The sequence below is a fragment of the Onychomys torridus genome, chromosome 23, assembly GCF_903995425.1.
Source record: "Onychomys torridus chromosome 23, mOncTor1.1, whole genome shotgun sequence".
Classification (NCBI taxonomy): domain Eukaryota; kingdom Metazoa; phylum Chordata; class Mammalia; order Rodentia; family Cricetidae; genus Onychomys; species Onychomys torridus.
Window position 1 is genome coordinate 19,106,777 of NC_050465.1, and position 144,179 is coordinate 19,250,955.

Sequence of the window (144,179 nt, forward strand, 5' to 3'; positions counted from 1 at the left end):
GCACATTGTTGCCTGGAGGAAGAAAAAGGTGCATGATCTCCCATGCACTCCTAATGGAGGAGCCATAGACAGTTTGAGGCTAGAGGAGGAAGAATCAGTTTTCCTCAGGGGTGTGGCAGCTGGTGGCTTGACCGTGCTTTGGTGGACGGCTTCATATCCAGGAGTACATGAGTGACACAGATTAGATGTCACAAGTTATAAAACAAATAAAAATTTTAAAAAAGAAGTTTTAAAGTTAGTAGGGGGATAGATCTTAGGAATTAGTGGGAAGTGGTGTGGGGGTGAATATGATCAAAATATATTATATAAAATCTCAATTTATATATTAAAAAGTTCCCTGACAAGAGCAGCTTAAAGGAGAAAGATTGAGGGGTTTGGGAGTGTTCATATTCAAAAGCACAGTTGTTGGGGAAATTACTGCGGCAGGAGCCTGAAGCAACTGGTCAACTTGTATCCACAACCAGGAAGCAGAGAAGCAACTGGTCAACCTATATTCACAACCAGGAAGCAGAGAAGCAACTGGTCAACCTGTACCCACAACCAGGAATCGGAGAAGCAATTGAACACATGCTCTTGCTCAGGCCCCTTGCTCCATTTATACAGCCCAGGATTCCAGCCGGTACCACCCACAGTGGGTGGGGCTTCTTCCCTCAATTAAACCGCACTCAAGATGCCCAAAGCTCCTCTCCCAGGTGATTCTGTCAACTTGACAACAGCAACCATCACACCTTTGTAAGATGTATTGCTAAACTGCTAAATGGTCTTGTTAATTAAAAACACTGGAGCCAGATATTGGGGTGAAAACTGAGAGATCAGAGAGCAAGACAACCACATCTTACCTCTAGGTAATACTCAGCCAAAGAGAGAACTACTTCCTGTATACTCAGACATGTATACTTTTCTTGCCCTGCCATCTTACTTCCTCTCTCCACCTAGTTACTTCACTTTCCTCTTTCTGCCAAGCTCTATCACTTCCTATCTGTCTGTACAGACCTCCAGACCTCTATGGTTAACTAGTGCTGGGATTAAAGGCACGTGCCACCACACCTGGCTCTGCTCCCAGTTTAGCCTTGAACTCACAGAGATCTGGATGAATCTCTGCCTCCTGAATGCTAGAATTAAAGGTATGTGCTACCACCACCTAGCCTCTATGTTTAATATAGTGCCTGGCATTTTCCTCTGATCTCCATGCAAGCTTTATTTATTAGAGCACAAATAAAATATCATCACACACCTTCTTCCCTTACATTCTCTCTATGGTTTTAGTTGTTATATGCCAAATGAACAAAATCACAATTATGGCCTATACTCAGCTGGCTTATGTCACTTAGTATAATGCCCCCAAGGTTCACTCATGTTATACAACATACTAGAGCTTTGTTTATTTTTAAGGTAGAACAACAGTACATTGTGTGCATTTAACATGTTTTGTCCACCATTCTTCTTACAAGCAACTTGGGAATTTCTTCCACTTATAGGCTATTGTGAATAGCGATGCAATGAACCAGGGGGTGCAGATGTCTCTCTGTGACCAGTTAATCAATTCTTTTCAATACATACCCAAAAATGAAATTGCTATATTGTATGGTAGCTAATTTTCTCTTTAACCTTTATTTTTATTTTACATGTGTGGGCATTTTGAGCCTGTGCACCATGTGTATGCAATGCTCAAAGAGGCCAGAAGAGAGCATTGGATCCCCTGGGACTTGAGTTACAGAAAGCTGTGAATCAACATGTGGATATTAGGAACTGAACCCGGGTCCTCTGGAAGAGCAGTCCCTGATCGTAACCTCTGTTATCCCTCCAGCCCTGCTAACTTTCTTTTGAATAAACTGTCATGCTGCCTTGCATAGTCACTGTCTCTGTTAGATTCTTTCTTCCTCTCTATGTAAAGAGCCTTCATTATAATTTAAGGAGTCACAAGTCTTTTCCATGACAAGAGCCATTTCCCTTCTATCTTTCCCTGCTAGGAGTTAACCTTGACCAGTGGGTTGTTTTCCCTGAGAGAGGGGAAAGCTACCTACAATGGGATGACCTCAACAAGAAGCTAATCAAATGATATCACACAAAGGACACATAGGGTGTCTCAAGAACATTACAGTCTGAGTACACACAGGCCTCATACTGTGAGACAAGGTGGGTTCTCAAGATCTGAAGCTACAGCTCCTACAAGGCCTTGGCTTCAGGCCATTACCAACTCTATCAAGCATATTCCTGACTTTGAGAAGGATTATGTTCCTTCCCCAAATATCAGGGCCTCAGGGAAAGCCTTGGTTCAGCCCAGTCCTCAACAAGGAGTGTATGTGCTTTGCTGGGAATGAACTGAAGACCTTTGCATGTTAGGCAAGGGTTCTATCTGAGCTCTAATCCCCAACCTTTTTATCTCCCTATCTTTGTTTCTCCCACACCAGTAGAAGTACCACTGAATCACTCACCAAGGAGGGTACAGTTCCCGTTCTAATCCAAAGTGGGGTCATTGTTAGCTAAGAAAACACAATGAGCCAGGCAGAGCTCCTGCTTGAGTAGTGATCTTAGATCTTCAGCACACCCCATTTAAAATTCCTTGGCTCCTTCTTTTCACAACTCCAATCCCATAGAATGCAAGATGGGTTTCCATGATGTCATGGAGAATATGATTATGCACAGCTATACAGCCGGCCAAGACTCTCTGTAAATAGATAGTGTACCACCAATATAGCCAATACAGCCAGCAAGGCTGAGCTTGGGTAGGATGCAGCGACTGAGAGGTTATAGTAACATGGGAGTTGTGCATTATCAGGAAGCCATGAGCCTCATCTCACCTTATTACTGGAAGATAGCACAAAAGTATGGGTGAGAAATTCGACTTCCTGAGTCACAGACATACCTACATCCAATTACCCTTCTGGAATTCCACTATGCTAGGTCTCAAACCTGGGTCAAATGGCTGAGATGCCTATTAACATATCACATCAGACTCTGCCGCCATGTTCCCCCAGCACCCCTCAGTCCCTACCAAGTCCTCCTGGCTGGCATACTTCACCCCTACCCCAGACCTTTCCAGGCCAGGGGCTGGGCTGCCCTCCCTCTGGCAGCCCTTACCTATAAAATCCAGCCATTTTGTCCACCTTGGCCTTTTTTTTTTTTTTTTTTTTTAAACTCTTTTGGCCTCTTGCCCTTTTCGCCAGTCTCTTGGCCCAGGCCACTTCTTTTGGTTGGTGGCTCCTCTCTTGTTCTCCCTCCCCCTCTCTCCTCACATTGCCCGGCTTAGTCTGGCCATGTTCACTCTGGACTCTCCCAGATGCCTCTGCCTCTGTTCTGCCTCAAGTCTACAATTGCGGGGCGTTTACCCACCAACCCCACAGTTCCCCAGAGTTTTCCTGAATGAGAGCAGCAGGAAATATTAGATAAAAGGATTTAGATTGTGGAGATAAACAGATAGAAAATACAGGATAGCCTTGAAAGGGCCTGGAACCTATTCTAATGGGCCCTGACTGTCTCTGCCTCAGGGTATTTACAGAGATGCCAAGGGGTGGAGCAAAACACATCCCCCCCCAGCACAGCCAAGTGCAGACCATCTCAGACACCTGCACTTAGGCCCGTGGGCCAATCATCCTCTCTATGAAGACCTGCTGGGTAAAGCCACAAGGAACCTGAAAATGGGCTCCCACACACAATAAACCTCCTCCACCATACCTAGGAGCCGTCATGTCTCTCTCTCTCTTCCTCTCTCTTTCTCTCTCTCTCTCTTCCTCTCTCTTTCTCTCTCTCTCTCTCTCTCTCTCTCTCTTCCTCTCTTCCTCTCTCTCTCTCTCTTCCTCTCTCTTCCTCTCTCTCTCTCTTTCTCTCTCTCTCTCTTTTCATTCACACTATGTTCTTCCAAATGGCAGTCTTTCTGAGAAAACTGTTGCTGTTTACATGTGTTATTTTCTCATCTTGGCATTTATTCTGTTGGAAATTACTGCCATAAAATTTTAAACTTCTCCCTTACCTCAGGTCTAGGTCGGAGGTAGGGCAGAACTGAGGGATATATCCACTCATGGCAATCACTGGAGCAATCTGACAATCCTTGGGACTCTCTGCTTCACTCAGACGACTTTCTTTCTCACTTATTTTCTGTCTGTGACATGAACAACTTGGAGGAAACAGTTCAAAATCAGTTCAGAGAAACCCAAAGTGGCAAATCTGCATGTCTGCCCACATTTGTCCTAGTTAGCACTTGTCAATGGTACCAAAGCTAGGGTCAGCTAGGAGAGAACCTCATTTGAAAACAAAACAAAACAAAACAAAACAAAACAAAACAAAACAAAAAAATGGCTTCTACCAGACTGGCCTCCCGGGGAGTCTGTGAGGGCATTTTCTGCTCTAATGAGCCTCTGTCTGACCCTTCACTCCTGCCATCCCCACTCAAACCTCCATCTTTCATTAAAGCATGTTTACTGGGGTATAATTTGCTTATAGGAAAATTAAATCTTTTAAGGTTCAGATGAGTAAATTCTGAAAAATTCATAGAGCCAAGTAAATGCCACACACAAGATCAAGGTGCAAAACAAACCACTCTGTGGAACTCATTCCTTCAGAGTCACCCCAGTTCCTACTTCCTTCCCCCGGCAGACACCGATCTGTTTGCTGTTTCTAGAATTTTCTTCCCACTTCACCCCATTCCTGGCAATCTTTAGAAAATATTATTTAAAATCTACCACTTCAACCAACAGTTAGCTCACTGGCAGCTTGAGAATTTTGTAATGCTTTGTCTTACCTACTTTAATGGAAAACTCCTTAAGAGATAAACAGAATTCCATATTACAATCCCCAGAGTAAGTACTCAATAATTGCTTGTGGTTTTGTTTTTCAATAAACTACACCATTTATTTTGATGGTTATGTTTAGCTGATGAATACAAACTCAAAAATTTTTAGAAATGAATGTTTGAACACACATACATTTTGTGTAACCAAACTAAACAGATATATCGTCTCAAACACTGATCGTCTCTTTATGGTGAAAACATTCAAAGTGTAGCTGAGACACAGAGCTCCTGTGGTGTGCTGGCTGGTTTTATGTCAACTTGCCACAAGCTAAAGTCATCTGAGAGGAGGGAGCCTCCATTGAGAACATGCCCCCAGAAGACCTGGATGCAGGCAAGCCTGTAGGGCATTTTCTTGTTTAGGGATTGATGGGGAGGGCCCAGCTCAGAGTGGGTAGTGCCATCCCTAGGCTGGTGGTCCTGGGTTCTATAAGGAAGCAGGCTGAGCAAGCCAGTAAGCAGCACTCCTCCATGGCCTCTGCATCAGCTCCTGCCTCCAGTTTGCATCCCTGTTTGAGTTCCTACCTTGACTTGCTTCAGCGATGAACAGTGATGCAGAATTTTAAGCCAAATAAGCCCTCTCCTCCCAAGCTGCTTTTGGTCCTGGTGTTTCACTCATAGCAAGGATAACCCTGACTAAGACATCTGTAGTCAGTACATTGGGGCGTCTAACTCTGGCAGAAACCCATTGCCCATTGATCTTTGATTTAAATCTTCTCCCAATTTGTGTTGGTACCAGCCAACACCCCCATGTGTCTGTGGTGGGGGGAGGAAGAGGAATAGGAAGAGGAAGGACTCACCCACCTCATGCTCTTAGCTGAGGCAGTCTGCTCAGGGTCCTTTCTCTTCACCCAGACACAGTTCCCATTCATCTTCCTACCCACAATGCATAGCTGCACTGTCCATCATCTCTGTACGCCAAAGTCAGCCAACTGCCAATTCCTGCCACTGCCTGCCTGAGCACTTTGCTTCCTGCTGCAGGCCCTGTATCCCAGGCAAGAGGGAAGTGTAACAGAATCCATGCTTGTGGAAACAGACCTCAACCATGATGGGTGGGTAATACAGGCTCAGTAGCCCAGCTTCCTTGCCAGACCTCAAGCATGATGGGTGGGTGATACAGGCTCAGTAGCCCAGCTTCCTTGCCAGGGCCCTCCCTAGGGCGCTAGTCCTGAAGTGTTTCTACAGTTTTCCACAAAGGCAACAAACTCATGATTGCCCTTGGCCATGCTCATCTCCTCCTCTCACCTTCCTTTGCTGAGCAGGCGCTGGGAATGAGAACCTGACTCAGGCTCACCTTCTGGAGGAACCTAAACCTTGTCTGTCTTTCTGTAAATGTCTGAAACACAAGCCTGGAGACCTTTCTGTGACCGTGCGAACAGTGCCAAAAGGCAGGCTCTTGCCTGAGAGGATGTTCTCTTAGACTGCGTCAGAGGTCTGCCTTTGGTCCAATGTGCTTAGGGAGATTCTGAGTCTGGACAGGTCACTGGCTCTGGCACTATGGCTCACACAAAGCCAGCCACTTCCATTTCTCTATAGATAGATTGTATTTGGACAAAGTCATCATGGACCTTCCCCAGAAAGCAACCAAAGTAATGTTCATGTGGTGATAAACTGTGTACCCTAATAAACTTGCCTGAGGATCAGAGGACAGAGCCAGCCACTAGATCAGACATAGAGGTCAGGCAGTGGTGGCACACACCTTTAATCCCAGCACTTGAGATCTCATACCTTTGCTTGGGAAGCACATGCATCTTTAATCCCAGGAAGTGATATGGCAGGGCAGAGAAAGGAATATAAGGCGTGAAGAAACAGGAACTCTCGCTCTCTCTTTAGGCTGAGGATTTTGTAGAGGTAAGAACTAGTGGCTGGCTCTTCTGTTTCTCAGATCTCTCAAGATTCGAAGACTCAAGATTCAACAGCATGTTTGCATGTGACAGAAGTGAGATATGCTCTGGCCAGGGACACGGGGAGGCTAGCTGCAGATCTCCACCTCTCCCTCTGCTCCTCCATATCCAATCCCCAGGTCTCACTCCTAGCCTTGTGGCAGATCCCTTGCTGCAGCCTCCTTCCTCCTCCCTCCCCCTCCCTCCCCCTCCTCCCATCATCAGTGGATCACACAGACGGTCTCCTCAAGTGAAGCTCTGCACTTCCCCTCTATCCCAGCCCCCAACTCCAGCAGCCGAGCCTGCCAGGGAAGTAAGTAGGCCAGCAGAGCGGGTAGGCAAGCCTCAGATCTTCACTCTTTACCCTCTCCTCCCTATCTAACCCGAGTCCCATCCCCAGCTCTGCAGCAGACCCACACTACCTGTTGTGGCCCCTCCTCACCTTCTGCCCCCATTCCCAGGGAACTAAGAAGATCCCGGTGGAACACCCTGCTTTCCTCCCTCCTGTGGATCCCCTCAGCAACCCCCAAGCCCATCTCTGTTCCTAAGTGTCATCTCCCAATATCTAGAAACATATTTTATCCAGAACCCCCAAAGGCCACTCCTATCACGATCCTAGAAGAGTTTCCTACCAGGCAACACACAGACATCACACTCTCCTAAGAACCAGAGAGGGCAACAGAAACCAAGGAACAAAAAAACCACCCAACAAAGACAAGACGAGATATCAGCACCTAGAATTACAATCTTCCCAAACCCAGATGCCTAGACGCCATCATAAAAATACGATCAATCACAGCCAGGGGAGTATGTCCCAGCAACCCTACCACAATAGGCCCTGAGTATTGCAACATAATTAAAGAAGAAGCACAAGAAAAAGACATTAAAACAGCCTCTGTGGATATGATAGAGGTCCTTCCTTAAAGATGAAATTAAGAAATCCTTTTTTTTTTTTTTGAGCTGAGGATCAAACCCAGGGCCTTGCGCTTGCTAGGCAAGTGCTCTACCACTGAGCTAAATCCCCAACCCTTAAGAAATCCTTTAAAGAAATCTATGAAAACACAAACTGTGGAAGAATATGAATAAAACAGTTCAAGACCTGAAAGTGGAAACTGAGGAGGGAAATCTGGAAAAACTCAGGAACTCAAATAGGAGTCTCAGAGGCAAGCCTCACCAGCAGGACAGAAGAGATGGAAGAAAACATCTCAGGCATTGAAGACATGACAGAAAAAAATGGATTCATTGGTCAAAGAAAACGTTACATCTGAAGAACTCCTGGCACAAACCATCCAGGAAACCTGGAACCTGAAAAGACCAAATCCATGAATAATAGGAATATAGGAAGGAGAAGAAATCCAAGCCAAAGGCACAGGAAATACTTTCCACATAATCATAAAAGAAAAATTTTCCTAACCAAAGAAGGAGAGGACTACCAAGGTACAAGAAGCTTACATAACACCAAATGGACTGGACCAGAAAAGAAAGTCCCTCAGCACATCATAATGAAAGCACTAAACTTAACAGAACAAAGAAATAATATTAAAAACTGAAGGGAAACCGGGCGGTGGTGGCGCACGCCTTTAATCCCAGCACTCGTGAGGCAGAGGCAGGCGTATCTCTGTGAGTTCGAGGCCAGCCTGGTCTACAGAGCGAGATGATCCAGGAAAGGCGCAAAGCTACACAGAGAAACCCTGTCTCGAAAAACTAAAAAAAAAAAAAAAAAAAAAGGGAAAAAGACTAAGTAATATATAAAGGCAGACTGATTGGAGTAACACTTGACTTCTCAATGGAGACTCTAAGAGCCTGAGGGTTTAGACGGATGTATGGCAGACTCTAAAAGACTAAAGATGCCAGCCCAGATTATGATACCCAGCAAAACTTTCAATCACATTAGATGGTGTCTTAGTTTGGGTTACTGTTGCTTTGATGAGACACCATGACCCAAAGCAAGTCGGGGAGAAAGGGGTTTGTTTGGCTTGTGCTTCCATACCCATAGCCCATCACTGAAGGATGTCAGGGCAGGAACTCAAACAGGGTAGGCTCTTAGAGGCAGGAGCTGATGAGGCCATGGAGGGGTGCTGCTTACTGGCTTGCTCAGCCTGCTTTCTCATAGAACCCAGGACCATCAGCCCAGGGATGGGATCACCCACATCAGGCTGCACCCTCCTCTATCAATCACTAAGAAAATGCTCTACAGGCTTGGGTACAGCTCAGTCTTATGGAGGCATGTTCTCAACTGGGGTTCCCTCCTCTCAGATGATACCAGCCTGTGTCACATTGACATAAAACTTGTCAGCACAATTGACCCTTGTCAATTTGACACAGGACACATTTTAAGACATAACCTTCCCCATTTGGGGGGGGGGGAGGTTCATCTTCAAATTCTCAGAAAAATAAATGTCATAAATATAAAACGTATTGCAAATTTTAAAGTCCCACAGTCTTTACCAATTCAAACACTTTAAAAGTTCATTCTCCATAAAAATCCAAAGTCTCTCTTAAAATCCCAAATCTGTTTTAAAAATTCAAAGTCCTGCCGGGCGGTGGTGGCGCACGCCTTTAATCCCAGCACTCGGGAGGCAGAGGCAGGCAGATCTCTGTGAGTTCGAGGCCAGCCTGGGCTACAGAGTGAGTTCCAGGAAAGAAAGAAAGAAAAGTTCAAAGTCTCTCAACTGTGGGGTCCTATAAAATACAAAGTAAGTACTTTCTTACTTCAAGAGGGGAGAACCAGGGCACAGTCACAATCTGAACAAAGGAAAACCACATTCTAGCAATGTAAACAATTCAATGTTCTATAGCTGAGACTCACTCATGTTCTTCTGGACTCCTCCAAGGGGCTCTGGTCGCTTCTCTTGAACCGCCCTCTGCAGCACTCACAGCTTGTCTTCTAGGCTCCGGCTGGCTCCACTCCACCACAGCTGCTGTTCCTGGTGGTCATCCCATGGAACTGGCATCTCCAACACGCTGAGGTCTTCTGCAGCGACTGGGCTGCACTTTCACCAATAGCCTCTCATAGGTTCTCTTCATGGTGCCAAGCCTCAACTTCTCTGCATGACCCCTTCAGTCCTGGGTCTTCAACTGCTACTCCAGCTGTACCTTCACCAGTGGCCTCTCCTGGCCTCTCACAGTGCCAAGCCTCAGCTGCTCTCCATGATCCCCTTCATGCCATCAAAACCATGACTACCTGGGAGACCCCCACACATGGCCAGGTTTGGCTGCCAGCATGAGGTACAACTTTGGCCACCCCTGAACACAGCTTGCATGTGTGGACACTTCCCAGAAGCTATCATTTCACATTTCTTAGTTGCAGCTGATCCTTCAGCCCCAGCTGACCAGCATCCATTGTCCCAGCAAAACAAAGGTTGCATTTAGTGGTTCTGGTCTCTTGTTAATCACAGCCAATTCTCCTGCTCCAGCTGACCAGACACCACAGACTTTTCACATAAATGGCTTGGTAGAGTCTTTGCTTCCCTCTGAAACTTCACAAAGCAGGCCTCCATCTTCTGCACTGATCTCAACATTCTTATCTTCCAAGCTCCTACAGAGCAGCTCACTGAGCTCTCAACACTCAATGACTTTTCTAGACCAAAGTTCCAAAGTCCTTCCACAGTCCTCCCTAAAGCAACATGGTCAGGTCTGTCGCAGCAGTACCCCACTCTCCCGGTACCAATTAGTCTTAGTTACAGTTACTATTGCTGTAATGAAACTCTATGACCAAAAGCAAGTCGGGGAGGAAAGGGTTTATTTGGCTTCTGCTTCCACATCCATACCCCATCACTGCAGAAAGTCAGGGCAAGAACCTGGAGCAGGAGCTCACATAGAGCCATGAAAGGGTGCTGCTTACTGGCTTGCTCCTCATGCCTTGATCAGCCTGCTTTCTTATAGAACCTAGGACCACCAGCCCAGGGATGGCACCACTCACTATGGGCTGGGCCGTCCCACATCAATCACTAATTAAGAAAACTCTCTACAGGCTTGCCTACAGACCAGTCTTATAAAGGCATTTTCTCAATTGTGGTTACTTCCACTTAGATGATTCTAGTCTATATCAAGTTGACATAAAATTAGCCAGCACTGATAAAGAAAATAAGACATTCCAGGATAAAACAAGATTTAAGCAATATCTATCACAGCCTAGGGCTAGAAGGCAAACTCCAACTAAGGAGGTTAACCACACCCAGGAAAACAAGGGATAAATAAACCCAGACCAGCCAATCAAAAGAGGACACACACACACACACACACACACACACACACACACACACACACTCACACTCACACACAGGACCACCACCACAACCACCACAAAAGCAAAATAATAGCAAATAGCAAACACTGCTAATTGATATGTCTCAACATCTGTGGTCTCAATTCCCCAATAAAAAGACACACACTAATAAAATGGATGTGAAAACAGGATCCATCCTTCTGCTCCATCAAAGAAAAACATCAAGGATAGACATTGTTTTAGGATAAAAAGATGGAAAATGATATTTCAAGAAAATAGACTTAAGAAGCAAGCTGGTGTAGCCATTTTAAATATCTGACAAAATAGACTTCAACCCAAAACTACTCAGAAGAGATAGGGAAGGACACTAAATACTCATCAAAGGAAGAATCCACCAAGAGGATATTGTAATTCTAAACATTTATGCACTAAACACAGGAGCACCCAAGTTCATAAAAGGACACTAGTACAGCATAAATCACATATTGACCCTTATGCATTGATAGTGGGAGACATCAATATCCATTCTTGACAATAGACAGGTCATCGAGACAAAAACTAAACAGAGAAATGCTGGAGCTGACTGATGTTATAAACCAAATAGACCTAACAGACCTTTATAGAACATTTCATCCAAACACAGATGAATATACCTTCTTCTCAACACCTCATGGGACTTCCTCCAAGATTGACCACATACTGGACATAAGGAAGTATCAACAGATAATTGAAACAACACCATGCATTTTATCTGACCACCATGTGTTAAAGCTGGATATTAACAACAAAAGAAAGCTTACAAACTCATGGGAACTGAACAGCTCTCTATTGAATGAAAAATGGGTCAAGACAGAAATTAAGAAGGAAGTCATAAACTTTCTAGAATTGAATAAAAATGAATACACAGCATATCCAAACTTATAGGGCTCAATGAAGGAGGTTCTAAGAGGCAAGTTATAGCTCTAAGTGCCTGCATTTAAAAAATGAAGAGATCTCATACTCGCAACTTAACAGCACACCTGAAAGCTCTAGAACAAAAAGAAAGACTCACACTCAACACAAATAGATGGCAAAGAATAATCAAATTCAGAGATGGAATCTATAAAATAGGAACAAACAAGCAAAACAATAGAAAGAGTCAATGAAACAAAGAGTTGTTTTTTTTTGAAAAATCAGTCAGATTGACAAATCCTTATCCAACTTAACTAAAATGCAAATAGGATGGAGAATATCAAAATTAGAGAAGGAAAGAGGGGCACATCAACAGATACCAAGGAAATGGATACTTTTCTCAATACTTACTACTTACCCAAGTTAATCCAAGCTCAAGGATTGAAGTCCAACCAATCCCCATCCTGAAAATCTTCACTCTGGAAACTGACCATCCCATAGAAGCCTTATATAAACCCTGTATCTGTTCAGTTGGGAGCTGCCTTTTTCTACCCTGGCAGAGGCAGCCACTCTCCTGGGTTCCTCCCTCCCAATAAATCCCTTGAATGAGGTTTGGGTGAAGACCTTCTGCCTGAGTGGAGCTGAGCAGAGAAGTAACAACTTTCACTGGAGCAGAGCAGAATTGCCACATTCCTGGGGGGGGGGGCGACCATCCCCCACCAGAACAGAGCTGTAGGTGTCACCTGGCTTCCAATGGCCAGGATACCTTTCCCTCCACAGCTGTAACACTTACAGTTATAATCCATAGAACCCCAGAGATTAGATATAGGAAAAGGGACTGGGGAATGGAGTCAGATAGAATAGAGTGGAGAGAGGGAGGGAAGAGGCAAAAGAGTGAATATGAGGAAAGACAGCTAAAGTTAATGGTTATTTAAGGGGCAATATGAAAACCTAATACAGTAGAAGCTTCCTAAAATATGTACATGTATGAAAGTGATCTAAATGAAATTGCCAAATAATGGGAGAGACAGAGCCCCAAATGGCTATCTCTTTTCACCAAATGAAGCTTCCAGTACCAGGACTGGGTTAAATCTAATTGAAATGTTGACCAAACTGGTCCCATGGGAACCCCTAAACAACCCAGGCTGATGCCAATATTATAGGCTGCTCTCTACAAACTGATGGTAGGACCAAGTGCTGAAGACAACACCCATACAACTCATTGGACATGGAGAAGTTGAGCTGACTTCCCTTCCCTATTTGCTAGTTTGTGTCTTTAGTACAAGAAAGTGCATACTACCAAAGGAGAAACAAAAACTCCCAACCCAGCCACAAACCCTTTGACCTACAATGGCATCCTGCCTTCAAGATTTGCTAGGGCAATAATGGCACAAAGCTTGTGGGAGTTACCAACCAATACCTGATTTGACTGAAGGCCCGCTCCATGAGATGGAACCCATACCTGATAATGCATGGCTGACCAAAAACCCGAGACTAGATAGCCAGAGACCTAGGGTAAAACCAACCCCCTCTCCAAAAAATAAACTTAAAAAAAAAAAAAAAAAACCATACAAAAATATAGCAATAAAATGACTCCTAACTGTATCCTCATAGATCTGTCCCTCAGCTCAGCCATCATCACAGAAGCTTCCTTTTGCAGCAGATGAGAACAAATACAAAGATCCACAGCCAGACATTATGTGATAGTGAGACGTGGCTGAAGGAACTCAGTGGAAGAGGAGACAGAGTGTAAGAGCAAGAGGCAAGAGAGGACACCAAGCAAACAAGACCCTCTAAATCAACGTTGACGCACATGTGAACTCTGAGGCTGAGGCAGATGCACAGGGCCTGCACAGGGCCTTCACGGTCTGCACCACTTGAGGTCCTAGAGATGAAGGAAGTGAACACAGCCCCCATCCCTAACCCAGAAGGTATCTCCAGTTGATAACCACTTGCAAATGAAAATTTAGTCTCCTGCAGAGTCTCACTGAGAAAGCAAACTACTCTTAAGTATAACTGCATGCCCAGTGGTAGATGGGCAACAGAAAATGAACTCAACAGCATCCTTGGAGATTCCTGTCTTAAAATGTCATGTTTCCTTTCTGTTTGTTTATTTATTTATTTATTTGTTTGTTTGTTTGTTTAATGTATTTTCTTCTCTCTTTTTACACTGCATGTCTTTTGTATTTTTATGGGATTCCTGAGTGTGTAAACAAGTGGGTCTCTTGTTCTTGTTCATTTTGTCGTATTCCAATGTGCTAGTTTTTGCTTTATCATATTATGTTTTATTTTGTTGTATTGTAGTATTATTCCTTAGAAGCCTGTTTGTTTTGTAATGTGAGACAGAAAGGGAGTGGATCAGATGGGAGGGGAGGTGGGGGAGGAACTGGGAGAAGTAGAGGGAGGGGAAACTGTAATCAGGATATACTATGTGAGGGGGGAAAAGTCTACTTCCAAAGAAAGGTCTGGAGAATAAAGTAAAACAGGTCTCTCCCATCTGACTGACAGGCAGATGCCTGATAGAAAACAGAAGATGCACGCACTAAATGTCACTATGCTCGAGTGTCATTGTGTACCGAGGGACCGGATGTGCATTCATGACTTTCCTGTTACTGTGATGAAACATCATGATCTGGGAAACTTACAGAAGAGTTTATTTCGACTTACGGTGCCAGAGGGATGAGAGTCCCTCCCCATCATGGTGAGCAGGCATGGCAGTGGGAGCAGGAAGATGAAAGCTCGGAACTTGAATCCTCAGCAGGAAACAGAAGAACTGGAAGTGTAAGAGGCTTTCCATCTCACAGCCTGCCCCCACCGACATACTTCCTCCAGCAAGGCTGTGCCATCTAAACAGCTCCAGATAGCACTGCCACTGGGGGACCAATTGTTCACATACCCAAGGATAAGGTGACATTTCTCATCCAACCCACCACAGTATTTGAGAGGGTTAGTATGCACTGAAATCAGTACCTTTTCCAATGACACAAATTCTGAATTATCTGCGTTATGAATTCCAGCCTCATAGCCTCATAGGCGGGTTTGAATGCGTACACACACACACACACACACACACACACACCTGGATTAAACCATGACCTTCCATGTGCTAACCGGCACTCTACTCCTGAGACCCATCCCTAGAACTCCAATATACTTTTAACACAGGAAAAATGTCTTCTTTACTGTTGTATGTCATGTCGAGTCCATAAAACAACAGGACCCAACTCTGAAAATCTGCAGATATAAAAGAACATAGTGCTCTGGAAAGAACTGTAAACGCATTACTGTGTTCCAGTAGACAGTTTTCTCTTGAAGATAGTGATGTCTAACACAACACACAGCAACCCCAGACATGAAACAGAAACATTGAGTCTGTTCACCCTAACACTGTTGGGATGGCTATACAGCTGACACCCTTACTAGAAATGGAAAGAGAACTCCATACAGTACACAGCATTAAAGACTTTCCTCGTCTCTCAGCAGGATCTGATATGAATGTCTAACACATTATCACCATGGGAACATTTGGTTCCCCCAGGACTAGGGACTTGTTCTCAGGGTCTAAAAGTTTTCCTTGTTGCCGCCAAGGTCTACTGGGGGTCCTGTGTGCTCTCTATCTTCTCTGTGAGACCCATTTGTGGAAAATTCCCAGCTTCTGCTCAACCACTTGGCCAGTGTTCACTTTGTGACAGAATCATTGCTCAGTGCTGGGAATACTTGGCGTTCCATCATCCTGACATGCAGCGTATGCTTTTGGCTCTGGTCTCTGTTGATTCTCTTAAAAGCACAGAGTCCTGGGTATGGGTCAGACTAATTTATGCCTCTGGAAATGTCTTGCTTGGAGAAGCTGCTTGTTTTTAAAACAATTAAAGGTGGAGCAAACGTAATCGATCTTTAGAGGAAAGAAGTCCCTGGGCTAATGAAAATCAATCGGATAATGTTAATGTGGAAATGACTTCCAGAAACGCTCAGAGTACTCTATCATATTAGTCACAGACCTCAGAGGACATTAAGAAAATGTTACACACGTATTTGAGCACAGAGAGTCTCCACCATGTTACTTTAGTTGCAGACGAACCATCATTTCGCTTTGATTTATTTAATGGCCCCAGTGCTCAGTATCCTACATTCAGAGACCATAAGGTTTCTGAATGTGACAGGACAACCAGAAAGAGTCCTCCAGACGAGATCCCTAGATCTCAGCAATAGGCCAAAAGGGCTAAAGTCATTTATCATCTTGCAGAAAACCTATGGCTGGGATTGGAACCTCACACTACTCAGTTGCCTCTTCTCTGTCCCGTGTTGCCAACCCATGTCTTGCAAATGATTCCTTTCCACATGCCCAGGACTCTTCTGACTTCAAAGTCTCCTATCTTCTTCTCACAGCTGGATTTCTCACCCTTGAAGCCTTCAGGTCCTCACCCTCTCAGTCCCCAGCCCCACAGCTGCCTGTGAGGCTCCACAGCTGCTTCCGTCCCCCTTCCTGGACTCGAACGCCTGTTTCTGGGCCCCTGTCTCCCTGGAGGTCTTGGCAACTGTCTGCCGTCTCTCCTCTCCTACTTCAGGATTCTACCAGGATGGTGCAGAAGCCGGCAGAGGTGAGAGGGTAAAGGTGAGAGACGCCACGGAAGTGGGAACCAGGACAGAGGAGGGATTCAGAGGCTCAGGACTCATCACCACACTCCTCACAATTCTCCCCAGCCCGATGCCGGAGCTGCTTGCTGCAGGAGGGGACCGAGTCTAGCTCTGATGCTCCTCTCCAACCCCATTCCCCTCCTCAAATGCCTCAGTCAGAAAGGACAGCTTCCAGGCAACAGGTGCAAAGAATGACATCGTGCGTCCCTCTAAACGTCTGGGAAAAATTCTCCAGTATAATATGCTAAATCAGAAGCACGCTGTGTGAGGGCCGGGGTCCACCTCAGGTCCTCTCCCTCCACTAGCATTTTCCACCTTGTCTTTTGGAACAAGTTCTCGTCACGTGACCTGGAGCCTGCAGCTCATGGATGCTCAACCAGCCAGTAAATTCCGGTGATACTTCCGTCTCTGCATCCAGTGCTGGGGCTGCAGCCATGTGCCACCAAGCCAGGCTTTTTATGTGGACACAAGGGAGCCAGCCAAATTCAGATTGTCATTTCTGTGGAGCGAGCACTTCACTGGGTGGGCGCCAAGCTGTCTCCCTAATCCTGTTGGTGATCTTTTTAAATCAGTGGGAGGAAGCTGGCCAGCCAGCATGCGTGTTCCTTTCCCTCCATCCTGGATGAAGATCTAGGCTCTTTCTTTCTCGCCACCACACTGCCAGGATTGTATGTAAATGGTCATAACCTCTGATTTAAAGGGTCTGTCTTTGCCTTGCCGGGAAATTTTTCTCTACTGGGTCATGGGAGTCATGGCGTCTATCCAGCTAGCTTCTATGGTGCCTGCCAGGTCGCTGCCAGGGATTTGCTTGCTTGACAGTTTTCTGTTCTTATTCTCCAGACAGAGCCTCTGGTGTCTGGAGAGAGGAGGATGAAGCCACAGACTTTGCTCCTTGGTCTCCAACCTACTTTCTCCTAGGCCCTGTAGGAAGCCGTTCTGCGACTGACCTTTTGTGCTAGTGCCCAGAAGGCTATTCTTGAACAGATCTGTCCAATAACAGAGCGTTCCTTACATGCGGTCATGCTCAATCACTGTTTCGGTTGAACCTCCAACCCATGCTCATTCCAGTAAGTTTCATTTTTCTTTCCTTGGTCTGCCTTCTAGGGGTTACACAATGCACCTGTCCATACATTCCCGAAGAGTGGGGAGCATTCTACATGGCCCATCTTCAATGCTCATGATAGATTTCACACTCCATCCATGGCAACCATCTCAAAACATGCCCTTTCTCTTACAGTAATAAAAACTATTTTTCCTCTTATTAAGAAAATCCTCAGGTCTTATGTACAGTGGCTCGGGTGATGCCCTTCCCACAGTCACTGCGCACACTCTGACTACCCTCCTCTTTCCTCATGGCTCCTCAGCCACACACACAGCCTTCCCACTCCCCTCACGGTTCACAAGCCTTCACCTTCAGTAATCTTAGCTCTGCCTCCCCAGTTCCCAATGGGATCACTCAACTCTGCTCAAATGTTACCTGAGCCCCAACAGCCTTCACATCCTGTCCCTGAATTCCCAGTGCCCCCAACCCTTGCTCTGTCCTCTAGCTCACCGCACATGACTCCATGTTTAATCTACTGACCCCACTCTTCATTGGCTGTCGCCTCTCCACAGGGGCAGGGATCTGGGTATCCTGGTGTACCCCAAGAGCCAAGAGAGCGCTAGGTATATAGAAGGAATTCAATCTATTCATTCTTCCATGAATACATGAATAAAAGAACATAAGAACAAATGTGTTCCTTGTTAAGTAAACTGCTCGTGTTTCATTTCCTGATGAAGTTTTTCTAGTTCTGTTTACCTTCCTCGTGATTTTCAAAGATCAGAGGAAAAGCTAGCCCTTGTGAGAAGGCGGCACACAGGCTCAACTGTGAGAAATGTAACAGGGCCAAGATCATGGGGTGAGGTAGTAGTGGAGAGGAGGCCTTCACAGTAGTCCCAGGACAGAACAGTCAGTTGGTGGGGAGCCAGGAGGTTGTGGTTAAGGGAAGCAGCGTGGTTTTATATGGTTCTACTGAGGAACTCAGAGGGAATAAGCTCGAGTGCTTAAGGACTCTAAGCAGGCAACATGGCTGCTGCCCTTAGCTTAGCTGTGTGGATTTTTATCTCGTCAAGAGTGCCCGAGCAAAAGGTGCCTCATAAATGGCCTTGATTCAAGAAAGAGCTAGTACAAATGCTGTGGCCCAGTCAAGAAGGTGCAGCTGGAGACACAGGGGCAGCTCTTGGAAGTGCTCCATGTTATGGTGGGTTGCCCTCAGCACGGTCCGGTCTGGAATTCCTCCTGATCAGCTCTATAAAGCTGGGATCAGGAGCAGTGGATTGAGCCCAGCATTCTGGAGCAGCTTCTCTGTGCAGGTCTGGGTTATGGAGTATGAGATGCCAGAACAGGGGCATGATGAATGCCCTTGAGCAGCAGCTAGGCTAGTGAGGAAATAGGTATGTATAGAGAGAGCCAATTGACTGTCCCTAAAGATGGCAATAAGACCTATACAATGTTATAGCAAAATTATTTGGTATATCAGAAAAACTCCAGCAGAGATAAAAACCAAAATAGGTAAAAAAGAATCTTAGTAGGATGTGCAAGATTTGTTTCCCAAGAGGAGATTTCCTCATGGGCAACATGATGGTTTGAATATGAAGCACCCGCCGTAGACTCATGCATTCAGGACTTGGTAGCCAGCTGAGCGGCTTTTGGGAAGTGGCTGGATTCAGTCTGCTCTAATCTGACTGGTAGGTTAATATCTTGATGGATTCATGACACAATTGTGTTCCTGGGCACTGAGATGGACTGGACTGGGAGGAAGTCAGTTGCCAGGGCAGACCCATTTTCCTGGTTCTTTTCCTTGTTCCCTCTCTGTTTCTTGACCACCAGGGGGGGCAGCAGCCCCTGATCCTCCTGCCACCATCTCCCTCCACCCAAGTGGTGTTGGTATTTTGTCACAGGATTGCGAGGTCTGGGACAAGCAAGACAAGATCTTGGGATGAGAAAAAAAATAGATTTTCCATTTGGTTAAAGACCTGGAAACACACTTCAAAGATCTGTAGGAGATAACAACAGAGAAAAATGTAGGGTCAAACTAAGGAGGACTCCAATGATAACTCAGGCATGAGGTTTGTTTTTTCCCCCTAGAAGCAGCAACAAATTATCAGATATTTATGAGCAAGCATATAAGTAGTTGTCTCCTAGCTACAGTGAAGTGAGGGATTAAGGGAGGCCTTCTATAGTGAGGAAATAGTTCGGAATGCTTCTCAAGTCCCAACTACCGTGATGGACATTAACATCTGAAGGTGAAATTGACTATCACAGAAGCCCTGGCAGCCTCCCCCTGTGCTTCAGCCCTGCGTCATGTTTAGACCCCTCCGGACTCCACAAAGGCAGGTGGTGACAGGCTGTAGGGATGAAGAAAGTACTCTAGCCCAGGAGAAAAAGTCCAGTGTGTCAGTTTATATTCCTTGACGAGGTTTCCCACCTTAAATCATTCCTGAGCTTTCCAGTTTATTTTGTGTTTGTTTTACATGAAGTCAAATGGCCAAAACAAACAAACAAACAAAAAACACCACACAATAAAACATCATTAAACCTTTAAAAAGAATAGGCCAATGAGTGTAAAAAAAAAAAAAAAAAAAAAAAGCTGAAGGGAGCCTTCAATCATATTGACTATGACCTAAAGTATTACATATTAAGATGGAATGATCACATCTCTTGGGAACATGGTCATAATGGTATTATCTAATGTCTGACTAGATGGTACTCTTGAAAAAATAAATACACATGTGACAACATTGCTGCTGCTGTATATGTCAGCATAAGTCTGGTTCCTTGGGGGGGCTACAAGGACACAAGAAGAAAAAACACTTTATAACTAATCCTCTATCATGTTTCAATTTTCCAAATAAAAACTGGCTTTTGCCTCAGAAAGTACCATCTGAGAGATAAATCGTTTTTAAGAAACATGGAACAGCTATTAATTTTTTTCTTTATGTGGCAGACAATCTCCCTTTAAAAGTTTATATATAGTTTATAATTAAATTGTAGCGAGAACATTTGCTCTGCCCAAGCTGACAAGAAAACATGTTTCAGCAAACATGACATCTGTTTCCCTGGCCTCGATTCACACGGTTCCTTCTTCCTTCACACGTATCTACATACCTTGATGTATGTCATGTATTAATAATAGTGTAGCACAGGCCATCTTCTCTGCTGCCTGTGGGACCATGTGACAGATTGTATTTAGCTGTTCTGTGATTTAACTGTCTCATATTAAACAACCGCTCTACACTCTCTCTGCTTTGTAAGGAGCCAAAGACCTGGCCCACATCGCTTGGTGTTACCTGGGACACAGGCTGCAGAGCTGTGTTTGAACATGAAGGTGACGAGCCTTTCAACTGCCTTGCTCTTTTTCCCACAACAGGCGACTCTGGTTTTAACAGGTATTTTAAAATTTTTCTATATATTTTAATGTGATGCACACATGCCTACCCATCTACACACCGAGATGCTGATATTACAATATTTCTTTGAAGATGTTTAGATAGCACCTAGAACACAGCACTTGAACCAGAACGCAATCCGTCCCCAGGTCTCCATCCGTTTCAGAAGCACCACTCAATTCCACACACGCACTTCCTTCCATAGTGTGGCTTTGGGATGCTTATATAAAGGCAGAAACGATGCCGATTGGCTCCAGCTCAGTTTGCAGATACAAGCACAGTATGTGTCCATTGCTGAGAATTTATGGACTTGTTTTGACAGCTCTGTTCCCCTAGAATGTACAGAACATCCTTTATATCCTATCACCGATTCAGCTCTCCGACACACTGCTAACGCATTAATTAGTTTACTTTGAAGGTTCTGTTTACCCGTCACTGTGGTTCAGACCTTCTATATGAATACTTTGGTGAATATAATGCATCCTGTATCTGAGTGACATTTCTCGTGCTTCCCTTTCAGCTTTTCAGACAGAACTTTCACATGCTTTCTTGTTACTTCTCTGCACTAAGACTTGAACAACCACCCCTGGTCATTAACGTAATAAGTGATGTATCCAAGAAGTGGAAATGTTGATGTCATCATCTCAGGATGCTGGAGAGAAGGGATTCAGGATGATAGCACTGCTGGGGTGTGATTATTGCTAGGAATGTATGCCGATCACTTCTAAGTCTCACCACAAGCTTGGCTCTAGGAAACCATATTGTAGATATACATTAGCATCCTGGCAGCACCTTAGAGCTCTGCCATCCAGAGAAAAGAAGAGTCTTTCCTTGCGTCTGCCTACAAAAGGAAATGACTAAGAAAAAGGGGTGAAGTGGGTCCTGTGTGGACCATAGGACCAGAATGACAATCAAAGTGGAGGAGTGTGGGAAAACTCACACCCCACCACCACCACCATCACCACTACCAACACCACCACCACCACCATCACCACCACCGCCACCACCACCGCCGCCACCACCACCACACCACACCACACCACCACCACCACCACCACACCACACCACACCACCACCGCCGCCGCCACCACCACCGCCACTGCCACTGCCACCACACCACACTACCACCCCATCACCACACCACCACACCACCCCACCACCACAGCACCCCACCACCGCAGCACCCCACCACCCCACCACTGCACCACCACACCACCCCACCACCCCACCACCCCACCACCGCAGCACCCTACCACCGCAGCACCCCACCACCGCAGCACCCCACCACCACAGCATCCCACCACTGCAGCATCCACCACCCCACCACCCCACCACCGCAGCACCCACCACCCCACCACTCCACCACCACACCACCACACCACCCCACCACACCACCACCCACCACCACCCCTCTGCCACCACCCCACCCCACCCCACTGCCACCCCCCCCCACCACCACCACCCCGCCCCACCCCCCCCCCCACCACAAGATGCATGTTGTATCTGGAGCTGCCTGCTGGGAGGAATGCCCTTGGGAACTCCAGGGCAAACCATAGGTTTATTTTGTTTGGAAGCTGGATACAGTTTAGAATCACTTGGGGAAAGATCCCACGGAACTAAAGATTTCTGGGCCCCACAGACTTAACTAATCATAATATCTGAGGTCAAATGGGCACCAAGTTTGCCCCTTTAAAAGCTCCCCAGGGGATTTAGCTATGTAACACTGGGAACTACTTGGAACATAGAATTCTGAAGTGCCAAGAGCTTAAATCAAGCCCAGAAGGTGCAGCCGAGCGTTTTCTTAGCCTGCATGAGACTCTGGTTTCCAGATTCCTGTGACAGCCACGGACAGTTACAGTAGGACCTTTGTCCTCAGCTGCGTCTGTTTGCTTACCTAAGTCTTTCAGTCAGAATCTCTCCACAGAGTGATCTCAATCACTCCTGAGAACAGCACAAAAGGAATTTGGGTTAGAAGCAAAGAAGATGTCACCAGAAGATGTTCCTCTTTAATGAAAAACCTTCCTTGCAGAGACCTCTAGAACTGTGTGGCTTCCCATGTACTCGGAGTGCTCAGGGCTGATCCTAAATGCTCAGCTGACTACAGCACCTGCCATTTCAACTGCTTTTCCCAGGTCTGGCTTCACGTCTCTAGGGCATGGTGAGTGTGGCAGCAGAGGCTACAGTGGTGGTGGTCAACCATGGCGGGTTTTCACTCTGCACAAACTTTGTTGTTACTGTTGCTGTGGATTGTCCACTCACCCTAGCTAGATAGGGGACAGATGACTCACCAAAGTAGGGCCACCATCTGTGGTGATTATTTTATTTGTGCTTTAATAAATAAAGCTTGCCTGGAGATCAGGGGAAATAGCAAGCCATTTTAAGTAAACAAAGAAGTCGAGCAGTGGTAGCTTATCACTTAGCAGGTAGGGTCTCTGTGTGTTCAAGGCCTCACTAGAGAACAGAGCCAAGCGTGGTGACACATGCCTTTAATCCCAGTACCAACAATAGAGTTCTGGAGGCCTGCACAGACAGGAAGTGACAGAGCTGGCCAGGAATAGGAAGTGATACAGCTAGACAGAGAGCAAATCAGCAAGGCATTAAACCTGAGTACACAGGAAGTCGCTTTCTTTGGAAGCTGCAGAGATGGTGAGGTAAGGTTAGCCTATTTTTCTAATCTTTCTCTCAGGCTTTAACCCAAATTTTTGGCTCCATGTTTCTTATTTATTAAGCCCATTTAGAAATTTGTCTACAACCATCAGTGTCCAACTTGATGAGCCAATGAGTTTTATTGGGGTCACTTAGAAAAATACGTGTGAGGAGTTTCTTACAGGAGCAGAAACGACTCAAAGATGGCCGCATCACCAAAACCTACTCCAGTATAGGTGACAGCTCACCAAAGCTGGAAACTGGACTAAAACCTACAGCCAGCTCCAACAGGCTGGAAGGTGTCCTCTCCAGGTATGTCAGTGGATTGGAGCCGCTCCCAGGCAGCTCAGCAGGACTTTGTTCCTTCCAGGCAATCCACTGATGTCTGATCTTTCAGGTAGCTGGGCTTGTTAGAAGAGCCACTCTGTGCAGGCTTTACTGTTTATATACTTTTAGGGAGGGAGGGGCCTAGTGAATACAGTCAGTTTCAGGGACTTCCTGGAGCTGTTTGGAGTTGTTTACTTCCCCTCTTAGGGAGCTTCGCTACAGTGTTTCACGTCCTCTGAACATCTTTTGTTTTACCTCCCTGTAAACATTCTGACTTCAGAAGTTTCCCTCCAAAGTGGAAGGTTTTAATCTAGGAAGAAACTACTACACAACCATATTTCTTTGAAAGTAAGGAATAGGAAGGGACTGATCTCCTGTTTTGTTTATACATTTGTTAACCACCCTCTCCAGAATGAGACAGAATTACGGTTGCCTGGCTCAAGTGTAACAACCAGCTATATTAATGCCACTGATGGAGAGGTCCATGACCCCTTCTGGTGCTTTCCCTCTTCTCTGCGGAGACTTTGACAGTGGGGGAGGGAACGACCTGTTCTCCTGTCTGATCCCAAGGTCCCTGCCGGTCAAAGTGATGAGCTGTCAAAGGAGCATGCCTTCTGGGAGCTGTGCTTGCCTGGGAAGATTAATTAGGTTCACCTCACCTTTAAGCCTCAGAACCCCACCTGACTACCCCAGCAGGAGGTGGGGGGGTAGGAGTGGGGTGGGAGGGGTCTGCAAAAGGGATGGGGGAAGAGTGATGGGAGAGTGAGTGGTGTGGGGAGTATAAATTTGGGAGGGCAGCTCACTGCACAAAAACAGCAGATACCCCAGCAGTGTCCTGGGTGTCTTGCTGCCAAGTCGGGGAACAGAAGATCTGCCTGTACCAAGCTGGTGCCTGAGAATCTGATGAAAAGCCCAGGCACACCCTCCATGTGCCTTTCCACTGATCTTAACAACCAGCATCCTCCTCTTGAGGCAAGTCACACTTGCAAATGAAAACATTCCCTGGCTTTTCCCTGTGAACATTCAATTCTTTGATCAGTTCCACAGCTGTACTTGCCGGAGAATGTCCTGTGTTCCTGGGAATCAGTGGCAGATGATCAAGGTGGTGACCAGAAGCCACGGGGAGAGAAGGGGCTGGGTACCAGGCTCTAGGTAGCTGCCAGATGGCCTCGGCTCTGCCACTCAAAGGCTTTCGGGTCTAACACTCTAATTTAGACTTCAAGAAGAGACAATGGAGTGAATCTGAATGTTCCCCCCACCTACCATCTAAACATGACAGACCAAATCTGAAGAGTTTTCAACACCCACAGCCTGGCAACCCAGAGTAGAGAAAAAAAAAAAAAATACAAACCTCCTGCACAATACACACTTTTAAAAAGCATTTTTAGTTTCTCCCTTGAAGTGACATTTTACTTTACTCATTAAAAACATTTAACTGTCAGCAAAGGTTCATGCCTGCGACAATGCTCTGGAACTCCTGTGAAACAGTTTGCCTAGCTCTTTGAGACAGGGGAGGCTCCATCTGACTGTGTTTGCCCAGAGTGTAGCCACTCCAACAGCACAGGCTGGGCAAAGCCGAAGCTGTTCTCAAGCATGTCGGGAGTTTATGTGCTAGGCTATCAGGCACATACATTCGTCTGGTAAAGGTACATTGTTCCCCATGGGGCTCATTGGTGTCTGCGAAGGTAAATGGTAGATCCTAACCAAATAACTTGAGCAGATTTATTAAAAAAAAAAAATTTATGTGTGCGAGTGCATTGCCCGCATGTACATATTTATGTACCATGTGTGTCCAGTACACTTGTGAACCTGGGTCCTCTGCTACAGCAGCAAGTGTTCTAAACTGCTGAATCTTCTCTTCAGCCCCTGAGAGACTTTCACTGTTTTTTAGATGTATTTATGATGGTACGGGCAGTGCTGGGAACTGGCAGGAAAGCCTCTAGGCTAGCCAGGTCTAGGCCAATGGTCAAATGCAGCAACTCTTGGAACCCAGGAGGAGTCCCATAGAGTATCCCTCACCCAGAGTTCCTGCTCTACCCATTGTAGAGGAATCCTAATTGGTCTTAATAATAAAAGCCTGGAGTCAGATTTAGGGGTTAATGATAGGAATTCCAACCCCGCCCCCATGGTTGCTCATGCCTGGCAGGACACTTAGTCAATTCCGGGTCTTGCAGTCCTTCATGACCCATGACCCTGTGGCTGCGTGGTTGCGTAATCACATGGACATGACACGTGATCTATGCGCATGCGTGGAATAGCCACGTGGGCCTGTGCGCACAAGTACGACTTGGCCTTTAAAAGACAGCCCGCATGTTTCCCCGCCCCCAGGCCTGATCACATCTATCCTTTTCTCCTCATCTTAGTAAAACTCTCGTTAGTGGATTCTGTTACGTTTTGTGACTTTTCTTCACAGGGTAAGAGCGGCAAAAAAAAAAATCTGTAAATGCTGAAAGATCAGAGAGACAAAGGAGCAAGCACAGACATTTATTTTCCTTTTTTTTTTTTCCCTAGCTGAGGATTGAACCCAGGGCCTTGCGCTTGCTAGGCGAGCATTCTACCACTGAGCTAAATCCCCAAACCTGCAACAGCCATGTCTTACCTCTACTGAATCTTCAGCTCAAAAAGGGCTGAGCTCCTGTCTCCACCCAGCCTTATTGCTTCCTCTCTCCACCCAGCCATATCACTTCCTGTTTCCTCCTCCCGAGTGCTGGGATTAAAGGTGTGTGCCACCACTGCCTGGCCTCTGGCTAGCTCTGCACGCTGATCTCCAGACAAGCTTTGTGTGTTAGAGCACAAATGAAATATGACCATAGCCCATCTTCCAATCTCCCACCTGTGTCTCTCATTGGACAAATGCCACCAGAAGCCCAAAGGCGAGTGTGGTGGCTTAAGCACCCTACCTCAGCACAAATGGCACAAAGGTTGGACAGGGATTCCACGGCTTCAGGAAGGCATGCATCCAGCCAACAAGGAGAATCTAGGCCCCTGATGGTGGACTGCTTGTAGTCATCTTATTCATCTTTTCATTAGGCAAACGGAGCACACAGGAAACATGTGACCCGTGATCATCTCAGGGAGCTAGGGACAAAGCTGAAGCAAGTGAAACATCAAAATAAAAGCTGACCTGTGTGGGGCATGACAGAGTGCCACCATGACGGGTGCACGGAGGAGGGAGTCTCCAGGTATGCTCTGGAGAGAGTGGGCTCTGGGGGGAAGAAAAAGAGGATTTTAAGAAACCAGAGTGGAGGGCCGCATGGCCATCCTGAAGTCTATCATTTCCCACCTCAGCACCAGCCAAGTGAGGTTTTTGTTTATTTAAATTCTGACATTACTAGGAGACAATCTCATAGAAAACTCCCTGATCCTCTGGCTCTTACAGTATTTCCACACACACACCCCCCTTCTACAATGCTCCCTGAACCTTGAGGGGGAGGTATACTATAGATGTATCCATTTGAGACTGGGCTCCACAATTCTTCACCTTGGTTGGTTGTAGTTTTCTGTAATGGTCTCCATCTAGAGGAGTCTCCTTGATAAAGGGTGAGGTCTACATTCATCTGTGGGTATAAGGGCAAAAGTCTAGAATGTAGTTAGGGATTATGCTGGTTTAGTCAAGTAGGGGATGTAAATTCTCCTCCAAGATCCACAACATCACTAGTACTGAGCAGTTGACTAAGTTTCCTGTACCATGCATGGTCTTCCTCTTGTTGAGGAGGTCTTACATCCAATTAGAGAGCTGTTGGTTACAGCCAAGGTATGTACAGCACTAATGCCTTCTTAGCATCATCATGCCATGCTGGTCCTTGTTGTGGTTCATATGTGTCATGGCTGTGTAGGATTGTTGGTTGCTTTCCTCTTCTAGAAGCTTAAATGGCACCTGGTACCACGAGAGCTTGTCCTCAAAAAGGAGGGATCCAGGTCAGTTCCAGTTCATGGGGCCTTTGGGTTCTGTGTCTGAAGTGTATGGTGTCTTCAGCAATATGGACTTACCTTCCACCTCCTTGGGTAACCAGGATTGCTGTTGAGCAATTGGCTGTATGTTTTGGGAGTCTCTTGGAAAACCCTGGCCAACAACTCAAAAAGGCTTCTGATGTCTGATATTGGGATTCTTGGTAGGTGATCTTTTGGCTTTTAGAGGGAGCATTGCCAGCTAAAATGAGAAATTTTCATATATGTATATATATATATATATATATATATATATATACAGAGAGAGAGAGAATTACATGTATTACAGTTTTATTTAGATGCTTGATGATATTCCTTACATGACTTTCTCAGACATCCTTACTGTTACTTTATGCTCCTCCTTCTGTATTTACCTCTCTTCCCCCAAAAGAGCTCCCCTACTTTCCTATTTACAAAATCAGATCATTTATACCCTGCAATTCCTCTCTCTATTGCTCCCCAATTCCCCTTCCCCAGCAGTGATCCTTTTTTATTTTTCCAGTTTCTGTAATGACTGAAGGCTTTGTAACCACATCTAAAAGATTTGGAGCTAGGAGCTTCCAATGAGATAGTACATGTGATATTTGTCCTTCTGTGTCTGGGTTACCTCACTCACTCAATAAGATTTTTTCAAGTTCCATCCATTTACCTGCCAAGTTCATTACTTCATTTTTCTTTCTAGCTGAATACTAAGTATTCTATAATGCAAATGGACCACATCTTCATTATCCATTCATTGGTTACAGAATGTTTAGGTTGTTTCCATTTTCTAGCTATTATGAACAGAGCAGCAATAAACATGATGGAATAAGAATCTGTGGAGTAGGATGTTGAGTTCTTTGGACGTATACCAAGGAGTGGTATAGCTGGGTCATATGGTGGGTTTATTTTTAGCTCTTGAGGATTCTACACACTGATTTCTATTCACCAACAGTGAATGAAGGTTCCCTTTTCCTTGCACCCCCTGCAGTATTTATTGTTAGTTATTCTGTTGATCATTGCCACTTTGACTGAGGTAAGATGAAATCTCAAAGTTGTTTGGATTTGCATTTCCCTAATTGATAGGGACTATGAACATTTTAAAAGATGTTTCTTTGCTTTTTTCCCTTATTTTGAGAATGCTTTGTTCTGTGCCCAAGCCCATTTTTTGAATGGGTCATTTTCTTATTTGCTCTTTGAGTTCTTTATATATTGTGAATATTAATCCTCTATCAGATATATAACTGGCAAAGGTTCTTTCTCATTCTTTGGGCTTTCTCTTCAGCTAGTTGATTGTTTCTTTAGTTGTGCAGAAGGTTCTTAGTTTTATGAAGTCCTAGCTGTCAATTGCTGGACTTCATTCTTGGGTAAATGGAGTCCTGCTTTGGAATTGAGAATTCCTACTCCTATGTTATGTAGAATACTGCCTATGTTTTCTTCTAGCAGTTTCAGGTTTCATGTTTAGGTTTTTGGTTTTGTTTTTTGTTTTTTGTTTTTTTTAAATCCATCTCGAGTTGGTTTTTGCACAAGGTGATAGATACAGGTCTAAGTTCATTCTGCTATACATGGGCATCCAATTTTCCAAGTACTGTTTGTTGAAGACATTTTCTTTCCTCCAGCTTATGTTTTTGGCATCTTTGTCAAATTTTAAGTGGCTGAAGTCCCATGTGCTCAAGTTTGGGCCTTGCATTTTGTTCTATTGATCAACATGTCTGTTTTTCTGCCAGCACCCTACTGTTTTTATAACTGTGGCTCTGTAATATATCTTAAGACTTGGTAGGGTAGTCCATACAGCATTGTTCTATTTTCACTCGGGATTGTTTTAGGTATATAGGATCTTTTGTAGTTCCATATGGATTTCAGGGTAGTTTTTTCCTATTTCTGTTAAAAATGAGACAGGGATTTTATTGGGATTACATTGAATTTTTAAATAGCTTTTGGTGGAATGGCCATTTTCACAGTGTTAATTCTGTTGATCTATGACCATGGAATATCTATCCATTTTCTCTGTCTCTTTCCTTACAAGTTTAAAGTGTTCATTTTTTCTACTTTCTTGGTTAGGTTTATTCCTAGGTGTTTTATTTTCTTTGAGGTTGTTCTGAATGGGAGTCTGTCCATGAACTCCTTCTCTATATGACTGTTGTTGGTGTATAGCAAAGCAAGTTGATTGTGTATCCTGCTTCACTGATGAATTTTGTTATTGTCTCTGAAGTTTTCTGGTAGAGTTTTGGGGCTCTCTAATGTATAGTAGTATTCATCTGCAACTAGAGATAGTTTGACTTCTTCTTTTGCTAATTATATCCCTCTAATTTCTTTCTCTTGCCTTATTGCTCCAGCTAATACTTTGAGTACAATATTTTCTGAAAAGGAGTGTAGGTAGTGGACACCCCTGTTTTATTCCTGACTTTGGTGGGGTTGCTTCAAGTTTTTCTCCATTTAGGATGTTGTTGACTGTGGGTTCTCATACTTAGCTTTTTATTGTGTGGTTTCTCTTTATGTGTAGTTAGATTTTTCCTGCCTGGCCCATAGTCAGGACAAATCTTTCTTACCCGCCAGTCCCACAGTCACTCAGACCCAACCAAGAAAGCACACAGAAACTTATATTGCTTACAAACTGTATGGCCGTGGCAGGCTTCTTGTTATCTACCTTTTCTATCTTAAATTAACCCATTTCTGTAAATCTATACTTTGCCACATGGCTTGTGGCTTACCGGTGTCTTTACATGTTGCTTCTCATGGCAGCGGCTGGCAGTGTCTCCTCCCAGCCTTCCTGTTCCCAGCCTTCTCCTCTTCCTTATCCCACCTACCCTATCCTTCCTGCCTGGCTACTGGCCAATCAGCACTTTATTTATTTTAACCAATCAGAGCAACACATTTGACATACAGAACATCCCTCAGCATTTATGTGTTTATTAAATTTATTGGCTTTCTTTTATTAAATCATCCCTGCATATACAGGATGAAGCCAACTTGGTCTTGATATATAACCTTTGTTATTTATGTCTGCATTCTGTTTGCTGGTATTTTATTGAACATTATAGAGTTTATGTTCATCAGGGATATTGGCCTATAGTTTCCTTTGTGTTTTTGTTGTGTGTTTACCTGGTTTGGTATTAGAATGACAATGGCTTTGTAGAAGGAATCCAGGCCTGTTCCTGTTCCTGTTTTTAAAAATAGTTTAAGAATTGACTGTGTATCTTCTTTGAGTATCTGGTAGAATTCTCCTGGGACGCCATCTGGCCCTGGACTTGTTTTAGCTGGAAGGCTTTTTATCACTGTTTGAATCTCCTCATTCATTATGCGTTTGCTTGTTAGGTTGTAGATTGCCTCTTGTTTTAATGTTGGTGATTCAGCTGAAGCTTGAAAGTCATTCTTTATCCTTTATTTATTTATTTGTTTGTTTTCAAGCTCAATGGAGTAAGGTGTTTTAAATATTCTCTTATAATATTCTGACTTCTTTTGGTGTCTGTTTTAATATTTTCCTGTTCATTTCCGATTCTGTTAATTTGGGTTCTCTCTCTGTCTCTCTGACTCTCTGTCTCTCTCTCTGTCTCTCTGTCTCTCTGTCTCTCTCTCTGTCTCTCTCTCTGTCTCTCTGTCTCTCTGTCTCTCTCTCTCTCTGGCTAATTGGAGCAGGATTTGTCAATCTTGCTTCTCAAACTACCAATTCTTAGAGTCCTTGATTTTTTTTTTTTTTATTGATTTCCTCTTTCTATTTCACTGATTTCCACTCTGACTTATTATTTCTTGCTGTCAACAGGGTTTGGATTTGAGTTGTTCTTGTTTTTCTAACTTTGAGTTATTACATCATTAAATCATTTATTTGTACTCTTTCTGATTTTTGTTGTTTTGTTTTGTTTTTTGAGACAGGGTGACTCTGTCTAGCCCTGGCTGTCCTGGAACTCACAGAGACCCACCTGCCTCTGCCTCTCAAGCTCTGGGATTCATGGCATGTACCACCACCACCTGGTTTCTTTCTGATTTTTTTTTTTTAATGTATGCACTAAGAAGTATAAATTTCCCTCATAGCACTGCTTTTAATGGGTTCCAGAGGGATTTGTTGTGGTTTCGTTTTCATTTAGTTCCAGGAAATTTTTGTGTCTTTTTGGATTTCTTCTTTAGCCTATTCATACATCATTCAATTATGAGTTATTCAACCTCTATGAGTTTTGCTCTAAGGCAGTATCTGTCTTTAAAGAAAAGATGTTTTTCTTGTGTACATCAAATAGATGAATTTTGTTTTTTGATCCATTCATCCAGCCTGTACCTTGTGGTTGGAGAATTGAGGCCACTGATATTTACAGTTATTATTGTAATGTGTGTGGTCATTGTATTGTTGATTTTGATATTGTTGTTTGTGCTCTCAGTGTACTATGACATGTAGATATGTAGACTTCTTTTGTTAGCCCTAAGTCTGATTGAGCAAAGCATTTTGGGGAAGAAGAAAGGATATGTGGGTAGGTTAGGTCAGGGTAGACCTTGGAGAAGGAGGTGGCAAGTTTGGCCCAGGAAAGGGTTGGATGAGGCACAGTGGGGACATGTTGATGATGGCAGGTACAGTGCAGGTCCTAGTGGAAACCTAGAGGTTGGCTGAGGCACAGGCACAGGTGGCACTAACAGTAATAAGATGAGACTAAATGTGGGCACAAGCAGCAGTCTCTGGCTTTGTAGCAGCCCTAGCAGAGAAAGGCCACTACCATCTTCATTTTACATGAAGCTTCACTCATTTCTAGTCAACCTTAGTGAAACGGTCTTCACGATTAGTGAAGGAGCAGAACTTGCAACAAGATGGCTACTGGCCCCATTTGATCACTGATTTTGCTGGATCACACACATGCACATGTTTAAATTGTCTTTATCTCACTTTCCATCATTGGAATGTCATTTAATCTTGACCTCTTAGAGAGGTTTTAACTGCCAAGGACAGGAAGTAAGTAGACATGACTACCCAGGCACTGGGGCTCTGTCTGACTTCTTAAGGGCTTAGCTCACCTCTTCTGTGTGTACTGGGTTGCTGGCAAAAATGCCTTCATCAGGGCCAGTGTGTTCTAATATGGCAGGACCTGAGTCTCAGGTGCTTGAAATAAAATAAGAATCTCTGGCTGCTGGCCAACAATAGCAGCTCCAGTGGCCACAGGTATTCTTTGTTATGATAATCCTTGTTTACAGCTATTGTCACAGTATAATCATTAGAAGAACCCATATCAAGAATGCCCTAATTTGGGTGAGTTATACCGTCACCCTGCCAACATGCCTGTTTCCATTGGTACTCAACATTAAAAACATTTGGGGTAAAAAGTATGGAGATGTTGACAGACCGATGGATGATCAGGAAGCATGGCTACCCCTGGATCTGATTCCCATTGGAAAGGCCCATGAGAAACTGCTTAATATTCCCAAGTTCAAATGAACAATCATTCCTTTCCTCTGGATAAACCCAACAATCTAGAAGTCAAGGTTAATTTGATGATAATTCATTCCTAGATGAACAAACAGCACGAAAATGTCTCAAGTAGTGTTTTATGTTGCAGAATCATCAATGATTAAAATGTCCAGGAACAGAAAGAAGCCTGCATAGTCACAAATTATTCAAGCCACAAAAGACTTTATAAAATTCAATCTAAAAGAGGCATTCCATAAATAACCCGGAACTCATCTATTTCATGCCTGTGCCCTTTGCTTGCAATGACATTCCCATTTTTCAAAATTATATTGAGTTCTTCTATACATGGACTTTCAGAAAAGTTTCCTGTTAATCAAAATTTACTCAATTTGTAGCACAACAATTCTACTCCCCAAGGGTCACTATCGACACATCTTTATGATCCTGACCAAAATATGTCCTAGGGGGAGATTTGTAAAATAGCAGTCGTCAAGAAACTGAAGTTATAGAATAAGACAGAATTGAAAATCAACACATAAAACAATTGGCTGGTTCTTAAAGTTGGAATGAAATGAGATATTCACTAAGAAAAAAAGAAAAGAAAAAGTCTACTTAAATACATTTAAAATAGAAGCCAGAATTTCTTAGTAAATGATAAAAACAAACCAGCTTGACAGGATTTAATGAAATTAAAATCCATTCATATTTTGTCATTACTTTAAAAGAAAATCATGCTTCAGCAAGACTGTGCATCACTTGATATTTGATTTCACAACAGGACCATCAAGAGCGTCACAGTTGACAGAAAAGTGTCCTACCCTCACTGGCCCCCCTAAGGAGTTTGCTCAGTCTCTTTGTAGCTAATATTCTTTGGGAGCATCTAGCTTCCATGTCGCTATCCCCTGGTCAGTGTTTGCTCAGACTCTAGCAGGGAAAGGCCCATCAAAGGCTCAACATTGTGATGTGGAGCAAGCAGCTCTCTCCACCACCACTTCCATCCACCTTGTGAAATCCTGTATCTGTCACACAACTTACATTACACTTGCCAGGCATTTTCATGGGGGCATTTTAACAAATCCTAGGAGCCTAAGCAAAGTCATGTGTAATTTGTGAGAATCAACACCAGTAAATAATATGCTATTAGAGAATACTTTTATGATTTAGGTAATAGCTTTCTCTTAGCACCCCTCCCCAAACCCAACATGTCAATAAGGACAGTGGCAAGACCTTAGCAAGTGGACCCTGGGTAGCAAAGATTCTCTTGGTAATAAACTGTGTATCTGATATATATAACTGTAACTTGATACATGATTTTCAAATGATTGTAAGGAGTATCATGTTCAACAGGAAAATGTCAGCACTTCATGGGCCTTCTGAAGGAATTTTCTTCAACCTTTGACATCTAAGTATTCTTTTTGAGTGCTTACCTCACTCAAGGCTGACTCTCAACTCCAACAACCAGTCCAATGGTCTTCAGGGTCTCAGACCTGAGAAGTGAAGAAAACTTCCAGGGAGCCAGAGAATTCTGTGCACACTTTCTAAGCACACACTCTTAGGGAAGCCAGCCATGTGTCTCCTGGAATTCCCAGGAGTTCAGACCTGCAGACCTCACAGTCTCTCACAAGGTTTCCAACGTTGCTGCTAGTGTTTACATCCCAGTTCTCACTGGGAACGAAGTGGAAGATGGGATCAAAGTAAAGGGAAATGACTGAGAACTCTCACCTGCAACCAGAGCTAAAGTGTCAATAAATACATGTCATATCAACAATAAATACATGTACCCTATCAGGAAGCCTGCTTCCCAGAAGCTCCTGGAAACTTAGTTTGAGAAAAACTACAGTTGTTTTTTTTTTTCTTTTGAGTTTATCACTTCCAGAGAGGCAAAAGCCGTATTGAAGATCTAATGATTTGTGTACAATTGTGGATCGTGACAGAGATACCAGGCACACAGCGGAATCTATTCCCAAGGGTTGGAAGTACCACTAAGTCACCACTACACTGTATTAGCAATCAACTGTGATTGAATCGTGGCAAATATCAGGGTAGAAAGACAGGTAGTGGCCTGTGTGATGGACAGAGCAAGCTGGCTTCCTGTGAAGGGCAGATCCATTGATTTCTGAACCTTGAAATCACCACAGCGGCAACTTCATCCAACACTAAGTGCTGAAGCAGCTGGGAAGACACCTCAGTATGACATTCTTATAATGGCAAACACACGAAAAGAACAAAGTTATTGGGATGGATCCCGTCCATTTTCCTGGGTCTTTAGAACACAATATACTCCAAAGATCTCAAACTCATGTCTTCATCAGAAATGGGAGAGTGGGAAATCCACACAAGAGCACTGTGCTAAGGAGCCCTGACTCATGAGCTGTAGTTTTTGTGAGGAGGGAATCTGAGACAGGATTTTACTATGTAGCTCAGGCTGGCTTTGAACTCATGATCCTACTATCTCAGCCTTCTGAGTGCTGGGATTATAAAGGTGCAATACCATGCTGAACTTGCAAAACCTTAAACAATATTTAGCAATGCATGTGTAAGGCATTTTAAGAAAAAAACATACGTTTAAAAATCATAGCCAAATAGAGCTTATCTATCTTTTGGCATGAACTTCAAGGATTTCATGACAAATGTAATGCAAGTTACTATAGATGCTAATTTAAGTCATATAAAAAGGCATGGGAACATATTCAAGTCATCTATAGTTACTATCCAAGCCATAGGAATTAAGAGGTTTGGTTTTTGTTATTGTTTTGTTTTGCTTTTCTTTTTGTGATGGGGTCTCACTGAAATACCTTGGAATTGGCCTGGAACTCTCTAGACCAGGCTAACCTCAAACTCAGAGATCTGTCCATCTCTGTCTCATGAGTACTGGAATTAAAGGCATGCACCACCACACACAACAAAATTGAGACCGTTAAAGAACTCTGAGAGAGCAAATGTGTAGCGCCATCATCAGACCATACTTCATGACAGACAGGAACTCCAGGGATGTGTATGAGTAAACAAAGCTTGGTTTACTAGGTTGAGCACATATCTACCTGTCTTTAGATGGAAGTTAAATATAAATATTGGCAACTGACAATATGAAGGAATTACTTCCTCTTGCTGAAATGAACTTATTGAAACACGTTTCCAAAAATTACATCATGATGGGGCTGGAGAGTTGGCTAAGCAGTTAAGAACACTTGCTCTTACAGAAGACCCAGGTTCAATTCCCAGCACCTGCATGGTGGCTCACAACCATCCATGACCCTAGTTCCATGGAATCCAACTCAAGTGGTGCACATGATGCAGGCAAAACATCCACACTCATAAAGTTGTAAGTGTTACAACTCTGAGGTGAAAGGTATGTATCCTGGCAGGTGGGAGGCAAGGAAAACCACGAAGTCATACTGCATTAGGTTTATTGGGAAAGACACAAGAGGATGGATGCCTCTGCTTGGGGTGAGAAGCAGTAGAGAACTAAATGGAAAGCAGGCTTTCAGAATTTCTTGGGGACAGAGTTTTCCAGGGTAGAGATTTCAAGGGTGGAGATTGGTGGTGTTTCAAGTCCTGAGCTTGGGGGCCTCAGAGATTAGAGAGTTTTCAAGCTCAGGGACTGGTGGGTTTTCAAGCCCAGGCATTGGTGAGTTTTTGAGCTCAGGGATTGGGGTATTTTCAAGCTCAGGGATTGGTGATGGGTGGGTCTTCAAAACCCAGAAGGGAGCTTGGACTTTTTACCCTATACAAGTAAAATAAATAAATCTAAATAAATAAATAAAATGTTTTAAAAAATCACATCATAAAAAAGTAAACAGTCTCAAGGGAAATGTGCAGGTTCTTGATATCCTATAATGGTGGAGAGTTAGTTCCTTGTTTTCCTAACATTTACCTCCCTTGTTTAATAGCTGGAATCTTCCACTGAATGGACCCTTTCCCCACAGTCAGGAAATAGGTCTCTGTTCAAGCATAAACACACAACAGCATTAGTCATGGCACTCTGTGGTCACTATGACTCAGAAAGGAATAGATGTGACCAACGTGGGAAAGCAGGCAGTGATCCTGCTGACCTAGGTGAAGATGGCTGAATTATTTTCTTTTTATTTCAACCCCACAAGGGAGGTGAGGATGGAGCTGAAGACGTTATCTTGAGGAGAGAACAGACAGTTGACACTCATTTGAAAGAACCTGAGAAGAAACAGAACTGAAAACTGAAGAGAAATTGAATTCCGGTGACATTATTAAGCCTTAGACTTAGCTATTGCTGGAGCAAGCTGGTCCCAGGCCACTCAGCTACGTTAAGTCTATCCATGTCCTGCTAATGGCCAGCTTGGACTCATCCTTCTGACATTTGTAGCTAAATTATCCCCGCTAATTACAGGTACCTTGCTTAGAACTGCTGCTGTGGATTTTGGAGAATCCATTTCAGGACAAGTGCACCAGGCAGCTGCTCCTTGTTCAATTTCAAAAAAAAACAGATGAGAATAACAAACACTGGCACAGCTGAATCACATGACCTCAGGGCACCACTCAGAGATGACTGAACAATGATTTGCTGCCCTTGGACTTGATTGAAGAGTGCATACCCTTGTTCTCTGGGATCAAATTCTGGGCAGTGAGACTTTGGAAGAGAAATTTTTCAGAGGAATTGCTGATGTTAACTGTAGGCTCCACCAGCAAATCCAACCTGAAAATGAGGCTTAAATGGGGCTGTCTGAAAAAGATCTCATGAAGATTTCATGCTGGCACTATTCCCAGTCAAAGTGGACCAGTGGCTAGCAGGAAAGCTTTCGTTGTATTTTTATAAAATTATGAGGCATTTTTCATTAAATCTGTTACAAATATGGATTTTAGATTAACGGTTCACTACTTTGGTAACACTGCTAGCTTTGATTTCTACTGTGTTGATAACTGGACTTATTTCTAAGAGATTAATTAGAGTCTCACAAAGTTGTTCCTCATTGGTAACCTGGAAAATGTGCTGCACCTTCTAACTTCTGCAGGGATGTCTGGGAACCTGGGGACCACTGTGATGACCGGATCCAGCCAGGGGCTTCTAGAACTTTCAACAGACTTCTAACTTCTCCCCTACACTTGCCACAAAGTATAACCCTCATTCTCATTAAAATCACTTGGATCCCTCCGCAGTGACAGCCCAGCAGGTTATTAGTCACACCTGAAGATGATTCAGCTCTAATTGAACATGAAGTTCGAGACAGGGGGAGGAGGATGTTTAGGGGCAAAATGTTCCTCTTTGGAGAATGTTAGCTTGAGTCCGGGAAGTAAATGAGAAAGTGACATGTGTCAAGGCTTTGCTTCCATCAACCAGCTGGCAATCCGGTCCTTTGAAATCCACGTGTCACAGTCAACAACTGCTATATAATGTCAGTGGCTTTCACAGGTTGGTGTTTGTTCATATCCTGTGATAATCTTAGAGGCGAGCAGACTAGATGTGCACCACCTGCACAAATTGAGGTTATGTCATAAGAAGGAAGTGATATTGGCTGGAGAGATGGCTCTGTTTGTAAAATGCTTTTCACACAAGCAAGAGGACCTGTGTGTGTCCCCCCATCACCCACATAAGAAGCTGGGGTGCTGCCATGGGTTTAGAATTCCAGCACTGGGGAGACTGAGACATAATGGTCCTTGGGACTCACTGGCTAGTCTGCCTAATACGCGGTCCCATTCAAGACACCCTGTCTCAAAGACACGAGGCAGATGGCTCCTAAGGAATGGCTCCCAGTGTTGACATCAGGCCTCCACACATGCATAAACACTAGCACATAACACACGCACAGTGGGGAGTGGATACTAGAGGCAGTAAACAGACTCTTCACAGCTGAAGGACAATGAAGCAAGAGGCCAAATGTAGGGAAAAAACCAAAAACAACAAAAAGAGCCCCGACCTAAATGAACAAAAACCAGACAGGTTTTGAACCCTGTGCTGACCCCCAAGCCACTGTTTCCCTCATTACAATAAAACAACTGTAGATGAGCTACCACTGGGGACACATGTAACTGAAGGGTAGGGGACCAACCTGAGGACAAATCCATTTCCACCTTCCTCCTGGGGGATCCAGTAGCTACAGCCACTACTTTCAACACGCGTCCTATCTGGTTTTTGTTGTGGTTTTTCTCTAATTTGGTCTCGATGTCTCTCACTGAAGAGTGGCTAACCTCTCTCTGGCACACCAGCAGGAAATGCTTCTGAACATCGGTGCCTTCCACGGGACACTTCCTTATGCTAGCTGAACTTAGTGTGGAATACACCCCAACCTGCCTGAGGCTAGGATTGAACCCAGGGCTATGCTCATGCTAGGCCAGCACTGGATCACTGAGCTTTATTTACTGCAGTTTCAGAAAGCTTGTTTATACTGTACACACCTTTGCAGATCTTGTCCAACCAGCAAAGTTTCATGAAGCTTCTTTACACTGGTACATACCTTTGTAGGTCTTGTCCAACCAGGATACCAAACTAGTCCTTCTAGGGGAGCTGTGACCAGGATAGTTTGGATCTGGGTGTGTTAGGCCACATAGGCAGGGGTTCACAACAAAATACACTGAAATAACAAGAATTTTATCACTTACAGGTCCAGAAGAAAAGAGGGGTACCACTGTGGGCTGATGAGATGTCTGGGCAAGAAGAGCTCACACAGTGGGTGGGGGGCATAGGAGGGTCCCTGGAACCATTTGTCCCTGTCCTCACGTCATGAGCGTCACTCCTCAGGCTCCCCAGGCTTGCAGACTGGCTAGGACGGGATGACACACTTGGAAAGGAGGGTCTGTTTAATAGGACTCCAGTGCTGCCGTTAGGCCTGACACGGTCCGCGGCTCTGGGGTGTGCTGGCTTGGAGCTGAGATGAGACACAAACAGGCTCCATTCCAAATCTGCATTCAGGGAGAGGGTGTTTTCAGAGGGCCCAAGGGGCCAGGTGTGGCTGGGTTTCAAATAACTCCTGTCAGGTCTAAAAATAGATGCTGAGGCAGCAGCTATATTAAACAAATTTATGATACTTGCCTAACGTAAAGTTAAACATCTCATCTTTCAAGGGAACACATTTGCATTGACTTGTGTTCAGTGCTAGCAGAGGTGGGCATGTGGAGGTGGGCATGTGGAGGTGGACGTGCAGAGGTGGGCATCCAGAGAGGGGCATGCAGAGGCAGACATGCAGAGGTGGGCATGCAGAGGTGGGCATGCAGAGGCAGACATGCTGAGGTGGGCAAGCAGAGGTGGACATGCAGAAGTGGACATGCTGAGGTGGGCAAGCAGAGGTGGGCATGAAGAGGTGGATATGCAGAAGTGGACATGCTGAGGTGGGCAAGCAGAGGTGGGCATGAAGAGGTGGATATGCAGAGGTAGGCATCCAGAGAGGGGCATGCAGAGGCAGACATGCTGAGGTGGGCATGCAGAGGTGGGCATGCAGAGGCAGACATGCTGAGGTGGGCATGCAGAGGTGGGGCATGCAGAAGTGGACATGCTGAGGTGGGCAAGCAGAGGTGGGCATGAAGAGGTGGATATGCAGAAGTGGACATGCTGAGGTGGGCAAGCAGAGGTGGGCATGAAGAGGTGGATATGCAGAGGTAGGCATCCAGAGAGGGGCATGCAGAGGCAGACATGCTGAGGTGGGCATGCAGAGGTGGGCATGCAGAGGCAGACATGCTGAGGTGGGCATGCAGAGGTGGGGCATGCAGAAGTGGACATGCAGAGGTGTGCATGCAGAGGTGGACATTCAGAGGTAGACATGCAGAGGTGGACATGCAGAGGTGGGCATGCTGAAGTGGACATGCATTCCTATTTACATGAAAGCCTTCTTTTTAGTCACCATTACCAAAGTCTACAGGAAGCTAGTGAGGTAGTCAGGAAGCCAGTGCGGGGGGAGGAGCTGTGTGCACATATATGGGAAATAAAGGTGCCTACTAAAAATCAGATTACAAACTTAGCCCTTGAATTCCTGTATAAATCTGGAATTTTTAATTTGTGTATGAGGGGGAGGGGAGTGGTATGTGCACGTGGGTGATGGTGAAAGCCAAAATGGATCCCATGGAAATGGAGCATCAGGTGGGTATGAGCTGCCTGATGCATGTGCTGGTAACTGAACTCAGGTCTTCTCCACAAAGACATCTCTCTAGCCTCCCACCTCCATTTTGTTTTTAAGTGATGAGAACCCTGTATTTTAGCCAAGAGTTTGGAAAAGAAGGATCATGAAAAGTGTGGCTATGATGCTCTTCCAAATTTTTTGATCCAATTTTACATTTTTGACTTTTTTGTGGTGATGGGAATCAAACCTAGGACCTTGCAGATACTAGGTAAATACTCTAGCACTGAGCTACATCCTGGCCCTTTGATGATATATTATTCAGTAATAAGAGCATGATGGCAAATGACTTCCATGAGCATGTTACATTTTCACTCTGAATTTTAAAAGTGGTCCAGTCAAGAATAGCTAAAGATAAGGTGACAACTGATAAAACATATTTTATGTTAATTTCCAAATTGAGTTTGGAGTCAGCCACAAAGTACATCATAGATAGCTCTATTGTTGCTGGTGGTACTTTTTACTCTTTTGGCTCTTTGGCTCTTGGTCTTCTGGGGGGCCACCACCCAGCTCCCAAATATACAAACACAGAGCCTTATTCTTAATTATAAATGCCTGGCCTTGGCTTGGCTTGTTTCTCGCCAGCTTACCTTAAATTATCCCATCTACCTTTGGCTCAGTTTATCTTTCTCTATTCCTATATACCTTTCTTTACTTCTTACTCTGTCTGGCTGTGTAGCTGGGTGTCTAGCCCCTAAAGTCCTCCTCCTTCCTCTTTCCTCCTCTTCCTCCTCTCCCTCCTCTCTTCTTCTTCTCCTCCTCCTCTTCCTCCTCCTCCTCCTCCTTCTTCTTCTTCTTCCTCCTCTTCCTCCTCCTCCTCCTCCTCCTCCTCCTTCTTCTTCTTCTTCCTCCTCTTCTTCCTCCTCCTCCTCCTCCTCCTCCTCTCTCCTTCTTCTCTTCCTCCTCCTTCTGGTGGAATTCTGCTAACTCAGAAAGGCTGAACAGCAAGTAGCTAACCTCTCTTTGCTGGTATCTTCCCAAAACCCCCAGCATCCTTCTCCCAGCCCCTACTTAAAAAAATCCTTGCTACATGTGGTTCCTCCCTACTGCTTCCTGTCAGCTACTTGCTGACTCAGCTTCTTGCTTGAAGGTTAATTTTATTTAACCAAACACATCTTTGAATTATTAACAAAAGCAGTAGGAAAAAATGCAACACATTTAAAAATAACTTTCTATGACACTCTATCATCTAGATCTATTTGTAACTTCCAACCTGTCTATCTGTAGGAAGATAAGGCTCAAACCAGTTGCCAAGGCATGTACATAACATACTTCCTTATGAGCCAACCTGGACTCTGCCTGAGGGCCTAGCAACAGGCAGTCAGAGGTCCTGATTGTGCCCAACCAATGAGGAGCAACCACGTAATGTCAATGGGTCAGACACTGTCAGAGGTTCTGATTGTGCCTAGCCAATGAGGGGTGACCACGCAAGGTCACCAGATTGTTTCACAGGCTGGGTGCTGGGAGGAGAGTATACAAGGCTTTCCCCATTACTGAATACGAATCTGCTGTTTGCCTTTCACTTAACTCCCTGCGTCTGTGTTGTTGATGCTGTGCCTTCCCACCCTCTCCCCCCTGAGGGAGTTGTTAGGGCCCAGCAACATCTATCCCTCCTGAATGCTTTTAAGTATACATTTCTAACAGATGGGGCCTTCTCAGATACAACCACAGGACAAGTGTCAGCAATCAGGAAATCCCCGCTGGTCCAACCCAGCAGTGAACTCTCAGCCCTCAGAGCACCTATTCTCCCAAATCACACACTGGGTTTCCAGTTGCTCGGATCCCTTTGGTTTCTTACTCTAGTGCAATCATCCTGTAGGGCTTTCCTTGGGTTGGGACGGTCCTGCTGTGTCCCCAGTGATACTGCAATGATGTGGTCTTAAGCAGAAGTATCAAGAGCCTATGTAAGTGCCAGGTGGCCTACCACCACCAAGTGGCTCAGGATTTCCGAATGTCTTACTGTTTGTGATGTTTCTTCACTGTGACCATGTGAGTAAGTGTGTCTTACTTTTCTATTGCTATGCAGAGACACTGTGACCAAAACAACTTGCAAAAGAAAGCATTTAATTGGAGGCTTGCTGACAGTTTCAGTGGGGAAAGTCCATGACCATCATGGTGGGGAGAAAGGCAGCAGGCAGGCATGGTGCTGGAGCAGCAGCTGAGAGTTCACATCCTACCTGCAAGTCGGAAGCAGAGAGAGCCAACTGGGAATGGTGTGGGATCTGGAAACACGAAAGCCCACCCCCAGTGACATAGCACCTGCAAGAAGGCCACTCCTCCTAATCCTTCCAGAACAAGCATTCAAATATATTCACTTATGGGGGTCATTCTCATTGAAATCACTGCAGCGGATGTCTGCCAGATATTTTCATTGTGAAGTTCATCTTTATGCTTGGGAAATTAGTAAGCATGGAAGGGGACATTTTAAAAAATTATTTTAAGATCTCATTCATTAAGCTTAATTTATCCACTTATTTATGTCTGAACAGACTGCTGTTTTGTTATAATGGTTTATTGTTACTTTCTAGCCTGATTTACAAACTGTTCCCACTTTTGCTGTCTTCAGGGAGTGACAGCTCATTCTTTGGTCATTTCCTTTTCTGGTCCAGGATGTGTTCAGTTCAGTTTTGCTTTCTTGACCCAACTCTGTAACCATCTTTCTTCCATAAACCCCAATTCCTTTCAGTGGAAGACAGTTCTGAGCCGCTGTAATCGTCACAGTGAACAGAGGCAGACGCTGCATGTGTGTATATATATATAACTGGAAATCACAGATTCACACCGATCTTCTTCCCTCTCAACACCCCAAGGTTTATTCTAGTTTCCCCTCTCCACATTGGCAACACCTGGGACTGATAACGAAAACAAAAATCGCTCTTCTACATCATTAATACATTCATTCAGTTCATCAAATGCCCCCTGCACGGTGCCAGCCTTCCCTTTCGGCCACTCCCAGGCACTCCCCTGTACTCCCTTCAACCCAGCTATAGCCCTTTGCACGGGGCTGTCTCAGGTAGATAATGCTCTTTTCACCCCATATGGCTCTGATACCTGTGATGGGCTGCTCTCTGTGGGCCTTGAACGCTGAGCTCATCTCCTGTGCGCCTTCTCACCTTGCCCGGGTGCCGGCTCCAGCTGTGGACTCCCCTCACACTCGTCTGCACACGTGCCTTGCCACCCTGTTTGGTGGCTTTATTTTGGCACTAATTTTTTTTTCTTTCCGAGACAGGGTTTTTCTGTGTACCTTTGTGCCTTTCCTGGAACTAGCTTTGTAGACCAGGCTGGCCTCCAACTCACAGAGATCCACCTGGCTCTGCCTCCCAAATGCTGGGATTACAGGCGTGCGCCGCCGCCGCCGCCGCCGCCGCCGCCACCACCACCACCCGGCCAGGCACTACATTTTTATTTTTGAAGTAAAGTTAAAAAAAATAGATTTGGTGCTGAATACAAGTCACACTCTTTGTAAAGACAGAAAAGGAGAGAAGGGCTTCCTGGTCAATAGCCCCATGCTCTTTTATACTCCTGGCCCTGGGCAAGAGATTAAGGGATTGTGCATGCCTTAAAGTAGATTGCAGTCCAGTAGAAGTGACTTTCCTTAAGGGGTGAGGGGATCAACAGATTGAGGAAGGGCTTCTATTGGTCTAGCCTAGGCATAGTTGAAGGACCTCAATCAACACCATCACATCATCCCATTGTGAATGATTGCATACAACCTCTGGGGGCCCCATGGCCTCCTAGTGCATGAACTGACTCTCCAGAGCCTGAGCAACTTGACCCTCAAAGATATTTCTCCTCTGCTGCATACAAGATAACCTCGTAGGCAGCTTCATCATTTATTTTCAGAGCTTTGAAAATAAATTTGTGCTTGCGTTTAGAGCACTATTTAAATAGAGGCCCTGCTGCTTAGGAGAGTGGATTTAAATATTATTCATGAGTTCTGTGAGAATCTGGGTGATGATTTTATCCTGGGCAGAAATTTCGAATGATTATACAGGAAAACATGAGATTTAAAAAAGTATGTTTACTCACAGGCTTAGGAAGTGAAAGAAGTTTGTGTTAGTGGGCTGGGAGTTGCCTTTTCGCCAGGCTTGGCACACCAACAGCAGGCAGGGACTGCACAGAGGGGCAGGCTCCTCCCTAAGTCAAAGCTGTCACAGCCTGATGACCTCCCACCAACCCCAGGAAATAAGCAACCAGGGAGCTATGAGCCGTCTCTTCCCCCAGAGGGTGGAACGCCCCGATTGTTTAGAAACATACTTATTTTTCTAAAAGTTTGGGGGGCATTTCTTGACTTCTGAAAAACAGGTCTTGAAACCAGGTAAAATAAACTGAGGTTGGGAGAAAGTTGGTGCTCCTTCTTCCGAGTGAAAGTGTGGAGGGCAGGGCGTTCCCTGGCGGCCAAGAGCCCCGCCCCCTCCGGGCCCCGCCCCCTCAGGGCCCCGCCCCCTCCGGGCCCCGCCTCTCCAGTGCAGATCACCAGCCGCCCCTAACTGGATTGCTACTGGGGTGGGCTCAAGACTGGACAAGCGACAGCATAACTGGGTGTCCCTGAGCGTTGGAATAACAGAGAATTTGGGGAAAACTGAAACCCTTTACACAGACCCAGCACTTGTAGTTTATTTCATTCTGATCATGGAAGGAAAAGTGACTTTTCAGGCCAAGCATCCCTGAATATGGCAGGATTCAAAGACGATATGAATATGGCAGGATTCAAAGACGATATGAATATGGCAGGATTCAAAGGGTGGGGGACGAACTGGGAATCCTGACAGGGCAACCTGTGTCTATCAGGGTGTCTTATAAAAAATGTAGCGAACTATTAGTGAATATTTCTAGACCAAAAAAAAAAAAAAAAAAAGCCCATTGTGCCATTGTGTGAAGTCTTTGAAATACAAACACACAAGGCATAATTGCGGTAGATTAATTTTGCTTCAAGAAATAAGAACGATCGCACCAATCCCTCTGTGGTTTTCTAATGACTTTGGTAGAGAAATTAAGCAATCTTCCTCCAAACTGTAGCGTGCCTAAGAATCTCCCAGGAACCTGCTTAGAATGCAGAGTTCCGAGCCTCATTTCTAGGGACAGTTCCAAATGCCTACTGAGCATACTCTGGGGGAGGGGAAGGCACCAGGGATGAGGCCAGGGCTGCTTTGCGAGCCCAGCCCGGTGAACCCAATGCCTGCCTGTTTAAAGGTAGGCCGTGCTTCTTCTGGAAGGACAAGTCTAGAGAACTGTGTTACAACAGCAAATGTCATAATCCAAGCCTGCTCTTAAACCCCGGAATTTTATCCCCGACTTTTGCTTAGATGCTCAGTTCTACGAGCTCTAACTACAGGGCCTATGTTTATGATGTGTCTGCTCCTCTCCTCAGGGCATTCCACTTGCTCCGCTCTTGGTAGCTCCCTGGTTTTCCTGGACATGCCTGTGAGAAGCTCCATTTTGTTTGGGTTTTCACTGTATCATCATCATCGTTCTGCTTCCGGTTTTGCTGGGCGCCTCTCGAAGGTGTTTGACCTACTGCTCTTGTGATCCTCCTCCGGAGCTCAGAGCATCAGCCTCAGAGTAGAGCTGGGAAGGGTAGGGGAAGCCGTGGGATCCATCCAATCCAGATACTGATGGACGACGTGTGTGTGTGTGTGTGTGTGTGTGTGTGTGTGTGTGTGTGTGTGTGTGTGTGTGTGTGTTGTGAAAAACAAGTCGTCTTGAGCTCAGAGCAGAGCTTATGAAGTTAAAGGAAGGAAGCTCCGAAACCTGTTGAGGGAAAAGACATAAAACAAAACAGACCCCCTCCCCCCTCCCCAGGGGGGGCACCTAGAAAAACGACATTACCTACCTTGGTCAAGTGCTTACTGTTGAGATCTTGGAGGATTTGGAGGGAGTAACACCTCTCTGTCCCCCATCAGATTGGACCCAAACTGAGGGGTAAAGGGATGAGCACTGGACTGTGGCTAATACAGCTGTCTTGTTGCTGACCACAGCTGATGGTGTAAGATCGGCCTTGGTGGAGGCGAAATAAAGGGCAGCCGACAGGCATCTCCAGAAGCCGGACTGTTCTTTTTATCAGAACAGCTGGAGGACACCAGTGTCTCCCTGGGAGTGGAGACTGTGCATGTGGCACAGGGGTAGGGGGTGGGAATGGGGTAGGGGGCTTGGGTTTTATAGTGAGGGGTGGGGGTTGGGAGGACTTTTGGGGATGGGAATTCCATCTGCAGGTCAGTTCCCCTGTGCTCTCAGAGTGGCAGATAGCAATGCAGGCTGGGATGCAGATCTTCTATGGGAACATTGTGCGGGTGGGGTGTGGCGGTTAGATGAGGGTGGGGGTTGGGGGTCCTGACAGCCCACAGCTTTTCAGTCCACCTGTGGCTGTTAGGTCATTTATTATTAGCCTTTCAGACAGAAATGGCTCATTTTAGTGGGTACATGCTCTTCTCCCGGGCTTCCTTAGGGCAACATTTTCTGTTAGCCTTCTACCTCTATGCTCCATTTGATGGCAAAACTCATGAGCATGAGAGGTACTACAGTTTACTAATGGAGGCCTAGAACAAATGGAAAGAAGTATGGGTGTACCTATGGACTCAGCACATGGAAGGAGTGCTCCTGCTGCCCAGATATCATCAGGGTCCAGGTGCCACTTATTCATGGTTTTTTTTGTTTTTTTTTTTTAATGTGCATGGTTCCTGATTAATTTCCTATTTCCCACAATGAATTTAGAAAAGTCTGCTTTATATGCGAATACCACAAGGCTTCTTGGCGTGACAATTTAATGCTGGTTCCATCATCGCTCATGGCCCTACATCACCCTGTTACCTCTGAGTAATGGCTTCCACAACTCTATCAGAGGTGCGCTTGCCTCCCTGATAACGGCCACCTCTGGGAGTCTTCCCCCAACCAGCAGGAAAATGTGAGCAGTCACTCATGCTCTACGCTTGCTAATGGGCAGGTCCGACTCTCACAGCATAAACACAGTAGCCTTGCTTCCAACCACAGGCTCACTTGAACTCCCTAGCATGTGATTCTTCCCCATGCCGGCTGCCCCTGGCTTCCACCGGTGTCATGGGAGTAAATGGAGAGGAGTCATCCTTGATGTACAAGTAAATGCTAGCTGCTTATCCCGTTTCACTAAGACAGCCTGTGAGGGGGCAGGAGAGGACACCGACAGATGGGGCCTACCAGTACAGGGAGTGATGGGTTTTTGTTGCCTAGGATGAGACAGGACCACACACTGGAGACCACTTACAGGGCTGGGTGACAGCCCTCGGAGTGGTAACACAGGATGAAGGGCACTTTCCGCCTTTTGAGTGCTATACACTTGAGGTGGGACTTGGGTGACAAGGGCCTCCACACAGCTCAGGCTGAGCCCTGAAACTGCTTTGTGTGTGACATGAGAGTCAGTCTGACTCTGTGACTGGATCTTGCCATCATTTATAGAAACATGCTGCTAGTTAGCAGTGGAATTCACTCTTTAGACCAGAGTCTGGAGAACGACACTGTGGACAAGGAGTCATGGCCGTTTGTGGACAGACACAAGAATACCCCGAAGGAGGACAGACCATGGGGCCTACACTAGCTGTCACCCAGACACCCTAGTGGGTCCCTGGCCCTGGACAGAGACTAAATATCGTAAGTGTTAGGATTCTACCGCGCTCCAGCTGCATGACCACACATGCGCAGTTCAGGAGTTAAGCAAAGGGTCTTGCGTCATCAGTGTGCGCTTGGAGACTACATGCACGCATGTGGTCACACAACCAGCACATGTGTAGTGTAGCTCTGTAAGCCCGACTGTGCATGTTCACTGGGAACCCTTAGAAACCCCGATGCAGGCCCCCACCCTCTCTCTCCCCCCTCACCCCACCATCTTTCTCTTTGCTTTCCACACATGTTCCTTCCCAGGCCTGGTTCTCTTAGCACCCCCCTCCCCGTGCCCCCACCACTCTTCTTTCTAATAAAGCTCTGAAACTGATACTGGGTTCTGTCGTGACTGATAGAGAATTACATGTCCACGCGGTTGGGCTTGCCCGGCAGACCGCCTTAGTATTTCCGGTTCAGAATAGCCATCTCCGGGTCAGACATCTTGCGGGACCAGGACTCTGTGGCTTTACGTGGTTGCGTAAAGCGCGCGCTCGCAGCCATGTAATCTACGCATGGAGTACCCACACGAGTTCCTGTACGCATGCGCGGCCCAACCTTTAAAAAGCTGGTGCCATCTTGCGTGAGTCTCTCCCCCTACCCCTTATCTCCTCACCCACGTGTGTTTCACACAGGCCTGTCACCTCTATCCTCTTTAATAAAACTCTTTTGTGGTGGTGTCGTGTTCGGGACGTGGTCCTAGCGCCACTTAAATACTAACAGTGACTGTGACCATGACCTTTCCTCGTGGTAACCAGCGTCAGTAACCAGCACCACCACCAGTGCTGGTTATCATTCATTTCAATAAGGCCCCAAGAATTCTGTGGCCAGGGCGGAAACAGGTCAACGTTAAGCTCTGGCATTAGGCAGCCAGGTTAACCCTAAGGCAGAGGCACTTTCTCACAGTCATGGCAGTGTGTGCGTCCCAGTGCTCCCCCAAGTCAGCCCAGGAGATGAGAGGTAGAAGGGGCTAAGAGTCCCAGAGGAGGAATCCTGCCAAGTGGACGGAAACCTAAGGACAGAGAAGTGTTCCCACCCTGAAGGGACTCTAAGAACATCAATCGGATTAACACAGACCTCATAACCCGGAAACATACACCCCTTCTGTCCCTGTTGTAAGGGGAGGCCACAGGCACAGGAGATTGGGTGGAGACCAACAGAACAACCCTCAATTTGCATTCCTATTTGGAAAAAAAAACAAAACAAAACCAAAAACTCCTTGGGTGGGTGAAGCTCTTCTTCACTTTTGTGGGCCTCATCCTTGACCTTAACAGGATGCCAGAGAATGCTCCTACACAATTTACAAGGCAAACTGCTCCTTCCCTTGTCTCTTACAAAAACTCAGCAGGGTTCCTGCTTCAGGGCGGTGAAGCAATCACAGCTCCTGGGGCTTACTAATCACTGCTGTTGTCTTTAAAGAGCTGGAAATTCCACCCTGTACCTCTGCTTTCAAAAAGGGCCAGCCGAATAGCAAGCGCTTAGAGAGAAAAGGCTTTGTTTCCTCACCCAAGCCTCGGAACTTAAATCTGACCCCCACATGAAAGGAAGCAGAAGAGTTCCCTAGGACTTCCTGTGCTGACTGTCTTCCCACTTCACGCCGAACAGGTTGTAGGAGTGCAGGCTCTGACTCGCACGCAGCTCTTCTTTTCTAATCTAACCTTAGCTGCTGCTTGACTCATCGAGGATGACAATGGGTACACAGTGGGCTTTTGACTTACTGAAAACGACATGTCTGCAGTCAGAGGCTGCAGATTCAAGTCCCAGACCCAGAATTTTCTGTGACTGTGATCTCAGGCAAGCCACTGGTGGCTTCATAAAGTAGCTAATAAAACAGTGATTTATGTCCTTAATTTTTTACTGGTCCTAACTAAGCACAAAGCAGTCCAGGAACAGACGAACTTCTGCCAAGTTGCTTTGGCAACACTCTCAAAGCCTTCCGTGGTATCTGCTATTGGAGAAGAGGGGGTTCTGGGTATCCATTAGCCAAAATAAAGCTGCCTGGGACCAAGACCAATTAGGACAGGGCAAGATATGTAGAGTGGCTTTTCTAGGCAGGAGGCAAACACAAGAAAAGTTATGAGCACTGGATGGAATCCTTCTTTAAGGGAGACGTAACTGACTGACTACTACTATAATCTGTTGGTTCTTTTTGGAGAGCATTTGATTATCTCCATCTAAAAATTTCTGTTAAGATTAGCTAAGATGATACATGTCAAAACGACTTCAAAATATTCTCAGTGTACACTCTCAATACATGTTAATGTCAATTATTTTTTTCAACTTTCCTGTCCTTTACAATCAAATGGCTTTACAAAATGGCTAAGTAAAGAGAGGCTCGGCCATCCTTTCCGGTAATGGCTTATGCAAGTGTCATAAGGATGTCCATTTTTGGTTAGCACCCCTGCACACCAGGCCCAGCCCCTTTCTCACTACTGCTGGCCTTTACAAGCACCCTTGCATAGTGGATTTTGTGACCTTTGTTGCATTAGCAGAGTTGGTGACTGGGGAACCACTGGTCAGGGGTTTGTTTCTGGACGTCTTCTGAGCAACAAGCATGGATAGCTGTGTTTTGTATTGACTTTTCAAAGATACCCTTTTAGAAGCAGTCTTAAAAGACATGCATTGTTCCCCTCAGGTTGGACGACAGATCTGTTTCCTGGACAGATAAGGCCATGCTCTAGGGCAGGTTTGTCAATAGTTACCTCAGAAGAATGGGTTTCCTAAACTGATTTCCTCAGTTGTGACCTATTGCCAATGACCTTCACCTCATCCTTGCGATCAGATGGGGTAAAAACAATTGATGGAGTTACGATACTTGGGCCAGGAGAAGGAAGCTCTCGTTGCTGATCCAGGTGTCTCACATATTCTGCTTGAATCCAGGACCCTTCAGAGTACTGACAAGGTGTGGGGAGACCTCACTGGAGCAGCGGGGTTGTGGTTGTAGTGCGTCAGAACGTGGGCTATGCAGTGTGCTGCAGATCTGACAGCATTGTGTGATGCACCCACTGAAGCAGGCAGGGCTGTCCTAGCATGACTCTGCACCCTCTGGGGCTCAGGGTGTGTCCACACAGCTTCTTCCGCAGCTGAGAGGGCCACAGGGGAGGAAGTCTAGCCACTTCAGAGGTGTTTACTCCTTGTGAAGCCTTTAGGTAAGGCAGTCTGTAGGGAACTGCTGTGTTTGTGGTCACCAAAACCTACACATTTCCCACCAGAGGAATACTCGGCCAGCGGTGCGTCAGAATTGTCTAGCTATGTGAAAATGTCTTAGAGCAACGGGAAGTGGGTAAAAAGTAACACGCATCAGATAAAACGAAACCCTGGCTTCTCTCCATTACGCCCATTCACATTGCCAAAAAAGAAATTCTTTTTAAGTGTTATGGCTATGGGACATCATGGCTCCTGGAAGGTGTATGGGGAAGAAATCTCCAGCCTAGCAACGGGTCCTTTAGCTTCAGGTGGCTCTGGTAGCTAACATCCCCCTGGGGGAGACAGCAGTGAAGTGTTCTCCCTTCTTTGGTTGTTTCTAGCCTGGGTAACCACACAACATCCTCTAAGGCCCTGAGTACCAAGTACTAAGCCAGAATTCTTTTATTTACTTATTTTTATGTGCATTGGTGTTTGGCCTATAATGTATATCTGTGAGAGGGTGTTGGATCCTGGAGTTGTATACAGAGAGTTGTGAGCTGCCATGTGGGTGCTGGGAATTGAACCTGGGTCCTCTGGAAGAGCAGTCAGTGCTCTTAACCACTGAGCCATCTCTTTAGCCCCCTAAAACAGAATTCTTAAAGATGAAATCCTACTACATAGGGCCAAGAGCTTGTGCAACATGCAGTCTTCTCCCTACAAATGGACTGGGCATTCAGTAAGTATTTAGTAAACGACTCAGGGAAGCCTATGCAAATGATAATCTGTTGGCTTGGATGATGTTTTTTGACAGATTCTAAGATGACAGTTTGATATGTTCTGTATTATTTTCCCCAAATTTATCACTTCAAATGTCTCTAGACATGTTGTCTCAGGTGCTGTGTGCTGCAACCAGGACCCCTTTTTGCTTTTCTTCAACATGATCGAAGCTGAGACAATACTTTGCTTTCCAGACAAGACTGACTTTGGAAGCCCCCAATCCCAACTTTACTTGCTTTATGTATGAATTTAAACTAAGCCAAACCTCTGCTATTCAGGAGAAACGAAACCCAGAACACTGAAATACCTGGGTCCAGGTAAGAATAAGACTACCCATTGAGCGACCCTGCCTCAATGAGTAAGATGGAAGAGCAACTGTGGATGGCGTGTGCAGTTACACACATGAGCCTTCCCCCTACACACACACACACACACACACACACACACACACACACACACACACACCACAATACATGAAAACGGGGGAACTTTAAAAAATATCCCAGGCTGGAGAGATGGCTCAGAGGTTAAGAGCACTGGCTATTTTTCCAGAAGTCCTGAGTTCAATTCCCAGCAACCACATGGTGGCTCCCAACCATCTGTAATGAGATCTGGCGCCCACTTCTGCCATGCAGGCAGAACACTGTGTACATAATAAATAAATATTTTTAAAAAATCCCAAGTCATACAGACAGTTGTTACAATACAGTTGCAGTATGGTTACCATACTGACTGGCCTTTTAGCATCAATTCAGGGGGTAGGCCTACTGTGTTCCTTTTCAGTCAGGGCTTGGTTGCCTAACCAGACAGCAGGATGTTACATATCTCTGCCCAGAGACAGACTCTTAGAAATAAATGAATAAATAATATGAATCCCAGTCATCAGGCAAAGGCAGGAAGGTCTCATCAGTGCATCAGTGACTAAAAAATGTGGTTCACGAACCAGGACATGACTGAAATTTTGTTTAGCAATATAAAAATGGCTATGGCATAGCATAATGCAGTCATCCTTCTTTATCTACAGAAGACAGGTTCCAGGGCACCTGTGGATACCAAAATCTTCAGCTGCTCAACTCTTCCATAAAACATAGTAGAGTATCTGTATATGATTTACATGTATCACTAACCATCTCTACATTATTTATAATACCTATTACAATGTAACATCAAGGAATAGTGATCAGAAAGCAAGCCTACAGATACTCAATAAAGATTTATTTCCTTGTAAGGTTATTTCATTAAAGAAAATCTGACCATATCTCACAGGATGAAGTAACTGTCACAGACCAGGGAGGTGGTGTGAAGCAGAAAGACCCGGGCTCTTAGGTCATCTCTAGGACTTGGTTTTCAAGTGGTTACAATAAAATTAACCTTTCAGATTTATCACGAAAACCAGTTACAACAGGGGGCTAAATATATAGGGGCTGTTAAAATGTAAAAGTGAGCTTAGTGATGAATCCTGTAAGTAAATGCTGTTAAGTCAAAAGAAAAGAAACCATAATGGCTGGCAAAATTTCTCTTGCTGACAATAAGTTTAAGAGTAGTTTCCTTTTAAAAATAAAAGAAAGACCTCTTCATCAGTTTTCACTACAAAAATTCTGACTATGAGAGCATATAACAAGTGGTCAAATTCTTATTGTTTTTACTGTGTTATCCAAGCCTTTTAGTAAAATTCAATTCTTTTAAAGATTAGAACATTATTTTTATTTATGTGTGTGTGTCCATGTGATTGCATGTTGTGTGTGTGTGTGAAGGTGTCTGCAGAAGCCAGGAAAGGGCAGTGAAAACCCTGGAGCTGAAGTTACAGGCAATTGTAAGACCTGACATGGACGCTGGGAACTGACCACTGGTCTTCCGGAAGAGCAGTAAATGCTCTTAACTGCTGAGTCATCTCGCAGGGCCCACATTTTATTTTCCTTAATATTGTTTTCCTGTCAAAATTTCCTAATCCCTGGGGTGAATACGACACATTTACAATTTTCTATGTGTAATGCTCACCACACTCTAAAGGCATTGCTAAAAGCAATGATGGAAACCAAGCGCTTAATATTCCCATCAGGATTGCACATAAACAAAAAATGTTTCAAACCTTTACTCATGGACATTAGTACAGCACCTAATTAGATTTATCACTTTATAGCAAAATCAGAAGCCGAGTAATTATGTGACTTGTCAACATCATATTATTTCCAAGATAATTTTTGAGCAGGGAAAAGGTAGGTTCCAGAAATGAACTTGACACCAAAGACTTATCAATTCGAAAACAGCCTACTGAACAGATGGCATATGAGCAACAGGAAACAGAGTTTGCAGTTTTGTTAAGAAGCAGGCATTTCCAGCTGACTTCCTTCCCTTTCTTAATTTAGTACACTAGCAGATTAAACTAGTTTCAAAGACATCTTTGGAACATGGCAAAAGCGTTCTGGTGTCTCTTCCAGGAAAGGCTGGAATGAGCACACATGGTACAAGTGCCAACTAGAGGGCTGTCTACAGTGACCTCCGGGGCTCTGTAGTCCATCTCCAACACTCGTCAGTGACCTCAGACAAACGATAACCAGACAAACCAATAAACCCCACCCAACATGGAGAGTAAACATCATCAAGACTGGAGCTGACAGAGGCTGAGAGGGTGTTTCCACGGTAACAGTAGTGAGGATGAGTGTCCAGTTAGGTTATGAAGAAACTAAGTTAGGTGTAGACACAGGCGTGATGGCGATGCCCATGAGTTCTTCAGCCATGCCATATGCTTGCCAAAGAATGAGGATGCAACTAACTGCACCTACACCTTCAGAAGAATTTTGAAAGTGGCAAAAATGTCTCTGAACTGTGTATTTTAGTTAGATTACAGAACTGTTTACTTTGTGAGCAAACATTATAAGTCAACGATGAGCCAGCCTTAGACTGGTCTGGATCAGCTATCATGGGACATGTAAAACCATGAAGCCTGAGGGAGGAAAGGAAGAGCTGGGCACCAGAAGAGATGTATGCTGTCTACAGAGATCTGAATGATGCTGTTTTTATAGAGAACTCCTGCCCTTGCAGGGGTACAAGGTGGCTGCACTAGCAATGGCTGGACAAAGAAGATGCCACTTTAGAAGTGCGTTTGCACTACAGCAGGGGCATATGCACACCACTGTCATTCTTAACTGATTGTATTGTTCTAGCATGTTTATTAGGAAAGTAAAATTCTAACCCTTCTCTACAAAATTCGTTTTTGTTTAATTTAACAGTGTGGACATAATCTACTCTTCAACTGATCCAGAAATAAGCCCTGAACCCTGAGAGATCAATGGGCATATTTGACAGCAGTCCTGCACTGGGTTTGGAGACAGCCACTCAAGTGAAGCATGACAGAACTTTCTAGTGTTTCCACAGTCTAAGCACAGGAGCTAGGCTCTGCAGAAGACTGTGGGGCTGCTGAGAACGCCTGCAGGAAAGGCAACAGCTCTTCCTTCAGGGCCTCTCCACACAAACCTCTCTAAGTGACCTAAAAGAAAACCCTGTCTGCTCAGTCTGCAGTTCTTTTATAGCTGTGAACTGTGTTAATGACTCTAAATCCTTCAAGGATTCTGCTACAGAAGTGATAGGATCACACAATTAAATATTAGAAATGACCACCGGGTATATCCTGTTTATTGTTTATGATTTACACGGAAAATGGTGGGCTGGGATTGTAGAACAATAAACCAATCATTACAGTTAGACCTGGGCTTTTGAAAACCTTGCATTCCATTTTAACAGCTCATATATATTTAACAGCTTATATATAAATCCATATCACAAATAATCTTAAAAGTTAGTTAGCTTAGAGATAAACTAAGAAACACAAAAGAAATCCACAAGTCTAACTTTAAATATCAGCATTCATCTTACAAGAAATAAGAAAATGTTCAAAAAATTAAAATTATTAGGCCAAGTCACAACAAAAAAAATAGAAATAAGATAAATGGCATTTTATCAATATTTTTACTATTTCTAATTTACCTTCATATATTCTTAACTTTTCAAAAGGATCCAAGATAAGATCAAATAATACATTGGGGTCTGAACTTGTCAGCCTCAGCTTATACTGGCTTCTTACTATGAAAGTTCTAAAACTTCATTTTTCTTGTTAAAAAATTTAAAGCAAGTCTCATTCAGCATTCTCCTTCATAGCAGCTGTGCAGACACAGTCGGGAGCCAACAATGAAGGACGCTAACAGATGGGAAGCAAAAAGTACAACAGCTATCTTCCGTTCAACTCTCTGGTTGAGTTTGGAACCAAACCTCTGAACAACTGGCAGATAATAGCTAAATCTTAATAGGCAAAGAAGAAATATTTTCTTTGGGACAGCTGCTATCTAGGAGAATAAAACCAAGGTCCCTTAATACTGAGTAAACATAACATGTGGCTTGTTACAAAGCAATCTGCAGCAATGTAAGTTTAATCAGTAAGTGCCACAACTAATCAACAGTACATAAAAGAAAACAAACAAACAAACAAACCACACAATCCACAAATTTCCACAGTATACACATGAGAACTAATGTTAATCTGGTACGACTTCTTGACACTAACTGATCATCAGCGAAATATGGCATGGAAAGGTCACAGAATAGAAAACAAGCAGAGATTAGTTTATACAACGTTGTCTATATACATGGGAAGGAAGCATGCTAGCTAGAGCAACATTAAGGCCTGAATGTAAGCATCCAAAGTCACAGAAGCCCCAGAGAACCCCGAAATTACAAAGTCACCACATTACTTGCATGCAATGTTCACTTTTGTTTTACCCATAAAAGGATACACAGTATTTTGCTGTAAATACCAGCCACATTTACAATATATGCAAAAATCAGAATGCAAGTGTTATGTTTTGTATATTTAAGCCTCAAATGTGCCAACAGTGAAAATTCATTTATTTTTAAGAATGGAGAAAAAAAGAAAGAATATAAATACTCAGAGATATTACACAAATTAAATGAAACTGTGCATTTCGGAAGCTATTTAAATATTCCCAAAACTAGATGAGCAGTGGAGCAGGTAGATGTGCACTGACTATGTGCTCTAGTATTGTACCTTCTAAGCCACCGGTTCTCTAGTGTTGACATCAGGTTTCCTCTTTAAGTTACCTATTACACCCGTGTCTGTACAGACTCGCCTACTCCATGTGGTCACCTAAAAGCTGTGCAATTTTTATTTGGGGTGATATAGTTAAAACATGACCATGTGCAAATCTTCAGACCTTCTAAAATATTTCAGAAACCAAACTACCTTAAACTAACTACATCTAACTTCTTAAACAAGTATGTCAAAAGTGTTTTGGACCTTCAAGTATTTTAACAAGTAGAAGCAGATTGGGTAAGGGCTTAGATAGTGTTTCATAAGGCCAAACACATGTAATTGTGCCAAGCACTGAGCACATCAGATTATTCACATACATCACTAACCTTTCTTTAAAGGCATCCAACGTTCACTGAATATTTCATTACCTAACCAATTTAGGAGGTTTACATCTAAGATGTAAATTTCTTCTGGTGTTCTGGTCAAAACTGTAGTCTTTGTTTGGCATTCTGAAAAGCTTTAATCTTAACCTTCTCAGTATTATTATAAACCAAGAGGTTTTGATGTAGCAAAAGCAAAGGGACCAGTGAGAAGGCATGCTTTAGAATTTAATTTATTTTCAACGAAACCAAATTTTCCTACTGTTGTGATCACAGTCTTCACATCTGATGTGGGTAAGAGAGCTTAATCATGATCTCTTAGTGGCAGCACTTCAGACAGAGCTAGTAACATATGCCACAGAGATGACTACTGACTTTACAATGAACACCAACATATTCAACTAAAGAAAGTGGATGCACTGCTTGAACATTCAGCTTGAAAATGTTTAGTATGTTCTGCAAACCTAAATTCAGTTTAGAAAGGTTAATATTCTCTTTCTAAACTATGGCATATACTATATATAGCATTTTAAATATATTTATATATAATTATTTGCACATCAGATTTAGAAGAAATTTGCAGATTTACTGTGATAGAATTCAGATCGCATTTCAATGCTACGCTTTATGGGGCTTCTGCAGCATTGTCATTGGCAGGGGGGGCGTCAGGGTCAGGGTCAGAGGAAGCAGCTGCAGACGCTTCAATAACCGCAGGTGGGAAATGACGGCGGCACACCGGGCATGTTCCCGACTGGAGGGAAAAACAAACAAACAAACAAACAAACAAATCAATTAACAGTCAACAGAAGAAGTAAACTAATAGCCTCATCTTTATAGAAAAATCATAGCATCATTATCCTACACACAAATCAAGTATCGTTCAAAGAAAAATTTGTTACATTCTATGTATGGGTGTGTCTATGTACAAGGGTGCAGGTGCCAGAGGAGCCACAAGAGTGTCAGACTCCTCCGGAGTTGGAGGTCCAGCAACTGTGACCCACCTGACATGGGGGTGGTGAAGCAAACTCAGCTCCTCTGTAAGAGGCATATGCACTCTTAACTGCTGAGTCATCTCTCCAGCTCCCAAATCAAGTATTTAAAAACAAGATACTTTTGGCTATGGAAAAAAGAAAGCATCTTCAACAAATGGTGCTGGCATAACTGGATGTCAATGTGTAGAAGGCTGCAAATAGATCCATATCTGTCACCATGCACAAAACTTAAGTCCAAGTGGATCAAAGACCTCAACATAAATCCAGTTACTCTGAACCTGATAGAAGAGAAAGTAGGAAGTACTCTTGAACGCATTGGCATAGGAGATCACTTTCTAAATATAACACCAGTAGCACAGACACTGAGAGAAACAATAAATCAATGGGACCTGTTGAAACCGAGAAGCTTTTGTAGAGCAAAGGACACAGTCAACAAGACAAAGCGACCGCCTACAGAGTGGGAAAAGGTCTTCACCAACCCTACATCTGACAGAGGGCTGATATCCAGAATATATAAAGAACTCAAGAAATTAGACATCAAAATGCCCAACAGTCCAATTAAGAAATGGGCTATAGAACTAAACAGAATTCTCAACAGAGAAGGCTCAAATGGCTGAAAGACATTTAAGGAATTGCTCAACATCCCTAATTATCTGGGAAATGCAAATCAAAAAGACTCTGAGATACCACCTTACACCTGTCAGAATGGCTAAGATCTAAAACACAGAAGACAGCTTATGCTGGAGAGGATGTGGAGCAAGGGGAACTCTCCTCCACTTCTGGTGGAAATGCAAGCTTGTACAGCCACTTTGGAAATCAATATGGCGCTTCCTTAGAAAATTGGGAATCCATCTCCCCCAAGACCCAGCTGTAGCACTCTTGGGCATATACCCAAGGAATGCTCAATCATGCCACAAGGGCATTTGCTCAGCTATGTTCATATCAGCATTGTTTGTAATAGCCAGAACCTGGAAACAACCTAGATGCCCTTCAACTGAAGAATGGATAAAGAAAATATGGTACATATATACAATGGAGTACTACTCAGCAAAGAAAAACAGTGACATCAGATATTATGAGGTTTGGGCGAATGGATGGATCTAGAAAAAAAATCACCCTGAGTGAGGTAACCCAGACTCAGAAAGACAAACATGTATGTACTCACTCATAGGAGGATACTAGATGTAAAAAAAAATGACTAGACTGCTACACAACTCCAGGGAGGCTACCTAAAAATCAGGACCTTAAGAAAGACACAGGGATCGCCCAATGACAGAGAAATGGATGAGATCTACATGAACAACCTGGACGACAGTGGGAGTAATGAAGGGCAAGGTTCGAGGGAAAGAGAGGTTAGGGGAGCAGGAGATCCCAGCTGGATCAAGAACAGAAAGGGAGAACAAGGAATAACAGACCATGATAAATGAAGACCACATGAGAACAGGAAGAAGCAAAGTGCTAGAGAGGTCCCCAGAAATCCACAATGATACATCCACTGTAGATGCAATGGTCGAGAGAAAGCCTGATCTGACCTAGTCTGGTGATCAGATGGCCAAACACCCTAACTGTTGTGCTAGAAATCTCATCCAATAAATGATGGAAGTGGATGCAGAGATCCTCAGCCAGGCCCCAGGTGGAGCTCCAGGAGTCTAATTGTCGAGAAAGAGGAGGGACTGTAAGAGTGTGAATTGTTGAGACCGAGATTGGAAAAGCACAGGGACAAATAGCCAAACTAATGGAAACAAATGAATTATGAACCAAAAGCTGTGGAGCCCCCAACTGGATCAGGCCCTCTGGATAAGTGAGACAATTGAATAGCTTGAACTGTTTGGGAGGCACCCAGGCAGTGACCTGTCCTTAGTGCATGAGCTAGCTGTTTGGAACCTTGGGATTACACAGGGACATTTTGCTCGGCCTGGAAGGAGGGGACTGGACCTGCTTGTACTGAATCTACCAGGTTGAGCTGAATCCCCAGGGGAGTCTTGGCCCTGAAGTACATGGGAATGGAGGGGAGGGGCGGGCTGGGGGAAAGGTGGGAGGTGGGGGAGGGGGAGGACAGGGGGAACCCATGGCTGATATGTAAAATTAAAACACAAATATAATTTTAAAAAAATCAAAAAACAAAAAACAAAAAAGATACCTCAAACCCACACGACATAAAGACAAAATTTTAAAGCCTTTTATTGGCCTCAAACTCAGATCTACCTGCCTCAGCCTCCTGATGCTGGGATTAAAGGTGTGCACCACCACCGGCCGGCTCAAATTTCTTTTATACAAAACAGTGTGTTATAATCATGTTCGTACCTTGTACTCAAGTCACTTCTTACTCACTGAATGTTTATTTAGAGCTTCCATGCTTGGCATGGACAATGTGGTCAAAGCTGACAAAGAACTAGTGCACTGTCTCATGGAAGTCACTTAAACTTAGAAATGACCTGAATCCAACATTATTTTTATCCAACATACTTCCTCCTTAGTAACAAAACAAACCAACCACAGATCTGGGAAAGATGGGAAGGGAGTAGCTTTAGGACCAATGGAAGACCACAGAGATCTATTTTCTAACAGATGATGACAGATCATGTCCTTATAAATCTGATCTTTTTCCAAATACATCTTCCTGATAAAAGGGCAGTGAAGCCGACATGCTGCTGAAGGTGACAAAGAATTTTATCTTCAGAACCTTCTTCCCAGGGATGGCTTTACACTAAATACTTTAGTCAGAGGACAAAACTCAAATTGTTAGCCTGGGCTCTAGCAAAGTCAAGTACACTGTGTCCCTGTCCTCTACAGCAGTATCCTATAAAAGAAATCCTACCGTTTTGGCCTAGGAGGTACCAGCTCTAGCCTCTTAACCCAGGTAACAATCACTGGACTAGGGAATAGAACACCAGTACATTTTCCAGTTCTGTGAGGATGAAATGGACAAACACAGGGGAATCATCTCGTGGTGACTGAAACTGATAGTACGAAACACTGAGTCCTTAAGTCTCTATAACTGAAGGCGTAAAGAAAGCTTGTTATATCGAAAATAGCAAAGGCAAGGTTTCAGCTTATCTACTTAGATCACCTCATCTTGTAGATGGGATGGAGGGAAGCCAGACTTTAGGAACAAATGCCCAGAAACAAGACTAAATGTACAGAAGAGCAGATCTGAACGGACAGGTTGGGAGCTACAGCACAGAAAACCTTGAAATCCAAGACAGAAACCCACTATTCTACTATTCTGCAAGGGAAAGAAAACCAACCTCAATCTCTCTTCTTTAAGGCAAGTGACATAACATGAGCAGAGCTACAATTTAGATACTATCTAGAATGAAGACGGGGGAAGAAGTGGGCAACCCCCCCAGGGGAAGAGGTGGAAGCTGATGGGCTGATGTGCATGGTAGCCATGACCACAGGCTTGGGTGTACACACACAGTGCAGCTTCAGGAGCCTGTCTCTGCTTTCCTACTCATTTCAGAAATACCTTCTCGCTAGCATCACCTCTGCAATCATGCACAGAATTACAAGTTCTTTCCTACCTACTTCTCACCTTCATTTTTGCCAACTTACTTTACCATACCAGGTACTTGTTATAGGTAATACGTTGAATTCAATATGGACAATCTATTTCAACTTTATATAAAATTCAAGATAGATAGATTGTATTGTCTGATATAGCCATCTATGCTATAATTAATCAGCATAATACCAAATAAACAAATTAAGAAAAAAAAATCACCTAGAATGCCAGAAGTTTTAAGAGACTTGAAACACCCATGATCTGCACTAATTAATTAGGAATCACTTCGTTAACATGCAGTTTACCAAAGTTTGCTGACACGTCTTTCTAACTTGTACCATAAATTAAGCTTGTATTTGCCATTTCATTATTAACAAGCCATCTCTAATTTTTACTAATAGCACTGATGTAATTTATGTTTTTAATATTTACTAGGCACTGATGGTCTCCTAGGTAACCACACTAGTTCTCACAGCATTGTACATTATACATATCAACATAATAATGGATGTTTAAAAAAATCTTAAAATTAAAAACAAAAAGCCAGCAGTAATCAGGTATAGAACTCCCAATTTCAACTCAAAAGAGCACTGCATTTCATGGATATTTTTGTGTCCAATTAATTCAACTCTAAAAGTATTTTAGAGCAAGTCTACAAAAGGATGTATGAATTCAGTGCTATCACAATAATAAATTCCAACCAAAATGAATTAGTTTGGGAGAGAAAAGCAAACAAATAAAGTTTGGACAAAAAAAAAAGTACTCAGGAATAAAATTTTAAAAATATTATGCATTAAAAAAAACCTGTACAATCCTTTTAGGGGGAGAATAATTAAAAAAAAAAAAAAATCTCACAAATGTTAACAACCGGGGAACATGTAAACAAGCCCGCTGGAAGGTGGGAACATTGGTTATTGGAGACAGGGCAAAGTAGCAGCTGAGGGAATCAGAGGAATAACAGGAATAATAAAGATTTCAGCAAATGAGGAAAGTATAAAGTGAGTATACACTTCCCCACAACATAGCAGGCAACAGCAACAATTGCTCAGATTTTGTAAAGGAATAGTGAACATGTCTACACTAGATTTCAGAGCTCTCAAACACAGCTTTAGGGAGATAAAGTGACGGTAAAGAGTAAAATAGTTAAAAGGCGAGAAAGACAGAGGTAAGAGAGAGAAATGAGAAGGAGTGTTTATAGGGAAGAGGGAGCCAGACAAGAAAAATGTCAAGAAAGCAACTTGGGGAATTCTACTAGGCTGGACAGGAAGTACATGTGACCACCAAGGTCATGGGCTGGAAGTAACTCATGTACTTGGAATTCTTGCTAAGTCTTTAAGGTAGGTACCCAAACTAGAGGAGGGAGAGTTATCTGATTGGCTGTACTTTTCTCACACATTTTCAGCAACACCTGTGCACACTTGCAGAACACTTTTACTATCACAGTATGCTTTGAGTGGTATAAAAGAAACTTCTGAGATACTTCTGAAAAGAATTTTAGGGCAGTGAATGAAAATATATTAAATAGTTACTGTTGTCTAAATTTCTACAAAAGGAAACCAGTCTTCAACATAAAATACTATGAATGTGTGTCTAGATTAAAGATTGACTTAAAGGTGACTACCATTATTAGTTGAAGGAGAAACTATTCAAGTATTCACTTTAAGAAAGTCCATCTACAACTCACCTTCTGTAGCCAAATGGAGACGCACGGCTTATGGAAGAAGTGATGGCATGGCAGTTCTGTTGCTATGTCATCCTTGATGTACTCGCTGCAGCAGATCGGACAGCACTGCTCCTGACCAATAGCTGAGAACACAAACAATGGCATCCATCAAGATGTGAAGTTCAGGGTTAACAAGACCAATCACTATGATAGCTATGCAAGACGGAAGAGGTACTTTTATCAATTAACTGGCAAGCAGGACTCCAGCATGTTAATTTGGAATTTTATAAGCATTCCTTTTTTAAAAAGTTGACTGGGTAAACACTTGGTTTTAACCTATCATTTTATTAAGCATTTTCTACTAGGTGAAAGTTTGTCAGCTTCTGGCTTATAAAAAATATAATAATCAACTACTTGATCTCCTAGGTGCTCCAATAATACATCAAAATACACAACATGGCATCCCAAACTTGAAAACATTGACCTTACCAGTATGATCTTCTAGAACAAGAGTTTCTGGAAGCCCATCAATGCTTTCTTTACTAGCTGGTGGATTAGCCACCTCAACATCTACTGCAAGAGACTCTAAATGTGCCAGTGCAGTCTGAAAAAAAAAAAAGTATAGTTCTTTATTAGTAGACACTTTAAAATAGTAATGGGAACTATTTTTAAGATGTCTCATCAAATTACATTTATCATATTCTCATATTCTTATCCTGTTAATCCTTTGCTCTCTTCCAAAAGGAACACCGCCATGCTCATTAAGTCAAATACCCTGTTTTTACCAGCGTACACATATGCATGTACACATCTGCAGAAAGCCCAACCTATCACAAGTAAAGATCTACCTTGTTCAGTAATCTACTTGCTCACTATAACTGTATTTTTCAGATGAATGGTTATGCTTCCAACTTGAGAGCTCCTATGTGAGATCAGTAATATCAGAAAAAGAAACACTTTAGAAAAGCTCATTTCATGAGATAACATGGAAAGACTACCAAATGTTTAATGTGCAAACAACCAACTGACTCTCAAGTGGTTTTACCTACTACTGGTATAGAATTATTACATGCACACTGTAGTCACCAAGTTACAGGTTAATCTGGTCAACTTCATTTAGGGGTTCAATGTCTGTGTAAATAACTAGTTTATGAAGGCTGGAAAAAACAAAGGGTCACACAGCCATTTAGTATGAATCCTCCTCTCCTAGCTTCCAACTCAGATGAAATGACAGGCAGGCCTTGTCTCTTTTTGCCTGCCAGTTTTCATTACATGTTCTTAGATTACATGCTCCTAGTGCACATGGTGCTGGATGACTGAAACCTGGTTGACAGTTAATTTAAAATGAGTAATGAATATAGTCCTGAAAGCTAACCATTGCTATACTAAATATTATGGTACATGATTTAACACAATCTTATAATAGGTAATGGAGAAACTATTAATCCCATTTTGTAGATGAGGCTCCTAAAGCTTAGAGGTTAAGGGTATAGTCCAAGATCACATAGCCTATTAACCTAAGAGATCAGGCTTTTGAAATCAGATTTTCTAATTTACTTAGTGTATGTGTGCATGTAAGCACATAGTGCCTATAAGGAAGTCAGGAGACAACCTGCAGGAGTGGATTCTTTCCTACTGTGTGAGCTCCAGGGGTTGAACTCCACAAGCAGGCAGAGTTCCCTTACCCAATTAGTGGTCTTGATGGCCAAAGAGCTCATGTTCTTGACCTCTACATATTATGCTCCTAATGTTTACAGCCTAATAAATATAATGTGCTTTTGTGAGTCTGTAAAGACTCTTGAAAGGTTCACAAGTGTGAACATTCTCAGAAATAACAACTTCAATTAACTTAAGTAATCTTTCCTGAAACTAACCTTCATGAACATGCACCTACAATCCAAGTATTATTCCTTGTATACTTTCCTGCACTTTATAAATTAGTAACTTAGAGGTATAATCTAAAAAATTGGGCTCAACATGGATTCCATTAGAAAAATAAATCTTTTTAGGAAGCTTACAAATCCTTTGCTTTAAATAAAAACAAAACAAGAACTCCAGCAAGGTAGTGGATGTAACTTCTGAAAAATGTCACGAAAGAACTAAGTGATGGATGTTACAATTAAACTATATTCCTATTAATTTATCTGTTTGAACAAAATCCCTCAATCATACAGTCATACACATGAAAAATAAAATTTATTCTGAATGTTTCATTCTAGGAATTCATTCATTCACTCCAAAAATAATTAGAGAAAAAGCCATCCCTCATTTCATTAAGGAATGCATTTCCAGTAAAATTTTATGTTTAAGGGCTAGCCAAAATTTTTAATTTATCTATAAGTAACTGTAATTTTATGAGAAACTGTAACTCAGTTTAAACCATTTTTCTGCATTAGTATTTTAAAATTACATTTTCATTGTGTGTATATGTGTGTGTCTGTGTGTATATATATATATATATAATATATAAAAAAATATATAAAAATATATTTTAGTTCCATGTATTAAATAAATGCATTCTAGACATGAAAAAATTATTTCTGTAGTGTGATAGGAAAATGGAATTGTACTGATAATCTAGATGTGAAATAACTCAATTAAAATTCTAAATCAGTAATGTAGAGTACTAGAATGTAATGAGACTGTTCATGCTGTGGAGACAGGAGAGAGCTAAGGACACTTCATCCGAAGACAGGACAGCTCTGAAAGTGGCAATACTGCACTGGGTTCTCATTCCCAGAACAACAATGGCTGCTAGTTCCTAGGGAGACTATATTCTTTCTTGCTTCATCTTTATTCACAGTACTGGTGCCTTTGTACAGCATGCCTCTCATGACCAATCTTTCTAGCTGTTCTTTCAATCAAATGTTACACTGTCCATTAATAATAAATAAGATCTTACATTGTTCTCAATATTTCTTTTTAAGGATACCTCCATACTCAAGGAACTAAAAATCTAAGGTCATAAAAATTAAAGATGTTTTATAGATTGTGAAATCAAACCCTAAAATGGATGTGCTTCACTCCATTGTTTATGGAGGTGAGTCAACGTAATCTCCCTGTCTTGTGTACTTCGGCTTTGGGAAGAAGGGTTCAGTACAGTCCCAGGTGTATGCGATCTTCATCATGTTGGTTGTTCTAGTACACACTATTTCTGCTGTGGTGATTTTGGAGAACTACATACTACTAGAGCATAACTGAAAGCAATACTCTAATGGAAAATCACGGAGAGGCACAAAAACCGTGATGTAAAGCAGAGCTAATGTCAGTGCACACATAGGCCACCTGTTTGCCTGCTATCTAACTTACCAATCTGAACTGAACTTTCTACTTAGAAAATTTCAAGATGCAGTACTATCAGAATGCTCCTGGAAGTCCCTTCTTACTGACTTGTTTCCTTACCTCTTTCTCCTTCAACTCTTCAGTACTGTTGTTTTAGCCTGAAGTCACTTTATGACTAATGATTTAAAGAGAACTTATTTCATTGAGGTTCACCAGTATTATGGAAGTTTGTTCCCAAGTAAAAATGTCTGGGCTTTTAATTTTGGGCAAATACATTTCAGAATAAGTTTGTGTTTTAGTTCAAAAAACTAAAAAGAAGGCAAGGAGAGGTAGCAGATGTGGCATTGCTGGTAAGTATGCACATGTGTGGGGTGAGGGCAGCAAACCCAGCTGCAGAAGGAAGCTTTCTGGAGAAAGAACAAAGGGAAAGTGTTGTGGCAGGTCCCTAGATTTTCACCTCCACAACTCTGCCTCTCTGCGTCTATGTGTGGATGTGTAAAACAGTCACACTCACATACCTAGAGTTCAGGACAGGGAAAAACTGCATTCCCTAAACTTAAGCAAAATAGTTCTCATGCTGTAGAAAAAACTGACAATGGCTGCCATTTGAAGTAAACTGGCATGACAGCAAGTGACTTCGTACACACATACCAGTAACAATCACTACTCAGCAGTTATTAAAGTGCTGAGGAAACTATTCACTTTCTCTTCAGTGAAGTTTAAAAAAGGACACTGTTAAATCTTTAACACTCTTTCATAGTCTACCAATCCTCCATGTATTTATCAGTTTTACAAATACCTCCATAGCCTGGGCTAAGCGTTCTTCTAGAGCCATATAAGTGAGGAACTGAGGATCCACGTAAGAAATAGCTTCAGCAACTCCTAGTCCATCCGCAAAACCATCAAATAGGCTGAAAAACAAGATCATAACTATGACTTCAGAAATCTTACAGTGAGGATAACTACATATTACCATACTGATGGGCTGTAAAGTCCTGTCAGGAGAAAAACGATAACTGTGGGAGCTGAAGAAGAGAAACAACAACAGACAGGCTAACTGTTAAATGAAGAGTTAAAATGACATCACTTGCTCACCAGTCTCCTACCTCACCGCACTGCGGGAAATTCTCCCTTTCTGTTTCTGACCCAAAAGCCTGCTGAATGGTAGTATTCTTACGTGTAGAATTCTTTCCCTATATTTTTCTTTCTGTTAATTTTAGTTTCTAATCTGGGTAAAGGTGAAAATATGAGAAAGAAAAGTATTGTATTTTAATTCTATTACTAGTCAAAACCTCTTTTTCCTCCTTGAACTGCTTAATTACGTTGGGTTTTGCAAGATTTTATTTTCTCAAGCCTTCTTCAATTTCTCTTCTTCTGCTAACCATCAGGCCTCCTTCACTTATTAATAGCTAGAAAATGACTTGTTTCTAGACTCTTCATTTGTTGTTGTTTTGTTTTTCAGACAGGGTTTCTCTGTGTAGCCCTGGCTGTCCTAGTACTCACTCTGTAGACCAAATTGGCCACACACCACCTCTGCCTCCTCAGAGCTGGGATTAAAAGTGTGTGCCACAACTGTCCAGGCAAACTGTTCGTTTTTTATGACTTCTGGTTCTAAAGAACTACGAGCCCTTCAAGAAAAATACAGTTGGCTCTGGTGTTAAGCTACTTCCTTTAGCTGTAAGTCAGATTCCTATTTTTTCCCTGTCTCTAGAATTAGTAAGTATTTCAAAATTAGGAAACCCAGGTATGGGAGTGCACACACCAGAAACAAAGTCCTTCTATGCACACTGCTTTTCAATGGGTCAAATTAAAACTGAAATAGTACTTCTTAAAACTTTCACCTTTTCCTATATTTGTCTACTGAAACAACACAAACATGTCCACTTCCTGTAGAAAATCCTTTCAAATGACTGAAGTAAATTACTTTGCAATCATTCTTTTCTTCAGTAGCATAAACAAACCTAGACACCCAGGACCTGATATGTAGCTGTAATTGGGCCACTGAAGAACAATCAATGTTAAAATTCATGTTTTAGACAAGAATTACCAATGGCTGCTAATGCTAGAAGATGGAAGTTTGATAGCTGAAGAATAATCAGGTTATTTATAGTCTCAAAATAGCCATTAAAAAGGGGAAATGATAATTGGACAGTACAAGAATCTGAAAGGCTACATCATAACCAGATGATCAAAATTAATAGCACTAGTAACAAAATTAAATGCCATAATGTGTCTTCCGATACATATTATAAAGACAAATTGTAATTTTTTTGTTGTTCTTGCTAAAAATACATATCTATGTATGATACTGGACAAATACAATGTGAGGGATAGTCCACAAAATAAATGGCCTAAACTTTTCAAATATTTGTCAGTCAAGAAAAACAAAGATTAACTGAGGATATGTCCAGATTTTAAAAAACAAAACAAAAACAAACATGTTAAATCAATGCAATGACCATCCTGGATTAGATCAGACAAACATTTTTCTGTTAAGTCATTGGTGAGATAACTATGGACATTAGATAAGCTCTGGGGATTAAATTATTAGCACTATATCAACACTAACTTTATGATTTCAGCAATTCTGTGTCAGAAACTCATTCTAGAATTTTTATAGGTAAATAGGACTTATTCATAAAAAGGCCAGAAGAATTCTTAGCATAAACACAGGAAGAAAATGAAACAGAAAATGGTATAAACACTTCTAAAATATTAACATTTAAGGGATCTTAGTGAAGAATATAGAAATACTCTGTACCATTCTGCCTGCTTTTCTCTAAATCTGAAATTATTTCAGGTATTGACATATTCACAACAACCACCTCTAAAAATGTTCTTTTCCAATCAATGCTAGAAAGATGTAAAGTCAGAGAAGGGGTCCATACAGACAGTGACATCTGAAATGAGATTGGCAGAGCCTAATGGTACCTGTCAGACGCAGTTCCCACTGTAATTCCGCTCAGGAGTACCGGAGCATGTAGTAACGAGGCCACGTACCTCCAGTCCACATCCAAGTCCTCGCTCACGCTGGAGTCATCCTCAAGGTTGTTGTTACCGTCCAGCATGAAGGCCTCTGGCTGGGCAAACTCATTGGCAGGCTCGTTTCCTTCATCACTACTGCTCTCATTGACTTCGTTGTACTGTAACCAGGGAATCTCTCCCTCTTCCAAGGATGTCTGCTCCCTAAAACAAACATTCGTAAGGAAGGAAGAAAACAAAACGTTGCGTTCACACCTACCAACTGGATTTTATAGTCACTCAACTTAGTACATGTAATCCTGAGTGCTGGGATTAAATCCCGTGTGCCACCACTGCATTTCTTGTAGTTTTAAGTCCTTGGTACTTACGATTCTAAATAACTGTTTTCCTCACCTGCAAAAGCATTTCAATAGAAAATAAAAGGGCTAGTGAGATGACACAGTGGGTCAAAGTTCCTGTCACCATACCTAAGGACTTTGAGTTCAAGCCCTAGGACCCACCTGGTAGAGACAACTCTCCCAAGTTGTCCTCTGAGACCCCCCCCCCCCCCACACACACATAGCCCTTTTTAAAAAGATTTCTTTGTGGTGTGTGGGTGTGGGTATGTGTGAGTGCGAAGATTGTGCATGCCTGTACACAACTCAGAAGCCAAAAGAAGATATTAAGTAACCTCCCTCTGTAATGCTCCACTAATTTCTTTGAGGCAGGGTCTCTCCTTGAACCCAGGACTTGCATGTCCTCTGTAAGCCAGCAAACCCTCAGCAAGCCTCATATCTCTACCTTCTCAGAGCTGGGGTTATAGGAATGAGCCCTTGGGTGCAGGGAACTGAACTCTGATCCTCAGATTGTTCAACAAGTGATTATAACTACTGAGCCATCTCTCCAGCCTCTAGTTACATTTTTGTTTCAATCTTTAAGTCTGTTTTGTAAATGTTAATGTAACTGTTATAGTTACATTACAGTGTTTGCCTGAAATAATGTATTTCTCTTTTAATCTTTCTATATATTTATACTTTTATTTATTTATTTATTTTTGGTTTTTCGAGACAGGGTTTCTTTCAGCTTTGTGCCTGTCCTGGAACTCACTCTGTAGCCTAGGCAGCCTCGAACTCACAGAGACCTGCCTGCCTCTGCCTTGAGTGTTGGGATTAAAGGCTTGTGCCGCCACCACCCAGCTATATTTATACTTTGAATGTGTCTTAGCTTTTAAAATTTTGATAAGCATTACCTTATCAAAACAAAGATCAATCTATATCTATATCTATATCTGTATCTATATATTGCAACTAGTAATTGCAAGAACTACTTCTATAGCCTATCTTTTCACTCTTTTTTTTTTCTCCTTTTCTGTGTTTTTCTTTTTGGGTGGATTTTAATGTTCTTTTTTATGCTTTAATTCCTTTCTCTCCGGTACTGGGAACAACATCCAGTATCTTGTGTATACCAGGAAGCATTCTACCACTGGGCTACATTTCCAGTCCCTAATAAATGTGGTTTTATTTTCTTCATTGTAGCAATTATCCTTAGAATGTTACTATACACACGCAACACAATGCTAACTAATACTGTAGACCTCTTCCCGCCATTTAAAAATTAATGGTGTCCAACATTGAGCTCTATTCCTACCACACTTAGAGCAAAGAAAATTACCAGGTACATTATATTACATTAAAGAATGATGTTGATGAAAACAGCTAATACCCCGAAATGTACTTTATTTATTCTTATGTGTCTTGGTATTCAACTTCAAGTAAGAACATTCTCTTAAATTTAAAACTATATCCAGTTATCTGTCATCTATAGTGCCTAATGGACAATTAACACTTGCAAGTAAGTTCCTATTTCCTAGCTCTCCTGGAGCTGACCTAAGTGAAAACCTAAGTCATAACTGTTGCTCATTTTCCTTCATCCAACTATTTTATTATTTGAAACTTCAAAATATTCTCAAACTTTGAGTTTTTTGCTTTGTTTTGTTTTGTTTTTTTGGAGGGAGAGGGCCTGAGCTAATAATCAAATCCAGGATTTTATGGATGCTAGCAAGTACTCTCCTACAGAGTTATATACTCAGCCATAAAGCTTGTTTTCTAAAACTCACAAGTATCCACTAATCATAACAACACATTCTCCTTTTTAAAAACTCCAGTCCATTTCCAATTAATAAGCACAAAATAATCTCTTTAAATGGCCTATCAGATCAGTTAATTCTCCATTTAAAAATCTCACTGCTGCTCTGCTGGCTGCAGTGGTGGGAGGTGAGCACACCTTTAATCCCAGCACTTAGGAGGCAGAGGCAGGTGGATCTCTGTGAGTTCAAGGCCAGCCTGGTCTAGTTCTAGGACAACCAGGGCTACGCAGAGCAACTCTGTCTCTGGGGTGGGGAGGGTGTCAATTTCTGAGGCATCCCCCCCGACCACTCTAATTAATGATAGTTTTCTGTTAGCTACCATTTGTCTCACTACTTACTATCTTACTCTCTCTGCAGTAAACATCAGTCCTAATTAATCTTTTATTTTTCTTACTATATGCCTTTCCTACCTAAATGCTTTTATATAACTAATACCAAGCTAGAAATTTACATAGTTCAAAAAATACAAATGTCAATATTAGTCTAAAAATATAACTTATGAACTTATCCTATTAGAAACTAAAAATTGAAACAATTTAGTTGTCATTATAAAAATTTAAATAATCAAAGATACTGCCTTATAATAAAATAGCTAGATGGTGTTTCATCACCCAATGCTAACAACATTTACTAGATAAATAACTTATCTTAACAACAGAGGCAGAGTACAGAAAAACAGAAAAACATTATTTTTTAAAGGTAAATAATTATCAAACTGATACTGAAATCTAAATCTAGAAACCATGCTTACGCCATGCGGTGGTGGCGCATGCCTTTAATCCCAGCACTGGGAGGCAGAGGCAGAAGGATCTCTGTGAGTTCGAGGCCTGCCTGGGCTACAGAGTGAGTTCCAGGGAAGGTACAAAACTACACAGAGAAACCCTGTCTTGAAAAACCAAAAAAAGAAAAAAAAAAAAAAAAAAAAAGAAAGAAAAGAAAAGAAAAAAAAAGAAACCATTCTTACTAAAAGATCTCAACAGTTACATCCTATGCAAAATAATAGCAAATAATCCTCATTAAACCATGATTACAAGATCATGTTTGGTTTATTTTTAAAATGTAAGGGTAGATAAATATCAAGAAGTCTAGCAACAAAAATTCCTATGATTAAAAGGCCAAGATCATTTTGTTTTAATCTTCACACTGAAAAGACTTAACATTCAGTGTTCTTGGTAGAATCCCATAAAATAAATAAAAAAGTTGTTACTCCTTAATGAGATTAAAAGTGTTGTCCTCTAAATTTAGGAATAAGATGAAAGTGTTGACTGTCTAGTCTTATTCAGTACAGTGCTTTTAAAGTCTTCCCTAGGTCAGTAAGGCAGAGAAACAAATGAGAACACAAACAGGAAAGAAGGTGAGTGACTTCTGTTTGCAGACAGTATGTTTCTAGTCTTAAAAGACCCAAAAGATTCTCCCAGAAAGCTCAAAGATTCAGTAAATTCTTTAAACAAAGTAGTAGAAAAAAATAAACAAAAAATCAGTAGTTTCTATATAGCAATAAATGAACTTGCTGAGAAATAAATCAAGGGGAAAATTACATTCACAACAGCTTCTAAAATAACAGACACAGGCACACACAGAGACATACACTTGAGGGGTAGGGAAAAAGATTTCAACCTTTCTTAATGATGAAACACTACAAGGATTGGTGAGCTGAGAGCCACAGGTTCTTTCTAGCCTGCCATCCCTTTCGGAGCTTTATTTTTGAAACACAGCTATACCAATTCCTTTACATATTACCTATGGCTGCCTGTATGCTACAATGGAAGAGATGAGAAGTGCAACACTGACTGGCACACAAAGCCAACAATATTTATTTGGCTTTTCACCAATTAAGTTTGAGAACTCCTAGATTAAGGATATTTCCATTCAAGTTATAGTCAGAAATGTTTACTATAGACCACTGATGTTCTGGAAATACTATCCAATGAAGCTAGGTAAAAAAAATATATTAAAGCTTAATTTGCAACTAACTGCCTCCATTCTGTGAATGAATCACTTAAACTACCATGACATGCTAAGTGTAATTTACCATGCTGATTTACCTTGAGGCAGATTGTTCTCCCAAGTCTCTTCAGTGTACGGCAATGGGCTACATTAATTCAATTATTCCTAACTTAGCCAAAATGACCTTTTAAATTAACCTGCAGGCTGTGATTCCCCATCTCTAAAAATATTTAGGTTATGACTCATAACAGTAGCAAGAATATAGTTATGAAGTAGCAATGAAAATAATGGTTGGGGGTCACCACATCATGAGGAACTATATTAAAGGGGTGCAGTATTAGGAAGGCTGAAAACCACTGTTTTAAATGCTCAAATTTCCTTTATAAAGAAACATGAAAACACAAATTATGTCTTCAGAAAAATACTGAAATTGCTGGTATTAAAATTGTCCCCTACTAAATACCACAGCACCATGTAAAGGCAATGTATGTTTAACATGGGCTTACAAATGTAATTAATGTACACCAACATTTGAATGTGATGCATGCCGCTCTTTTATGACACCCATTTACAAAATGAACCTCCCTGTTACACATACCCCTCCTGAAGAGACAGCTCGTGGTTCTCCTCTTCAGGGCCACTACTGTCACTCTGCAGCTCAGGCTCATTCTCATCTTTTCCTGGCAGAGTCTCCCAGCTCTCGTCACTTGAGGACTGGTCTTTTTCTGTGCCAGAAAACCGGTGAGGCAGAGAAGCAGACCATTCCCCATCACTGCACTCTGAACTGCAAACCGGAACAGAAACAAACCACTATCACACACTACGTTATTCTTAGTATGTGGACAGTTACCACGCATTATGGATGGGAGGTAGGACTACTGGCGTCCAGGCTTAGTCAGTTGCTCATTCATTTTAAAAACATCAAAACAAAAAACAAAACAACAACAACAACAGAAACAAATAGACTCAACAGAATGTACCCTTTCAAATGATCATGGCATGTATAAGAGTTTAGACATATTTCTACATAAAAATTTAAATGTAATTTGGGAATCAAAAACAGTATCTGGAATGAATAATGTATTACTCACCTGATCTAAATGAAACAATTTTCTAATTATATACTGACGCTTTAAAAACAAGTGCTCTGGGCCTATATTATTAATACTCATAGTAGCCTTCTATCAAGGAGAAACTTCTGAAAGTGCATCCCTAGCCACCAATGAGCAGCTTACTAAGCATCTATAATACTAACTAGCCATTGAACACTTTCACTAACCTCTCAAATCATACTTTTACTGTAAAAGTCCATCTACCAGATGACTCTCTTATCTTACTATCTATTAAATGGAGAGTCACCATGCTTTTATTTTGGAAGCTAGTTATTTTGAACTCTTTGCCAATTTTCTATGTTCAAAACCTTTATTTTCCATTCTCTTGTATATGGCTCTTACATCCTAATCCTTTTTCTTCACTTCTACTACTATCAAAGAAAAACAAAAAATCCCACAATACAAAGATTGCAGCAACGGCAACCATCCAGTGACTTTTTACCAGCCTGGAACTGTAGGACCTATTGACTAATCTTCCCAAATTTTACCCCACTTCCTCAACTCACTTCAAAAATACATTCTGAACATTAGCATCATTTCAACTTATACTTTAACTGCTACATTCAATGTAGAATTCCACGGACTGCTCAAAGCTGTTACTTCTCTCCCTAAAGCGGTACTTCTTGACAAGTTTAAGTTGACCATTCACCACTCTCACAGCTTTTCTACTGTTCGGTATTTGCAGTGTTTCCTAAAGGACAAAAGATGACCACGCAAGTTAGCTTTCCTGGACTTAAATCCACCTCTTATCAGTTATGAAAATTGCCGTGTGTCTTTGATTTCTCACACATCAGGTGAACATACTAACAATATCTAATGGCTGTTGAGCTGATGTGAGAGACAAGGAAATGAATATATATATCAATCACTATATTAATGTCGACCAAATAGAAAGATACCAATAACTGTCAGCAAAACTAATCCCTTAACATATTTTTAATCAAATACATTGAGTTAGAGAGTAAACTGTATCTATTAAATCCCAGGTGTGAGGTGCCAGCTAGTTTTTAAACTCATTCAAATGAGTACTGATTAAAATCACAAATCTTAATCTGGGTGCCACTTGCTGTATTTATTTTGCAAATGCTAGCTTACAGAAAAAGCATTCAAACTTCTTTGAATAACACTTGTAATTGACAACCACAATCCTATTTCCTTCTTATAACAGCTCCTCTTCCCTTCCACAAGGTGTGTTACTGCAACGCTTTCTCTTTGCATCAAATGGTTTCACAGCCTCTTGGTGCCTCTCAGTCTTTAGGACTAGACCAGACTTCATTTCTTTCAAGATACTTCTAGGTAAAATTGCCTTTTAAGGGGGACAACTATTCAGGGACTGGGCATCTGGCTTATTCACTGCACTGCAGTCCAAATCACTGCACTGTAGCTGTTTCTTTAACACTGCATTTACTATTCTTACGCATTCACAATAGATTTGGGCTTAACAAGGTAAAACAACCTATAGCTTAGTCCCACCCAGCTCTGGTTGGCTGTCGATGGCCTTCTAGTCAATGAACTAAGCTATAACTGATGAAGACTGATGAACTTAAAATGTAGTCAAGTAAGTTGTTTCCTATGCTTTACATCATTCTTCCACATTCTAATTGTGTTGCTGGAGTCATTTTTTCATCCTGCCCCAGTTCTGAGAGATGCCCAATTCATGAATTATATTTGTCTTGTTTTACTAAAACAAACGTTACAAAATTTAATTGATCTAAGACATTTTCCTATATAAATTTATTCATATTTATATAAATATAAAATCAATTTCCTAATAACTACCAGCAGTTTCTAGGAAGACAGAAGAGCTAAATGTTTACAGGCTCTTAGTAGATACTAAAAGACTATTCAATCCTACAGGTTCAAATATAAAATTTTATTAGTAGTATATGATTTGAAAAAGATCAGTAGTAGGCATTTATAAGGAAGTTTCAAAAGTATATACATTATTTGTGATGATAGAAATACATGAACAATTTTTAGTACTATTTCACTGTGAATTTTATTCATTATGTCAATATAGTATTTATTACTAATTTGTAACTATAAAGCTTAAGAAAGTCAGGACACTGCAACGTTCTACTACTAAAAATTCCAACTCTCCAAAGCCAATTTCTTTACTGAAGACACAACAGTATTGGTGATACTCAGTTTCTATGAACACGCTTTGAAATCAGACAGATATGACTGAGAATCCAGAACAATTTCTGTTTAATTTCCTCATCTATAAAGTGACATATTAATATGCCAGTTTCAAGCCTACAATGGTGATCAGATGAAAATCTGGAAATAAAGTATGTAGTACAATTTTTGGAAAGTGGCAGAGTTCTAAAAGGCAATCATTAACTTCTTGTAAAGCACGGTATGTCCTTTTAGATATTTCAGTGAGTTGCTCACTAGCTCACTCTTTCTCCCTTGTCTGTGCCAAAGAAAAGGTACTCTACACCACCTCATTTGTCTTGGTGACATCAGCTTCCAGGGAAACCCAACTTTATTCTTTTTTACACTAAAGATCTGCAAACTATATCCTAGACCATCACCTAAACTAGGTCACCTATTTCTTCATGACACAGAAAATAAGATATTTTTTTCCCAATTTTAAATCTAAGTAGTTCTATATGTTTCGAATTAATAACCTTTTCCCTTTGTGTGTTTGTGTGTGTGTTCACAAAATCAATAAAATCCACTCTATAGTGACCCTTTAAAAACTGTCTTCAGAGCTGAGGTCCAGACAAAGGATACCACCATATGGACGTGGGTCTACCCTGAATACCTTTCACACACACACACACACACACACACACACACACACACACACACACACACACAGAGAGAGAGAGAGAGAGAGAGAGAGAGAGAGACAGACAGACAGACAGACAGACAAACCAAGCACTTCTTTGAAGAATTAGGGAATGAGATGATGCTTTTGGATGGTACTTGATTTCACTTTCACCTGAGACTTACAAATAAAGTATTTTATTTGATTCAACTATTAAAATAAATGTTTATTATGAGAAAAAATGTGGAGGCCATAGAACTGAAGGTAAGGTAGGAGGTAGAGGTGGATCTGGGAGGAGCTGGGAGTGATTATGATCACAATACATTGTATGGCAGTCTCAATTATTAAAAAATATATTTAGAAATTTTTATTTGGTTGTCAACTGAATGTATAAAGAGGGTAATATTTAAGTTACCGTTTGATTTTGAATGTAACTCTAAAAGCTACCTAGGGACAATGCCAATGATAAACCACATGAAGATTAAAGATGTATGTAATAATTTACTTTGCTCCTAAATTACTTTTTTTTTTTTTTTTTTGCTTTTCAAGGCAGGGTTTCTCCTGCAACAGCAGCTCTGTTGTCCTCAAACTCAGAGATCCACCTTGCCTCTGCCTCCCAAGTGCTGGGATTACTAAATTACTTTTGAAAACAAGACAGACAAAGTCTGTAAAAATGTTTAAGCATGTGATTGAAGGACTTTGTTTTGGCTGTTTGTGGATGTTTAATGTTTTCTTAGCTGTGGTACCTGCATGTCTGAGAAGCTCTTTCTGTTTGCTACTCAGACACATTATAAAGAAGAGGAAAGAGGCAATCTCAGCCTTATAGCAGCAATGAAATTGTGTATTCTGGTCATTTCTCTGTAAGGCTGCTGGTCACCATGGGAATGGGGAGCATTATTATGTATTTATATAACACCCATAACAGAGTCTAGTACCTTTTAACATGTCAAACTAAACTCAAAAGCTAATCTGCATTTTATTCTCCCAACAATATCAACATTAACACAGGTTTTTTGGTTTGTACTATGTGGTTATAGGAATTAAACCTAAGGCCTGCCTCACACATACAAAGCAAGCCTCTCCAGCTGTACTGTAGCTCCAACCCATTCCTATTTTGTATGTTGAGGTACGGTCCTGCTAAGAAGCCAGTTTGGCCTTGAACTCACTCTGTCCCAGGCAGGCCTGCAACTTTTTCAATCCTTGCTTTGGCCTCTTGTGTAGCTGGGACTCCAGGCCTGACTCAAAATTATTTGTCTTGAAAACTTTCCCTCTATGTTAAGGTGTTTTTTGTTTTGTTTTAATCTTTTAAGCAAGATTAAGTCCTAGTGACAGGAAAATCTCTCAAAGAAGCCTCAAGTGCTATAAGAAATAGTCAGTAGACGGGCATGTCTCTCTTCAACACAGTTAGGCCCAAGGTTAAAAATGTGCTAGTATTACAGAAAGCAAGCTAGCTCTCTCTCTCCTTCCCCTTCCCTCTTCCTCTATCTAGCTTAACACTCTGGTCCTCAGTTACTACAGTTCTCAGGGTATATTTCAAAAGAGGAAGTGTTAACCTTAGTCTTTTGGTCTGATCCCAGGTCTGTTACAATTTCCTTTGCAGTTCTAATTCAATAATGTAGCACCTATTTTCTGTAAAACAGCTCAGAACAATGCTACAAGCACAAATGTTTATCCTATTGACTGCACTGTTCTGATATGATTAAGCCATCACTTACGACTTTTTCAAGATAGTGAACACACATTATTCAAATCATTTTTACTTATAAAGAAATGTATAATCATTACTAAAAGTTTTTAGATTTATTTATTTTATGTGTATTTAGCTTTTACCTGGTGTCTATCTATACGAATGCATGCCTGGTGCCTACAGAGGTCAGAAGAGGGTGTCAGATCCCCTAGAATTGGGAGTTACAGAAGGTTGTGAGCCATTATGTGGTTGCTGGGAACTAAGCCTGGGTTCTCTGCAAGAGCAACAAATGTTCTTACCTGGTGAGCCACCTATTATTTTAAAGTAGCCAAATTAAAATATCTAATAGTGTACAAATGAATTTTAGTTGTATTCTTGCTAAATGTTCTGTGTTACCTTTGTAATACAAACACAACAAAAATATCTTCAAGTATATCACTGGTAAGTTTTACAAGGAGAGAGTTAACTCATCTAAAATAAAGTTCTGTATACTTTCTGTCTCAGATACTTTCGGAAAGTAGTCCCTGCTTCCCCTTTCCTCTAGTGCACTACTGTTAGAGCTTTACAGAGTGAACATGTAGATGAGTGGGGGTCAAATTAAACTACAGTCCGTGGCTACTCCATTTTGGCATTAGGCTGGTACCAGATTAAAAGACAAATACTTAGCAGAGTCAGATAGGAAGAGCAGGAAATAGATTGAATTAATTCAATCCTACAATACATTTTAAATCTTACAGAATACAACTGGAGTCGAAAGTAGACTCATTATCCCTCAGAATTTATTCTGCAGTTTTTTTTAAAGACAGGATCTCATGCAGGCCAGACTGGCCTTGAACTTACTACATAGCCAGAGAATATCGTGAACTCCTAATCTCCTACCTCTACTTCCGAACTACTGGGATTACAGATGTGTGCCTCCATGCTCACCTTCTGTGATCCTTAACTAAACAACATAAACCTATATTCTTGCATTTCAGGGTGTTTGAAATCCATCATTCTGGCACACCCAACTACAAGTCCTACCAGTCAATACTCTGCAGCAGAGTTGGAAGGAAAGGTTTTGTTAACACCAAATGTTTCTCCTGCTGTCCATCGTATTTACAATACTCTACCTTTGTTCATAATACTGACATCACTTCTCAATACACCATGAAAACATGACCAGTCAAAATTCCCCTAGACAAAAACACTTTCTACAACTAGGGGGGAAAACAGTACCAACTTTTAAAAAGCAGGGCCCATGAAAACAACTTGTTTTAGGGATGATTTAAAAAAGAGATTTTTAACAGTTTCATTTGAAAAGCAAGTCAAACTTAAGTGCCTTTATTTCGTTTTGCTTTAGTGGGTCCACAATAGTAAAGATACAGACAAGTTAAATAATTTTCTTCAAGAAATGTGTAACTAGGAAAACACAGTAACATCCTTACAATGGCAAATTTATTTCTTTTTAATAGTAATCTACAAGTAGACAGAGACTCAATCAAATCCAAAAATCTTGGAGCTGAATATTTTAGAATTTTTTTCTCCCAAGCTCATTTGCAATGGCTAACATCACTCAATAGAATCCAGACCAGCAAATAGTTATTAAACACATCAATATTTCTGGAGCAAAATAAGATTGCTTAAAAAGTATCTCATTTTAGTTTTGATCCAGAGTATCTATCAAAGTTAGTTTCAAATTGAGGTTTGTGGCTAATTTATGATTTTGAAACTTTGTGGATTTTGAATAAAAGACAATGGATTCCAACTGACATGTATAAACTGAAAAATACCTTAACTTTACTCTCAATTTAAACCACAGTAGGTCTTACAAATCAGTCTGAATCTTGATGATCTTCTACTCACCTAGGAAATCTAGAGCTTAGTCAAAGCAGTATGGATTCACTTATTACAGCTCTGTATGCTGTATGTCTTCTAGCAATTCCTAACTCTTAGAGACCAGGAACTTATCCCAGTTATTTTTGTAGTACATGTCAATCTATATAATAGCTACTTATATTTATAACAATGTCATCTGATCAAACATTTAATGTTTCTGCTATTAAATACATAGCCATCATCATAATTAAACCTGCCTTTCTATATGAAATCACTGTCAAATACAGCATAGCAGAAAGAATCTAGGAAGGCTTAATGAAGGTCTACATAAAGCACACGAGGAATTATCTCCGGATTAGTTCCAAGTTAGAAGTTGACACTGAGTTGGTACAGTTTCCATTTTCTTAATCAATTTCCACACATATTTTTCAGCGATATGGCATTTTCTAAATCGAAGTTGTTGTTTTCCCCATTATTCCTTTCCTCCAAGTTTTCTCGCCTCCTTCGGTATCTGATTTTTTGTTAACAATTATGTATTGAACTCTGAAAGTCACATAAAAAATGACTTTTCTCTTGATTTAAAAAATGAAACAAAGCAAGAAACAGTAAGTCCAAATTAGTAAATTCTCTTTATACTACTTTCTATTTAAAATAATGTTTTAATAGTTTATGAAATATGTGTATAACCGAGTACTGTTGGGGCTGCAACTAGCTTAAAAAGATTTATAAAAATCTGGACTCTGGCAATAAAAATGAAGCAGCTATACAAACCCCTCCCCCTTGCTGTTTTATGGTTTGGGGACGGGGTAAGAAATCTATGTTTGAAAAGGAATTAGAAAGTCTTGACAATAACAGTACAACATAGAGAATATAGCCTCTTGTGGAGTTCAGGGCATCAAATTCTAGCTATAATAAATACTTACATACTTTATGACATACCAGTTAGTTAATTCTCTATACCTCTGTTTCCTGACCTATGAACACAGGAAAAATAGTAGCTACCTTATAGAACTGATAATGAGATTTTTTGCTTAAAATATGGTCTCCCTATGTAGGCCAGGCTAGCCTTGAATTCATGATCTTTGTAGCTCAACCTCATAAAAGATGGAATTACAGTTCTATAGCACCATACTCAGAAATTAATTTTTAAATAGGTAAGAAGTAGCTTGGTAGATAGGAAGAGAGAACAAGGACCCAATAAAGAAAGAAATGAGTGACATTAACTATTAACAAAGGTAATGCAGTATTGCCAATCAAGTGACCTTAATCACTCTTTAAACAGACCGCCTTAACACGGACTAAAAAAAAAAAACAAAAAAACACAATAAATTTATACTTTGCATGTAATTCACTGAAATACTGTCAATTAAAATAATCAGCATCTATATTCCTTGTAATAATCATTATGTCTCTAAAAGTCTAATGCCGATAAGTTATTAAAACGCCTCAAAGAAAACAAAATACTCTGTAGTTTGCATGTATGGTTCGTACTCAGAATATCTGATCATCAAGATGTCTAATTTCTAACACCAAAGACAGCCCATTGAACCTCTTCTTAGCTATAGAGCACTTTGTTAACAGACATGCAGACCAATAGAATAAAACAGAGAACCCAGAAACACACCCGTCAGCTTTGGCCCCTGACTTTGACAAAGAAGTCCAAAGCACACACTGTAGAAAAGGCAGTCTCTGTAATAGTGCTGGAGAAACCGAGTCTCCACCTGGAGAATGGTCAAAGGTGATTCCTATCCCTCATCCTCTACAAACACAGAAGAGAACCACTTTAAGGTGTAGGACTAGGCAAGGACTTTCTAATGAGTAGAACTGCTTAACATTATAAAGTTTCTTATAACAAAGCACCTGACAGAGTTAAGAGCCTACAAAATGAGAAAAAAAAAAAATCTTTCCCAGCTATACATCCAACAGAGGATTAATGTAGAAAAGCAAGCACGCGGAAACAGTAATGCTAATACAATCAACAAATGACCAATGAATTGATCAGACAATTTTCAAAAGTACAAATGGCCAAAAAATACTTAGAAAGGTTCAGCATCCTCAGCTACCAGGGAAACACAAACTTCACTGCGAGTCTATTTTACTGCAGCCAGAATGGCTGTAAGCAAGAAAACAAACAGCTGACACCAGGGAGCATGCACCAAGGAGGAATCCATCTAACTGCTAATGGGATTTGTATGGCCACTATGGAAATCTGTATGGAGATTCCTCAAGAGACTGAAACTAGAACTACAATATGACCAAACTATACCACCCTGGGTATAAATATACAAAGGAATCTAAGTCAGCATATCACAGACAACCTGCACATTTGTTTATTTTAGCACTGTTTTATTTAAATTTTAAAATCTCATTTATTTTATATGTGCATGTATAAGTATGCAGATGTAAGTGTGCCACAGTGTATGTGTGGAGGTCAGAGACCAACTACTGGGAATCAATTCTCTCCTTCCATCTTGTGAAACACAGGGATTGAACTCAGGTCACCAGGCTCAGCTCGGCAGTAAGCACCTTTCCCCACTGAGCCATCCTACTGGCTCTATCACAACCTTATTCACAATACCCAAATTGAGATGTCCATCAACATACGGATGGATAAAGAAATGTGATGTACATAACAATGTAGTTTTGTTCATTCATAAGGAGCTATGGTATTTTAGCAAACTGGATGGAACAGGGGATTATCATGTAAAACAAAGCAAGTCAGACCCAGAAGACAACCATTGCATGCTTCCTCTTGTGCAGAATCTGGACATGAAAGTGGAACTATATCTGAAAGAGAAAGGTAACCAGCACGCTGGAAAGGCAGGCTAAAACACGGCAATCAGGCAAAGCACAAGACGTACATGTGTGAGACCTTTATACTTTCTATGAATATATACTATTTTTAAAAAGAAAAGAACCTGGTTCAATACACACATCAACCAAATACTGCATGAAGCTTACCTATCTTCATCTTTGTCATAGAGTTGGTAATAATCTCCACAGCCATTCCAAAAGGAATTATCCCGAGCTTCTTGCCTTCCTGAAGCTGTGGCTCCATTTTCTGACGTTGCACGATTATGTTCTGTTTCCCTTCGTGCAACTCTTGTGAAAGGTGGAGTCAAGAACATACAATCTTGTTCTCCATCAGGGTCGTCATACTTCATTATAGGGTCGTCTGAACTACATTCCTCAACTTCTAAAGCCTCTCTCCATCTCTGAACACTTCTTTGTTTAGCCTCATGCCTATTAAAACCAATTTCTTGGTCCACCTGGCTTGAACTTATCACTTTTCTAACTTTGGGCCTTACTACCTGCTCAGGAGAACTTCCATGGTGGTTGGCTCTACCACTAGTATTTTGTTCACTACAAATATGCCCTGGGACACAGTCTACATCTTCAGTTGAATTTTCTGTCTGTCTTCCCTCATCAGTATTATCTTGTTGCCTCTTTCTAACAATGTCATCTTCAGAAGACCTCTGAAATTCCTGCCCATTCTGATGGACAAACGTAGCATCACCATTAGAACTCTTCTGGAAAGGTGCTGGATCTAGCTCTTCAAACTCCTCACTTACTTCACAGTTGAGAGAGGGAACTGATGGTGAAAGATCAGCATACACCTCTGCCTCTCCATTTTCCAGCTCAAATACTGTATCGCCTAATACTTCCTGACATCTACCACCTTCCACAGCTTCTGCAGAGAGCTGAAGAGAGTCCTTCTTCTCATCAGGTTTGCTGTCTGGATCATTCAAGTCAGTATGAACCAACACAATTCCATTCTGGACACTTGAGACCTTACGGACTGCTGGAGAATAATACTCGGCCTCAGCGTGATTATGATGACCCGCATTGCTTTCTAAAGTCTCCCTGACTTCCTCACTAGGACATACTGTGGCAATAGATGGGCTGCTCTCAGTGGTTTGATTCAGTGCTGGACCACAAGTGGGAATCTCTGTTTCACTTTTTTCAAATGTAGGTTCATTGAGTAAAGAAGGTTGGACTTGATCCAGTGAATTGGAACCTTCATAAAAAGAGCAGAAGAAACCATTTTGGAGGGATTAATTTAGATACAATTTTATAATAATATCAATTCCACGAGAAATCATTCTCTATTTGACAATATGCCAAGTGCTTCTGTATTTCCTAACTTAACTACAGTCAGACTGGTTACACTGTGAACTCAGTTCTGCCCCCTGGACAGCCTCTCATTACTCTCTCTTTGTGCTTCTTTTACAGATTTTTTTCTTTAAACCTAAGTTCCAATATCAAAATCTGTTCTCTGACAAAAAAAGAGAAGCTAATAGAAAGCTACATAATGAGAAACAAACGCAGTCAGAATAATCTAACCTCCAACTACTCTCCAATTCTATCTCTTAATTATACAATTCTAAAAATTTTCAAAAAAACCTTGACAGATGAGATTTTATCCCCACATAATAAATCTATGAGAAATGAGATTTTAATTATATTTAGTGTTAATTAAAAAATTACATCTAAGGTTCTAGACATGCATCAGGTTTCTGTGCCCAAAATATATTGTTCATACATTTATAATTTAGGTATTAGAGATACAACTGAAAAAAAAAAAAAGTGAGTATACTGATTCAATTTGCCATACTTTGTTAGAATTCTGACACTTGAAGCCAAATCTATAATTATTTAAAACTTTATCTTTTATTATTATTAATTTCACAAAGATACTGAGATTTGTTATAACCAAATGCATAAATCATAAAATAAATGAAATATAATCTTATAACAGAAAAGGTTCTTTATTGGAATGACTTAGCTAGCAATTCAGAATCTGATATACAAATGACAATAAAAATATTTTAGAATTATCCAGTTTACTTAGAACCAGAAAAATGAAACTATATATATATTACACACATATATACACACATATATATACATTATATATATACAGATATATACATAAATATGTAAAATCTTCTAGTTTTAAAAAAGTTTTATAAACATAACTATGTAACTATGGTACAAGAAATCTGTATATAACATTTCAAACCACTGAATAATTAAGAAGGTTTAACTGAACAACTATTACCAGATATTTTACAAAATAATGAAAACTAAATAAGCTAAGCTAAATTATTTAGAGGAAGTTAAAAGTTACTTAAAAATAGTATGCAGGGAAAAACATTCTCAGTTCACCTTAAAGACTCGGCATGGTCTATCTTCCCAAGTAAAGCACTAAGAACAAAACCCTAAACTCCCCTAGGTCTTGTAAGAACAGCAAAGCTTGTGAGTGGAGAAGTAATATCCAGTCACTTCTGCTGTAAAGGCAAATATAGATGAGATTTAAAAATGGAGTTGGCTGATGGATGTGACTGTGTGATCATTACCATAACAATTAGTTATCTTAGTGACTGGCCATATTGAATCTTCTCTATTTAATGTATATGGTATTGCTATTACATTCAATAAAAATTTCCAAATAGAAAATGAACTATATTTATCATAAAAAAATGAATTTTAAGATAATAGCCTTTAATTGACTCCATGTTACATACCTGAGGAATTTTCCTTTGGAACATCATCTAGTTCCAATACTTCATAGTCATCACCAGCCCGACCTAAGCTTCTTTCATGCCTGGTCATACATGGCTTAAAACTGACATAAGCATGTCTTCTTCCGTACCTCCTCCCTGTAATAGTCTGGTATCCTCCTGCTGGTTTAGGCCAAGCAGCTTTGTTGGATTCTTGATCCATTACTGAAAATATAAATTAAATTAAAGAAGGTCAGCAATGACCTTCACTGTGGCAACAAGTTGAGGGGAAAGTGCTTCAACAAATATGCTCTTATTTACTAAACTATATACCATGGAACAGGTGTCTTGTAAACAAGACACAACTAAATAATTATGCCCTGAAGCCTAGGGTCAGATAAAATTCTCTCAAAGGAAATAATCACAGGAGATATCAAACACATACTATTCCATCTTCTAAATTACACATGGCTAGTATAAATTAAGCTAAGAAAAGCCACCAGCATTTAAAACAACTTGAATATTAATTCACCTTTTACTAAACAGTACAGTATTATATGCAAATATGCTAAATTTGTTTAGTCAATTATTATATAATCCCTGTAAGAATAGGGTATTTCCTCATAGTACATAGTATAATCAATAAATGAAAGTTTTCTATGTTTGTTTTGCAATAAAGTAAAACAATCATTTCAAAGTACAAATGACAAACTTGTATTTCTCAAATGCTATCAAATGGTATACTATTTCTTAATCCCTTCAACAACCTTGAGATGTTAACCACTATCTATTTGAAATTTTTTAAATGTATTCCTGTAACCCCAGAACTAAGGCAAGGACATGGTCAACTGAAGCACAGCCTAAGCTACACAATGACATCTTATTACAAAAAAGGAAGAAGTATTTTATCACTTGTCTCAATAATGTAAGAATCAACATCTTTAGCCACTCCTCCAAAAGAACAGCCTCTAAAATGGAACATATGCTAGAATGAGGGGTGTTTTATATTAAGTTAGAAAATCAGGGGCTGGAGAGATGGTTCAGTGGTTAAGGGCACTGACTACTCTTGCAGAGGACCTAAGCTCAGCTCCCAGCACCCACATGGCTGCTCACAACCACCTGTAACTCGAGTTCCAGGGGATCCGATGCCCTCTTCTGACCTCCACAGGCACCAGGCACACATGTGGCAAATAGATTTACATGCAGACAAAACATTCATACACACATAAAATAAAAGTATTTTAAAAAGAAATTAATCCTGACAAATATTAAATAGCTATAGATGACTTAAGATGAGTAAAGATATAAGATCACCTATCAGAGGGATATAACACATCATATATAATATTCTTCATTTGTCTGTGTTTTGTTTTGTTTCTGAAACAAGATTTCTCTATGTACCCTGGCTGGCCTTGAACTCACAAAGATTTACCTGACTGTGCCTCGCAAGTGCTGGAATTCAAAGTGTGAGCCACTATGTCTGGCTTCATATACGCTTTTTCAAGAACCCAGGAAATAGAAAGGAAATACTCAATGTAGAGAAACACCACTATTCCTTACCTGATGGCTCTTTTTCAGTGTACTGTGACATAGAGGGCAGCGGCTATGCTCCCGGTTCAGTAGAATTACAGATGGGATTTGGTTTTTACTTGTACAGTAAATAAGCTGCAAATGGTTCCTACAAAGAAACAATGCAGTGAAGAAAATAAAATGAAAAAATGGCAAAATTGATAATACCAGTGAAGATTGTTGGCCTTTTATTCACTTGAGAAATATAACTTAATCTGACAAAAATAACAACAAACAGGCAAAACCACCCCAAACAATCATTCATATACAGAACTAATTTGTAAGTAAATAATCAAATACATTGTTGAAGAACTGACTGGAAAATGTGACACTGGTGGTTAGTTTTTGTGTAATTAGACACAAACCTAGATATCTGAGAAAAAGGAGCCTCAATTAAGGAACTGTCTACAATAGATTGGCCTATGGGCACATCGAGGAGAATTTCTTTGATTAGTGATTGGTGTTGGAGAGCACAGCCACCTTCGGGCAGGTGGTCCTGGATTGCAAACTGAGCAAGCTGTGGAAAGCATACCAGAAAGTAGCATTCCTCCATAGTTTCCAACATAGTTCCTGCCTGGAGTTCCTGCCTTGTTTTCACTCAACAATGGGCTGTAACCCGTAAGCCAAATAAACCCTTTCCTTCCCCACAGTGCTTACGGTCATTGTTTATCACAGCAACAGTGATAAAATAGTGACCTAACTATGGTGGTGTCTACCACACCATGGTAGTATCTTGGCTTTTCCATAGATTCATTTAGGTTTCATTAGCAAAATTCTTGTTAAGCTTAAAAATACAATCCTTACCTTAAAAATGTTTAATGGAAAATTAAAATATATAAAGTATACTGTGGTGATACTGTGTTCCCCAATATACTGTGCACCCTAGTAAACTTATCTGGGGTCAGAGAACAAAACAGCCACTAGATATAGAGGTCAGAAAATGGTGGCACACACACCTTTAATCCTAGCATTCCAAAGGCAGAGATCCATCTGGATCTCTGTGAGTTCAAAGTCACACTGGAAACAGCCAGTCATGGTGACACACACCTTTAATCCTAGGAAGTGATGGCAGGAAGCAGAAAGGTATGTAAGGCTTAAGAACCAGGAACTAGAGCCTGGTTAAGCTTTTAGGCTTTGAGCAGTAGTTCAGCTGAGATTCATTCTGAATGAGGACTCAGAGGCTTCCAGTTTGAGGAAATAAGGTCAGCTGAGAAATTGGCGAGGGAGGTTAGCTGTGGCTGGTTCTGTCTCTCTGATCTTTCAGTGTTCACCCCAATACCTGGCTCCCAGGTTTGTTTTTATTAATAAGATCTTTTAAGATTCATGCTACAGTATACAAATAACGATGTCCTTATCAATTATGATCCTATAATTTAACCCCAGAACCTAGTCTAAACCAGAAAAGACACCTCATTTAACAACAAAAAAACCCAATTTCTCAATTTGAAATGAATACACCTACTATTATAGATGTTGAAGATCTTTTTCTAAGTTTAGCAAAAGCTTATTTTTCTCTTATTTAAACACTTAAATATTTGAGCATACAAACTACCATAATTTTCTATCATTAACACAAACTTATTAGCACTTTGCAAATGAGTTTTTATGCCCGAATACTGTTACTTAAACAGTGGCATACATCAGAGAGCACATATCTATACTCATTTATAAAAATAACAAATATGAGGAACATGCCATCTTCCAATGTATTTGGATCAAATCAAAGGAGTGTATAAAAATCATAATTTTACCATGCTGTCAAAAAACACAGATTCTCATTAACATTGCTTTCTTAAGAAAGTCTGAAATAACCTGACTTCACAGATAATTGTGCAGTACATGGCAATCTCTAAGAATCATCACAGATTTAAGTTCACATCACAAATACTTTATGCAGTCTTCTTAGGACAGGCTATAGTCTAACATGTTCCAAGCACTATTTTCAGAGCTGAGAATATAACAATGTATAAAATGAATGGTACCTGCTGACCTAAAACTACAGTACAGAATAAAAATAAGGAATAAATACATGCCATAGACCTTTATCCTAGATTAAAGAAGAGAGCCAAGAGTTATTAAAGGGTGTATTCCTACTAAAGGGCAAATATGGGTTTATGTACTACAAGAGATCAGAACTACTAATCATGTGAGTCTCTTTTCAAGCTATTTTCTAGATTTTCCTGATCAACGTGATAATGTAAACAACAGTACTGGACAGTTCAGATCCCTGTTCTTAGTGGCAAAATATCACACACAAAGCTTTCACTATTCTAATGTTGCTTCCTTATAGGACACTGATGCATTAAATGACAATTATATTTATCTAAAACATCTCAAATCAAAACCACTCTGGATATTCTGAATTTAAAAAGGGGGGAGATGAAGGAACATGGTCCAAGAATGGAGGCATGTGAGGAGATCTGAGTGCTTATGAGAAAACTCCAAGGGACTAAGCCACAAGTCTTGTGACCTCCGTTTTTTCAAAAACAAGGAATTGTTCTTGGAGTGTGCTTTCCTGCCCCTCCCAGGTGTAGCACATAGAAATGAATTTACTTCAGATTATTCATTACAACTGGCTACTGTTAATTGTTTATAGGCCTCGAAGGGAAACATGGTTTTGCCGTCTGCAGCTTGCCCTCCATGTGCAGCTGACCCATGTGACTGTGCTTTACTCATGTGACCCCTCTTAACCCTTAGAGTGTCAACAGTCCGATGCTCTGAACAGAGCTGCCTATTTTAGTCCGCCTCATTTACTGGCTCCATTCTCCTAGGTCGCATCCCTTTTAGAGTGGCAAACACATGCCCAAAGTAAAGTATGATGGGCCTAAACCTAACTAGAAGGTGGTAAGAAACACTGGAGATGTTGTTAAAGCACCATTAGTATAACGGTGTCGTCAAAGGTGTGACAGGAATGTGCATGAGAGGAAAGGAGTTAGAAACAGAACAGTGTGGTAATATATAGTGTCCTCCAATACACTGTGCACCCTAATAAAGCTTATCTGGAGATTAGAGGAAAAAGCCATCCATTATATTAAACACAGATGTCAGGCAGTGGTAGCACACTTTAATCCTATCATTCAGGAGGCAGAGATCTGTGATTTCAAGGCCACACTGGGAACAGAGGCAGGCATGGTGACACACACCTTTAATCCTAGCACCAACCATAGAGGTGTGGAGGTCTGTACAGACAGACAGGAAGAGATATAGTTGGGTGGGGAGAGGAAGTGAGATGGCAGAGCAGAAAGGCATATAGGTGTGGGTATATAGGAAGTAGGTCTCTTTGGAGACTGAGGTGTCGGTGAGGTGAGGTGAGGTTGGCTGTGGTTGTCCTATTTCTCTGGTCTCTCGGTTTTCACCCCAGTATCTGGCTCTGGGTTTTGTTTTGTTTTTTTAATTAATAAGACATTTAGCAATTCATCCTACAGAACAGCAATTATTGTGAAAACCTCTTAAACATTCGAAGGTGGATGTGGTAGTGCACACTTTTAATCTCAGGCAGATCATTGTGAGTTTGAGACCAGACTGGTCTACATTTCCAATACCAAGGCCAGCAAGAACTACATAGTCAGACACTGTCTTAAACAAACAAACAAACAAATAAAAACTACTCACAAAGGCTCTCACCATCTTGACCCAAAGGCACTTATTTTCCAGGCCCATTACCAGTTACTGCTGTGGTATCTTCTGACTGCATACTGAACTGAGATCCCTGGTTTGAATCATATTCCCTCCCTGTCCCCTCACTTTCCCTTTAATAAAAGATCCTCAAATAACTATTTCAGAGAATTTATGGAGAAGGCAAACTTAGATTTTTTGCATGTTTTAAAATATTCACATTAGTCTATTACAATTTAGTATAGTTAAAACCAAAATTCATTTTTGTAAACCCTGAAGGTACTGTTTCCTAATATACTTATTCCTGTTAGGGACTATCAAAGCAATTTACTATGGCTTCAGTAGGAAAACTACATTTTAATCTGTGCACTATTTGGGATCTTATCTTAATAAGCTGATGATATCCTATAATTTCTTACGATATCCGGTAAGGATGTACTTTTAATGGCAGGCTATTAAAGTTTTCTCCTTCATACTAGCTGGACTATTTTAACTACGAGACTTCTATCAGTGTCACAAAGATGTCTTTTTTCTTTCCTATTATCTTTATTTCACCAACACGGACTAACCTTTTGTTCTAATCTTTTAAAAGTTTCTTCCATATTTTCATTCTATGGACTACGAGATTTAAATCACTTTCCTAGCTTTCCTTTACTCTGTAATAATTTACAATTGCCTTTATTCTCTCATTTCCCTTTTATTACTTTCAATGATGGTTCTTGTGTTAGACAGACTGTAATGTCTCTGCATATACCTATTTTCTCTATTTTATCTGATACCACAATAATCAACTATCTATGACAGTGTTATCGATTTCCACACCCCTCTGGAGTATGAAACCTGGAACAGGGAGAAGGGACACACAAAGATTATAGTTCTGGGTCAAGATGAAATGCTTCATTTAGCAGTTCTGGGTTTGTTCCTAAAGAAAACAAGGAGTATTTAGTCTCTGATTTTTTTTCCAAATATTTTCCTCCGGAATTAGTATGACTGTGTTCTATTTGTGGTAACTATTCATTCCAAATGCTTTGAGATTTTTATATGCGGTTCTAATTAAAAGTGTGTGTTGCTATAAAGAGGGTCAGGGAAGCATTAATTTGAAATCTTTCCATTAGTAGCTCAGATACCATCACTTTATCTAAGATGTTATGACACTAGCTCCAGAGAAGCTATACAAACTTAAAAAACAAAACAAAACAAAAAACAAACAGAAAACAGAAAGACAAGTATGGGCATGGGACAAAAATGCCTACAGTAAACTACTGAACTTACAATGGCCTACTTTTATTTTATTTGAAAACACTGTCTGTTACATTATCTAAGGGACTACTTTTATTTATCAACTTGACTATATCAGGAATTAACTAAAACCTAAGTGGTTGGGTACAGCTGTGAGAGATTTTATTTTTATTTTTTTCTTAAATCATTTGAAGTGGCAAGACCCACATCAAATATGGACCTTTTGAGGTGGAAAAAAATCCACCTCAAATTCTGGGTCATGCCTTCTTCTGGCAGCCTATACAAAGGACATGAAAAAAAGGAAGCTTGCTCTCTTTGCCTGCTTGTTCTTGCTCTTGGTGGCAAGTCCATTCCTTCACTGGCATTAGAGCCTACTTCTTTGGAATTCTGGTGTATAGCTGAGACATCCAGCCTTGTGGACTGAACAACTACTGGATTCTTGGACCTTATATTAGTAGACATCTATTAATGGACTAGATGGACCACAGACTGTAAGCCATTAATCATATACATGTGTGTGTATTCATTCATATATATTCACACACACACACACACACACACACACACACACACACACACACACACATATTTCACTCTTGAAGTTCTTTTCCTCTAGAGAACTCTGATAATAAAAATAATATATTAATACTTAAACAGTAGCTGAATAAATGAGCTCCTTTCACTGATGGAAATATTGTAGCAGAAAGAAGGCTAGGAGCTGGGGTATACACTGGGTCAAACCCTGAGGCTTAAACAAATAACTGCTTTCAATAGTAGAGCCCCGTCTTGTGACTTGTCTCTAAAGAAGTGGTAACTGTGACTGTGTGATATACAAGATCAGGAAAGAGGAACTATAGTTTCTCCTTGTGCTCCCTCAGCTCACTCTGGGAAAAGCAGGTGCCCCATTAGGAGATCACACAGCTAGCCCAATGCAAAGAGGCTCATGGTGAAATACTAATCATCTTCTTCCTGCCAAAAATCGCTGAGGTCTTCTTTCACATGAAACAGATTCTAGTCAAGCCCTCATATGATTGCTTTCTGTGACTATAACTTCAGGAGAAGCCGTGAAGGGGAAAACACACACACACACACACACACACACACACACACACACACACACACACAGAGCAAGGTGCTGTGGGATGTTCTGTATGTCAAATGTGTTGTTTTGATTGGTTAATAAATAAAACACTGATTGGCCAGTAGCCAGGCAAAAAGTACAGGCGGGACAAGCAGAAAAGAGAATTCTGGGAAGTGGAAGGCTGAGGCAGAGAGACACTGCCAGCTACCGTCATGACAAGCGAGATGTAAGGTACTGGTAAGCCACAAGCCAGGCAACTTATAGACTAATAGAAATGGGTTAATTTAAGATGTAAGAACTAGATAACAAGAAGCCTGCTGCAGCCATACAGTTTGTAAGCAATATAAGTCTCTGTGTGTTTACTTGGTTAGATCTAAGCTGCTGTGGGACTGGCAGGTGAGAAAGATTTGTCCTGACCATGGGCCAGGCAGGAAAAGTCTAGCAACAGCCAGGCTGCTATTAAATTTCTGGCCCACAGAAATTGTGAGGCAATACATATCTAAGTTGCTAAGTTTACTAAGGGTAACATATTACTAGTTATCCTTCAATATATGACATATAAATAATGTAAAAAATGCTTAGATACTTAATTTTCTCATATTTTCAATTATTAGGACAAAGTTTTCTATACACTATCTCATGAAAATACATTTTTTTTTTTATTTTGAATGAGAACAGATGTGAGGATGGGAGTATATTAAATACACTGGTCTTTTGCTTTTTGGCAATTTCAGAACTGTTGCTTGGTACCCACAATCCACTATCACCTAATAGGTACATACTCAACTACCAAAGCAAGAGCACTTACTTTTAGAATTAATTTACATGCCATTTTAGCAGAGAAAGGGTAAAATCAGCTGAGCTGACACATTTTAATTGACGGCTTGGGTCCATGCCCTTATGAAAATAACTTAAGTGTCTTCTCTAGAAAAAAAAGGGGGGGGGAGGTATTTTGATTCTTATTTAAAGTCAGTTTTTCCCTATTCTTCCAATTCTATTGCAGGATTTGTTTTATATTCGCCAACATTTTATCATTATATGCCTCAAAAGTCATCTAAAATGCACTTAAAATATTCTTTTTGATTATATAACCTGCATTACCTAGATAAAAAGTAATTCCTCAGGAACACAAAATTTGGAAATTTCTACACCAATGGTCACACCAGAGCTACAAATTAATAATAAAACTGACAACATGAGTTTACAACAAATGTTTCTAACTTTTGTTTCATACATCTTGGAATCAACTACACTATAATGTAGTTCACACTGTTAGCTTCTTATTTTCAGCTGCTAAGACAAAGCACATATTCCAAGAGATTAATACGTCAAAAATTCTGAGTAATATCAAAGCTTGCACTTCATGATTTATCACACCAGCTTATTCCTTTCTTCTTATCTATGCAGTTAGTTCATGTATCCTCTACCCATAAGCATATATGTCTGTTTATAATACAACTGAAAATTGCTCTGTACATCTGTTTTCTAACAGGTAGATACAGGATCAAAAAGGACAGGTGATATCATTCCTGTATTTCATTAAAAACTAGAAAACAACATTGTAGCTAATTATAGAAACAAACAGGTACTCTACTACTATAACCATTGTAGTTGGAAGCAACACAAGAAATATTTCAATATATAACAGCCAACGGCCACAAATGAAAAACTGTAAAGATGCTTAAAGAAATTTTACAAAGTTGGAAACTCTATTTTTAAAGTAAAAAAGTGACTCGAAGAAAAACTCTGAAACAAACAAGGTAACTTAGTGATACTGCGAATGATTGCACCCCTGCAAACCTCCCCAAGAGTAGCTACGGCTCCAACCCCATATAGTGACTATTACAGACTCCAATTTAAACAGCTACACTCCCTAGTGATTACCTTATGTAGCTCAGATAGAAAATACTCAAGGGAAAAAACTGCACCAACACTGAACATTAATAGACTTTTCTGATTTAATTGTTCAAACAATATAGGATAACAACTACTCATAACGTCGGCATTGTAATAAATACCTCAAATATGTGCAAGAATGTGGACAGATGTGAAAATTATGTCATTTTATATAAAGGACTAATATCCCTGAGTGTCAGTATCCACAGTGGGTCCTCAGAAGTAAGTCCTAAGGACAACTGTGAGAAGCAATTATAAATTTATAGCATATTTAAAATAAAATGTACAATAACATAAATGACAGTGGAAAGGAAGAAATAACCTGTTATATATTGCTTGGATACAGTCTGTGATTAGAGACTTGTAATACAAATCACAGAGAAATTCTATTATTACTTTTCTTTGGTGTTTTTTTTTTTTTTTTTTTTTTTTGAGACAAGATTTTTTGAGACAGAGTTTCTCTGTGTAGCTTTGGAGCCTATCCTGGATATCCTGGAACTCACTCTGTAGCCCAGTCTGGCCTTGAACTCACAGAGATGCGTCTGCCTCTGCCTCCCAGAGTGCTGGGATTAAAGGCGTGTTGCTGTGGATATCGCTCTGTGTAAATAAAGTTCTGATTGGCTAGTGATCAGGCAGGAAGTATAGGCGGGACAAGAGAGAAGAGAATTCTGGGATGTAGAAGGCTGGGGAGAAACACCGCCAGCCGCCGCCATGAGAAGCAACATGTAAAGACACTGGTAAGCCACACGCCATGTGGCAATGTATAGATTAGCAGAAATGGGTTAATTTAAGATAAAAAAAGTAGATAACAAGAAGCCTGCCACGGTCATACAGTTTCTAAACAATGTAAGTTTCTGTGTGCTTTCTTGGTTGGGTGTGAGCGACTGTGGGACTGGAGGGTAAGAGAGATTTGTCCTGACTGGGCCAGGCAGGAAAACTCCAACTACAAATGGCACCCAACGTGTTGTCAAGAGTTTCCACCTAAAACCTGAGAAAAAAAAGATTCTAAACCGGAGCTAAAAACAGCTTCCTAGTTCTCTTTCTTAAGTTATCAGCAGCCTGCCGGTTTGAGCTACTATGGCGGGTTCCTGGCGTGTGCGTCTGACCTGTAGTGCAGTGGGAATGAGGAGTCTACAAGTGACACTTTACTCTGCTGAGTGGTAGATTTAGCCTTTGCTAGTTTAAAAAAAGAAAAAAAGTTTCTGGGCTATGCACTGCTTTGATAGAACTGCTTCTGATAGTTGATGGTACACATGGCTCCAGACACACAGCTGGCGGCAAACTGTACCACCGCCATGTTGGGAAGCTGAGGTGGGTGGAGCCAGCAGCCACAGCGGTGTTTCAGTCTTACAAAGATGGATATTACACAGAGAATCTGGTTTGTCTTGTCTTTGGGATTTTTAACCACAGAAAAAGATTTGATCATAAAAGCTGTTGAGTTAAACAAAAATGTAAATTTTAAAGGTACCTTGACTTTGAAATTTGGATATAAGGATATGTTGCTTTGGAAAGGAGTCTCTGCTTTTGTTTCCACAGAAAGCCAGAGGCTGTGGATTTGTTCCAGATTAAGATATATCAGGTTTGATCAGCCAAGACCACCTGAAAGGATGTCACCATGGCCCAGATGATCTGACATACAGAATGGTTTCAAGGCAACTGGCTCAGAGGTTCACCCTAATGGACTACTCTATAATCCTAAAATTTTCTTTGTGTCCCCATAAGATACAGCGCCCCCTTCCAGCAGGAAGTAGTAAGAGAAACTACGCCCACATTCCCCAAATTATCAAGCTGGCTTTGGAGATGGAATTGGCTCACTCCTTCTCTAAACCCAGACATATTGCTAAAAGAAATGGTTAAGAGATTCTTGTGTCCCAAATCAGAAGAGCTCTCTGGTGTGGGACAGAGAAAAACCAATATTTTTCTTTAAAGCAGGTTGATTATAAATGAGATCTCTTTCTAAAGAAGAAAGGGGGATATGATACAGATACAATAGGATGAAAGGGTAGATTAAGGAACTTACTTCTAAAGAGCAACAACTTGTTTAACATGTTTTACATTGGTATAGATTTTAGTCTATTGATACAAACTTAAAGTTAATTTTGTTAAACTGTGTGCATATTTCTACTCATGTTTAAGGCATTATGTTTGTATAGCTCATTTAAATTGTAATGGATAATTAAAAATAGATTAATAATTAGTCATCTATGATAATCATACTCATAGCCATGTTAGTTAAGTCTTCTAGGTAAACATAGAGATATTTCAGATAGATAGGTAATCTTCAAATACTTCAAAGACCTACAGAATATGGCATTTAAAATACTTTTAAAATTTAGACTTTCTGGACAGTGAGACATGTCTGCTCCTGGCAGCACCTATTTACTTCAGAGAGGAGGATGGGCATTGAAGACACTTCATATGGAGTTTATCTTCACCTTGGCAAAAATAGCCATTTGGGCAAGAAACTGTTCTTGCCTGGACTGTTAATCGACTGGACACGCAGGACCCATAGAAAGGTGACCAATAAACTTTGCTTGACAAAATGGTCCTTCAGGTTCCTGCTTCACAGAGGAAATGGCCAGACATTCTACAGGACACTGAGAGAAGTGACCAAGAGACTCTAGTCCTGTGGGCTGAAGACAGATGCCCCAACTTTACAAAGGAACATTAGGTGACTGTCCAGGCTGCCAGCTGTCTCTGTCTACTCTTGCAAGACTCCTGAAAAATGCTTACATCCTTCTCCCGGTTCTCAGGTAATATTATATCCTTCTGAGGTCTTTGATGTGGTTGAAGACCAGATAGTTATAATTTCCTCAGTTATGATAAAAGATACATTAGATATAAAACCTTAGACTCACAAATATAAGATAGGATATCTTCTTTAATATTGTAACTGTAATTCTTGCTTGATAATTGTTTTGTTATATGTAATTGTACTATGTAAAAGTTAAAACCTTCCTTTAAAAAAAAAAGAAAAGGGGAAGTGCTGTGGATATCACTCTGTGTAAATAAAGTTCTGATTGGCTAGTGGTCAGGCAGGAAGTATAGGCGGGACAAGAGAGAAGAGAATTCTGGGATGTAGAAGGCTGGGGAGAAACACCGCCAGCCGCCGCCATGAGAAGCAACATGTAAAGACACTGGTAAGCCACACGCCATGTGGCAAAGTATAGATTAGCAGAAATGGGTTAATTTAAGATAAAAAAAAGTAGATAACAAGAAGCCTGCCACAGCCATACAGTTTATAAGCAATGTAAGTTTCTGTGTGCTTTCTTGGTTGGGTGTGAGCGACTGTGGGACTGGCGGGTAAGAGAGATTTGTCCTGACTGGGCCAGGCAGGAAAACTCCAACTAAAGCGTGTACCATCACCGCCCAGCTATTATTACTTTTCTTATTGCTGTGACCAATATACACCTGAAAAGAAGCAACTTAAAGGTTCCACCTCTCAAAACAGAATCACCAGCCAGAGACCAAGTATTCAAAGGCATGAGCCTAGAGGTAACATCTTATATCCAGCCACAACAAAACTTAATGCATGTTTTTTAGAAGAAAACTCAGGTATAAATGATGATCTACTAATGAAGTTAAGCTAAGCTAAAATTGGGTAGTAGAAGGGTGGAACGCTAGCTCTGACATAAAACACTTGTCTACTTCATGAATACTCCAACACTTCTGGGAGAAGGGGTGGTGGTGAAGGTTTCCAGCCGGAGATAGCCTCTTCATGTACAAAGAGGAAGAGGATCCCAGCTATCCAAGGAGTGAGGCAGGAGGGTCATTTGCCCCCAGAGAACTGACAGACAGACAAAGTAAAGAGCAGGTAAGCTAAACAGGAAGCAATTTGTAAGCTAACAGATTTCAACCTAACCCTACTGTATTAGGGTTCTCTAGAGTCAGAGAACTTGTATATAAAGGGAATTGATTAGAATGACTTACAGGCTGCAGTCCAACTAATCCAACCATGGTTAGCTGTGAACACAAAGAATCTGGTAGTTGCTAAGTTCCACAAAGCTAGGTCTCAGCTGGTCTTCAGTACATGCTGTAATCCTGAGGAAGTAAGCTCCAATGCCAGTGAAGGAATGGATATGCTTGCAAGACATGGCAAGGAGAAGAACAAATCCTTCCTTCTTCCATGTCCTTAATATAGGCTTCCAGGAGAAGGTGGCCCAGATTAAAGGTGTGTCTTCCCACCTCAAGATCTGGATCAAGGTGTGTCTTCTCACCTTAAGATCCGGATCAGAGGTGTGTCTTCCAACCTCAAAGGTCCAGACTAGAAGTGGAGTCACCCACTTCAAACCAAGCAGAAAATCTCTTATAGGTGTACCCTCCATTTCTGGACTGTAGTTCATTCCAGATATACTCAAGGTGACAACCAAGAATAGACACTGTAGTGGTTTGAAATTAAACAGTCCCCAAAGGGAGTGGCACTATTAAGAGGTGTGGCCTTGTTGGAGGAAGTGTGTCATTGTGGGGGCGGGCTTTGAAGTCTCTTTTTCTCAAGCTTCCCTCAGTGTGACAGTTAATTGACTTCCTGTTGCCTGAAACTTCTACACTACAACTTCTGCCTGCATGCTAACATGCTCCCCACCATGATGATAATGGAGTAAATCTCTGAAACTGTAAGTGAGCCACCCCAATTAAATGTTTTCTTTAGAAGAGTTGCCATGGTCATGGTGTCTCTTCACAGCCTAACTAAGACAGCCATCACACCTACCAATACCTACATTAAATGTAAAGGACCTAAACATCTCAATGAAAAAATAAATTGTTAGTAAAAGTGAGTTGCAGGGTTGGAGATGGCTCTGTAGTGGTTAGGAACACTTATTGCTCTTGCAGAACAAGGGAGTTCAGTTCCCAGCATGCACATGATGTTTCTAAACTGTCTGTAACTCCAGTTCCAGAGGATCCAACACCTCTTCTGACTTTGAGCTCCTGCATGTACAGAGTGCACATCCATATAATTAGGCACATGCACATACAAATCATTTTTTTAAGAGAGCTGTTTAACACACTTTAAATAAAATAGCAGAGAATGAAAATGAAAGGATGGGAAAGATCTATCACACAAGCACTGAGTGATAGAAAATCTGTATTAATATTAAAATAGACTCAATACTGAGGAATATTTCAGAGATGAGGGGCATTAGTTAATAATAATGGGGTCTACACATCACAATGCATAACAATTTTGGACATCCATGTGTACCAAGAGAGGTTTAAAATACAGTAAGTAAAAACAGACAAGAAAGAAACAAGATACATTCTCAATTATACTTGGAGACTTCAAGTCTTCTCTAAGTGATTCACAAAATAACTACAAAAAAACAAAACAAATAATAAAAACCCAACCCCCCCCCCAAAAAAAAACCAACTTGACCTGACACTTAAGAGACCACTCTATTCAAAATTAAGAAAGCACACAGTTTTGAAGACTAAATGAAACAAAACCAAGACTGACCAAATTGAAGACCACCCCCTCAAAAAAATAAATCAAAATCAAAATCACTAAACACTTGGAAACCACAAACTTTTCAATTACCATGGTCAGATGGAAATCATGCAACAAGTTAGGAAATATTAACTATCAAATTTATGTAAGCACTGAACATAGTATTTAGAAAGAAAAGCTGGTCTCAAGTCATCAAGGCAAGTTTACACCTTGAGAAATCAGCAAGGTGCTTTGAAAAGAAAGCATATAGAAATAGCATGAATACAAACCACCAAAACTGAAAACAGTAAAATAAATTAAGAAGTTGATTCTTTGCAAAGAGCAATATAAACAATGAATGGTAAAACTAAAACCAAACCCAACTCATACGGGGGGAGGGGGGGGAGGGAGGAAGGGGGGGAGAGAAACAATACCAAAAAATCAGGAAAAATATCACACAGTAAAAGAAATAAAAAAGTGCAACTTTAAACCAGGTGGTGGTGGTGCACACCTTTAATCACAGCACTTGGGAGGCAGAGGCAGGGTGATTTCTGAGTATGAGGCCAGCCTGGGCTACAGAGTGAGTTCCAGGACTGGCAGAGTTGTCACACCGAGAAACTCTGTCTCTATAAACCAAAACCAACACCAAAAACGTTTAGCTTGAAAAATCCTGTAAAAATTTATAAAGGACACTAATGGCACAAAAATTCTATTTAAGAATAAATGAAAAGAGCCAAGCGGTGCTGGTACACACCTTTAATCCCAGCACTCGGGAGGCAGAGGCAGGCGGATTTCTTTGAGTTCGAGGCCAACCTGGGCTACAGAGTGAGTTCAGGACAGGCTCAAAAACTACACAGAGAAACTCTGTCTCAAAAAAAACAAAAACAAAAAGAAAAAAGAAAGAAAGAAAGAAATGAAAAGATAGCCTCATGGACAGATGAGGGGGGAGCAAAACTCTTACTAATTGAGGTTTAACCACAGAACAAGGTGTAAAGTGACACATTTGAAAATGAAGTTGTTATATTTAAAAACTACAGAAAATAACTCCCTATAGTGAAAAACAAAAACTTTTTTTGACCAAACTCAATACTTATACTCAATGTTAAAGCTAAAATTCAATGTCTCTAACAGAATGGGAATGAACTTAATGTGACACAAGGTCACTTGCCTTGTTCTATTAAGGCTGGTTAGCAAACTTTCAGACGGCAGAAACTCTCCGAGAGTCTAAGACCCAAGTCTGAGCAGGTCTCATCCGGCAAAGGGTGGCTCTCCAGTTGAGAGGCTGCAGACTTCCACTGCATCTTCATTAAGGGTGAAGTGGCTGGGGAATTCTTTTAAAAAGGCAATCATCTACCCATGAGGGTCAACATCATACACCCCCAAAATCCAGTCCTCCCAAATATTTCCATACTGGGGATAATTTTCAACTCATAAAGTCTGAGAAGGACACAAACACGTGGCCTACGGTAATTCTCTATCATAATTAATGGTAATGCAAGACTCAATAGGAAGATGACAAGGCAGCTGCTATTGCCACTCTCTTCTTCAGTATGATGGAAGGTCTACCAGTGCAGTAAGGGAAATGAGGGGAGGCCAAGACACAACTCAAAACAAGAGTAACACTGTTCCTTAACCACAGTGACAAAGGAATCCCAAAGAATCTATGAACTAAGTTACCACAAGTGAGAAGGCTTCAGATATCAAGATCAACAAGCAAAAGTCAACTGCATTTCTATATAATGGCAGTAACAACCAGAAACAAATCTCAGAAAATACTTATTTATAGTAGCATCATGAATATATGCACAAACAAAATTGGTGATAATATCTAAATGTTGAAATGCTTATAAAAAGATGACCAAAAGGACCTCAATAACTAGAAATAGGTTATGTTTGCACACTAGGACATTCAGTTAGATATTAATTCTTCAAAAAGTTGACCTATGCTTCAACACAATCCATATGAAAATTCCTTATGGGTTTTTGCAGAAACAAAATGCTTCTATATGTTTTATAAGGAACTAGAACAGCCAAAATTATGTGTGTTACGATTTTGTTGTTATGATAAAGCACCATGCCCAAAGAACTTCATCATGAGCGAGCCTATCTTGGCTTCTGGGTCCAGTGGTATGAGAGTTCATGATGGTGCAGACATGGCAATACGCAGTTGGCTGGTGAAACAGAAGCAAAAACGAAGCTCGTATCTCAAGTGAAACCATGGCGAAAGGCAGACCAAACTACAAGTAGGCAAGGTTTTTCATCTCAAAGCCTGCCTTCAGTGACATACATCCTCCAGCAAGGCTGTACCACCTAAACTTCCCCAAACAGTGCCATCAACTGGGGGTCAGGTGTTCAAATGCATGAGGCAATGGAGAACATTTCTAATTCAAACTACCAGTAGTCTATGTGTCTGTGTTTATATGTACATGTGTGTCCATCTGTCATGAAGAGCTAGAGGCCAGAGGTCAAGGTTAGGAGATGGGTCAGGTAACTCCATTGCTCTTCATTTTATGTTTGTGTGCGTGTGTGCATGCATGTGTGTGTATGTATGAATACAGGGTCTCTTTGCTGGACCTGGAGCTCACTGATTGGGGAAACCGGCTGGCTTCCATACAAGCCCATAAATATCACTTCTAGTGATTTTTTAATTCACACAAGAACTCAGAATGAATGCTCACAGCATCTTTATTAATAACAACCTAAATATCCATAAATAGATCAAATGACTAAAACAGTAGTAAATTAACCATCATGAACTACTCCACAATAAAAGGAAGTGAACCAGTTAAACACACACACACACACACACACAATCTCCAAAAATATGATACTGGGAAATGGCAGCTACAAAAGAAATACTTTCATTTATATGAAATAGTAGACCAAGTGAAACCAATGAATAGTGAGAAAAAGGTAAGTGAAGTGGTTTCCTGGGGATCCAGGTCCAAGTGTGGCTGACTGCAAAGGATGGAAGGAAAGTTTGCAGAGATGAAAATACTATCCTGATTGTGTTGTATGTTCTATTCTCCGGATGATGATCACAAGGGTATACCTTTATGTAAACAAATGAGCTGTACATTTTAAATAAGTACATTTCATTATTTCTAATGTACTCTCCACAAGGCTGACTTTTTGAGAAAATAATCTCTTTCAGGGAAGTGGTATACAAGCAGCACTGGTAACACCCAAACAGAACCGCATATGTAACTGAAAAGATGTCAAAAAGAAAAAGAAAAAGAAAGGAAGAAAGAAAGAAACCCAACATCCACTACTTAAAGTTTTTAAAAAATACTAACAAGAATGAAAATAACAGGAGCCAATGAGATGGCTTAGTAGGTAAGGGTGCTTGCCACTATTAGGAAGCTATTAGGAAGCACGTTTAATGCTAGCTTCACCTTAAAGTAAGAAATAACACCATATTTTAACTAATTAGCTCTAGGACTCAACAATACGTAGAACCTATTGGACAATGCAATGAATACAATGTTACAAAAACTAGAAAACCAAAAAAATGACTTTTCAGGTAATTAACAACTAAATAAGAGTATTAGCTCCATGAAAAACAAACCAAAAGCTTTTATATTGCCAGGGACAGGGAAAAGAAATGTTGCGTTTTCATCTACAAACAGCAACCCAACCATAAAGAAACTGGAAATACAGAAAAGGAATGTCAAATATATATGGGGAATAACTAAAGCTTTAATATAAAGCAGGATGTAAAAAAAAAAAAGGTGAGAACAAAAGGGGGGAGCTTAAGACTCTAAAGTAGTTCTAAGAATTTATATATAACCTATTCAAAATGGGGGTTTTAAAATTTATATCACAACTGGCCTAAACATCACCTAGAAATACTCAAAATGCCTTTGAAAAGAGTAACAATGAGGGTTAGCTGGCTACCAAATTTAAATGTTCAAATCCTTTTCCTCTACAGTTCTATTTCCATGGACTTGTGCTCCAGAAATGATCACAAAGGCTTTCCAATTACTACAGTGGCTGAAAAATTCTTGGGATGGAGGAACTACTAGAAGAGAAACTGGAAAAGGCTCCTTTCACATTACAGTCTTCCACACCGTGAAATCAAGGACTTACAGCTTACAATTCAGCATCAATTATCAATGAATTACCTTTAGTAGAAAGCCTAACTTTCAACTGCAATCAATTTAAATGGCTTTCAACAGGAAAGTTTAATTCAAGTCTATCAAATTAAAGAAATATGTACTCTTAGAAAAGTATCAGGGAGGCCTACATAGAACAAGGGGCTATGTCCAAGAGATGGAATTAGGTGAAGAAGCAAGCTTTACATAAATGTGCTCAGTATAGCCCTCACCCCTACCCCTGCATGTGTATGTGTCTTTAAATGTGCATTTGTTAAAGCACTTTGAAAGATGAACTGCAACTCTAAATACTGGTTGTGGCCCCGGAGGAAGAAAATATTCACATTTGACTTAATACTCCTTTCTTTATACTGCTGAATTTCACACCAAGGTTGCATGTCTGTAATAAAGGATTAAAGTTATTTTATATAAAAACGACATGAAATCCAGAAGACAATCACAAAAATTGTTACGTTTATTTCCGTTATTTTTGTTTATTGACATACTCTTCAAATGACCTGTTAAGTCTTCAGCAACGATGACTGCCATCTTAAAAGAAATACGAGCAAATATTTCGTGATAAAAATAGAGTAAGGCCTCTTTTAAAAGAGCATCGTATACTTGACAGAACGAGGCGACTCAAGGCAGTTGTCTCATGTAGACATTTTCTTTTTTTTTTTTTTTTTTAAATGCCTGATGAGGGAAACCTCCCCCCCCCCCCCCCCCCCCGCCCCGATTCTTCTTCCAGCAAAGGCTGTTTACCTTCTCCCCTCTTCTTCAACTTGGTCTGGGCAGCTTTCAACTCACCATCTTGTATATGCGCAAAAAGGATTAACCGGGAGGAATCCTGGGGTGGGGGCGGGGGGCAGCCCTGAAGGTGCCTCTTGACAGGCGTGCTCGGGCCTAACGCTGCCGATCGCGAAGGCGCTAGGCCACCGGCACCGTGTGACAGGGCCTCGGTGACAACCGGGGAAGACGCAGATACCGGGGGCAGGGCAGGGGCCGGGCAGGGGCGCGCAGGCCTGCGGCGCCATGGTCCACCGCGGCGGGCCTGGGGGGGGGGGCGGCACTGCCGGGCCGCGGAGCGGGGGAAGGCGCCAGGTCCTTGGCCCTGGCACCAAGGACGGCGGGGAGCCGGCGGGCGCGGCGGCTCGGGCTAGAGCGCGGCCCCGAGCGGGCTGGACGAAGCCCGGGGAGGGCGAGAGGCCTCCCAGCCGCCAACCCCACCCACCATGGCCGGCCGCGGCCCGGCCCGCTCCCCAGGACCCACGGCAGCCGAGGCGCCCAGGCAGCCCGCTTCCTCACCCAGAACCCCTCTGACAAAACCAGCCAGATTGGAGAAGATTAAAAAAATACATGTATATATTCCCCCTCACCGATATGTGCAGCGGCTCCAGAGCGAGAACAGCGCTCGATCCTCCACCCGCCACCACCGCCTTCTTCTCCGCCTCCGACTCCTCCCCCGCCGAACGCGCAGCGGCTGCAGCGGCGACGGCGGCGGCGGCGGCGGCGGCGGTGGCGGCGGCGGAAGCAGAGGCGGTGGCAGCGGCGGCGGCGGCGCGTCCCGCCCCTTGCGTCGCGAAGGAGGCGGAGGAAGTGAGTGCCTTAGTCCCGCCCCCCCCTTGGAGGCGCACCCAATAGACTTCAAGGCCCTCTGCAGGGAAAATGCGCCCGCCCAATCGGAGCCCGAGAAGTGGGATGACGTCAGTGGTTGGACGTGGCAGAAAAAGGGAAAATAACTCGGGCTGTCTCTCTGCCCGGCTCCCCAGGCTCTCTCCGAAGGCCTTCGCGGATTGGTCGACGAGCGGGAAGACGCACTCGGCTCCGCCCCCTGCCTGGCCCTGCGCCTTCCCCTGCAGCACTGCGACGTTTGGGGCGGGGGCGGGGCGCCGCGGCGGGCCGAGGCGCTTCAGCCTTTTGTGGTTTGGGCTGGGAGAAAAGGGCGGGGTCTCCTGGAGGGAAGGGGGTGTGGAGAGCCGAGCCGGGGACTGGCGCAGTTACACTTCTCTGCATCCCCGCAGCCCCCGGCAAAATGGAGGTGCTGCATTCGGTTCCGACGCCACTAGGATTTGCAGTTTGAGTACAAGATGCCCAATATTTGCAGCCTAACTACAAGATGCTCAAATATTTGCGGTTTAAGTGCTAGAAAAGAAACCCCCTTCAAGCGATTGCAGTTCCGATGGCAGCGGGGGGGGGGGTGGGGGGAAGCATACGAGGAAGAGCTCCTTGGCTCGCCCTCAGCGTTCTCTGCGGTGCTTAGTCTGCCACCAGCCAGAGCCCCCGCCCTGCTGTCTGATTCTGTTCAGAGAGGGCAGGTATAGGTGACATGTAGATTTGGCCTGACCAGAGTTTAGCAGCTGACATCTCTAAGTTAAATCGGTTGTCAGGCTGGGAGGTAACAGTTCTCGTCACATGTAACCAAAATAAATACAACAGCTGGAGTCCCTGGACACCTTGCTTAATTTAAACCCAGTTACAGTTTCAGTTCATTATGTCAGTGATGCACACACATGTCCTCTTTTCTCATCCTGAAGCCTGCCCGCTTCTCTGATTACAGTGCAGCTTTCTTCTCTTACTCCCCGCCCCCATCTGCAGCTCCATCCCCTAGTTCCCAAAGCCCGGGATATATTTATCACGTCGCTTCCCCCACGAATTAAGAGCCCCAATTCTTCTGATGTCCTTTAATTGTAAAATCCGCCAGTGAACTGGAACTATTTTTTCCGCCATTGGTGTACACAATTTAGCCGAAATTTCCCATAGAATCCCGGGCTACGAGAATTTGCTAGACATATTTTTGAAACCAAGTTTAATTCCCAGACTACCACAGTAACACATTTTATTTTAAAAAATGATACTACTCTGTCTTTTACGCGTTTCCAATTCCTTGTCTTCTTGAAAGAGAATTTATATTTTAATTACATTCCTCTAATTTCCCTTTTAGATTCTTGCAGGTTGGTTCATTTGAACACACTAACCAGTGGGCAAGAGCAGTTTCTCAGCTTTCAATCGTCTCCATACCATACCTGCGTATACTGCTCTCAGTATTATTTTTCCCATATGAATGTATTTTTCTTCCATTTCTAAAGAGAGAATTATGAAAGTACTGTAAGTGGAAAACAATACCGCCTTCTAACTAAGTTGAAGGTAACTAAGAAAAGTGAATGCAAAATAATAGCTTTCCAAATCTGTTGCCAACTGTGACGGCTATATCAAGTTGGTTGTTAAATTGACTATATCTGGAATGAATTACAATCCAGAAATGGAGCGCACACCTGTAAGAGATAGTCTGCTTGGTTCGAATTGGGTGAATCAATCCACTTCTAGTCCCGGCCATTGAGGTAGGCAGGCAGACCTTTGATCCACATCTTGAGGTGGGAAGACACACACCTTGAATCTGGGCCACACCTTCTTCTGGAAGCCTATCCAAGGACAGGGCAAGAGGAAGCTTTTGCCTGCTGGCCCTCCCCTTCACTGGCAGATAAGCCTACTTCTTTGGGATTCCAGCATATAAAGAAGCCCAGACCCAGTCCTACGAAACTGAACAACTAACTCCAACTAACTAGATTCTTGGACTTTCCATTCATAGGTAGCCACTGTTGGATTAGCTGGACTGAAGCCTGTAAGTCATTCCAGTAAATCACACACACACACACACACACACACACACACACACACACACACACATATATGGAATTCTCTCTCTCTCTCTCTCTCTCTCTCTCTCTCTCTCTCTCGTGTGTGTGTGTGTGTGTGTGTGTGTGTGTGTGTGTGTGTGTTTTCTGGCTCTAGAGAACCCTGACTAATACATCAACTGAAGGCTCTTTCTTGAAAGGGTACATTATCAAACATTAGACATATGATAAAGACACAGCATTTGAATGACATTTTTATTGCGATGTCATCAAAGCATAGAAAAATAGACCCAAAATAGCAATCACTTTCTCACTATGTGAGTCACTGTTTTTCATCTTGCAAGCATGTCCTAAGTACAGTCATCCAAGGCATCACAAATGATGTATGTCGCAGTCTGAGAAGGGCTGGGGTGGGGCCTTAAAGGCTAAACTCTAAACCCAGACAGATATACTCTCACACTAGCTCCTGCACTCAAACTTGTGTGCCTCTGAGTAATCTACTTACCTCTCTGGCCTGCATTTACTATTTTAAAAACTTTTTTAAGGATTGATTTATTTATTATGTATACAGAAGAGGGTGCCAGATCTCCTTACAGATGGTTGTGAGCCACCATGTGGTTGCTGGGAATTGAACTCAGGACCTCTGGAATAGCAGTCAGTGCTCTTAACCTCTGAGCCATTTCTCCAGCCCAGATTTACTATTTTAATATTCAAAAGTAACAGTACCCATTTTGCATTGTTGGTACAGGTTAAACAACCCATTACATGAAAAACATCATGCCTAGAACAAAGTACTAAATACATATGAGTTTATGAACTGTATTATTGTATATGCGTGAGATAATAGTATGTATGAATGTAAATATATTGTTGCTGATTGGGTAGCTAGCAAGCAGTCCCTGAAGCAGGCGCCATACAGTGTGGTGTGCTCTTGAAGAATGTTCACCAGAACAATAGTATCTGATTTACCTGAGAACTTTTTGTAAATGCAAGTTTGCAAGTTCAATCTCAGGCCTGAATCAGAATCCCCTCTAACAAACCTTCCAGGTAATCCTGATGCACATAGATGTTAATAGCCATGGGCATAAGCCAAAGAATCAACCAGGAAAGAGAGTACCTGCCTTCTTTTTTTTTTTTTTTTTCAGAGCTGAAGACCGAACCCAGGGCCTTGTGCTTCCTAGGCAAGCGCTCTACCACTGAGCTGAATCCCCAACCCCTGCTATCTAATCATAGTCTTAGAGTGAAGTCAACAAACATGGAGGTATAAAGACCTCTGAAAATGCTCTTTTCTATATAAGCCAGTTGTTCTCAACCTGTGGGTCGTGACCCCTTTGGGAGTCAAACAACCCTTTCACAAGGGCTGCATATCAGATATCCTTCACATCAGATTCATTACAATTCATAACAGTAGCAAAATTACAGTTATGAAGTAGTTACAAAAATAATTGTATGGTTGGGGTTGAGAACCACTGATATAAGCCTTGGGAATGCTAGCAAAATAGTCAGAAACAACTTTCCCAGAACTCTGGAAATTAATCAACAGCCTACAACATTCAAAAAGATTGTTTATTGTTAGGATCCTGGAGAAGTCCCACAAAAGACCACCGTCCACATATGCAATCAACAAGAGCATTTGTTATTCCAGCATGCTGGGTCCTGCCATCCCACATACAGGCAAGATGGCAAAGACCCCAAGAGGGATGTGTGGGCTCTTTTTAAGTATAGACAAGAGGATGTCCTAGAGAAATTAGGTCATTTTAGATATGATTGGCTTAAGCAAGTGGCAATCATATTAGTACGTTCTAATTGGCTAGGGCTGGTTAGGGGTTGGTCAAAGCTATAGTTTTCCTATTTGGGGCAGGTCTGGACAAGTCCCAGGCTTTGTCCTTGAGCTGCTGTGGAGGCTGGTTGTTCTAGTGTGCACTGATCATAGGGTCTGGCTCAGTGGCCCAGGCTTGATGTGTCCTATCTCTCTTGTTCCTGTGGTCAGGGGCACCAGTGATTAATTGTCCTATGTTGCTGAAATTGAGACCTGATCTCTGAGAGAAGACTGAGCAGCCTGTCATGGCATCTGCTTGGTCCTCTCATTTATCAAGACAGTGCAACACAGCGAGCTTATTGATGGGTAGACTTGCCATATTCTTCCTGCTGTTGTTTTTCAGTTGCTCCTTGGATGTGTCTTAACTGATTCAGTCAGTGATTTGAGGGGATTTCTACAGAGGTTCTTAGGTCCTTCTTTGTAGCGTCTCTGATGAGAGATTAAAAAAAAACTTCTCTTGGGCAGTTTTGAACCCTAATCTTTGTCTGCTGGGAAATAAGGCCACTGTGGATGTCACTTAGACTTCTCTTTGACACATATGTCAGGCTGAATGGGAAGCTTAGCTCCCATGTTTTCACAGTCATGACCTAAGCATTGTTAACTCTTTGGGGGCACTCAGATGCTTCTCATACGTTTTCCCTGATCCTGTCTTGTCTTTCCGAAGGAAAGAAGTAATCAGTAGCAGCTGCAACCAGGAGCCTACCAGACAGGTGTTTTGAAGTTTTGCAGGGAAACACATTTTTGGTCTAGACGTATAGTTCTTCCGCATTAGAATTCCTTCCAAATGTTGGTAAACTTCTGATGCCTTCCCTTCCAGGTAGTTTTGTGAGTCTTTAGCCACATTCATCCCCCCCGCCCCAATTAATTCTCATCTTGCTTAGTTCTTTGCTTCCTTGCCTATCATTCAATTGAACAGTGACCGGTTGGAGACCGTAGTGCCTGGCGGGAATGCAGGCCTCAGTCTTGCTTAGCCTTTGTTGAACAAATCCTCCCCTTGCTTTTTGACCTTACAGTTTGGAGCTCAGGTTTCTATTCATTTGTAGTTCAAAATTTCTGGAACCCGTTTAATTACCATTTTTAAAAGTAGCCACTTCTTGCTCAAACTCATGTGATTCCTCTTACCCTCTGCTAGACACCCTCAATCTCTTTTTAGGCCTCTGCTCTTGGAGTTACAGATACCACAGGTGCTGTCTCTACCTCCATGTCTCGCCACAGGGTTAGCTAAGGTTGGTTTTGTTTTGTCTTAATTTGGTTTATTTATTTCAGGTGCATGTATGTTTTGCCTGCATGTATGTATATGTACCACACATGTGCCTGGTGTCTATGGAGGTCAGAAGAGGGTGTAGGACATCCTGGAACTGACATTATGGATATTTGTGAGCTACCAGAGGGGTGCTGAGAACTGAAGCCAGGTCCTCTGAAAGAGCAACAAGTGCTCTTAAGCCCCGAGCCAACTCTTCAGTCCATGTTAGCTATGTGAACCTAATTCTCTGAGACAACAGCCTGTACGTCCATCATTTCATCATCTGAGGTCAGTTGCAGACCATCAGAGGAACATCCATTTCTTCCAAGAAATTGTGGCGTAACTAAGCACTCTAGCTAATACCTTTTCAAGACTATCATGATATAGTTTAACCCCATAGAACTCATGGAGTTGACCTAGTGGCAGGAGAAGTTCTTTATGCTATAATTCAAATGCCTTATGGAAACAGTTTTCAAAAATTAATTAGAAACACTGTATCAACTACATCTTCTGATATCACTTGTCCTGTAGATTTTTATCTGTACTTCTGAACCTGTTGTCACTGACCAAGCAATGTCAGCACCATCCAGGAATTGTTATAAACTCAGATTTTGAGGCTACCTCACACATCAACAGACAAGTTAAATCAGGCATCACCAGAATGGGATTTTGTAATCTGTATTTAATGAGTTCCATAGGTGACTCTGATACAGGGTAGGTTTTCAGAAACGCTGAGTTATATTAAACATCAGCATTGGGTTGAGATTAACAAAAATAAGATTTTTGACTCTTCCTTTTTGTAGTTTCAGAACAGTGACATGACAACTGTTGTGAGCTAGTTTAAACATGGAAAGAAGATGTGTGTGCATGTGCGCATGCGGCTGGGCTAGACCATGCAGATTTGCTTCCTCAGTCTTCGTCACAGCCTCCTAACATACTTTCCTATTCTGGAGTCATTGAAGGCAGAGAAATTCACTTACATCCTTTCCTTCTAGACTTCTGCATATAATGTAGGTTCTGCCACTTAGAGGCATTCACATAAGATTTGGAAGGTAAACGTGAACACCGTCAGTCAATATAGGGGGCAAATGAAGTCCTGAGTGAATGTATGTGTTGTGGACATGAGCACAGTCATGTCAAGGACCAGTGCTTCAGTCCCATGAGCGTGGCATACCCTTCCCTGAATAGGGCTCAGAGGGATGCCATAGCCTTCCTTGGCTCCAAGGGTGAATGCTGACAGTATGTACAGAACATGTCCAGGTAGCTCCTCCCTCACCCCATTTTTGTGACCTGAAGACTGCTCTCCTACAGAGACTGCTCCTAGGAGACTAACCCTGTCTACCTGTTCAGGTGTGTATAACACACACACTAAACTCCTGGGATGCTGCAACATTGACAGCAGATCGCCCAGACCACTGGATCCTAGCTTTCCCGTGTCCGCATGTCTGCCCTTTCTTCATTACCTCACAGTCCCAGCTAGGGCAGTCCCCAAGGCTGTGCAAGGATGTGGCAAGTCAAAGCTAGCCATCACCTCCAGCAGTTGTGGTGGAGAGCCAGCCTACCATCTGGTGTAGAGCTCTGTGAAAGTGCAGGATTAGGGGTAGAGACTCCCACTCCGTTGGTGTGGCTTGTGCCAGGAATGATTTGCATAAGTTGGTCTTTGCGGTGATGAGTTTTCCTGCATCAATAACAGCTCTTGGTACTCTGGGTTTTTTTGTTTGTTTGTTTGTTTGTTTTATTCTTGTGGGGAGGATAGAAGTTCTCTTGGTTGACCAGTGTGACTTAGATGTAATTTTATATTTACATATATGTATATATATATTAGATAAATATATATTATTTATATGTAATTTAATAGATGCTTACATTTGAACCTATTCTACCAGCCTTCCCTAAAGTAGTGAGAACCTTGCCTAAACTTGCTAGAATGATTCTAAATGGTGTTTGTGGGTGACCCAGTTTTTGCTTTAGAAACACTGAGTATGGTGTCATTGTGGATATGAACTCAAATTTTATGATTTCTGAATGTGGGCTGTTTGGGGTTTTCTAGCTGGGCACTAGGCAAATCCTTCTGTGTAGACTTGAATCTAGAGGGAAACTGTCCTAGAACAGCCCCCTGTCTCTGTACTTCCATACTCTCTTTAACATCCCTGTCATCTTTTTGCCTGTCTTTCTGCGGGTGTTCTAAACTTTACCTTTAATTGCTTCTTGGGACTTGTTATTTTGATCACTATATTTTTCATTTCTATGATTTCTTTTCACAACACGCTGCTCTTTAGGAACATAACTGTAGCTAGAGTTTTTCTCTCCGGGTCCCGCCAAGCCCCAGCAGTCCCAAAGCCCACTTATAAAATAAACACAGTCTCTTATATCATTTAAACTGTTTAGTCTAATGGCTCAAGCTTCTAGCTAAATAGTTCTTACATCTTAAATTAACCCATTTCTATAAATCTATACCTTGCCCCATGGCTCGTGGCTTACCAGTATCTTACATGTTGGTACTCATGGTGGCAGCTAGCAGCGTCTCCTCCCCAGCCTTCCTGTTCCCAGAATTCTCTTCTCTGCTTGTCCCACCTATACTTCCTGCCTGGATACTGACCAATCAGCATTTTATTTGTACAGAGCGATATCCACAGCATATAACATTGTTTTTCATTTCTCCAAAGATTCAACTTAAAGGTTTCTTTTTCATTTGGGGGGGTCTCCTCCTTTCTCTATAATGAGTTCATATTTATTTCAGTACCATTGATAGCATCTTTCCATTTTAGCATTCCCCTTTCTTCATGTGCATGATGATACTTGGTTTGCATTTGGAGCTGAAAATAATATATTTATTGGAAATTCTGTGACTATGAGTCTGACCTTACTTGAAGAGTAGCTAACTGTTTTACTGGTGAAACTCCCAAATATTATAGTGCCAAAATGTGAATTGGAACATTAAACTTATTTAAAGGGGATTTTTTTAACCTTTGTCTGTCTGAGAGAAAAGATATTTTCTTTTTAAATGTTTTTACATACAGCATCATGGAGTGCTCCATTGTCCAGCATGCCAACTCATTTGGCTGTGGCAGACATTGCACACCCTATTAAGATACATGGAAATATAAGTATGAAACAATTTTTTAAAGACTTAATTCCCCCAAATACATATGTCATTAGATTTCCACATTAACTATTAATATTTTATATGTTAGGTTTTAAATTTAACTTTAACCTTCCTTTTTACTTTTTAAGTTGGGCTACTGGAAAACTAAAAATGATGTATGTAATTCAACCCATTCTGGTGGGCCTGTTTTCCAAGCCAGGCCTTTCTTACTGCCAACTGATGTAGCAACAAAACCTAGCATTCTCAAATCCAAGACAGCTTGAGGAAGGGCTTAACTCACCTTGTTCTCCACTTCCACTACGACCCCTTCCAAGCAATTTTGAGTCTGTAGCTTTCCTGTCTGAATCCATCAGTAATACTCAAAACTATTTCTAAAAATGTGTTGTATCTCTATGTTGATGCCCCCCTTCCCATTATCTTCGTGACTTTGACTTGTTAGAAAATTCTCCAGTATTATTCTAATGTATTCAGGAGGAAAAAGAGATAGCTTGCTATTTTGAACACACACACACACACACACACACACACACACACACACACACACACAAATAGATTATTCAGACCTCGCAGGCATACTCTGGGTTGTATGTCCGTGCATGTCTTGGGCACTGGTGAGAAGGGAGCACTGTATACAGTAGAGATTCTTTGAACTCATAACGAATCTCAGACTTTTAAGGGGAAGATGACAAGCTGAAAGTGTCTGCTCATATTTCCTCATGTTGAAAACAGTAACGGGTCTGTAATAGAAACAGGCTGGTTAAAGAACAAATGGCGTAATTGAAAGGCTTATTTTCTAAAAGGTAGTTCTCAGAAGCCTGGAGAGACTGACTTGGGAAACTGGCAGGTGCAAGAGGAGGTTGGCTATGTGGCTTTAGAGCTTGAGGCTTGCAGCATAGCCAACCTAGCAAGGACATTGCAGCCACTCCACTGGGCATGGGATGGGATGACATGGTCTGCTCTGGTCCCAACATCTCGGCTCCTCAAAACTGGCTGCTGCTCTGGCAACACAAAGCCTTCTCTGACCATGCTTCTTTATCTCACCTGCTCCAGAGCCAAAGTCCCTGGAAGGGGTATCTGGTTACCAGAGCCTAAGTCATGTGCCAGCAGAGAGAGGGACGGCAGTAGTTGATACTTTCTGTTACTATAATGGGAAGGTCTGCCTCTGCATAAAATTTACACGGTAGGGAATTGTTCAAATAGGAAAGAAGTTCAGATTCCAAAAGAAACGACAAACATCCATTGCAGGACACTAAGCCAATATTAGAACAGCATTTAGCATGAACTTTTTTAAATGTGGATGTTTAGAACACTTGCCATATACATTTTAATTACAGTAATTGCAAAACACAGAGACACATAAGCCATGGGATCCATAACACTTTATGAACTGAGTAGTGAAAAAAATTAAAATCTGAAAAATTAGGAGAGTTGGCTGTCTTAGTTAGGTGTCTTAATGTAACACCATGACCAAAAGCAAGTTGGGGAGGAAAGGGTTTATTTGGCTTACACTTCCACATCACCATTCATCATCAAGGGAAGTCAGGACAGGAACTCAAGAAAGGCAGGATCCTGGAGACAGGAGCTGATGCAGAGGCCATGGAGGGGTACTGCCAATTGGTTTGCTTCCCATGGTTTGCTCAGCCTGCTTTTTTATAGAATCCAGGATCACTAGCCCAGTCATGTCACCACCTACCATGGGCTGGGCCCTCCCTAACAATCACTAATTAAGAAAATGTGCTATAGCTGGATCTCATGGGGACATTTTCTCAATTAAGGTTCCCTCCTTTCAGATGACTCTAGCTTTGTGTCAACTTGGTATGCAACTAGCCAGGACAATGATACTGAATTTTTTTTTTTTTTATTCAGCAAGAAGTTCTTCTCCAAGACTGTCTAACATTTAACAATATTTGTGGAGCTCATTGAAATAAAGTTTCATTCTAACTGTAAATTGTTAAAAGTGAAATGTTAGAAATTTTCTCCTCAGAGAGGATTCCTTCTCACAACACATCCCTGTGAGTTGTAGGTCTGATGGCTCAAAATTCCAAGATCTCTATTCCCTTGTCTCATACTGTTTTTCATATCACAGTTCCCTCAGCTATTCTTTATATAAATGATACATGAAACTGAATGAAAAAACAAATTTTCTTCCATTATACTTAACCTTTTCAATGCTTTTGTTTCCAAATGTGTAGAGTTTTTTGTTTGTTTTTCCTTACTCTGGCTGATTCTCCCATATTGGTCGAGTATTTTACAATTCAACCCTGGCATTTTCTACCTTGCATTAGTAACCTAAGAGCTCCCGAGTCCTGAAGACTGCCCTCAGATTGAGATGCCAACCACAACTGGTGAGTTGCCAAGTCACTCTACCTCTTGCTTACATGATTACAAATCAGAATTTCTACAGCTAAGCCGGGTGATTGAACTCAAAGAAGCATCTTCACCATATGTTTTAAGGGGTATGATGAAGGATACAGATACAAGCTACATGAAACGTTTAGGAGTGGCCTGAACACAGAGCTACCTGTGAAGATGTTGGGCAATCCCCTCCCAGTGTGTGCATATACACTCAGTGGAAACTTTTGAACTTCTGACTCTGGAATTTCTTGCCAGCTTCACGAGGTATCAACATGATCACCCTTAATAGTCACACACTCTCCTCTTCCTGGAGAAGAGGCAGATGGGCTGAAAGTTCTAGACTGCTAATCATGATTGGTCCGCCTGGTCCAGTCCCTATCCTGAAACTATCCAGGACTCACAGAGAGCTGTTGTGGAATATTAGCTTAAGATGTGTTACATTTGCTTATGCTGTGGAACATTTGCTTAATGATGCAAAGATGTGTTGCATTCTTTTATGTTTCATTTGTTTAAGCTGTGTTACTTGCCTGTCTAAAATTAGTCTAATAAAGAGCTGAATGGCCAATATTGAGGCAGGAGAAAAGATAGGTGGAGTTGGCAGGCAGAGAGAATAAATAGAAGGAGAAATCTTCAAGGAAAGGAAGAAGAAAGAGCAAGAGAACAAGGAGAGGAGGACTTGAGGGGCCAGCCACCCAGCCACCCAGCCACTCATCCAGCCATGGAGTAAGAGTGAAAGTAAGATATACAGAAGTAAGAAAGGTAAAAGCTTGGCGGCAAAAGATAGAATAATCAGTGAAGAAAAGCTGGCAAGAAACAAGTCAAGCTAAGGCCAGGCATTTATAATTAAGAATAAGCTTCTGTGAGTGATTTATTTGGAAGCGGGGTGTCAGGTCCCCAAAAGAACAAAGACAGTAAAACCAACAACAACAGAGAACATCTCATTAGAACAAGAGAAATCCCTATCATTGAGGAAATGAACTTTGAGTTTGGAACCATGGCCACAGACCAAATAGTAAAATAAAAAGATCTGCTCACCACTGTAGCTTAGAGAAGAACAAGGATTTTAGGACCTGTGTTGTTAAAAACTGAGGGAAAAATTAAGTTATAGTGTAACTAGAAGTTTTCCTGTGTCCCACCTGGTTCTGAGCAGCCACTCAGACCCAAATAAACACACAGAGGCTTATATTATTTTCAAACTGTATGGCCTAATGGCTCAGGCTTCTTTCTAGCTAGCTCCTACATCTTAAATTAACCCATTTCTATAAATCTATACTTTGCCACATGGCTTGTGGCTTACCAGTACTTTACATCTTGCTTCTTCTGGCAGTAGTTGGCAGCTCCTCCTCAGCTCAGTCTTTCTCCTTCCCCTCTCTCTAGTTGGAATGTCCTGCCTAAGCTTATTCTGCTTCTCCATTGGCCAAACAGCTTTATTTATCAACCAATCAGAGCAACACATATTCATAGCATACAGAATGACATTCCACAGCATTATTGTTTGTATTATGTTGCAATATTGTACCACTTGATTCCAAGATTCATAGATTTTGTCATCCTCCTTGGAAATGCTTGCCAATGCTACTATTAAGTTATAGAACTTCAACTAGTACTAGTAAGCTTATTTCTTCAAGGAACTGAAACTATTACTCATACTTGAAAAAAATTAAAGCTAGAGTATAAAGGCACATGTAAATCTATAATGTAATACATAAACCATATAGTCTCCATTAATTATGAAAGAAATAACTCTAATCTTAGGTAAGCAAGAGTTAATGATCTGCTATGACACTTGAGTAAATGTCTCACATTCCTAGAGGAAAGAAAATACAGTTTACCTTACTCATATTTATATTTTATGAGAGTAAAAAAAATATGTCTACTTTCTTGACTTGGAATTTATCAGCATTTACACACACACACACACACACACACACACACACACAATTTGAAATTTTGCAGCCTTTGAACAGCACTGAGTCTACCTACAAACAAACACTGGTTTCCTTTTTTAAGCTCTTGACTTTGGTTTGAGGGACTGGTGCTGTTGAGGATTTTGAATGACACTTAAAAAACAAAACATGGCACTACATATTTTTGCTAAATTATTTTAATCCAACTTTCCCAGATTGTTGAGAACCCAGTGTTGCCTCTGGCCTATATTGCCAAAAGTTTGGAAATGTCAACTTAGACTCAGGAATAAGTAGCCACAAATTGCTTTTGTAGAATACCCTTTAATTTTATTTTGGAGAGATACAAGTGTAGATAAGGACACTCAAAAAAAGAGATATTTTGGACTGTGGGGCCATCATTATGCAGATAATATTCAGCTTTATTCAGCCATACATCTCTCTTCCTTTTAGCCCAGATGGTAAAATGACTCATCTCTTCTACTGGCCAGCAAAACAAGTGAGAGAGAAGAGGGGCTGTTATAAAGCAGATAAAAAGGATAATGTTTCAGAAGCAAGGGGAAAATATTTCTAGGCAGTGATGATGGTACATTGCTAGTACTTGCTAATACTTTACATTCCTTTTGAGAGTCTCAGCTTGGGTTTCACATTGCCTCTGGGATTCCCGAGGAGTAGTTGTGACCAAGAATTCTTTTTATCTTTGTGGTGTGTATTTACACCATACATGTCTGTGTCTTTAACCTTCAAATGACGTACTTTAGTAATTTCTTCTTGAGAAGCCTGAAGATCACATCACCTAGCAATTTACATTGAAAATACATAGCGTGTATTTTCAGTGAAGGACTCTGCTTGGTTGAATACACAATTCTTTCACTGAGGAACTGGGGAAAAGACCTCCTGGGGGAAGAACAAAGAGAAAAATGATTTGATCTGGCTGTTGTAAAGGAAAGAATGGGGTAAGGACGATTTTGTGTCTGCCCGGTTTGTAGTAGTCGTTATGGGAGATTACGCAACTGTGTGCAGGGGCTTAAAAAGGTGAAGTCACAGAAAATCTTTCTCTTCCCCCAGCACTGGGGACTGGAAACAGGTCCTGGTACACACTAGGCAAAAGCTATCCCTGAACCATAGCCACATCCCAGCCCCAGTCACAAGTGACCTTAAATCTTACTTTGTCCCCCAAAGATCTGTAGAAGCCCCTGATTTCTAGTAAACTGGACTAATCTGTCACTAACCAGAAGTTGAATTTCTAATACAAGTGAGAGTAGACATAACTAGGTAAGATTTGTGGCATAAATAAATCTCTAAAGTTAACTTCTGGTTCCATTTGCTAAGGAACCATTACTCTAGGCTCCCAGGATAGTCCCAGCTCTGGTATTCCTCATCCAGAAACATTCTCTAGCTGTGCATTCCTCTGACATTCACGCAAACTCTTTTACCTGGTTGTTCAAGGACAGCTCTACACAATGGAATCCACGCACCTTTCCTGTTGCTGCCTTATAAAGGCTGGTTACAGGTTCCACACCAGCAAAACTACATTTGTTCATACAGTATACAATTCATTAGGATTTTACTACAAGTTAGTTGATATGTTTCCCAACACGTCTTTATCTGGTTCAGCAGGGAGCTCCATTGTTTGTCTGTTTATGGTACATTTCCTCTTTCCACAATAATACCTCAGGTTCCCATTGATAAAGAACCCCCTTCCTGTTGCCAACAATCTTGGGCGGATTCCTCAGTTAAGTTGCTCATCATATCCCTGGCTAAGAAATGCATACATTACTCAGTGTAGATTATCACGCTTCTCCCTTTCTCCTTGGAGTTATGTCATTGAGCAGCATAAGAACAAAATATTTTTGGAGCCGATTCATCAAGATAGTAGAGTTTGTTGAAAGAGATCGCCAATTATCTCTTGCTTTTTAGATAATTATAAGACAATTATAACCTAGATATTTCTAAGAAATAGAGTCACCTTTACAGTTCCCAGGAAGAATGTAGCCCCATCGACAACTTGATATTTACACAGTGGCATTGTCTTAGGGTTTTCTATTGCTATGAAAAGACACCATGATCATGACAACTCTTATAAAGAAAACATTTAATTGAGGGGCTTGCTTACAGTTTCAGAGGTTCAGTCCATTATCTTCATGGTGGGGAGCATGGCAGCATGCAGGCAGGCAAGGTGCTGGAGGAATAGCTGAGTGTCCTACAGCTTGCAGGCAACAGGAAGTCGACTAACAGTCACACTGAGGGAAGCGTGAGCAAGAGTCCTCAAAGCCCACCTCCACAGTGACACACTTCCTCCAACAAGGCCACACCCACTCCAACAAAGCTACACCTCTTAATAGTGCCACTCCCTATGAGATTATGGGGGCCAGTAACATTCAAACTACCACAGGCATCTATTTTGGATTTCTGACCTGTAAAACTTGGAGTATAGCCTAGGGGTAAAGTGTGTGCCTAGCATGCATGAGACCCTAGATTCAGTGCCCCAAATCACAAATAAAGCTCTGGAGGATAATTAAGGTATATTGATTCAAGCCACTAAGTTTGTGATAATTTGTAAAAGCAGCAACAAGTAATTAATACAGTTTCATAAAACATGATTGCATAAATCCTACGTATCCTTCAAAGCAAATTCCACCTGTCCACAAAGGCTTTTATCTTTATTTTTATTTTATTTATTTTTAAAATTTTTTCCTTAATTTTATTTATGTACTTCCCCCTCCCTTTGTATGTGTGTGAATACATGCTCTGTGTGTCGTTAAGGAGGCCAAAAGAGGGCATTGTATGCCCTTGGATCTAGAATTATAGGTATTAATCGGCCATCTAATATGGATGAGTGGAATTTAGCTCTAGTCCTCTGGAAGAGCAATAAGTGCTCTTAAGTATCCTCATCTTTATTTTCAAATCATGAAATATTGGAAATGTCAGTGAGCTTTAAGAAAAATTTACTGTGACTAGTTTTGTTAAATTTGTTTTTTTTTTTTTAGAGTAAAAAATGTTTAAAAAATTTTTGTTAAATTTAGGATATTTTTCAGTATTTTTAAACTAATAAAACTAACTGGTATTAACTACCTTAAATATAATTTTCTTGATGTCAATGTCTTCCCAACTCACCATAGATGTGTCTTTTAACCTGAATTATTGTAATTCAATTATTTATATGTAAATAAATTGTAATTTTCTTTCCCACATTTCAGAATATATGTATCCATGTATAGTTTCATACAAATCATTCCACTTACTTTAATTCACTGAAAGTTATGTATTTTTAAAAAATTTTCTTTGTAACTCTAATATCTTTCTTCTAATTTTAAGATCTAGCAGTGGATAAGCTAAAGAGCAGAAACAAAGTGCTTCAACAGAGAGTGACTTACAACTAGTTAAAAGTGTCCTTCCTTCAATTATGGCCCAGAGTGGATAATGCAGGGCTGTCCTACTTTCTTCACATCTGGTTTTTATCTGAAGAATAATGTCTCTTCTGTGTCTTCCATTTATTCCCCAGCACGACAAGGAAAAGGATAAGAGTAACATAATCTCATCCTTCACTGGCACGACTGGACCTACATCGTTTCAGTTCACCTCACACTGCCAAACTTAATCACTACATCATGCCCAGCTGCAAAGAAGCTAGAGCATATGATCCCCAGCAAGGCAGCATGAACCGTGGAGGACTGGGAAATTACGTTACTGATAGAGAAAGCCACAGGACTTATGTCTTGGGAAAATGGGCATCGTGGTCAGAAATGCAACAAGGACAGAGAAGATCTGAATATTACTAACGTACTGAATCTGGCTGAAATTCATAAAGCATTCCACTTAGCATTATCAGAACATGTTTCTTTTGATGTGCACAGCATTTTTTTTCTGATAGACCCGATACTGAGTCATAAAATAACTTTAACAAGGTACAAGAATTGAAATAATGCAAAACACAGTCTCTGACCTTAAGAGAATTCAACTAGAAGCCAGGAAGAGAAAAACATCAGGATAATGTTCAAACATTTGGAATTTATAATGCGCTTCTAAATAATCTACCAGTTAATGAATAAGGTTCAAGATGAATAAAAATATTGATCTGAGTAGAAATGAACGTGTAAGTTATGAAAATCTATGAGACACTGCTGCAGCAATACTGAATGAAAATCTATACTTAGAAGTACTTACAGGGGAAAGGAGGGATCAAGAGAGGCTGAGAGCACTTCTGCTTTCTCAGTGGACAGAGTTCGGGTACCAGCACCACATCAGGCAACTCACAACCACCCCTAAGTCCAGTTCCAGGGGATCGAGGTCACAGCGCCCGCGCACACACAAGCACATATCAATAAATAATATAATAAATGTATACAAATTGTTAAGTTAAAAAACAAACAAAATCCCAAGCTTCTACTCAAGAAATAAAAATAAAAATAAATTGGGGGCAAGAACAAAGAAATTTAAGATTTACAAAATAGACAAACTGAAAGCATACAATAAATAAATAAAATTCATTTTTAAAAAGCTGTTTGGAAAAGGACAGTGAGAGTGATGGATTTCAGCCAAGAATAATGATACACAGAGGGGACCCTAATTCCAGTATCAAGAATTAAAGAGGCAACAGAGTCATAGCTCCTTCACAACTTAAAAAGATAATTATCCTTATAAAAATTCCATATTCACAAATTAAATAACTTAGGTAAAATGTAAAAATGTCTGAAAAACCACAAGGCGAAGTAGAAAATACAATGGCATTTTAGTCAAGTATGGACCACATATATGACACTGGTAATGAACTTGAAAAACTAGTCTAGAGAAGTATGGCTGTAGTAAAGTCATTGCCCAAGGCAGACGTTGATGGTTAGGCTGGTGTCAACAAGCCAGCTTTTCTGCCCTTAGTGTGAAGGAGCTAGCACATGTAATTATTATTCACAGTGCATAATAGGTGTATATAGTTACTATACTTCCAATCTGTTTGAGAGGCTGTCTTCTACATATGAAATATCTACTGTAAAACAGTAAGTACACTGTATAACATTGGATAGCCTCATATATTTTGTCCTTACTATATTTTTCTTTTTTAACTGATTAGAAATGGCTAATTCTACAACAACTTTGGGAGGGAATGTACAAGATATCTTTAGACCACTGGTAATGCTAAAAGAAGAAGAAGAAGAAGAAGAAGAAGAAGGAGGAGGAGGAGGAGGAGGAGGAGGAGGAGAAGGAGAAGAAGAAGAAGAAGAAGAAGAAGAAGAAGAAGAAGAAGAAGAAGAACTAGCACACATACTCAGAACCTTTGATGACGGCGTGTCAATGAATACAGGAGCTGACTCAAAGGAGCTCCTAACACCTAAACTTACAAGAATTTGAGCAAAAACTAAGTATCATTGGTTTATTGCCAAAAGTATAAGATAAATATCCATGAGTCTATAGTGATATAAATAAATGACTGAACATGACAGCTGGGGAAGAAGCATTTCATTTTCAGTAGTTTTGGTGCCTATCCTGGATCTTGCTCTGTAGGCCAGGCTGGCCTCGAACTCACAGAGATCCGCCTGGCTCTGCCTCTCCAGTGTGCCACCACTGCTCGGCTGAAGAATTTCTTTGTAGAAGAATTTCAAATAGTTCATGTAACTACTCCTTCTCCAAGGATGCAGAGCATAATTCTCATCTCATAAACATGGGTTGACATAGGCATGTCCTTTCAAAAAGTAAGGTATGGATAGTGGTAAGAATATAGTGACTTTTGTAGTAGAGACATGTGACGAACACTACCTTAGCCATGTGTTCAAGGACACCATCGACACTCCTGAGTCATTTATTGGTAGAACGCTTACTTGAGGAAATGCACTGAAAATGGTGTTCTCTCTATGTCGCTTTCCTCCCCCAAACCCATAATCTCACTCCTACAATGTGAAAAATGTCAGGGAAATGCCCATGGCAGAGGAGCGCTTTGGAGGGCCTAAAGAGCAGGTGGTCCGAGAAACGTCAGTCAGGGGGAGACGCGGAGACACGGCTGGAATGTTTGGTGGCTTCCTGGCTTATCATCTTAGCACAGGAAGAAGGAAATCTCATAAAAATGAAGGAAATCTGGGTGGACGACCGACTTCAAGGTATCACATGGACTTGTAGTGATAACAAACAGACCATCATAATAATGTAAGATCTCTTTGGGCTACCAGAGCTTTTCTGTAAGTCTAAAATTGTTGTAAAAATGTAGTTTTTAAAATTTGAATGAAATAAAAAAAATAGAGGTTTAAGAAGTAATTAGAAAAAACAAGGGGGAAAAAAACCCCCAGAAACATGAAACACTGTGCAAAACACACAGGTAGTGGAATTGACTTTTAAATTTCCTGAAAAGTGTTTGATTTCATGTTTAGAGAAATGCAAAGACAAAAGTTTATGTTTGTCTTTAACAAAACATCTTTCCCGTTTTGAAGATAGGAGCCCCTTCTGTTGATAATTTGCTCTTCCATTACATTTTAGTAGAAAGTTTGATCACAAACCATGGACATCTACTAAGTCCTCGGTTATTATTAGCTATCATCAATTCATGGATGACCTGAAGCTAAAAGTTGGCCCACTCATTTGGCTGGGAAATTGGAAATAAGGGAATAGTCACTAAAGAGAATAGTGGAGGAGGCTTTGCTAGGTGGAGAGTATGATGAACACACACTGAGAGAGATGGATTTATGGAGCTGTATTGGGTTAGGACCAGGATATAGGCTATGGAGTTAGAGAGAGGCATGCCCGCCTCTGCTTTACATTTTCTTTCTTTATCCATGTCAGTGTATTTAATTTCTAAGTAAGCCACTAAAATCCTTTCTCCCATAAACTTTGAACACAAAGGGAATAACATATCCCATGAAAAGACATCTGAGTCATATTCACCCTCTAGATTTCCTTGGTGTTCTGACAGGAATCTATAAACAGCCCATTTCCATTATGACTCTGAAGGCTTGTTAAACTGTTTCTTATGCAGGAGAATCTGCCTCTGCTCATATCTGGTAATTGTGTTCCTTTTACAGTTGGAATCTAACAAAGCAATGTGTTTCCTTTGTTTTTAACTTCTTGAGGCCCACCTGTACATGTAGTTCTCAAAATATACTGCATCTAGTTTCTGGCAACACAGCATTTTCCATTGCCATGTGGAGAAACACTTGTAAGGACCTGAAGGATGATAGCCACAGAAGTTTCTCTTTATTATGAGAGGCAATGGACAGGTGCAGACATGTTGGATTACCAAGTTAAATGAAGTAGAAGAGACACAGCCCTAGAGTAATCAAAGCCTTCCTGTACAGTGTTTTGGATCATTAATCGTGTTTCCTGTGAATCTGGTTGATTTTTAAGATTTGATGCATTTTGTCATAGCTGTTCAGGGATGATCTGCATTGGATAAGGATGAATTTATTTGAGAATAAATAGCTCACAGTCTAATCCCATTTGTGAAGCCCACAGTTGTGTCTCAGAGCAAACCCCAAATATCAGCTGTGCCAAAAGAATCACATTATTACCAGCTAAGATCCATCCAGAGACTAATGTCTGGTCACATCTTTTTCCTCTCTTGAACTTTTCCTATAAGAAGTATTGATAAATCTCAATAATGTCTCAAGTAGGCAATGTTTAAAATTATAAAACGTCATAACTCCTTGCAAGTTTACATTTGGACCACTTGCCACATTAACTCCACTCCCACATGGCCCTTACTTTATCTAAGTTCTTTCCAGCTCACTGTGTGCTAGCTGGATGGAATAGCTTGTCTGCCACAGGTCTCTGCAAAGAACAGCTTCTTTTGCTTTCTTCTTCTGACTCTGGAGAAGAACCTAGGCTAGAGTGAAAACCAGGCTCTGGGCGTGCATAATAGTGACTGGCTGCATGTTTATGACCAGTAACAGCTGGGCAACTCCCCTGGGGAGCCATGAGTGAAGAAGCCACGTTCATGTTGATGCCCCCAAAGAGCTAAAACTTATAAAGCAATTCATCCAAGGCCCACTCTCTCCATTCATAAGAAAGACATTTTGAACCTTCCCAAATCCTTACTCACAGCTCATACATATTTTTATGATTTTTTGGGGGTCAGGTTTATTTCTCAATGCTTTTCTTAAAAGCATTGTTAAAAACAGAAACAAAAAACACAGGAAATACAAGAAACGGGTGGAAATACAACCAAACCAGAAATCCTTACCATATCCCTCTCAATTTAGTACAAAGGAAATGGAAAAGAAAATAGAACAAGAATGTTGTGGGCTAATGGATGGCTCAGTGCAATGGTGGAGGTGCTTATCACTGAACTTGATGGCCTGAGTTCAAAGCCTGGGTCCCCCATAGCAGAGGTAGAGAAGTGACTCACACAAGATTTCCTCTGACCTCCGCATGCTCGCTGGGAAGCCTGCACTCTTCCTTCCAGATAAATAAATGTAAAATAAAAAGTTTTAAAAGAATAGTTGTCATAAGATTGCAATCAATACGGCATGCTCTACAAATATATTAGATGGTACAGTAGGGAATATGGCTTATCAGATGTGTATCATATATCAGATGTGCAGAGCACATTCATGAAAGCTGACCATACACACTCCAACCATCCAGAGAACAGAAATAACACAAACAGCACTTTCTAAACACAAAGCAATAGTTAGAAATTAACGAAGGTCTTCTAAAGGCCCATCCATATGTACATTTTCCCCCTCTAGTTCTGAGTAGTGAACCAGAAGCCATGTAGGAGCAAACACTCTACCACTGAGCTACAGCCTTTATGTTTTTAACAATTAGACTTCATTAAATAATTCTTAGATCAAAGGAATAGTTAAAATCATGGATTTCTCTCAAAGGAAAAATAAATTAAAATGGTACAACAATAACATGTGTATGCATGTTCTTGGATTCAGCAAGATTAAACCTATTTTCTGGTTTTTAACTCTCAGGGTACGCTAGGGAAGGCCAAATGTTTTCCTATGACAGTGAAGGTAAGTGTATTCTCTTTCTCATATTTATATCAGGCTTGATCAATGTATGATTTTGAAAGTGTTTACAAAAACATGGCTTTAAAACAGCTCCCCCCTGCCATGTATGACACATGGCTCCTAGAAAGGGCTCTAAGTTTAGCTATCAAAACTGCACCCTTTGGCTTCCATCCACTTCTGTTTCTTACCCTTTGGTTAAGCACATTAATATGGGAGTAAGTCTAGACTAGGCCAAGTGAGACTTCGTTCTTTTTCGTGCTTAGAATAACTGCTCCAAAGGAATTCTCTTCTCTTGCCTTACCTCTGTGTCTTTTGTTTTCCAAACCAACAATGCAAACTCCTGCTTTTCTTGGCTCTATGAAGTCTCAGGGTGGACTTGTGTGGAACTACAAGTCGTGGCTTGTAGTTCAATGAGTACCAGGGAAGGTGGGCTGGAATTGAAGGACTCATGAGGCCAGGGTAGGGCTCTACGTGGACCCTGGGGTGATTTTGCTCCACTTTTTTCTTCGTTAAGAGTTCACATGATGGTGACACATGCCTTTAGTCAGCCTGGTCTACAAAGTGAGTTCCAGGACAGCCAGGGCTACACAGAGAAACCCTGTCTCAAAAAACCAAACCAAACCAACCAACCAGCCAACCAACCAACCAAACAAAAAAAGAGTCACATGGTTTACATGTGACTGCCTACACCTTTAAGCTCTAGGAAGTGAATCTGTGACAGTGGACCATGATGATTAGATTCCAGGCTCATAGCAGGACTGTATGGAAAAGCTCTCTAAACCTGTAGCTCCCTTTCTTGATACACTCCATATTTTCTGCCCAGCAAGTCTAAGGAAAACTCTGAAGCTTCAGAGAATTTCTTCCTCACTTTGTCTTACTCACCAAGGTGAGCAGGAACTACTCATAATCCCCACAAGAGGAAAACCTGTGTGAATCAGATGATGTCATCTGTCACTCAACTCCCTATACCTTTGGGAAATCACCAAGGAAAACTCTGGACACACTATCAGTGTGTGAACTGGTTGGTTTTCTGTGGTAGCAATGTGTGTGGGGTTAAGTTCTGGGCCCTGGAGCGGCCTTGGTACCAGCTGCATTTCAGCTGACTGAAGCAACTGCACAAAGCTTTCATTGTTTGTGGTAACACTGTTTATAATTTCTGTAGAACTTTCCCGTTGGATGCTTGGCGGCAGGCAAGAGTCCCTGGCCTTCAGAACAGTACTGTAGCCTACAAAGTATTCCTTTGTAACCCTTTCAAAACTAATTCTCAGTTAATGGGTGTAGTTACAAGTAGGAACTCCAACCATAATGTTACAAAATTGATAGACCAAAATTTCAAGTCAGAGGAACTGGCTTGAAAATACTTTTTTTTTTTTCTTTCAAAATTAGAGTTAGACACTGACATTTGTGAGACAATATGTGTAGTCAAGGGCCTCCCCCAATTCTTTTGGATTGTGGTATCTTCCATTGCCATGGGAGGTGCTTTCTTAATAAGCTCTCTTTATAACATGAATGTGTGTACTAGACCATACATTCTACTGTTACACCCTCCTTCTACATCTACTCCCAGCATCACCACACCCATAATCAGATACATGGACTAGCCAGCAATTCTCCTTTGCTAGCTTTGTAGCAGAGGACACAGAGGTTTATAAAATCATTTGCTAATTCAAGTATGCTTATCTGTTGGCTTTTATTTTGATTTAAAAATGAAATATGAAAGGCAATTGAAAAGTGACATGAATGCCCACCAAAATAATTAGAACTCAATGATGCCATGTGATTTTTTTTGTTTGTTTGTTTTTCGAGACAAGGTTTTTCTGTAGCTTTGGAGCCTGTCCTGGACTAGCTCTGTAGACCAGGCTGGCCTCGAACTCACAGAGATCTGCCTGCCTTTGCCTCCGGAGTGCTGGGGTACAGGCGTGTGCCACCACTGCCCGGCTCCATGTGATTTTTATAATCATATAGAACAGGACTTCTCACTATAAATTACAAATGGAGTTCAATATAAACTTTTCTCCTTAAATGAATTCATATATTTTGATCCAGCAAGTCCATGTCCAAACAATCCCTGGCTGGCCTCTAAACCCAGCGGGGTCAGTCTGCCTCTACCTCCCCAGTGCCAGGCCCCTCCCCACTGGGAACCAAGTGAGGTCAGTAGGAGGGGCAGGCAGGGACTGAGGGCTGCATTGATTTCATGAGCTGGGTGGAAAGTTGGGGCAGAGAGCATGTGAGAGAGCATGGAGGATGGATGGGGCCAAGCAGGAATGGCCAAGTTTGACCTAAGTGTCCCCACTCCTGTTCCCCATTCCCTTAATGCCTCCTAAGAGATACAGCCAACCCCTGCCTCTATAAACCCCCAAACATAGACCTTGTCCCCACTTTGTGGAGTTTGGAGAGTACGTGAAATGAGGACAAAGTCTACTGTAGAATGGGGTAGAATCAAGACCCAATTTAATTCTCTTACCCAGGGATTTTATTAGACACTGAGATTGGAGAGATGAATAAAGATGAGGGGCCAAGCCAGGTGGTGGTGGCACATGCCCTTAATCCCAGCACTTGGGAGGCAGAGCCAGGCGGATTTCTATACGTTCAAGGCCAGCCAGAGCTACACAGTGAAACCCTATCTTGAAAAAAGAAAGAAAGGTCCAACCATTAAAAACATATTAGCCCACGAAGAGAAAAACAGCAACTACAGTCATCATTAGGATTACACTGTGTTCTGTTGGAAGCGCTGCCTTGGCCTCCCTCCTCCCTTTCCAAACCCTGCCCCTCAGAAAACCCACCAAGTGGCAGCTCCTCCCCCAGAGCTCCTCAAGACTTCGCCGACAGGGTATTTAAACTCTGGTTCATAGACCTGCCATGTGATTTCTCTTCTTCCCCAGAGATCACCCAGAAATGCTTGGCTCAGATTAAACCTGGTCTTATTAATTTGGCTTGATTTAGCTTATTGAATCGGAGGAGAAACACACTACCAGGAATTCAAAATACTTATCAGTTACCTGCAGAGGTTTAACCACATATGAATATTTATCATATGTAGATAGGAATTTCCAAAAATAGTGGAATACCACTTAGTAATCATAGTAGAGCATGGTTATATAGAACTTTCAAGTTGACTGTGATGAGATTTTTACACATACTAATATTAAAATCTTAAAATGGTGTTTTTTTTTTTTTTTTCTTGTCTCATCGTTAAGAAAATCAAGCCAAAGGGAAGTAAGCACCTTGCCAAGGTTCCCTTCTTCATTTCCAAAGACTGTCCAGGCCAAGCCTTGGAAGCCAGGCCAAGTTAAAGCTGTCCCAGCCTCTTCATTAGGAGTGAATCAGCAAAGCTGGCCAGCATTCCAGGGGAAAGAATTAGATCACACCCCTGATGGGAATCGAGGCAAAGAATCTTGGGTGTATTTTAAAACCACTGCAGTCATACAGAGATGGAGCGGCAATTTAAACCAAAGGGAATTATTATTCAGAACATACACATGTGTTTTAACGTTATAGTTGTTAAACATGTGACTGTCCTTCTTTGTTTTTGGCAGCAGCTTTAAGTACGCATGAGGTGCACTTTTTCTTTTGAAGGTTCTATTAGGGAGAGTTTGGAGTGGAGGTAAGTTAGTCCTCTGTCTACCTAGCTGCATTCTAAACCCCAGTGCCCCTTAGTAATCTCAGGGAAAGTCCAAGGTCTTTAAGTTAGAGTAGAATGGACTTCTTAGACATGGGAAGTCACATGAATGTTACATGTGCTAATAATGTTCAGTGTACAGTGTCGGTGAGAAAACAGGGAAAACAAAGCGTGTGTTGTGCTCCCATTTTTATTATAAAAAGAGAGTCTCCTCACACATATGAATGAGAGCACATAAAGAGATGGGAAATACAAATGGCTTACTGAGAGGCACAGAGGTGGTGAGGAAGTTATACCCATTAATTTTATTATGGTTTTTAATTTTATTAATGCTCATCTATTCAAACTTCTCAATCCCTAATTGAACTTACAATTCTTGGCTCTTGCTTTTTTTTTCCCTTCTACCAACTATAAACCTCCAAAACACACCACTGCTATATATTTAAAAAAAAAAAATTCTTTACAAAACATAGCATCTGAATAGACATAGTACTATGGATGGAAAGAAGCCATTTACTTGCCATGGAGACCACTGTTCCTCCCATTTTAACCCTTATTATGCCTCTTAACACTGAGGTGGACATTAAAGCAGAGTTCATCGAATCTGTTCCAGTTCAGCAGTGAACAAAATTAGCCCATATGCAGATTAGCATTCTTCTACCACGCATAGGAAAAGGGAGAGTTATTGATGGACTTTCATTAGCACCAGTGAAGATTTCCCCTCTTTGATCAAACAATTTAGTTTTTCTTTTAAAGGTTACCAAAACAGACCGAGAAACTCAAACCACACATTTTTCCATCCTGATAAGCCAGATAGGATTCACATGTTTATAGAAAGACAGGATGAGAAAAACCAGTGTTGCAGACTTGAAAGGGATCTTGGAGACTGCACATATGGACCTGGGGCTGGTGAGGGAACAGACACAGCCAGGGTTGGAACTTGCTGAGGTTACACAGCACAAAACAACAGACAGACTAGGTTTCTGCTCTTCTCACTTAAGCAAAGGAGACATGGTTCTTTCCCAGTCACACTAGTGTTTCAAGATATTTGATCATAGTGTGAACCCAGAGATCACAGTGTTTGCCAGAGGAACCTACTTCTAGCTGTGGTGTGGCTCAACTCTAGCACACACCTTTAATCCAAGAGATTTCTGCTGGAATATTGTGAACAGGATAAAATAAAATCAACCATAGGTCGAGAGGCAAAGCAAGCAACTAGTTGAAAAGGCCATAGAGAGTGGGGGGAAGTCAGAAGGACAGAGACAGAGAGACAGAAAGAGAAAGAGATATGCAGAGGAAGTAGGAGGAGTTTTTGTTTGTTTGTTTGTTTTGTTCTGGGAAATTGGTGGAGGAGGAAGGTCAGCTGGCGCTTTCTCTGCCTCTCTGAGCTAGCAGGTTTTCACCCCAGGATCTGGCTTCTGAGTCTTTATTGGTAAAATTAAACAATTGAGATTTTGATAAAAACAACACACTAGGGGTTGGGCATGATGGCACACGCCTTTAATCCCAGCACTCGGGAGGCAGAGGCAGGAGGATCTCTGTGAGTTTGAAACCAGCCAGGTCTACATAGCTAGTCCAGGACAGGCCCCAAAGCTACACAGAGAAACCCTGTCTTGAAAAACCACAAAAAGAAACAAAACAAAATACACTAGTCTGTACTTCCTTTGAGAAGGCCATCCTGAAAACTTCCAACAGTCTAGAGACCTCTGGCATTTCCAGATAATGATTTTTCTTCTCCTGGGAACATGTATTTGTTAGGCCATGACCATTGTTCTTCAGTAAAACATGCCAGGGTCATTATACCCTTTTCTGAAAGAGCTGCATGCTCCTAGTGAGGGTATGTAATATCTACAAATCTCCCACAAGGAAGCTATAATTGTATCTTATTGAGGTTCCTAGTTTTGCCTTAGGGCAAGAATAAAAGGGGTGAGATGCACCTTATTTATAGAGAGGTTTCCCACCGAGTCTTGGATTTAAAACCATGGGTAGAATTTCTGCCATCTACTCCCCACTCGCCAGCTCAGAGATCTTGACCCTGCAGCTTGGGACAGATAGATGACCATTCTTGCCTTTAGGGAGAGAATTAGAGGCCTTCGCTCTTTATCACTGAACCACACAGGAGATCAAGGGGATGTGAAATGTTCTGTCAATGGCCAGGCCTCACTCTCACTGGAGTAGAAAGGGCTGTTTAAGTATCCACGACCCCAAATAAGTGCAGAGTCCGAGTTTAGCAAATCTCTGCGGCTGCATGGGAATATCTAGCTCTCCACAGCAGTTTTATCTCCTAGGCTTCTCTTACAAGCTGTGTGGTGGTCAGCAAAAAAGAGGACAGTGATGTCCAGATAGATGAGGGATGGAGCAAGGGCAAGGGTTACGTGTCTGGGCAAGGAATCAAGAACTGCCATTCTGGGTTGGGGATTTAGCTCAGTGGTAGAGCGCTTGCCTAGCAAGCACAAGGCCCTGGGTTCAATCCTCAGCTCCAAAAAAAAAAAAAGAACTGCCGTACTTAGTCCACTGTAGAAACAAATGCAGGAATCTTGCAGATGGCGGAGAGATTGATTTAGAAGAATGCAAAGTTTCACAAAACTATTCTGTGAAGGGCAAACATGTTGCAACCCAGTCAGCACACTGTCCTCCCAAGAACTAGCTGTTCCTTAGTTAAAATATGCTGAGTGGCTTCTTTTCATTTTGGTGTTTGGACGTGACTCTGTAACCCTCAGCTAGGGGAATAAGAAGTCTAAGCAAATGAAAATATTCTCCTTATATCCGAAAAGGAAGCGAATGATTTCCATGCAGCTTAACGCGTTGTTAGAGCTGCTGAGAGCACTTCCCATTTCTCGTGTCTTTATTGTGGTTGATGGGTATAAAATGCAATAAAGACAAAAAATAAAGGTCTTCTATCCACAGAGCAAATGAGCATCAAGTGCTGCTGCAGAGACTTACCTGGAGAGGGCTCACAGGGCGCCAGTCTTCAGTGCCACTGGGACAACCTTCCCTGCCCCAGAGGTCACCTAAGCAGATGTTAGGCAACTGGCAGCAGAGCAGGGGACTGTTTTCCTAGCACTGTCAGCTCTCACTCTTCTTGACTTGTATTTCTTTTTTTAAAAAAATTTAATTTAATTTTATACATCAGCCATAGGTTCCCCTGTCCTCCTCGCTCCTGCCCCCGCCCTCACCTTCCCCCCAGCCCCTCCCCTCCATTCCCATCTCCTCCTGGGCCAAGACTCCCCTAGGGATTCAGCTCACCCTGGTAGATTCAGTCCAGGCAGGCCCAGTGCCCTCCTTCCAGACTGAGCAAAGTGTCCCCACATAAGGCCCAGGCTCTTAACAGCCAGCTCATGCACTAAGGACAGGCCCAGGTCCCAAACAGTTCAAGCTATTCAATTGTCTCACTTATCCAGAGGGCCTGATCCAGCTGGGGGCTCCACAGCTGTTTTGCATTTCTGACAGACTTAGTCCTTCCGGTTCTCAGTCATTTCATTCGGTGTCCGTCACCTGCCTGGCTGACGGAGCAGGGTGGTCAGACACATCTTCCTTCACTGTTCATTCATAGTTTGACATTGCCAGTGTTTCTCAGACAGTGAGCAGGGACTTGGTTTATGACATTTTGCTCCTCTTCCATCCATTTGTCCATTTGTCTATCCTGTTCCTTTCTTGTAGGAACTCCCTTCCTGCCCCCCCCCCCCCCCCCGTTTTAATTTCTCTTTGTCCCGCAAACTTCTCTTTTCTATAAAGACTTGGCCCGCAGATTACATCAGTGCCAAGACCTTTATTTATACCGGATGAGAACAGATAAGGGCACTTGGGAAGACCGTAATGTGAAAAACCAAAGAATTGGATTTGAGGGACCATATTAGTCAGAGTTTTCTAGAGCTGACCGAATGAATATGCTTTTCTACAAAGGAGATTTACCAAGCTGGCTTAACGATAGCACCCAGTAGTCTGTCTGTGGCTGTCTGTCTGTCTGTCTGTCTGTACAAGGCTGGGAACCTGGTGGCTAGATGCTCAGTCCTCCCACACTGGCACTGAAAGCCTGGAGGATTCCTGGGGGAGCCACTGGTCTTCAGTCTACATGGGAAGGCTGAAGAAGCTGGATTCTGGCATCAGCCAAGGGTAGCACAGCTGGAATAGTGGTAGCAAAAGGGAGGAAGTGCTCATTAGTGAGGAACAGAGACAGGCCAGGAAAAACCAACAGCTTTCCCCAGGAAACCGCCTCTTACAGTGCTGCAGAAAAATGAAGTGAAAACTATCATCTGTTTGTGGTTGTGCTGGTATATCTACTCATGGAGAGACACTGAATGATTCCTAAGAATCTAAGAACAATGGTCACTAGAGTACACCCTGTGCCAGAGGTGGATGTTATATTTTTCAAGTGACTTGGAGACGCCTCTGTGTACAGCAGTAGGAATCCACCATGCCTTGCTCAAGTTCAAATGTTGCAGCATCTCTGTGCCTCGGCCAGCGTCAAAGACACAACTAGGAAGCTGCTCTTGGCTAGGAAGCTGCTCTTGGCTCCATTTTAGAATATGTTTGTTTTTAAATTATATTTGTGTTTTAATTTTACATTTCAGCCATGAGTTTCCCTGTCTTCCCCCTCCCGCCCCCATTCCCACTTCCCCCCAGCCCCTCCCCTAGAATCTTTTATTAAAAAAAGCTTTCTTGGGTTTTAGGTGGAACTTCTTGCCCCATGTTGGAACGTCAGCAATAGCTGGAAGTTTTCTTGTGTCCTGCCCTGTCCCACAGCCGCTGGGTCCCAAGCAAACACACAGAGGCTTATATTAATTACAAACTATATAACCTATGACTCCAGCTTCTTGCTAGCTAGCTCTTTCATCTTAAATGAACCCAGTTCTATTGATCTATATATTGCCACATGGCTGTCCACACAGCCGTGGCATTACCTGTCTGCTGGCATATTGCTCCTTGGGCGGCGGGCTGGTGTCTCCTCTTTCTGCATGTCTTTTTCCTGTTTTTCTGCTCAGATTTCCTGCCTGCCTCTAAGCTGCCTTGCCATAGGCCAAAGCAGCTTATTTATTAATCAATAGGAACAACATATATTCACATCATATAGAAAGATATCCCACAGCACATTCTAAATTCTGTGAGTTAGCTGTGTAAATCTAACACATATTCAGGAGTCTCCACAAAATTAGTTGAGCTAGTAACTCAAAAAATATCAATATCAAGATATTGATATTTACAGTCTTCTCATATCTTCATAAGAAATTTAAATTGAGTTTAACAAGTCAAATGATCTAAATCAACATTTGAATGAAACTCATGCATTAAGTTTTTGGTTAAAACCATTAATGCAGTTATTAATGATATTCAGCAAGATCTCTTTTCTAATCCATTAGGACTGGGAAATATTTTATTTTCATAGTTAATTATTTCTAGCTCTTAGTCACAAAATCAAGATATCCTGAAATTCTGCAAAAACTTTCTTGATTTTTGCAAAGCTCCTGGAATACTTTTCTTTTTAAGTAGGTTAAAAATTAATCAAAACTACAAAATTTATATAGATGTAAGGAGGAACCAAAATAAATAGAACTTATTTAAGAATAAGAATGCTGGGCAGTCTTTGCAAACCCTTTAATTCCGGCACTCAGGAGGCAGAGGCATGCAGATCTCTGTGAGTTCAAGACCAGCCTGGTCTATAGAGCGAGTTCTAGGACAGCCACTACACAGAGAAACTATGCCTCGGGGGAAAAAAAAAGAAAAAAAAAAGAATGTTAAAGACAGATTTCCATCTGTGGAAATAAAAACTAGAAAGGATAGAATTGTTTTGGGTTATGAAGAATATTAGTTAAAATGTTACTTTCTTAAGGGTTCCGTCAAATTCCTCTTATAAAACAATCATGCTTTCTTAGTTCAAATGTGGTGTATTCTATCAATATGAATACTTAGCAGTGTCTATAGAAACATTGTTTAAAATGTACCAGGTATATCTGATAACTTTTGTTATTTAAAACTACTTTGTGTCTTTGAGATGGAGGGGAGTCACTATGTAGCCCAGGCTAGCCTCATGTTCATGACAATCCTTGTGCCTTAGCCACTCAAGTGCTGTATCTGAATCTTTTGAGGTGTTTCTATTCCTTGTGTTTCTTTCTGTATTAAAGTTCTTCATTGGAAAAGTCTAGTGCCTAGCAGAATCAGGGTGGAAAGTAGCCCGGCAGAGCCTGCCTTTAGTGTCGGATGGAAGGCCGGCAGAGCCTACGTTTCAAGTCTGTTTGCAACTGCAGAGGTAGTATTTATTTTTTTTAAATATTTTTTTTATTGCTTTTATCCGACCAGCCCCAAATAAATTCTACTTCACTTTAAAAGAAAAAGTATGGAAAAGGATTTTAAAGAACGAACTCCCCAAAGTTTAGTTAGAATAATAGCCTCTATTCTTTTTTTGTGAAGTATATAAAATATTATATAATCTTATAAATTAAGCTTTCTAAAATGATTTTCTAAGAACACAAACTGTTTTAGAGCCTTTTTGAGATGTCCTCTGAATAGCCAATGGTTGAGCTTCATAAAAGGAATCTGAAGAGAACAACTATTACGTTTCAATTTAATAATTTCAAAGATCAAAGAAAATATGCACTCTGTCATTAGAAGAGGCCCGTGAAGCCCATTAGGCTGTGAGGCTCTTTAAGAAGAAAGCATGCTCAAAGCCCCTCACTTGATTCTGTCTCTATTATGAGCACAAAACAATTGTAAGATCATCATAACATTTATTTATTTATTTTAAAAACGAAACAGTCTCATGTTTCTTTCTTTCTAAGCTATCCCTCTCCCCTACACTCCAGATTAAATAAGTGTCTCCATGATTTATACTGAAAGTCTGCTTCTGGGTTGCATTTGGTCAGGAGAAGCTATTCTGAAGTAATAAAGTAATCCAGAAACACCCATGACTCTATAAAACAAAATTCCAGTGCAGGAAGAACTCTGTGATTTGGGCAGTCCCAGCTTCAGGGTTTGCCATGTGGTGTTGAGCAATGGATCCCTTTAGTTCAACTGAGTAATCATTGGCCAGAATCAGTTCCCTACTCTGAAACCATTTACAAGGTGAGCTGTGAAAGGCTAGCTACTCTTGTGTTTAAGAAAATAATCTGAAACAGCAGTATAAAAGCACTGCTTATGATCACTTTTGAGTAAAATCCTTTGAAGGTACTTTTTCTAGTCCCAACTAGACTTATAAAAGCACAACCTTTGTGGTTGAAACTGAGTTTGAGCTGTGGTCATCCCAGGGTCTTTCTGTTCCAGGATTCACTTACACAGCACTGGATACCTCTTTGCAGAATTTATGACTATGCTGGCCATATATTCTGCCTTCAAGATTTAATGCTACAATTTGTTTTACCTTGATAGGATATTGCAAATGAGGAAGGACTAGAGGTGTAAGAAGGTATCAGTCCATAGTTACGCAAGAGTGAAAGTCTCCCATCATCGTATCTGTTTGAGTTTTTGAAAATATTGTACCAGAAAACATGGTTTGCACCTCTTCTAGTCAAGATCATTTTTACAACTTCCACTACATTAACATTTGAGGGATTTGAGAACCTACTTTAACAAAAAATCAAATTGTATCTAATAAAGTTCTCCATAAATGTCAAAAAGATAAATGAGTTATTCTCATAACATAAAACTTTATCTCTTCTGGAAGCATTTTTAATCTAAATGAGGACCAATCCCCACCCCCATTCTACAGTGTTAATCTGGTTTGGACTCCACTGGAGTGAGTTTCTTCCCAAGTGTTAAGGTCCAGTCAGAGAAGGCTGAAATAGTTGCTGTTGCTTTGCTTTATGGGTGTGAAAATAACTGAAGTACACCGGGGAATCCATGGCTGTATATCCAACACGCAGACTTCTTGGCATAAAGAGCATTTGGAAGGAGCTGTATAACTGTCGTTGGAGGTCCATGGGTTGACCTGCTGGGTACAGCGTAAGGGTTATATACAGCAGCTGCCTTGGCAGGTCTGGCACTGGTACAGTATTTATGGATTCCAGTGTTGCTCCCAGACTCTACAGTCTCAGTAAGCAAGATCCAGAGAAGTAACTATAAGTGATGCAGAATCTTGCTTTAGTCCAAGTAATAAATAGACAAGCAAACAGATTAAAAGTCAACAAAAGATTTGCCTCACCTCGATTTTACAACATTTATGATAGAAGAATGACTAACAGAAATGTAGGAAAAGCACATTTTTAAAGACTGAAAATATTTTTTATACAGTGTATTCCAATCACAGTTTTATCTCCCCCAACTCCTCCCAGATCCTCCTAAGCTCCTCATCTATCCAACTCCATTCTCTCTCTCTCTCTCTCTCTGAAACAAACAGACAAATTGTGGTGATATAGTGTGTCCCCCAATATATTGTGCACTCTAATAAACTTATCTGGGGTCAGAGAACAGAACAGCCACTAGATATAGAGGCCAGAAAATGGTGGCACACGCACCTTAATCCTAGCATTCCCAAGGCAGAGATTCATCTGGATCTCTGTGAGTTCAAAGCCACACTGGAAACAGCTTGGCATGGTGACTCACGCCTTTACTCCCAGGAAGTGATGGCAGGAAGCAGAAAGATATATAAGGCGTGAGGACCAGGAACTAGAGCCTTGGTTAAGCTTTTAGGCTTTGAGCAACAGTTCAGCTGAGATCCATTTGGATGAGGACTCAGAGGTTTCCAGTCTGAGGAAACAGGATCAGCTGAGGAACTGGCGAGGTGAGGTTAGCTGTGGCTTGTTCTGTCTCTCTGATCTTCCAGTGTTCACCCCAATACCTGGCCCTGGGTTTGTTTTATTAATAAGACCTTTTAAGATTCGTGCTATACCAAATAAAAGAAATAAAATGTAATTTTTAAAAAAAGAAAAGCATTAAAAACCCATATACATACAGACATACACATAAACACACACACACACACACACACACACACACACATACACACAAACACAAATACACAAAACCATAAAAACACAAAACTGAAAACCATAACATACAAGCAAAAAAATACCAAATCAACCAAACAAACAAAAAACCCCAGTAATGTACAAAATGCCAAAACTCGAAGCAATAGGAGACAAAAGATATCTCCCAAAATACTACTGAGCTTGTTTAGTGCTGGGCTCCTGTTGCTCGGCATGGGGCCTACCCTTTAGTGTAGTTTATATACCCAGTGAGACGCCATTGGAGAAGACTGATTGTTCTTTTGTGCATGATTGTCAACCAGAGACAGATTCTTGGCTAGGGATGGGAGCCAGCGTCCACTTGCCCTTCTCTGTGCTGGAACCCAGTCTCACTTGAACCTGTACAGGTCCTGTGTATGCTGTCACAGTCTCATTGAGATCATATGAACGCCAATCCTGTTGTGTCCGGAAGACAATGTTCCCTTGTTCTCATCCGTGCCTTCTGGCTCTCCAGTCTTTCCTCTTCCACATAGTTCCCTGAGCCCTGAGGGGAGGGATTCCATGAAGACATTCCATTTAGGGCTAAGTGCATGTTGTCCAGCTGTAGCTCTCTGTGTTAGTTGCCATCTACTGTAGGAGGAAGAAGCACAGTTGGAACTCTCATTCCTAATGTTTCAGAAACAATGAGCTGTGCTGACATTCTGTTTGTACTCTAACAAATAAAATCTGCCTGAAGATCAGTGCACAGAGCCAGCCACTAGATTAGACATAGAGGCCTTTAATCCCAGCGTTTGGGATCTCATGCCTTTGCTCCCAGTATTTGGGAAGCACACATGCCATTAGTCCCAGCCCTAGGAAGATTGAGACAGGAAGTGACATGGCTGGGCAGAGAAAGGCATATAAGGTGGGAGGAGACAGGGCCTCAGTCCTTTTCCACTGAGGACTCAGGGGCAGTCAGTCTGAGGATTCATGGAGACAGGATCTTCGCTTCTTGGCCTCTGGAAGAGCAAGCAGCCAGTGCTCTTAACCACTGAGCCATCTCTCCAGTGCCCAGTTTTAATTAAGACCAACTAGGATTCATGCAACAGTAAGCTGAGAACAAAGTTTTTTTTAGACTATGCACTCACTCCTTTCAAATGCCTTTCAAAGCAGTTCACTGCTATAAGCTCTTCTCCATCTAGAGCTGTGGTTCTTCTCAATCTTCCTAATGCTGTGACTTTAATACAGTTCCTCGGGTTGTGGTGACTTCCAACCGTAAAATTACTTTGTTTGCTACTTCATAATTGTGGTTGTGCTACTGTTATGAATGGTAATGTAAATAGCTGATATGCAGGCTATCTGATATGTGACCCCTATGAAAGGGTTGTTTGACTCCCAGAGGGGTTGTGACCCACAGGTTGAGAACCACATGGGACAGTAGGCACAGGTCTCTGCAACATCCTGAGACATAAGCCAAACCTTGACAAATCTAATGTCTAGAAGAACAAGAGAGAATCAGTTCAGTAACAGAATATTTTGTCCTCAACACCAGAGAAGGGGACAATCTGGAATGGCGCTCCCAGAGGTCAATATAACCACCAGACTCAAGATAGACAACATGACCAGAGAGATTTGGGAAAAGCTTAGAAAGAAGTGTCACAGAACTTCAAGCTGGTGGCCAGAATCTATGGTCCCTTTGGAGATTGGAAACCTGTAAAAATATACTATTTACTTGTTAAAATTGTGAGTGTGATGTGCAGTGTGTGTGTGTGTGTGTGTGTGTGTGTGTGTGTGTGTATGTGTGTGTGTCCTGGGAATGGTAACCTTGAGTATGTATATGCAAAATTAAAGATTTAATAAAACTGAAAAGAGTTTTACCCTCATTTTGAAATATTTCTTTTTGGTTGACAATTTATTTTTCAAAGTTCTGAGAAGAACAGAGGACACCAGGAGACTCCAGATACGGCAGTGACAACCAGCAGTCCGGTTCCCAATGATGGCAAATCGTACACGTAAATAACCAGATACCAAGCGAATGTAGAGAGACTCAAGAGCATCAGTAACCTTGGTGTGGGCAAGATGGAGTTTAGGAACGGGGCAAGGTGACTGAAGAAACTCCGATGTATGATTGACGGTTTCATTCTGACGACAAGGCTGGAGAGTTAGAACTCCCAGGAAAACCGGGACTAACAGTGAATAACACTGCAGCTGTAGT

The 144,179-nt window shown here is 41.5% G+C and overlaps 1 protein-coding gene across 2 annotated transcripts; it reads right to left on the bottom strand.

Annotated features, from left to right (window-relative positions):
- Positions 1–56,338: 56,338 nt before the first annotated feature.
- Positions 56,339–108,021, bottom strand: Pja2 (praja ring finger ubiquitin ligase 2). 2 transcript variants are annotated; one of them, XM_036172887.1, is made up of 10 exons: positions 107,851–108,020; positions 89,119–89,236; positions 87,583–87,783; positions 85,016–86,072; positions 75,260–75,445; positions 70,608–70,793; positions 68,407–68,518; positions 64,815–64,929; positions 64,347–64,468; positions 56,339–58,916 (listed from the first exon to the last, which is right to left on the bottom strand). In XM_036172887.1, the coding sequence occupies exons 2-10, from the start codon at positions 89,147–89,149 to the stop codon at positions 58,791–58,793; spliced, it is 2,136 nt and encodes a 711-aa protein (XP_036028780.1). In that variant the 5' UTR covers positions 89,150–89,236; positions 107,851–108,020; the 3' UTR covers positions 56,339–58,790. The 2 variants fall into 2 exon arrangements, with proteins under 2 accessions (XP_036028780.1, XP_036028781.1); XM_036172888.1 differs by lacking the exon at positions 75,260–75,445 and having other exon boundaries at positions 107,851–108,021.
- Positions 108,022–144,179: the final 36,158 nt, after the last annotated feature.

Bases quoted from the DNA above. Each gene is read 5' to 3' on its own strand.
- Pja2 (XM_036172887.1), bottom strand. From the start codon at position 89,149: ATGTCACAGTACACTGAAAAAGAGCCATCAG. The intron at 75,446-85,015 runs GTAAGCTTCATG...TCCGGTTTGCAG, and splicing joins TATGACAAAGATGAAGATAG to TTCAGAGTGCAGTGATGGGG. The intron at 70,794-75,259 runs GTATGTGTAACA...TGTTTGTTTTAG, and splicing joins GAGCTGTCTCTTCAGGAGGG to GGAGCAGACATCCTTGGAAG.